We start from the raw sequence: 142,392 nt of genomic DNA, 5'->3' as shown, positions 1-142,392 counted from the left end.
AAATGCAGGAATAGGAAAAAAATCATGTGTTCCAAACATGGCCTCCTTTTCGTTTGAATTTCACTGAGTACAATGCTACTATTCAGAAAATTAATGAAGGGATGGGCTCCTTATGTCTGAAAATTAAAGGGGTGGTAGGGTAGAGGGGGGCTTCATGAATTTAGACCGATAGCAATAAGCTTGTTTGTGCCAATGTGGCTATTAGGTTGAAAACATGTAGCTCAGATGGAATCTAATAAGCACAAATAGAAAGGATTAATTTAAGAAAACTCGTTTCAAAGAATCCCTCTATTTCCTATGACAAACAAAATATTGTTTTTGGGAATGAACAAAATATTGTTTTTGTTTTAGCCAATAAAACAACCAGGATGGCATTAGTTTGATTGTGAATTTATGCTGATATGTAGCAATTTATAATGTTTTGAACCTAATATCGATGAAAATCTAGCCATACCATTTTCCAAATGTCATTTTTAATTTAATATTCATAGAGATATTGATAGTCAAAATCCATACGTGTTGACTCCACAATTCCAAAAGAAAAGTTACTTGTTGTGATTGTTATATGTACTATTATACTATTAAATAGCCAACTATACATCTTGTTTTTGGCTATTTATTCCCACCACCTTGTTGGATTTTTACATAGTTAATGTTGCATGCTCTAGATGGGTCAAAGGTTCATTAGGAATAATTGAAAATTAGGTTCAGACTGGTGACAGGAATATGATCTAATTTTCTACATTTTATTCTATTATTTCCATTTGAAATTAGGTTATGGTCTGCCTTGCTTGATCATGAGAAGTAATGGAGTAGTAATATTGATGTGTCTGATATTGACATGAAGGATATTAATTGTAGCAAAACATGGACTCCCTAGAATGCTAGTAGGCTTTCCTCCAACGCCAAAAACTTCCATTGGAATCTGTTGACAACTGATTAAAGGATGATATCTTGGCGTCTAAAAACTGAAGTGGTGGGGGGCGGGGGGGAGGGGGTGAATTGGAACCGACAACAATAACCTTGTTTGTGTCAATGTAACAATTGTGTTCAAAATGCGTACCTCATATGGAATCTACTAGGTACAAATTCAAAGGATCAATTTAAGAAAATCGATTTAAAAGAATCCCACCTTCCCATAACAAACAAAATGTTTCATTATTTAGATAGCGAAATGATTAGGAAGACATTACTTTGAATATGGATAAGTTTGTATAAAAATGTTTAAAATATGTAGAAAATTATCATATCTTGAAATTAATCTTTTAGGCACACAATTTACAAAACATCATTTGAAACTAATATTCATAAAGATATTGATGGTTAGATTCAACATATTTTTTATTGCACACATGAATTGCAAATATCAATTACTTGCTATGATTATTAGAAGTACTACTATATTATTAACTAGCCAACTATACATCTCTTTTTTTCCTGGCTATTTGTTCCCACCAGCTTGGTTTATTATGAGAATACTGTATCTGCTTGGATTTTTTAATTATTAATTTTTGCATTTGCTAGATGGGTCAGATAATTGGGAGCGGGAATAGGTTCTTGGTTTCTACATTTTTTTCATTTGAAATTGGGTTATGTTATGCCTTCCCTGATTATGAGTAAATGGAGTAGTAATATCGACATAAAGTTGATACTGAGAAGAAGGCGGTGGGGTTTTCTTTTGGCACAACCTTTTCCTTTTAAATTTAGGTCCCGTTTGGTTCCAAACGTTAAAGATAGTGATCTGCAAATTAATTAAGGCACAAACTTTTGACCCTGTTTGATACATAGCAGGTAATAGTTAGCTAGTTAGGGCACTCACAATGCAAGACTCTATCACAGAATCCAAGACAATTAATTACATATTATTTATGGTATTTTGCTAATGTGGCAGCATATTTATTGAAGAAAGAGGTAGAAAAAATAAGACTCCAAGTCTTATTTAGACTCTAAGTCCACATTGTTCGAGGTAATAAATAACTTTAGACTGTATGATAGAGTCTGCATTGTGAGTGCCCTTAATAGCTTATAGCTAGTATTAGCTACCTAATTATTAGCTATTACTCATTCGGTTCCATTTTATCTGGCCTAAGTTAGAATGACACGGTCTCCTAGATTATCTTTGACCATTTATTTTCAGTATATTGTATTATTTTATGCTTATAAACTTATAATCATTGGATAATATAATTCTTTATAAATCTAATTATATAAAATTTATATTATAATAGATAATCTCCTGATTGAGCGTTAGGAGAGCACAGCCGCATGCTACCATGCGTGCAACAGGCTCCGTCCATGCCATGCGATGCGATTACTCTGCCCATGGCTTGTTGCCGGGTTTAGTTCTCAAATTTTTTTAAGATTTCGTGTGACATTAAATTTTTGAACATATATAAGGAGTATTAAATATAGATAAAAATAAAAAAATTTGTGATACAAATCTCTTAAGCCTAGTTAATCTATAATTAGACAATAATTGTTAAATACAAACGAAAATGCTAGCCAAAGCAAAAATTTTCACGAACTAAACAAGGTTACACCGTACCCAAAATCCAAAATCTTTTTAAAATTTTTCGTCACATTGAATCTTGCAGCATGAAACATTAAATATAGATAAAAAACTAATTACAGAGTTTGTCTGTAATTTAAGACACAAATTTTTTAAGTCTAGTTAGTCTATGATTAAACAATAATTATCAAATAAAAAAAGTATTATGGTAACAAAAATAAAAAAAATGGATCTAACGAGACCTGCTCTCATTTTTGGATCTAACGAGACCTGCTCTCCTCCCACGTCCCGCGACCACGACGCATGCAATGGAGTGGCTACAGTTCTGCTTCTGGTGAATGAACAAGCTGCCTCCACCTAGCAGAGCATATATGTTCAAGTAATTAGGCCTTAGTTCTACACTAAAAAACTTTTCACCTATTACATCAAATATTTGAACATTATATAGAACATTAAAATATAGACAAATAAAAACTAATTTTACAATTTACCTGTAAATCATAATACAAAACTTTTAATCCTAATTAGTCCATAATTACACATTAATAGCAAAATAAAATGAGAATGCTAAAATAGCTAAACCAAATTTTTTGGGAGTAAACAAGGTCTGAGAAAAAAAAATAGCCCATACATCGTGGTTTGGGACGTGAGAGGAGAGAGAGGCTGATAATACAGGCTTGTGTACTTCTAAAATTTTTTATCACATCAAATCTTTAGACGCATATATAAACATTAAATATATATATAATTAATTTTTTAATTAGTGAACCGGCTCCTTGTAACCTCCCCGCATTATCGTGCATGCAAAATAAACCAGTCCAGCAAAAATTTGTGGCTGTAGGGGCTTGAACTGAGGACGTCCGCCTCAGGACGCAGCAGACTCGCCACTTGAGCTACTCATGCTTGGTGTTTAGAGAACAACCTGGCCCCTATTTAATAAGGGCAAAGATGGAAAAATACCCTCTAATTAATCACTCCTTGGTTATCACAATCCTGTCCTAAACGTCAACTAATTCGATATGGAGGGAGTATGTAACTGTAGAGCCAGTTACACTGTAGAGTCCATGGGCAGCATGTTGTGGCAGTCCGCAGCCCTCTTCAGCAGAGCAGACCATGCCGCGCCAAGATCTGTGGCGCGGTAGGTCCACCACATCTGTATGTCATGTACTCTCTCCATTCCAAATTGTAAGTTATTCCAAAAATTTTGGAGAGTCAAACTTTTCTAAGTTTGACCAAATTTATATTATAAAATAATAATTATTATGGTACTAACTAAATATCATTAGATTCTTTCTTAATTATATTTTCATAGTATACTCACTTTATGTTACAAATCTTAGTATTTTTTTCTATAATTTTAGTCAAACGTGAGAATGCTTTGACCTTTCAAGATTTTTAGAATGATTTACAATTTGGGATGGAGGGAGTATATTCATCATGGTGCTGGTATGCATGGCGTGACAGTATTTAAATGCTGCACCATGGTTTCAGGTGTGACCAAGAGGATTAGTTTTAGAAAAAAATAATTTTAAATGTTAAATTGGAAATTTTTTCAAAAAGCTAAAATTAAAAAAATCGTGCCGGCAAGATGACGCGGCGTGCCGGCGTGAACTAGTCCAACGATGACCACTCGTCTCCCACGACCATTAAGAATAATAAACATGCTGCAGTTGAACTAAATACATTCATGCTCGTAGTTAACTAATCCAAGATAGTGAAAAGCTACCAGTTCAGTGGTCCTAGTACGACTACTATACCTGACGGCAACAGAATGCGTAAAGAAATGGATCATGAAAATAAACGCATCATATGATCATTTTAGTTTGTCCATATGGAATGAATGGAATATCTATAGAGCTAGCCCGTTGGAAAATTTTGGTTTGTCCTCCCAGCACGCAGCGTGGCGGAGTACATTGTTGGTATGTAATAGATGACACGAGAGTAAGGCTGGACGAAAAACTCGAAGCTCATTAGCTCGCTCAACTCGTGGCTAGCTTGGTTCGTTAGGATAACGAGCCAAGCCAAGGCAGGATAACGAGCCAGTTCGTGAGCCGCTCGCGAGTCTAACAAGCTACATTATTAAAGAAAAAATCATCATAACTTATACTAGTTTTGTATTTACTTCATATCTTACACTTTATAAATGGTTGATATGTTAGCTCATATGAATATTTTGTTAGACTTAAGACAATTAAATATATTATTATTATTATTATTATTATTATTATTATTATTATTATTATTATTATTATTATTATTATTATTATTATTATTATTATTATTATTATTAAGCTTTAGTTAAATATAAATATTATATTTTATATATTTTTTATACCTGGCTCGCGAGCTTAACGAGTCAGCTCAAGCTTTTAACGAGTTGAGCCGAGCAGAGCTGGCTCGTTATCCAGCCTTACACCAGAGCTTGCCAAATTGTATCTTATTATGTGCGATCATCGAATATCTTTTTGCTGATAGAGTTCATATATATGCCAATTGCGATTGAAGAATTAAGTCTTTTTTTCCTTGAAGTAATGTTAACTGACAGCAACTTTGTTGTCACTAACATCTACAGCTCTGTAAAATGGTATTTGCTGCAAAATTTGATCCAGCCTGGTAAAAAAAACAGTTATGCTCCATTTCTGTTGTATGAGGCTGTCAGATCTAATCAGTAAATTTAAAATTGCAGCAAATCAATGTTGTATTGTAGTGACATACTGACATTTGATAAGCAATATCTTGCTAGATTTTCCTTGAGGCCAAGACCGTAATTATAAAAAAACAAAATTGCTACAGTATTCAAAACCAAAAAATTTTCATAACTAAACAAGGCCTTAGTAACTTTGAGATGAAACCAACAAGAGCCTCGCAAATTCACTCTAAAAATAAAGGAAAAACAAAATAAAAACGAACCAACATCTTGCTAGCCTACATTCTTATAAAATTTAGGGTGTCTGTATTTTGTCCATATTCATACAATAGTAATATAAAAAATATGCTACAATAGTGATGTCTGACATTTGTTAATCTTCTTTACAAGTAGTCGAGGTTCTATGGACTCAACAAAATGAGAATGACATATTGTCAGAGGGAGAGCTCCTTAAAGATTATCCACTCTTATGGCCTCTGTACAAAGATAAAGTCACAGTGCCATGCAAAGAAAGAACAAGTTGTAGACTCAATTTTGGCGGTTTTCTTTTAACTATAGCATAGATCTTACGTTTTCATTAGAAAGTTTATAATTTATCATTGACGTTACTGTTAGCCTTCATTTCACAACATGTATAGCGTACTGCACTACAAATCTGCAATTATCTGTCAGTAGTCTAGCTTGTTCATTGTTCCGGCCTGACACAATAACATAAAATTGTAAATAGCATGTAGCTATTATGCCATGGATATTTTAAATAAAAGATTTGATGAAATATTGCATGTCAGTCCCAAGTTCCAACTTTCAAGGTCCTCAGTCTACTGTCTCCATGGTTGCAGTAGACCAATGAGAGAATTATGTATTTAGCACTAAAACTAATTAGTCTTCCTCTTTTGGATCTCGAAAAATTCAAACTTTCTTATACAGCACTAAGTTGAAATTTGTTTTCCTATTTGACACCATATGGTTCTGCTACAAACAAGGGCACACTCATGTCCTTTGCCGGCCACTTGACACCGTTACTAGCCCAAATTGCCGGTTGTGGCGTAGTGCCATCTAGGGAATAAAATTTCAACTTGATTCCAGATAAAAAAGTTCAAACTTTTGAGTGCCAAATGAGGGAGACTAATTTGTTTCAGCGCCAAATAGATAATTCTCTCAAATAGTTTTTGCTTCTATAAATTTAATTTTAAAGGTGGTTGTTAGTAATTTGATCCGTCTCTAGAAATACCCTCTTTAGAAACAGTTGGATGTAGAATCAATCTTAGAGATCGATTTTTAAAGATGACTGGATCTAAGGCTATCTTTAAAAAAAGATACAACATAGTAAAATTCATAACTTTTTCAAATGAAGTTGGGTGAACACAAGCTTTAAACTAGAGCGGTATATTTCGAAGAGAGTAAAACTTTGTAGTTGCCACTTTTTCATTTGAAATCATTTAGATCACATGTTCTAAGTTCTCACATTTTAAAATTTATTTTTTTTAAAAAAAACTTCAAGCGACCTCGGATAGAGAAATGGCAAAAACTAAAGTTTTAAGTCTCAAAAATATCTAAAACACTGTAGTTCATAACTCTTCATTTTGAAATAAGTTATGGTCTCAAAATTTAGTTTGAAGCCCTCACATTTTTAAAATTTAATTGTTTTTGAACGATCTCAAATGGAAAAATGATAAAAACCAAAGTAGTAGATCTTAAAGAGCTATACAACTTTGTACAGTTGATAATTTTTCATTTGAAATCATCTATCAACAAAAATTCATTGATAGATACACGACTCTATATGGGATTACGAGCCGCCTCAACAAATTCCAACGACAGGAGTGAACGGACCACTATTATTATTGAGAGAAGATGTCCCGGAGTTCCATCAAGTCAGGAACACCTTTGTCACATTCAATTCAGCTTTGTCACACTTTCGTCCCGTCCGATGAAAAAATTGAAACAAGAGAGTACGCTAGTACAGTAGTACGTGAACCTAATAGATATATGGTGGTGTTGGATGAACGGCCTTGATAGGCGATGCCCTTCCAACCAGTGGTGGAATTTGGACAATGCGTAATGCTCAGAGGGTCAACTACTGCTCAACTGTGGTGTGCGGTGTGCCATAGCATCCATGCATGTGCAGTACTAGATATCTTTTTGCCAAAAGCATTTCGAGATACACGAGAGTATACTTTCTACTCTCACACAAAAAGATTTTCGTTGTACACTGCCATGCACCATGGTGGTTCGGTCGACCAAACATACAAGTAGATAAATAAAGCAAGATGCATCTTCAAGCATTTCCAAATCTTTGAAGAGCTACCAAACCTGAAATTCACTGTCTACGGGCCAGCCATGATAGCTAGCACAAATAAGGCCCATGCATGCATGACGTGGCTACAGCCAGTTTGTTACGGGATGCTGACGTTGCTACAGCAGGGCAGCAAGGAGATCTGGTTCATCTCAGCCACCAGAAACGGACTTGATGTTTAGCTAGAACGGCCGTGAAAACTGCTTGCTTGCTTCAGGTTCAGGGTTTGGGCTGTGCGCTGATTCTAGATGCTGGCCAGGCCATCTATCCATCACTGTCATCCAGTCTCATGTAATCAAAAGATAATTTAAGGGTTGGAGAATATGCTAATTCTTTAGCGACGCTGTCTCTGACTTTATGAATTTGTTGCTTGTTGAATCGCACGTACGCCGTTAGCAGCTTGGTTGTTCCTGGGGGGCGTGTTTGGTTATGAGCCAACCAAGCTAAATTTAGACCTATCTCCTCCCTCCATCCCTAAATAACTATCATTTTCGTTTCTCGAGAAATAACTTTAACTAAATATGTATAGAAAGTATCAATATTTGTACAAAACTAATCCATTAGATACAGATCGTTGAATTTATTTGGAGATATAAATGTTGCATGTATGTAAATCTAGCCAAACTTACGGCACAGAAATAAAATATAACTAATATTTAGGGATAGTGGAAGTAAAAAAAAATTGGCATATGTTTATTTAATTGTTTATAAGCAAAAGTTTGGCCGTTACTCTAAAAATATTGGCAGGTGCTAATATCTACTAAACCACATTTCATTTTTTTCATTTGTTTTCACCTTATGATTTTTACAAACAAAACCCTACATGGTAAGAGATCGAACCTCCACTATGTTGGGAAATGGCCGCATCATTTCCCCTGATAGCGTCGAAGGATATCCTTCACCCGAGGAACCTCCGACATATGAAGCGTCGAAGGATATCCTTCACCCAAGGAGCCTCCGTGGTAACGCCATGCGGAGGATCCTGAGAAGGACTAACGTTGACGACTCGTCTTGTCATGCTAAGTGTGTGCAGGGACTGAGGCACCGGCGGAGGCCCGCGAGCAGAGAAAGGGAGAGCCTCCGATCCTCTCCAGTCCGAGGATGGCGAGGGACGCAGCGGAGGGAAGGAACCTCCGACGCGTCCAGGCTGAGGAACCTCCGACGAAGAAGCGTCGAAGGATCTGCAGCTGAGCGAAGGATCCGAGCCTCCGACTAGCTGAAGCCCTAGACGGGGGGCACATGCAGGGTTCGTAGTGTGAAATTACATGAATGACTTGGGGTCAGTAGACTGTAATATGAGAATATGCTGGGATATTCCCCCACCGTCACGGGGTATTTCTGTAATTGTCTTAGGTCGGTTTCCGAGCCCTATATAAGGGGCGTGATACCGTCTTTAAAATTGGAGAGAGAGCATTTACTGTTCCCACCTACTGTTGAGTTCACTGTTGCTTGACCTCTCACAGCACCGAGTGAGAAGGTTCCCAATCCACCGTGTTGTTGAGGAGTGCAGTGCGCTACTTCCCAACATTGGCGCCCACCGTGGGGCCCGAAGGATCACCTACGATGGCTGGAAAGAGATCAAGCACCACAAGACCTCGGGCGGAGTCCTCCAGAAGAGGAAGGCCGAGGAGGGCCGTGCGGAGTGCGTATGCGACCGCGGAGGAGGAGGGCCCTGAGGACGAGCAGCCGGAGAATGTGCAGCAAGAGGCCGGCCAGGAACCTCCTCCCACCGCGGGGCCGGCGCAACCCACGGCCGCGCAAGAGCTCCAGCTACTGCAAGCGCAGCTACAGAACCTTCAGCAAGAGCGAGATCGGATCGCTGCCGCCTACGCCGCCAGCCAGGAGGCAGCGCTGGCAGCGGCGCAAGCAACTGAGATCAGGCAGCAGCTCTCAATCTTGCAAGCAGAGATCCTTAGCATGCAACCTCCACCTCAGCCTGGACCTCAGCCGACGATCTAGCCCGCTGTTCTACCCAGCGGCGGTCCAACGGTAAATGTGCAGCCGACAAGCTATGGTGGCACGCTGCGGAGCACATTGGACCTTCGTTCCCCTCTGTCCGAAGGATTGCAGACCTCCCCTGGCCGGCAACCTACAAGCCGATCACGCTCCCCAAGTTCAACGGAAAAACGGACCCCCGCCAATTCCTGATGAGTTTCGAGGCAGCTGTGGCTTCAGCTGGGGGGAATGAAACTGTAATGGCGAAATCCTTTGTGATCGCGGCCGAAGGAGATGCCTTGGCATGGTACTCGATGCTCAGGCGCGGGTCGATCTATTCATGGGAGAACTTCATGACAAGATTTTGGCAAACTTCCAAGGATTCGCTGTTGAGTCACTAACCTCCATGGACCTTTTCCAATGTCGCCAGAGTCAAGGAGAAGCACTGTGTGAATACTTCCAAAGGTTCGTGCAGACTAAGGCGAGGGCACCAGGCGTGCCGGAGGAGGTTGCCATTGAGGCAGCCATTAAGGGCCTTCACATAGGGCCTTTTGCAGCTCACTTGGCCAGAGAAAAGCCAACATCCATGCACGAGCTGTACCATGAGTTCGAGAAGTATTGCAGGTCGGACAACGACTACCGCAAGAGGTTGGAGGACCAGAACTCTCAGAAGAAGCAAGGCAATGACAGAAACTCGCAGAAGAAGAACCTTAGCCAGGATGAACGCCGGCCACAGCGAGAGGCTGGTGGGTAGATGATGAATATTGAGCAACCAAGGAATGAAAAGTTGGAACATAACCGTCCACCAGCAGAACCGCGAAACTCGGAACGCGGGCCCAATCAAGACGGAGGAGGAGGTCAGAACACAGGATGGCAAAAGAATCAGAAGCAGCGGCCGCGGAAACAATATTGTTTCTTCCATGGAGAGGAGAAGGGTCACTCCACCAGAGATTGCCCGGATGCAAAAGAAACTCAGGAGAGGATCAAGAGCAGGTCAGCTCCACAACCTCCGCCGTCGGTCGCTCAACCTCGGGAGGTGAATCACACATTCCCGCAGACCTTCTACCACTCATATGTCGGAGGATCGGGCCAGCAGCACCCAGCTCCAGTTCAGCCCAGCGCGCTAGCCTCCGCTTACTATCCCGGCTTCCTACCAGCTTGGCGCCCAGCACAGCAGCCCGCAGAACATAACCTGCAACCAACCTATGCTCCTCCACGACCCCCATAGATTACATACATCGAGACCCCGTAACCCCACCAGCAGTCACTACCTCCTTCCCCAAACCAACTACAGTTAATCCAAGCTCTACCTCCACCAAAACCCGAACCCCACCCCGACAATCAAATCGGCCCCCATACACCGCTGCCCACAATTGGGATGATCTTGCCGATAGCAGGAGGGTCCTCAATGGAGTTCCAGACAAAGAAGCAGAAGAAGGACCACCTTCGACTCATCAACAATGTTGCAGTTCAGGGGCCGGTCCGCTGCACCGATTGGTCTAGAACCCCAATAACCTTCACCGAGGAAGATCTAAGGTTGGAAAGCTACCCACATACGGATGCAATGGTCATAACAGCGAATGTTGCAGGATGGGGGGTCAGCGGGATCTTAGTAGACTCACGAAGTTCCGCAGACAAAATATTTGCCGGAACCTTCGACCAAATGAAGCTCAGCAGAAGCCAGCTCCAACCCTTAGAATCACCTTTGATCGGGTTCGGAGGAAAGCAGATACACGCTCTGGGTAAGGTCGCCCTACCTGTATCCTTTGGCACAACGGAAAACGCAAGGACAGAGTATGTCACCTTCGACGTGGTAGACCTGCATTACCCATACAATGCCATATTCGGGCGGGGGTTCTTGAACAAATTCAATGCGGCTGCTCACATGGGGTACCTGTGCATGAAAATCCCGGCTCTGCACAGGGTGATCACCGTGCGCGGAAGTCAAAAAGAGGTGAGGAACATAGAGAAAGCAATCTACAAGTCTTTCCGAAACATAAACTCCGTGGACTCCACGCAAGAAGAAGCTTGCCAGCCGCCAGACATGCCAAGGGGGAAGATAGACCTGGCCGATCAGGAGGAAATAAAATGTGTCCCTTTGCAAGAGGCAGTACCAGATAAGAAAGTCAACATATCCGCCACCCTTAGCAGAGAGGAGGAGCTTGAGTTGTTGGACCTGCTACAGAAGAATCAGGATATCTTTGCCTGGAGTGCCACTGACCTGCAGGGAGTCAGCAGAGACATCATACAACATTCGCTGGACATCGACCCAAGAATGAGGCCGAAGAAACAAAGACAGAGGAAGATGTCTGAAGAGAGAACCTTAGCGGCAAAGGCAGAGGTGCAGAGACTTCTGGACACGAATGTCATCAGAGAGATCATGTACCCAGAATGGCTGGCGAATGTGGTCCTAGTCCCCAAGAAGAATGGCAAAATGAGAATATGCATAGATTTCACAGATCTCAACAAAGCTTGTGTCAAAGACTCCTTCCCCTTGCCGAGGATAGATACCTCTGTCGACAAAGCCGCCGGTTGCTAGAGATTTTCACTGCTGGATTGCTTCTCTGGGTACCACCAAATTTGGCTCAAGAAGGAAGACGAGGGAAAGCCAAGCTTCACGACTCCGTTCGGCACGTATTGCTACACCAGAATACCAGAGGGTCTCAAGAACGCTGGAGCAACCTTCTCTAGAATGATGGGGAAGGTTCTAGGAAGTCAGCTGCAGAGAAACATCATAGCCTACATCGACGACATTGTTGTCATGAGCAGACGCAAAGAGGATCATATCAAGGACCTGCAGGAAACCTTTGCCAACCTAAGATCTGCCAGGCTGAAACTTAACCCGAAAAAATATGTATTCGGGGTCAGCAAGGGAAAAATGCTGGGGTACATCATTAGCTCCGAAGGAATCAGAGCTAACCCAGACAAGACAAAGGCAATCATGTCAATGGCAGAACCTTCGAGCAAGAAAGAAGTGCAAAGGTTGACTGGTCGAATAGCAGCCCTCAACAGATTCATCTCAAGATCTGCGGAGCGAAGCCTACCATTCTTCAAAGTGCTAAGAGGAGAAGGCAAAACAGAATGGGGCCCGGAACAATCAGAGGCCTTTAGGCAGCTCAAAAGCTACATTGCAACGAATCTGGTGGTAACTGTGCCCGAGCCGGACACTCCCCTACTACTGTATGTGGCTGCCTCCGAGCACGCTGTCAGTGCTGTCTTGGTGCACGAGGCAAGTGATAGTAAGGGAACTGTGCAAAGACCCGTCTACTATGTGTCCGAAGCTCTGTCAGGAGCAAAGTTGAACTACACGGAGATAGAAAAAATCGCGTACGCAGTCCTGTGCGCATCAAGGAAGCTCAAGCATTACTTCCAAAGCCATGAGATCAAGGTACCCACTTCACAGCCGTTGGGTGACATCCTTAGGAACAAGGAGGCCTCTGGGCATATAGGGAAATGGGCGGCTGAGCTATCGCAGTTCGAAATCACCTATGTCCCCAGAACCTCCATCAAGTCGCAGGCCCTGGCCGACTTCATGGCAGATTGGACACCTTCGAGCAAAGAAGATGAGAAGGTAGTCGACCCGCCGTGGACATTGTACACAGACGGCGCCTGGGGGCAATCAGGGGCAGGAGCAGCAGCTGTCCTGGTCGCACCGTCCGGCCTCAAGCAAAAGTATGCCGCGAGACTTGAATTGAGAGCGACAAACAACATAGCCGAGTATGAAGGACTCATCCTCGGGCTGAACAAAGTTAAGGCTTCGGGAGCCAAAACACTGCTCATCAAAACAGACTCCCAGGTGGTGGCGGGACAAGTGGAGAAGGAGTACTTGGCACACAACCCTGAGCTGGCAAGATATTTGGCCGTCGTAAGGGGGGTGGAGAGAAGGTTCAAAGGGGTTCGCTCTGCAGTACATTCCAAGAGCCGAGAACTACGAGGCAGACGAGCTAGCCAAAGCAGCGGCCAACAACACCTCCTTGCTAGAAGGAACCTTCTACCAAATTGTTGGAGCACCCGCAACTGAATCGTTGCCAAAAGCTTTCCGCTCAGTCCTGCTGACAGAAGGCGAATATTGGAGGCAGGCAATATCTGACTCCCTCAAAGACAAAACAGCCACAGATGACGAAGCATCAACCAAGAGAATGGAAGCAAGAGCAAGGAATTACACCATCATTGACGGAAACCTATACAAGAAAGGTGTAGTCCAACCTTTGCTGAAATACATATCACAAACCGAGGGCAGAGAACTTCTGCAAGAGATACATTCTGGGATATGCGGGTCACACATCGGCCCACGCGCGCTGTCCACCAAAGCACTGAGGCAAGGTTTCTACTGGCCAACTCACATCAAAGATGCTGAAGAGATAGTGAAAACATGAGAGGCTTGCCAGACCTTCTCACCAATTCAGTCTGGACCTTCAGCACCAACTCAGCTCATATCACCGTCATGGCCGTTACAGAGATGGGGAATGGACCTGGTAGGACCAATGCCAACTGCCCAAGGGGGAAGCAAGTTCGCCGTCGTAGCCATCGAATACTTTACAAGATGGATCGAAGCCAAACCACTAGCCACCATAACCTCTGAAACAATCAGGAAATTTTTCTGGCAGAACATAGTCTGCAGATTCGGAGTTCTAAGCCTACTCACAGTTGACAACGGGAGACAGTTTGATTCAGACAGGTTCAAGGAATTCTGTCATCACATAGGAACCAAAATTTCTTTCACATCCGTCTACCACCCAGAGTCAAACGGGGCAGTAGAGAGAGCAAACAAAATAATATTCTCCGCAATCTCCAAAACTCTACTCAACCTACGAAAGGGGAAATGGGTCGACGAGGTACCCAGAGTTGTGTGGTCTCATAACACAACAGTTTCAAGAGCAACTGGGTTCACCCCATTCAAGCTTTTGTATGGGGAGGAGGCAATGTTGCCCGAAGAAATCAAACACCAAAGCCTGCGTTCCGTGAAGCAGCTTTTGGCTGAAGATGAAGAGTACTTCAAGGAAACCTTGGAATCAGTAAGACTGGAAGCAGTGGAGAACATTACCAAGTACCAGCAAGAAACCAAAAAGTGGAGAGACCGCAAGATAGTACGGAAAGACATACAAGATGGAGACCTGGTACTCAGGAAAAAAGGAGATCACCCAAACGCTGGTAAATTGCAACCCAAGTGGGAAGGACCTTATACAGCAATACAAGCGGAAAGGTCGGGATCCTTCTACCTGAAAGACCTCAAAGGCTTAACCTCCACCCACACGTGGAATGTCGACAATCTACGAAGATTTTACATTTGAGTGTAAGAATGACCCCCACAAAAAAAGCGGCGGCATCCATGTCTTTAGATACACTTATTTTCCTTTTCCTCTATAGTTTTTTTCAATCCAAGGTCTGCACTCTTTTCCTCACAGGGGTACTCCTACTAGGAGGTGAGGTTTTTAACGAGGCAGAACCTATGTAAAAACCTCTGAGATATAAAGAGGAATGCACCCAAGAAACAAAAATCAAAAGTCGAAAAACAACCAGCAACGAGGCTGTAACATTCGACAAAACATCACGTGATCACAAGGACCCTCCGCAACTTTAAGCCAAAGGCTAAGAAAGCTCGGAACGTCCTCAATGGTGGAAAAACACCACATCCTTAGCAAAAGACCTGGCCAAGAGCTGGGCAGCAAGGACAACATGGTCGAAAGTGAAAAAGCTCTGTCCTCCTCAGGCATCACATGACCAAAAGAGACAAAACCTTCGAACCTGACAAAGACCTGAAAGATAATCAGGCATCAGGGGACATACAACCTCCGCCAAAAGGCAGCGAAGGTTTCAAATTCACAAAGCAAACCTCATCAACATTCACACAACCTTCGCCAAGATAAGGTCGAAGGTATCCTGCAAATCCAAGCAGGCCTCCAACACACAGAGGGTGAAAATAAAGCCAAGCCTACAACCACCCTCAGTCAAATAAAACAAAATCAACTACCCCAACAACCAACCATAACTCGATAATAATTTCCAACCTAACAAAGTACAATCAATAAACGCAACAAAGCCTATAAAACCAGACACACCAGGCCCTCCACCCTCAGTCAGGATCAGTACACACAGACCCAAGCAGCCAGTGCAGGCCTAGCAGTCACAAAGGAAAAAACATAGGCCACCATGGAGGCAGGGGTTAGCATTATAGCAGCACCAAAAATTGGTATTGCACGAAGCTTCGTAATGCTAGAACCGCGGCGTTGTGATGAACATCGACCACAGAGTCATGTATAACCACAAAAAAATCACCACAAGCTAGAATCGGAGGTCTCTGAAGGGCATCGCACGAAATCTCGTAACATCCCCTCAGAACCTCTGACTCACATATCCGAAGGATACCTTCGACAACACTTCACGGGAGTTGAGCAAAGGCAAAGATGAGCTCAATTCGGCAGTGGCTCCCTCCATGGGTTCTCATATTTTTCCAAGCTTCTGCTACTTGTCTCTTCACTGGTCCTGAGATGCACTGCTGAGAGTTCCCATTCTGAGTCATTCCTTCCACTACTTGCTTTTGCATGGCTAGAAGCTTCTCCTTGTCAAATGCTTTTATGGGTGGCGAAGCGAGGTCCTTTTGTCCATTCATGCCAATGGTCTCTTCATTATGAGCCATCTAAATAGACAAGGAGGTTGGATTTAGAATAAAGACAAAGTTTTATAATAGAATAGGGCAGAGGTAAGCATAATTTTTTGTTAGCAATTATCAAGGTTAAGGTGAAAGCAAGAAGTAAGGAGAGATAGAAGCATTCTAAAACGTCCGGTTCTAGCTAGGCTTGCATCCTACAGTCAGCATTGCTTTGATACCACTTTGTAACACCCGATTTTAAGAACAAAATTAGATATGCACCATATGTGAGTTTTAGAAGACAAGCCTCACATATAGCTACAAATAAGGGGTAATATCAAAGGACAATGCATAAATTACGTAGCGTACATAGTAAATCAGAAACAACCTTAGGCAGCAAACCACGGAATATAACTCCAAACTTCGGGTGTTAACTTCACTCTACAGGATCCAACTGACTGGTTGATCACAAGCCCAATACTTCTCCTGAGGTGTGGGGGAGATAGCAAGAGTGAGTCCAAGACGAACTCCGCAAGTATAACAACTAGATTGTAAAGATCCCACAATCTCATGATCAATGTGACATAAATAATATAGAGCATTAAACAATAAACAATGAGTATCTTAACACAACAAGATTCATCACCCTTAATGTAAGAATCCCCAAGGCCGCTCGTGACCGTGAGCACGACTAGTATACCAGTTTTTAACACTCTGCAGAGGTTGTACATCTTTACCCATGAGTCATGATTTACCCTTTTGCCTGAGGTGATCAGCCTCGTAACCCACTACCAAGGTAGGTCGGCAGGGATCACTATGAAGTCTTTCAAAGGTTCGTCTAACAAGTTAGGGCCGCTTGGTTTCGTTAGTCAGTCCGTGTGATTCTACCCCACAGGGGATCCACGGTCTGCTATCCCCCATTTGCGCCACACGGGTAACCTCTAACAAGCTAGAAAAATTACTCATACTTGACTAAAGCCAGAGCCATTATAGCCCTCATGGTTGCACTTTCATCCCGGTTATCACTTACGAATAAATCCTCAAGTTGCTAAAAAGTCATTATTATCATTTGTTGCTTTATATTAATCTAGTCACAAGATCATAGTCATAGAACTAAAATCCAAATGCTATACTTGCCTTGATCCAGTTGCTCCTGCTGGTCCTGCTGATCTTACTTGCTTCCAAGACTCTGATCTTGATCCCCGAAGTAATGCCCACTGTCTAATCTCGATCATCGATTATCAACACACAAACAATCGGAGACAGACATACATGAAGCAAACAAGATTATAATTAGAACAGTACACCAGCAGAAAATAAATTTAAATAAAAGTTTTCCAAAATCATCTACACGCTGCTACGATCACGACAATGAGAAATTCACAGAAAACGGAGTTACAACGTGAAATCTACGCATTAAACGGGACTGCAAAGGCTATCTACGGACTTGTATTTAACTAGGAAATCTAGCAGTGGTGAATCTAGCCAACAAAGGTACCAACGCGAAGCTTATGAAATTATGAAACTAACGCAACTTGAACGGATCGAATCGGAGCTAAAACGGAGAAGATATGAATTTTATAGGATTTTATATAGAAAAGTAAATAATTAAATAGGGTCACAAAATTAAAAAATTTTAAATTGTTAAACCAAGTTTACTAACACGTAGATCTCGTGATTACGAATCTAACGCAATTTGAACGGGTCAAATCGGAGTTAAAATGAATATTTTATAGCCAAAACAAGTTCAGTGGCAATTTAGTAAATACTGAAAACGTATTTTGAAGCAAGCCGCGATAGTTCACGTTTTCAACACAACAAGGCGTATTTTTTTCGAATGCGCCAGGGACCGCGGGTTCTATATTTAAAAAGTTGAGGGGCTCTTTAACAAAATTTCAGGCCGAAAGGGTATTGGCCATCTTGAGCCGTTGGATCTCAGATAAACGCGCAGGATTAAAAGAAAAAAACAAAAAAACAAAAAGAAGAGAGAGGGAGGGGGTGGTGCCTGCTGCCGGAAGTGGGCAAGAACGCGACGGCCACCATGGCCGGCCGACTGAGGGCTCGCCGGAGCAAGCGGATGGGAAGCTACGGTGCACAGTTTTTTATTCCGAAAGCACTGGGAGAGAGAGGAGAGCGATGCGAGTCCGTTCCTAGCCATAAACACGGTCGGGGAGGTGGTTTCCGCGGAGGTTCACGGCGGCACCATGAACGGCCCGTCGAAGCTCGTGGAGCTGGGACTCCGGGCCACGATTGACCAAACCGAGTGCACACGGAGGAAGAGGGCGGCAATGCGAACTCGCCGGGACACTTGGCGCGGCTAGGGAAGGTCCCGAGCGGCACACGCCATGGCCGACGGCCATGGAGCTCGCCGGAGCTCCGTGGTCAGCACGGAGGAGTGCCCCGTTTCGCGAGAAAAATAGACGGGGAGGATGCGGGAGAGGAGGGGAGCTCACCAGCGCGAAGAACGGAGGCGAAGAAGGCTCGAATCGGCGGGTTGAATGCGGCAAAAGTCACGGCGTTCTCCGGCGGCGTTCCCTGCGGTTGCAGTGCATTCCAAGAGAGAGTGAGAGTGGGAATAGGGGCGAAATGCAAGCGGGGAGGGGGCTCGGGTGCGGGTCCTGCTCAAAAGGGGCGAGGAGCGGGCAAAGGGGGAGAACGTGGGAGTGGGAGTGGGAGCGGGAGCGGTTTCGGCACCCAGCAACAGAGAGACGGTTGCAGGAGGTGGGTGATGACAAGCGGACCCCGCCTGGCAGTGAGAGAGAGGAAGGGGAAGAGAGGTGGATTTCTTCTTTTTTTTCAAACAAATTTCCAAAGCTTCTTTCAAATAGAATATGAATTCAAAACACTTTTGCTAAAAACCACACTTCACAAAAATAAAATGCTACAGCATGAATGCATCAATATGTTTCTAAACTTATATTAAATTTTAATTTCTCAAAATTTATTATTATTATTTTTCTATATTTAATGCTCACAAAATTGACTCCAAAAATCAAATTTGAACTATTTTAAAGAAGGGAATTTTTAGGGTGTTACAAGCTTGTAGTGAAAACAACACTAAGATTGCGAAGGTCGCAATAAAACACTTCTCAGAAAAACTTCTGCCTTTATTTCTGATAAACATTATGTACAACAATTGTTCACATCTAAATCAAAATTTCTCTACGCATGATAATCTAAGTGACCTAAGATCCTTCGTCAACATAACTGACGAAGGATCTAAGAGTCACGTACAAATCTCACACACGAGTCACCAAAGATCCTGAAATCGCTACAATAGTCTCGAGCAATATAATCGACCAAATCATCCACATTGAGCGAAGAACGCGCGCCTCTCCACCAATCTATTAACCAACCACTTGCGTATAAGTCGCTCCGCTTGAACGTCATGGAGTCACATAACTTCCTTCGACAAAACCCGGAGGAAGAACGTCACGTCTAGGAGGGGATCGAACAACCTGCTCAGGCAAGCTAACTTAAAACACTGAACCAAGTGAAGGACCCAAACAACCCAAAAAGCATAAATCTCGAACCTCTGCGCGCTCAGGCAGAAAACACTCATACATATCATCAGGATCCTCCAGCCAACCAGACTCGTCCGCGTCCTCGCCAAAGATGCGAAGGATCGGATACGATGACTGCAGAAACACATCAAACCAAATTAGATCATGGAAACCACATAACCAAATACAACAAAACAGAGGACCAAATAACTACCTAAGCCGGAGGCCAAGACCCTCGACACTCAAGCGACCGGAGGAATTTAGACCGTTTGTCATCAATGTCAAACTCAACAAACTGAAACATATCCACCACACTCATGTTAGGGAAGGCAGTTCGCCAATATTCCCACAACTCGCCAGAAACATAAATTCCATCGTAGAAAATTGAAAGCGGAGCTTCACAAGGATCCTGCGCAGGTCCTCTACTGGAGACCTGCGCAGGATAAAAGTGTAAAACAAACATTCATCCAAAAGCAACCCAATATATTACATCTCCAACAAGTCTTTACAAGCTAATCAGATCCTCCGGCCTTTTTACAAAATGCGTCGCACGGGAAGCAGACGCAGAAACAAAGAAAAACCTACAAACTAAAAACCCTCACACTTGGGGCGGAGGAGGGGCAGGAGCTTCGGGTTCCTTTGGAGCCTTGGCACCAGATCCCTCCAGAGCTTTGGCGCCGGGCTCAGGATCCTCTGCGCTTATCTGAGCCGGAGGGCGCGAAGAACCAGCCTTGTCAGCCTTCGCCTTCTTCTTAGCAAGATCCTGCGAATAGAAAGCCTTAAACCAAGGAAAAACAAGCACAGCACAAAAAGGATAACAAAAAAATGCTTACCTCAGCGCGGCGAGCCTCCGCCATTTTTCTTCGCCTCAGCTCGCCCAAACCTAATCCAGAACGAACTGACAAAGTTCCGGACAGATTTGCGCAGGCCGGAGGTTCCTTCTCCAATATCCTCCGCCGAGGAAAACTCCTCCTTAGCAACCCCCTCGGCGTGGAAGCAACCTCTGCGGCGCAAAAGCCTAGCGGAGGAGCTAACCGCAGCCAAAGCCCCAAAATCAACAGCTCCCCCGACGAAGTCAGGAAGCATGCTGATATGAGACTTGAGCCACGCAAGGCTAGCCCCAACGTCACTGCTGGTCGGAGGAGCAGAGGTGCTACCTCTGAACTGCGCCAGCGAGCTGGAGTAGAGCCCGATGACAGCCACAGCCTCCTCCTCCGCCTTCTGCATGCGTGTTTGCACCACAGCCGCAGACGTCCGCTCGGCATCAAGTTCCTTGCGGAGGTGGATAGCAATGCCCTCAGCCTTCTCGGCACGCTGCACAGCCAAGTCCTTCGCCCTATCAAGCTGGGAAGCGCTCTCGCGGAGGGCAGCGGCCGAAGCTTCAGCTTCTTCCTTCCCCTTCTTAAGAACCTCCGATCCAGCTTTGAGCTCATCCCTCTCCTTCCTTAGCGCCTCAAGCTCCTGTCGGGTCGAAGAAAAGCCCCGGACCTCCTCCGACAGACGGACCTTCTCAGCCTCCAAGGTCTCATTCTCCTTCTTCAAAGCATCAATAGCCTCATCACGACAGATAACCTCTCGGGAGCATCGCTCCTCCAAGGCTGCAGCCATGTGGTGACTCTACACAAAGCAAAAAAGAATCAAACATCCGAACATAAAAACACGAAGTAAAAAGAAGCAAGTTCAAAGCTTACAAGGCTATGGTGCTCAAACTGCACGCGAAGGAAAGTATCAAAGTCCATATGTCGAAGCTTCTGGCGAAGGCGATCTGGAGAGCAAAAAAGGTAAGGAAAAACATAAGAAAATTAAAAATTATTATCAACAGCGGAGGCTAGAAACTAACCTCCGACCAAAGAATGAACCTCGCGCAGTGCGTCGGTCCAACCTGTAATCGAAGGATTAGAAGCACCTGCCCAAAAACAAGAATAGAATCAGCGCCAACCGCAAAAAAAAACAAGTCATTAAAGTCACAAAAAAAGGCGTTAGCAACTTACCGGGACCTAGAACATTAGCGGGCGAAGGCCTGCTAGCCAGCGCAGAGGGCGCAGGATTCCGAGGCGGAGGAACTGCAAGACCTTCTTACGCTATGCTGGCACCCCTAGCGAGTTCCTCCGCACTGGCCAACCCCGCGACCACATCCTTTGAAAAATATACAAATAATATAAAACCACAATAATCAAAGCTTGCAGAAAGATCAAAACCAACAAAACAAATAACTGTACCTATATACAGCGAGTTGATACCACCCTCAACCGGCCGTGGAGGATCCTCCGCCCTCTTGATCCTCCGAGCAGAGACGGACTCTGCTTCGTCGTTGGGCTCCTCCTGCCTCTCCTTCGGCGGAGATCCTCCTCCAGCAGATGCCTCCCGCACAGGACTCACCCTAGGGGCGTCCGCATCGGAGGACTCCTCCCCAAGAAGCGACGCAAAAGGCACGTGCACAGATGAGACCGCGCGGGAGACCTGAGCTTCAAGGCCCCCAGCAGCAGGCGCAGCCTTCGCAACCTCCGCAGCTCCAGAGTCCACCGAGTTAGACTCGGCCGCGGAGGATCGGGCGGAGGAAGACTCCACCGGAGCCTCCGGCAAAACCTCTGCCTTGCGCTTCTTCGCAAGTTGCTTCACGGCACCACTCCCCTTCCTCTTCTTCGACTCAGCCGTAGCAACAGCCTTGGAGGAATCCTTCTTCTTCTCCAAGCCGAGCAACACGTCCGGAGGAATGACGTAGTCGTTGTACTCGATGCCCAACTCTTCAAAGACGCGGTTGAAACGCGGCATAGTCCCCAGCGTAGATTTCCGCTGGAGATATTCCTTCTCCGAGATCTTCCCAACGATCCTCCAGGCGGAAACCTCCACGCGGTCGAGAAAGGATTCCTTCGTCTCGCCCTCTGTCAAACCCGCACGAAACCGGGGAAACGGCAACCCCTCCGGAGGACCAAACACCGGCACTTGCACCATTTCAATGGTGAACTCGTCGGCCCTGCGGCCAAGGGGCCAGTAGTCGGCAGCAACCATCTCCTCAACCAAATCGCGACCTCCAGAATGTCGGCAAGCCAACGCAAAGGCCTTGTCGCAAGCCCGGCGTTCCTCCGACATCGGCGACGAAGGATCAACCTTGGAAAAAGGCTTTAGCTCCTTCATCTTCGATGCGTACGGGTAAAGCTTATCAATCCGACCATCTTCCAGAGTCTTCGACGCGGCAGGGGTCCTCAAATAAAACCAGGCCCTCATCCAATCCTTCTCCCACTTGCCCTTTTGGCAATAGGAGATTTCACACCTTGGTCCAGGCATCGTGCGACGAGGCATGAACGCGCAGCTTCCAAACTGCGCAATGCAATCCACTCCTTCGGCATCCTTCACCTTCTTAGGCTGGCGCTGTAGTTCAAAGTAGGAGCAGAAAGTATCAATGTGGGGCATAGCTCCGTAGGATTCACAAGCCCAAGCAAACTTGCTAAGGGTCAGAATCCCATTAGGGCTGAAATGCTGCAGCTCCACGTTGAAACACTCCATCACTTCACGAAGAAAATGATACGGAGGAATCCGGAGTCCGCAGGTAAAAAAATCCCAGAAGACCACAGCATACCCCTCCTCAGGCGCAGGCACCGTCTGGCCTGCGGGAGGAGCCTTCGCACGACCATCCTTGAAAAACCCAACCTCAACCATATTGGCGATATCCTCCGGCCTAATAGTCGACTCCCCAAACTCAAAGGTAATCGCCGCCATTGAGTCAAACTCCTTCGCACTGATAAGATCCCCAACAAAAGCTTCGACGTCAGACAGCGTCTCCTCCAGATCTTGAGCTGCAGCCACCTCAAGCATCCAATCTTCAAACCTCCGCAGCCAACCTCCGGACCTCACGCTAAGGAAATTACGCAAAGGACCAGAAAAATCTAACCTCACAGGACGGGGCGAAGGAAAATGAGCCACCTTAGATCCTCCGCAAACACTTAGGAACTAAACACAACAACAACGCACACAAGCAGCTCAGAGAGCAAGAGAGATGTGGCGAAGGAAAATATGCAGGCAACGAACGGCAGGGGTGAGGGACCGGAGCAACCCAGCATCCCCTTTTATAGGGGGGGCCTGCGGCCTCACGACCGTTCCGATTCCCGCGCCCAACGGCTATGAGCGGAGGACTCGGCCTGACCGTTGCGATTTCAACGACAACTCGATATCCTCCGCAATCTAATGCGCGAAGGATAGCAAGCTCTCAGAACAACAAGGATCGGAGGATCCTGGAAAAACAAACAAACCAAGAAAATTTATGACTAAGTACAAGAAACATTTTTTCCGACACCGCTAACAAACACATCCTGCGCACCAGGGGGGAAGGCAGCGACCATGCTCGCAGCCTCCGCAGCGCGGCATGTTTTTGAGCACATGGACCGCAGGAGTGCCATTAGCCCAAAAAGGGGGGAACTATTGGGGAATGGCCGCATCCTTCCCCTTGGTAGCGTCGAAGGATATCCTTCACCCGAGGAACCTCCGACATATGAAGCGTCGAAGGATATCCTTCACCCAAGGAGCCTCTGTGGTAATGCCATGCGGAGGATCCTGAGAAGGACTAACATTGACGACTCGTCTTGTCATGCTAAGTGTGTGCAGGGACTGAGGCACCGGCGGAGGCCCGCGAGCAGAGAAAGGGGGAGCCTCCGATCCTCCCCAGTCCGAGGATGGCGAGGGACGCAGTGGAGGGGAGGAACCTCCGACGCGTCCAGGCTGAGGAACCTCCGATGAAGAAGCGTCGAAGGATCTGCAACCGAGCGAAGAATCCGAGCCTCCGACTAGCTGAAGCCCTAGACGGGGGGCACATGCAGGGTTCGTAGTGTGAAATTACATGAATGACTTGGGGTCAGTAGACTGTAATATGAAAATATGCTGGGATATTCCCCCACCGTCACGGGGTATTTCTGTAATTGTCTTAGGTCGGTTTCCGAGCCCTATATAAGGGGCGTGATACCGTCTTTAAAATTGGAGAGAGAGCATTTACTGTTCCCACATACTGTTGAGTTCACTGTTGCTTGACCTCTCACAGCACCGAGTGAGAAGGTTCTCAATCCACCGTGTTGTTGAGGAATGCAGTGCGCTACTTCCCAACACACTACACGTAAGGCACCCCTGAACAAAATCAGTATAAATCTATGCCACGTGTGCTACCACCTGGTTCCTTGTGCACAATATGCATGCTGATCTTCGTTGTCAGAGTTCATACATCTGATACTGCTTTTGTGGTTTAGTAGCAAGAAAAGATGCTCCAATTTGATTGGGCTTTTATGGAATAAGAAGCTAGAAAAACTTACCGATTACTCCCTTCGTCCCTAAACAAATCAATTCTTAGAATCCATATTCGAATTTTTTTAAAGTTTAACTAATTTTATAAAAAAATAATAACATCTATGACACAAAATGAACATCATATGAAAATACGTTCTATGAAAAATTTAACGATGCTAATTTAAATCATAAATTTTAGTGTTTTTCTAGAAATTCAGTTAAAGTTTAAAAATTTTAACTTAAAATAACTCTAGAAATTAATTCTTTTATGGACAGATGGAGTATTCAAGGGACTTCTAGCCATCTAACAATTGCATTTGTCATCGTTTGTGTTTGTCAGTCATGTGCTACCAGTTGATTAGAGGATATGAGACTTTAGAGACATATATGGGAGACGTTGTTTTAGATGCACTAACTATTCATCACCTTTTTTTCATGGAGGATATGAGACTTTAGAGACATATGAGATGTTGTTTTAGATGCACTGTTTCATCACCTTTTTGTTAGCACGACAACGAAGTTGTGTGGATTTTGACCATCTCACATCCTAGTGCAAGAGAATATACATTTTTTCTATGTAGTTTTGTTAAGGAGATTGATTGGCAGTTTTGAGTTACGCATTGAGTCATTCTTCAAAAAAAAATATTCTTCAAAAAAAGTTACATATTGAGTCTAAGATACTACTTTTAGATCATTCTTCTTTCTTTATTTCTTTTATAATTTTTGTAAATAGCAGTGTGTATAGCAGGGGGCGGATCTATATATACACTGTACAAGGTGACCGCACACATGCAAAAATGTAAAAAAAACAATGATTATACTTAAATTTTCACCATATTTGTAAGGGCAAATCCAAGATATCATGTCAAGGACTAAGCAACGGGGTCAAACACATATTCAATCTCTATTTGAAAGAGTAATTTCTAGGTGGATTAAAGAACTTTAAGTGAGTTTCTAGCAAGTTACCAGGGTCAGCAAATCCCAATGAATATACATAGATTTACCCCTACGGTAAAATCTTATGCACCTATAAGGCAAACATTCTCCTCGCATTTGCTCCAGCTCTGCCCTAAACGGTCTGGTTATAGAGGCTAGAATTTTATTATAAATAAAACTTTCTTCATAGAGAACTCAGTTTTACTGTAGTTTTTTCTTCACACACAGCTTTGCCAAAAGAGTTCTATATCGAAACGCAAGGTATCCTTCTTAACACACAGCCAAAAGGTTGTCCATAGACTATGATCATACAACGTATATGATATATACTACTAGTATACGACCTGCACATACAGGACAAATTTACCAACCGATGTATGATCTCGACTGCTAAGCTAGACTCTACGGAAGGGTGCATACCACCTACTGCATGCCACGCCAGACGCCACTAGTCAAAGCATACACAGTGTTATTAGTGAGGAAACGACGACGATCTACGTACTCCGTTTCAATAGTTGTTATGAGCGGTACTCTCTCCGTCCAAATTGTAAGAATCTTGAAGAGTCAAATTATTTTAAATTTAACTAAATTTATATAATAAAATAATAATTGTTATGATACTAAGTATCATTAAATTCTTTCTTAATTATATTTTATGTTACAAATCTTAGTATTTTTTTTATAATTTTGGTTAAACTTGAAAATACTTTGACTCTCTAATATTTTTAGACTTATAATTTGGAATGGAGGAAATATATTATTATATGCATACCACTCCAATGGTTGACTGCCCGATCGCGGTCGAGATCGAGAGGAATATGGAATTGGACATGGTGCTCGGCAGGGCCTCTCACAAGTGAATCTCCACCATGCCCATCCCAGACAGCAAGACGCCAGTCCAGACTCCAGAGTGATTCCCATCAAGGTATGCGCGACAAGCTAGCGCACAGGGCGCACCCTTTCTTTTTCTTTTCTTTTTCTTTTTTTTTTCTTTTTTTTGGCGAAACTTCACCGTCGCAGCTTTGTCTCAAGCCCGAGCGGACCAAAACTCACGGCGTTGCCATGGTCATGGAGTCAATAGAGGAACATATTATCGGTAACACTAACAGACTAACTCCAGGTGTTTTTCTTTTTTTTTAATAGTGGAACAAAGTTTCGGTCTACCGTCCGGGCATAGTAGGCAGCTGAACGCCAACTACAAAACCAGCCACAAGGCCCAAACTTCAATTCGAATCAAGAAGCACCAACCAAATTTTGCAAAGACTGCCATTATCATTATCTCCAAATCTATGCACCCATATTTTGAACAACGGACGCTCCTTCTCTTTATGCCTGTAAATAGTATGTATTATTAGACTTAACCTTGTTGAAAACCACATCATTCCTATTCAACCATAAAACCCAACCCAATAATAGAGTGCCGCAGCCCCCACAAAATCTGGTTTCGAAGCCTAGAACCAACTTTATTGTGCAAAGAACCAAACATATTAGAGAAACTAGTGGGTGGTTGAATTCCAAAGGTAGTGTGCACCCCATTCCAAACAAATCTCGTAAACGTAAAATGGCAATTAAAAAACAACTGTTAGATTCTCAACAGCACTATAGAAACAACATTTGATATCTCTCATTGCCAATTTCTTTTTGCTAAAGTCTTTACAAAGTGTAACTCCCTTTATTAAGTACCACAGAAAAATCTTGATTTGCAGATACCCTTAATTTCCAAAGTGTTTTTTTCAGTAGAACTCCTTGCTTAATCATAGACTAATACATAGATCGTGTAAGGAAAATGGACCATCGGTCCATTTAGTTTAGATTTTGGTGTTTGATGAACAACATGACCAAGTTTGACTAATGTGTTTGCAAGTATATGTTTTGTAGTCCAATATGTTGCATAGCAGACTTGGATTGAGAGTGGAACACGAAGAATTGATCAACACTCAAAGGAAGACTCTAGAGGTTGTGTGATCAATCTAGAAGTGAAGCTAGGAATCCAAGACACAAAGATTAAGAAGCCCAGACAAGACTCGATCAAAATTGAAGACATCAAAGCCAAGACTGGATGAATTGGAAATGTCTCATGATCATGGATTTGCTCAAATTGACATGACACCAACTCAAAGTTGTAGAGCTTTTCATTAGCTTTCCGAAAAGTCCAAGATCATCGAAATCGGGAGTTCAGAGCTAAAAGTTATGCCCAAAATACGAAACACCGACATGCAGCAAATATAGCAGTGGATGCGTTCAGTCCTAAGCGTCTGGTCACCATGAGGAGAATTTGATCCAGTGCTCACAGAATCAGCCCTGAAAAGTATAGTAGCAGCATCAAGTCCAGTCCCGAGTGTCCAGTCCTCACAGGTGTGTCCGGTGCTCACAAAAAACAAGTGAAACGACTAGTTTTCCTATGGCTAGTCAACATGGCATGACCGAACGCGTCCGGTGCTACCATCGGAGCATCCAGTCCTTACAAAAAGCTAAAAATTGGTCTCCAACGGCTCTATTTGCAATAAGGGCTATATTTATGTGCCCCAACCGGGCATTTGAGGTGTGAGGGAGCAAGGGGAAGGTAGAGGGGTGTTCCTACACCACATTTATGCTCTCTACATGCATAAGGCTTAAAGGTCACTTGGTGATTAGCGTGAGTGCTTTGTGAAGTGCTTAGGTTAGTTAGACCATACTCATATATGCTTGCTCTAGGCTTATGTCTAGTTGCTAGTGAGGTTTGCATACCTCTCATACAAAGGTGATTGCGTGCACCATGCTTGTACTTTGTGACGCTTGTAGTCTTGCGAGACCACATCAATTGTGCTTGTGGTGTGGCCGTCACTATGTACTGAATGGAACAAGGCCCACACAGTTCGGTCTAGGAGAGGCTTGCCGAAGGCATACTGAAGAACCACTTGCGCGTGGGGAAGGTCAGGGGCTATCCATGGAGTTACCCGACTGGGAGCTTGGCCCTTGCGAGGGGCTCCAATGAGGACTAGAGGGAAGTTTGAGCACTTCTCAATACCTCGGTAAAAATACTGCAGTCGTCGATGAAAGTTTGCATCTCTACCCCATCTTTAGCCTCCGCATTTATATTGCTTACCTTTCCTAGCTTAGAAATAGACTGGTTGATAGGATTGGAACCTAGATTATATAACTCTTTTGCGATAAAGATAGCACACCTAGCAAAACTGTAGTTGCACATTTAGATAGAATTACTTTCTTGCAAAGGATTTGACTAGGTCGAATTAGAGGCCATAGTTAGAAGTAAAATTCTAAATTGCCTAATTCAAACCCCCTCCCCCTCTTAGGTGTCACGGTCCTTACAAATTGAACCATGAAAAAGCTATTCTTTTTTAGATTCCACTGAAACAAGTCTATACCCAATATAGACTGACTAGGACAACTTTGAACACCAAGTCATACCAAGAGTTCAGATTAGGCCCTGTTTAGATTTGAGATGAAAAAATTTTTGTTGCCACATCGGATATGTCGGAAAAATGTCGGGAGAGGTTTTTAGAAACTAATAAAAAAACAAATTACATAGCTCGTCTAGAAATTGCAAGACAAATCTATTTAGCATAATTAATCTGTCATTAGCACATATAGGTTACCGTAGCACTTAAGGCTAATCATGGATTAACTAGGCTTAAAAGATTTGTCTCGTGATTTTCAACCAAACTGTGTAGTTAGCTTATTTTTTATCTACATTTAATGTTCCATACATGTGTCCAAAGATTCGATGGGATGGGTGAAAATTTTTGGGTGGGAACTAAACAGGGCCTTAGTGTTTACCAAACTAGTCTGCAGGACATTTGCCATGGTGTCATTTTTTTTCTTGGAATTCTAAAAAGATTAGGAACTTTTTCAGAATCTGACTTATTCTCTTTGCATTTTAAAACACCCACGGGCTAGAAAAACATCTTTAGCTTTCAAAAGGCCGGACGAGAAATGGAATTGACTTGGCCGATGTTGTACTTGCGTTAGAGATTTGTTAGACAAATATTTCTTTCTTAAAAGCCTTTTCCATACTCCATCTTCATTTGTGAGCTTAAAGAACCATTCACTCAGTAGGCATCTATTTTGAAGTCTAGATTTTGTATGTCTAGTCCACCAAAACCTTTGGATTTAATTACAGAGAACACTAAATCTAGCGAGATGATTTTTTTTTTGTGCTTATCACATTGTCAAAAAAAAAAGACATGACCAATAGTAGTCTAGTTTCTGAAGATTTGTAATACCCGATTTTAAGGACAAAACCATATATACACCATATGCGAGTTTTAAAAGGCAAATCTCACATATAGCTACAAATAAGAGATAATATCAAAAGACAATGCATAAATTATATAGCGTACTTAATAAATTAGAGATAACCTTAAACAGCAAACAACGGAAGATAACTCCAACTTCGGGTATTAACTGACTGGTTGATCACAAGCCTAAACTTCTCCTGAGATTTAGGGGAAATAGCAAGAGTGAGTCCATGTCGAACTCCACAAGTATAGCAACTAGATTGTATAGATCCCACAATCTCATGATCAATGTGACATAAATAATGTAGATCATTAAATAATAAATAATGGACATATTTAACACACAAGAATCATCATCGTCGATGCAAGAATCCCCAAGGCCGCTCTTGACCGTGAGCACGGCTAGTATACTAGTTTTAACACTCTGCAGAGGTTGTACATCTTTACCCATGAGTCATGATTTACCCTTTCGTCCGAGGTGATCAGCCTCTTAACCCACTTCCAAGGAAGGTCGGCAGGGATCACTATGAAGTCTTTCAAAGGTTCGTCTAACAAGTTAGGGCCGCAAGGTTTTCTTTGCGCGTAGATATAGAGCCCCCCTTCCGATGGCGCAATGACTCGTAGCCTATACACATACACACAGAGGCCACACTATACCCAAAACGGTTCAGCCCCTCCGCCCTTTCGGGTAATCTCTAACATGCTAGAAAAGTTACTCATATTTGACTAAAGCCAGAGCCATTATAGCCCTCATGGTTGCACTGTTGTCCTGGTTATCACTTACAGATAAATCATCAAGTGGCTAAAAAGTCATTTTTATCATTTATTACTTAACATTAATCTAGTCACAGGATCATGGCCACAGAAATAAAATCCAAATGCTATACTTGCCTTGATCCAAATGCTCTTGCTGATCCTTTTGGTTTTGTTGGTCTTTACTTATTGTCCAAGCTCTGATCTTGATCACCCAAAACAGCTCTCCGTCTAAACTCGATCATCGATCACACAAACAATCGAAGAAAACATACACAAAGCAAACAAGGCTACATTTAGAACAGTACACCAAACATATAAAATTAGTATGAAAAGTTTATAAAATGATTCTACACATCGCTACGATTTTATAGACATAAAGATCACGAAAATCGGAGTTAAAACGGAGAAGTTATGGATTTTCTAAGATTTTCTTTAGAAAAATAATTAATTAATTAGGGTCACGAAAATAAAAAGTTTTAAACTGAGAAAATAGTGTTACTAACATGTAGAGCTCATTAATACGAATCCAACGCAATTTGAATGAGTCAAAACGGAGTTAAGATAAATATTTTATGGCCAAGAGAAAGTCAATGGAAATTCTGTAAATAGTGAAAACGTATTTTTAATCTAAAACCAAGCCGTTTGCGTTTTCTAAACTGAAAGACAAAGTGATTGGGGCTTACGTTGGTGGACAGGGAGTAGGTTCACCGGGAGTGACGCTTTCTTGGAGCTACAGCAACGCCGGAGCAGCCGACCGTTCGTAGATGTCGTGTATAGTCGAGACGATGGCGATCTCGTTGTAGAGAAGAAAATATAAATTTTATTTTACTACCTTAGGAATTCTCAAATTAGAGGCTTCACATATGATATTCTTTGATGTGCTTTGCCTAAGGGGTTGGTACATATATATATATAGGGAGAAAAACTTCCCACCTCCACGTCAACTAGCGATATGGTACTAATTGATTTGCAACCTTCATCTTTACTAATAGGCCTAATTAATTATTTAAGCCCATTAGTAAATAAAGACATTGATCATTGATATCATGGGCTTGAGCGTGAGATAAAATGAAAGATTTTATTATTTTCGAAATTAATTAATTTGGCGAGTAAAATAATCCTAGAAAAGTCCAGAATTATAATTTAAGTCATGAAAAATACTCCAAAAGCTTCGAAAATTCACGAAAAATTCTCAGAGATATTATAGAACATGGGGAACCTGAATAAAGCTTTTGGAGCTCATGAGAAGATTGTTTGGAGCATCTAAAAATTAGATCATGCTCACAGAAAAGTGAGAACAGAAGCTGAAAAAATTCCCAAAAAATTTGTAGTGCTTGATGGACGAGGAACTAAAAGAAGTGCTTTGAGTGACAAAGAAAATATTTTAGGAAGGTCCTAATAAAAATTTGAGCTTAGAAACAAGGAATTTGGTTGTAGATAAAAGATAAATACGTGTCGAACGTATTTTAAATATTTTTCTTACTATCAACACATAAAGGAGCAACAAGCATCACATCAAAACATATGCACCAGCATGTATGCATAATAATATTGCTAAGCCTTATGATAAATTTTAATTTAATGAAAAATATTATTTTTCCTATATTTTCATGAGCACAAAAATACAAAATTAAATAATTTTATCTATATTTCAAAAGGAGTAAATTTTAGGGTGTTACAATTCTACCCCCTTAAGATGAATCTCGTTCTCGAGATTCGGAAGACGGTTATCAAAGAGACGTAGATTTTGAATCTTGTTCACTTTCTTGAGTAGTTATATCTTCATAGCAATGATTCCACTCTTTTACTCCAAGTAGCCTCTCAAGTATTCCTAAAATATTGACGAGACACCTAGTGTAGTAGGTACGATACTTCTTTAAACTTATTTCTCCTATCCTTTTTAGACGCTACACATCATATAGTCTTTTAAATTTGCTGTACCGAGTCTCTTGATCCAAGGTTAGTTTCATCACTAAGTTCCAATTATCGGTACCTTTATCACAGTTAAGTTGCTTCACTCTCACACTATACATACAACTCTGTAGACTTTGGTGTCATCTGATCCTCATACACAACTCTTAATCCATGAGTATCAGTAATGACATAAACCTCCATTGGTATTAGCACACTCCAAATAGAATGATATCTTGAAACAAACCAACATACCAAGCACTTGATGTCCTTGTAGATGTTCCAGTTATTAACCACTTCTTCTCCTTGTAGTTCTTTAATTGGGCTATCCCCCTTAAGAAAAGTCAACTAGGGGACCAAGAAAGGTAGCTTGCATACTTTCCAGACAAGTTAACATTGAGAACTTCTGACATCCCAAAGAACTTATGTGCAGTGGAGCAAACAGTTATCCTGAAATTTTCTCGCGATATGAAAAATACCAGCGTAGTAAAACAGGTATAACTCTTATTCTGTTAATCCAATAGAGTTGAAGATTATATCGTTAGAAAACTTATGAAATTCCCAACAACTTTCATGTAGATGTCCTCCTTAGGTTCTCTCTTTAAGCATAGGTAAAATAACCAAACATAATATCCTTCCTGATAATGTCTCAGCAAAGGTGCAGTAAATTACAGAAATTATATCTCGAGCTACTTAACTCATCTGGAGATGATCCTTACATTTTTGAAAACCTTAGGAAATCCTCTACAACTTTCATATACCATGTTTTCCCAGATTCTATCTTTAACTTGGCCGAAAATAGAGAATACCAAAACTGTCCAGACTTTGATACAGAACAGAAACATCCAATTGTAAATATCATATCTCAGGTTCTACTTAGCCAAATAAGTTCCAGATTATACCGTTGGAAAGATTAGCAAGTCGTCTATAACTTTTCTATAGAATACTTTTCCAAATTCTGTAGTTATATTTGTTTCAAACAGCAAGTTCCCGAAACTGGTCCAGATTCTAGACAACACATCTGTATCATCTTGTGATTTTTATAACTTCCAAACCATAATAGCTATGAGGGTGATTCTTACGGTCAGAGAAAGATCTTGAAGTCGAGTTGTTCTCAGAAATATTTGATAAACTTTGCACGATCGGACCTTTAGATACACCAGCATTATTGCAAACTGCTCCAGAAATCAGCAAGGGATAGAAACAAGAGATAGCCAAACCCAACTACTTATTTCATTAATCCTTATACCTTAGGTCTATAAACTAATGAAATTGTGAAGTAATTCCACAAGATCATTGCAATCATTACAAAGATCCAAATCAAACATAAGCATAATAACAAACCAACTAAGCACACTTCACTCAACTTGCGATATTATCGTTCTCTTCATTAAGGGCAAAGATCCTAAAACTTATGTTTCAAAGACGCAAGAAGGGGGTAAGAAAATGTTCTAATAGCATACTGAATCAAGGAGTGAAGGTGAGAACATGTACTTTTAAAATAAGCAACAAGGTGGAGACAAATAGCAAGGATAGGGATATAGTATGGATGAAAATACCAAGGTTTATAGAGCAAGGATTTTATGACAATTTCAAAACCTTAAGACGATAAATTTCTAACTAGGCTTGCGTCCTACATTCAGCATTGCTTTGATACCACTTTGTAATACCCGATTTTAAGGACAAAACCAGATATGCACGATATGTGAGTTTTAAAAGGCAAATCTCACAAATAAGGGGTAATATCAAAAGACAATGCATAAATTATATATCGTACTTAATAAATTAGAGATAACCTTAAGCAGCAAACAACGGAAGATAACTCCAACTTCGGGTATTAACTCCACTCTACAAGATCCAACTGACTGGTTGATCACAAGCCTAAACTTCTCCTAAGGTTTGGGGGAAATAGCAAGAGCGAGTTCATGTCGAACTCCACAAGTATAGCAACTAGATTGTATAGATCCCACAATCTCATGATCAATGTGACATAAATAATGTAGAGCATTAAATAATAAATAATGGACATATTTAACACACAAGAATCATCATCGTCGATGCAAGAATCCCCAAGGCCGCTCTTGACCGTGAGCACGGCTAGTATACTAGTTTTAACACTATGCAGAGGTTGTACATCTTTACCCATGAGTCATGATTTACCCTTTCGCCCGAGGTGATCAGCCTCTTAACCCACTTCTAAGGAAGGTCGGTAGGGATCACTATGAAGTCTTTCAAAGGTTCGTCTAACAAGTTAGGGCCACAAGGTTTCCTTTGCGCGCAGATATAGAGCTCCCCTTCCGATGGCACAATGACTCGTAGCCTATATACATCAAACTGAGACCACACTATACCCAAAACGGTTCAGCCCCTCCGCCCTTTCGGGTAACCTCTAACAAGCTAGAAAAGTTACTCATACTTGACTAAAGCCAGAGCCATTATAGCCCTCATGGTTGCACTGTTGTCCCGGTTATGACTTACAGATAAATCATCAAGTGGCTAAAAACTCATTTTTATCATTTATTACTTAACATTAATCTAGTCACAGGATCATGGCCACAGAAATAAAATCCAAATGCTATACTTGCCTTGATCCAAATGCTCTTGCTGATCCTTTTGGTTCTACTGGTCTTTACTTATTGTCCAAGCTCTCATCTTGATCACCCAAAACAGCTCTCCGTCTAAACTCGATCATCGATCACACAAACAATCGAAGAAAATATACGCAAAGCAAACAAGGCTACAATTAGAACAGTACACCAAACATATAAAAATAGTATGAAAATTTATAAAATGATTCTACGCATCGCTACGATTTTATAGACGTAAAGATCACGAAAATCGGAGTTAAAACGGAGAAGTTATGAATTTTCTAAGATTTCCTTTAGAAAAATAATTAATTAATTAATTAGGGTCACGAAAATAAAAAGTTTTAAACTGAGAAAACAGTGTTACTAACATGTAGAGCTCATTAATACGAATCCAACGCAATTTGAATGAGTCAAAACGGAGTTAAGATAATTATTTTATGACCAACAGAAAGTCAATGACAATTCTGTAAATAGTGAAAACGTATTTTTAATCTAAAACCAAACCGTTTGCGTTTTCTAAACTGAAAGGCAAATTGATTGGGGCTTACGTTGGTGGACAGGGAGTAGGTTCACCGGCAGTGATGCTTTCTTGGAGCTACAGCAACGCCGGAGCTGACGACCGTTCGTAGATGTCGTGTATAGCCGAGACGATGGCGATCTCGTTGTAGAGAAGAAAATATAAATTTTATTTTACTACCTTAGGAATTCTCAAATTAGAGGCTTCTCATATGATAGTCTTTGATGTGCTTTGCCTAAGGGGTTGGTACATATATATAGAGAGAAAAACTCCCCACCTCCACGTCAACTAGCGATATGGTACTAATTGATTTGCAACCTTTATCTTTACTAATAGGTCTAATTAATTATTTAAGCCCATTAGTAAATAAAGACATTGATCATTGATATCATGGGCTTGAGCGTGAGATAAAATGAAAGATTTTATTATTTTCGAAATTAATTAATTTGGCGAATAAAATAATCTTAGAAAAGTCAAGAATTATAATTTAAGCCATGAAAAATACTCCGAAAGCTTCGAAAATTCAGGAAAAATTCTCAGAGATATTATAGAACATGGGGAACCTGAATAAAGCTTTTGGAGCTCATGAGAAGATTATTTGGTGCATCTAAAAATTAGATCATGCTCACAGAAAAGTGAGAACATAAGCTAAAAAAATTTCCGAAAAAATTGTAGAGTGTGCTTGATGGACGAGGAACTAAAAGAAGTGCTTTGAGTGACAAAGAAAATATTTTAGGAAGGTCCTAATAAAAATTTGAGCTTAGAAACAAGGAATTTGGTTGTAGATAAAAGATAAATACGTGCCGAACGTATTTTAAATATTTTTGTTACTATCAACACATAAAGGAGCAACAAGCATCACATCAAAATATATGCACCAGCATGTATGCATAATAATATTGCTAAGCCTTATGATAAATTTTAATTTAATGAAAAATATTATTTTTCCTATATTTTCATGAGCACAAAAATACAAAATTAAATAATTTTATCTATATTTCAAAAGGAGTAAATTTTAGGGTGTTACAAGATTCCACTTTTATCTTAAAAAAGAAATCTTTATTGGTGAAGCTGCTCTGCTTGATCTATAAAGCTAATATTTGTTCGCTACTCCCTCTGTCCTTGAAAGCTTAGAAAAGAACATCAATATCTATAACATAAAATGAGTATATTATGAAAATATATTTTATAATAAATCTAATGGTACTAATTTGGTACTATAAATCTTAGCATTTTTTTCTAGAACATCAGTCAAACTTTAAAAAGTTTGACTTAAGATAACTCTAGGAATTGAAGCTTTGAAGGAGAGGAAGTAATAATTAGCTCGTTGGATCCAAATATATCAAGCTAATAGTCTAGCTAGTTATTGGCTAATACCTAGCTAACACCTATCTTAATAGTTAGACCAAGCCGCCAGCTAATAATAACTAATAGTTAGGTAGCTAATATTAGCTAACTAGTTAATAGCTCACAGCTAATATTATAGTAGCTATTAGCTATTTTTAGATGGTGGCTTAAGTCCAACAAATAAGACAGTTGTTAGTTTGATATTAGACTATTAGCTAACAATTTACTAGACGATTAATTGAATCCATTTGAAGCTAAAAAACTAATTATTAGCATCTAGCTATCTGTTCCATGGTCAAACAGAGCCAGCAACTAATGGATCCTAATACGACCTAAGCTAGTGCTCTAAGGCCAGTCTCAATGCATAGTTTCATGACACAGTTACCAAGACTATAAACTAGGTAACCGAGCCACATGAGTTTCATTGAGATGAAACTCCTCTCTCATCTGATGAAACTCTTTTATTTAATGACTCTGACAAGTCAGTAATTTTACTTATGTGGTATCTTATTTAATGTGCACGACACTCTCATGAAACATACATTGAGACTAGCCCAATCAGAGTAGCCTTTGGGCTCAGGCATCCTATTGGATGAGACAAAGATACTCTGAAAAAGGATCACGATCATCCCTAATAGGAAACCCTTCAAAAAAATGATGGTGGACATACCCACAGCAGCTTGCATCGTCATTACCACGTAATCGTGGCATCAATTTCCAAAGACACAAAGGCTGAAGTTTAATTTTCAGTGTGAAAACAGCTAAAACCGGACGTCATTCCACACTTACTTTGTTCACACCACAGATACTCATCGTAGTAGTTTTAGGCCTTGTTTAGTTCACCCAAAACCAAAAATTTTTCAAGATTCCTCGTCACATCGAATCTTACGGCACATGCACGAAGCATTAAATATAGATGAAAACAAAAACTAATTGCATAGTTTGCCTGTAAATCGCGAGATGAATCTTTTAAACCTAGTTAGGACAATGTTTGTCAAATAAAAACGAAAGTGCTACAGTATCAAAATCCAAAAACTTTTCGGATGTAAACAAGGCCTACTTCTCGCCTTTTAGCTATATATAATAGCCCGAACTGCTATGGGTCATAGGCCTAAAAATTAGCCAGTATTATGACAATGAGCTAAACATAGACTAATCATGGACTAATAAGAGCTAATAGCAAAACCTAACCATAAATTCGTCCCACTAGATTTTATTAGCATGTGTTTAGCTCTCTAATTGATATCTAAAATTCAGGAGTAATTTTTAGACCAGTCTATCCAAACATCCCGGCGTCTCCCTCTCACCGTCTGCCACTTCTCCGGTGAGCTAGGAACAAAATGCTGAGGGGGCACTGAAAGGCAAAAGCTTGCATAAACCGGATTGCCTAGAATACTACGATGTCACATCAAGAGCAGTCGTCGTAGCACAACAATCCTTCACCAATGAGACGAGTTGACAGTACCCCTTTAGTTTGTATTAAAAAAAAGACTGAAGATTCGCTAGTGGACTCATGAACTCCAGGCCTGGGGGCATCCCATACTGCTTGGCTTGGCACAAGCATAGCACATCAGCAATCCAGCATACAAAATACTTGGGACCCTGAAATGCACTGGCCAGAAAGCTGTCCCTTACCTTTTTCATCCGCTAATTTTGTCAGGCAGTGCTGAAGAATGATGGTCTGTCGTCCTGGATCACTAATTCATCATTAGCGCATTCACTATCAGACATCAAGTCCAATGGGGTGGGGTAGCTTCTTTTCAGTAATTTTTTCATTGTCTGCTTTGATAGAGTTGTGTCATTGCGTGGCTCTGTATTAAGCATGACGCATGACTTCTGCAGACACACACACCACCAAAAAAAAAAAAGATACAAAAAAATACTCTACATGCCCTGCAGTTATCCTCTAATTGCAGTCCATGGCACCTCAGCAGGGCAAAAGTTCCAGTTTAGTAGTTTACTAGGTTAATGCCCGTACGTTGTTACGGGTTTTAAAATCCACATACTTTATGTTTCTTCGTTGTTATTTTATTTTTTTCTGTCTATATTCTTCTTTTTTCATTTTTTTTAGTTTTTGTTTTTCGATTTTATTTTATTTTCTGTCCTTTTCTTATTCTTTTCTTGTTTTAATTTTACCTTTTATTTTCTTTTTGTTTTGGTTTTATTTTTATTGTTCTTCCTTGCTTCTATTTGTTTTTCTTTTTTCTTTCCGGATTTTCTATGTTTCTTCATTCTTATTTTATATTTTATTTCCTTTTAATCTTATTTTTATCTTTATTAAATTATTCATTAATTTTATTTGCTCTATGCACTTTTTATCATTTGTTAATTATGTTTGTTTTTATATTTTTTTCTTAGTAATTTTATTTTTTATTTTTATTTTCTATATATATGTGATATTTATGTAGTATATATTTAGTGTTGGAAACGGCTAATGCACGGCCGGCCGTGCATTAAGCTTCCGGTACGCACATTCCGTTTACGGAAGGTTTTTTAAAACCATCAGTAATCATTCCTATTTGCTTTTGCACTTATTTTTCTCCTGTTGTCGCTTTCTACTTCTTCCAACTAACTCGCTGCTCCTAGATTTTCTAGGCATTATTTAGCTCATATCCCAAATATTACAAATTTGATACATTCACCAAAATAAGCCGAAATCAAATATAAACTATTCATCACACATGACATTTTGGGCATCTTGAGATATTTCGTATAACAATCCACATATGTCATTTTGGGCACCTTGAGATGTTTTGTATAGCAACTCAGGCTTCTTATAGAATACATAGACGAAAAGGTAGATATTATGTACTACTACGATAGAAATACATCTTGTTTGGACTAAATCTCCTTGTGTTGGTAATATATATACTGATCCACCATGCATCCCGCTTGCACACATGGCTCTCTTTGTTCATTTTATCCCATGTTGATGCTTGAGAGACCATCACACCTGCAAGTAAAAAATGTTAAAAAAATTTAGGCTTGCAGCAACTAGATGTCATATAGCATATATAAGTACTGAAACCTTGTCTATGCAAATGCATAAACATGAGGCACACCATAGCATGTTACTGAACAAAAATAGCATAACCTTGTGGTTTTTTTGCCTAATCCAGTACACTATTATTGTCTAATAAATTTGACTAACTGCCTTGCATGCCATGATATAGCAGCACACATCTATCCTATACACTTAAAGTTGTAGATTGCTCCCCCTCTCACAAAACTCCTATACATGAACAGCTCCCAGACTCAGAACACTGTTCTGGTAACAGTATCCAAGCAACCACCGTCGGATCAGGCCGCAGTGAGCACCTACCGTCCATGCAAGGAATCATCATATATGTGTCAAAAATATAGATTTGGATGAGCTACCTCCAGATTTTCAACAGAAGGCTACATTGCCTATTTAGGAGCACATTGTTGCCTAACAAATGACTTAATTTGCCTACATGCCATGATATAGCAGCACACATTTATACTAACTGTCTTGCATGAAAGGAATCATCATATAGGTGTCAAAAATATAGATCTGAATGAGCTACCTCCAGATTAGCAACAAAAGGCTAAAATGCCTATTTATGTGCACATTGTTGTCTAACTAATGACTTAAATTGCCATAAAAATGACACTTAAATTGCCTAAGAAAATGGTTGTGTTTTTCTTTTGCGTGTGTGCCATCATACCTCGTTGCTGCCATTTGGACACCGGCACACATACTCCACAAAATCCCTGCCCTCTAGACATTGTATGAAGAACTATCCCTGTAAATGCATGCAACAAAGAGTTGTTTTCATTACATTTGTATATAGCAAGAAGCAAAAAAAACATCACAGGTAAAATGCCTACAATCTGAGAATAGAACAAAGGGGAACTAGCTCAATAATATAAGTCATCCAGTATTTTCATGTGTGCTTAGAAATAAGGAACTCACATGAAGAAAATTTGGTAGTTAGCCTACTCGGTGGCTATTATTTGGTTGTAGCTGCACCTTATTGCAGTTATACCTACAATATAGTCTAGTTCACTTTTGCGGCCAAAATAGCAGCAGCCGGCTGCAAGAAGTTGCATTTTCTTAGGCAATTTAAGTGTCATTCATTAGACAACAATGTCTTCTTAAATAAGCAGTTTTTGTATTCTGAAAAGGCAAGTATAGTATTTGTGTTCATTAGCAACCCACAACCCCACTCCCACCCCCGGTGTAAAAATAAGCAGAGACATATGACTGTATGAACCATCACCTAGCATTGCTATAGAAGTAACATGTAGTACATCTTTGGCATGCAGATCTCCAATGAATGTAGAAGTGTTAAACCTAAATCACAAGAATACAAGAGAAAAAGAGAAGTAGGGATCAGTTCAGAGCAGATCCCAGATGTGTATAGAAAGATTCAACATGTCAAAAGGTAAGATGATAAGACTGGTAACCATAAAGTGAAACAAATGGTAAAGAGATATATGCATCTTTGATCTTTCCACCTATAGTTCTTTCAAAAGTGATAATTGTTAACACTAAAAACCAAGTAAAAAAATTAGTGTGAACTTAGAGAAAGTTACCATGAACAAAAATCTGGGTGTTATCATGTCTACCAAAAACGTTAATTGAAACTGTAGGATCTATCAATTTGTTTCACTCGACTTTAGTTGGTAAATGTTTTCCAAACTCCAACTTAATTTCACTATCTTACCAGTTTATTCTACTGGTGTTCTCAATTGGTAACTATTTTCCAAATCCTACTTAATTAAGCAAGCTTGCATTCGCATCTCAGTAGTTCACTTAGCAGAAAGAAAAATATAATAGAATTAAATCATTCTACAAACACTCACATCGTTGCAGCCTTTATAAAGATGCTTCCCCTAGAACCACCTCCACCCTTCTCATTGCTATCCCCACCTGTGCATTCATGACCAGGTCGTCATCATAAATGGTAGCAAAAAAAGCTGATATGTTGTGTATCTAAATGATATATCGTTGCCTACCCTGGATCTAGGCCGCCCCATGGATGCGGCGGCGCCCACGGCGCTATCCAGGTGGCGGTGCAGGGAGGCGGCGACGGGGAGCAGGAAAGGGTCAGCGCTGGGGAGCGAGTCCACTGGAGCAGGTCGTGCTCATGGAAGAAAGGTGACCACGCGGGGGAGAGAGAGAGAGAGACAGGGGCGAGTGGAAGACGACCAGGTGGGCGACGACGAGCGTAAGAAGTGTCCGTGCGGGGCGATAAGACGACGGCCGGCCAAAACAAAGTCTTTACGTTTAGTGTTCTATATTATGTTATGTCATGTTTACGTAATATATATGTGATGTTCTATGATGTTTCTTACGGGAGTTGTGGCTTCACCATAGGTGTGGTAGATGGGTCCTTTTCATAATTTTTAATTGTAGAGATTTATTGATGTTAATGTTCTATAAATATATTTACGATATTTAAAAAGTAACCCTTTGACATTATTTGAAATTTTTCTCCATTTTGTGTTTTTATTTTTTTTCTTATGCTTTTTAATCTAGATTTTTTTTATTTTTATCTATGTCATGTATTTATGTATTTTTATGTATATTGTAATATCAGTTTTATAAATCTAAAACCAAAATACTATTCTTCTAAATCGATAACATTTTTTTACAAAGACAAAACATTGTCTGTTCAACTTAGAATATTGTTTCTACTTAATAAAAGAAAATATTTTATCTTTATAAGATAAATATTCATTAATAAAATTTTATCTAAATATATCATGTGTGATCTTGTTTTGAAAGATTTGTTATAAGAAATTTAATGGTGCAATCTAAATTTAATTTATATCTCTAGTTTAGGAGTTATGACTTTTTTTAATTCGCTAAAACAATTTACCATAAATAGGTGAGTGGGGCCTAGGTTGATAGGATAGCGTGTCATCGCGCAATAAAAAAGACCACCAATGGGATGAAAGTTGTGGATGGGTCCTCTCCATAATTTTTAGTTGTAGAGATAAATATTAATTAATAAAATTTTATCTAAATATATCCATGTGTGATATTGTTTTGAAGGATTTGTTATCAGAAATTTAATGGTGCAATCGGAATTTAATTTATATCTTCGGTTTAAAAGTTATGACTTTTTAAAATTCGTCAAAACAATTTTGCATGTATGGGTGAGTGGGGTCTAGGTTGATGGGATAGCCTATCATAGGTAAAAGGAATGGGAGTTGTGGCTTCACCATGGGTGTGGTAGATGGGTCATTTTCATAATTTTTAGTTGTAGAGACTAGTCAACCCTCGTCATATATTGCCAACTGTGCTTGTCTGGATCCACGTTGATGAAATGTAACAAGGCTAGAAGGTTATTGTAGACTACGAAGGTTCCTCTACCGCTCCACTTATTGTCTTCGAAATCTCAACAACTGCATAACTTGTTCAACTGTGCTTGTCTGGATCCACGTTGATGAAATGTAACAAGGCTATTATCGTCGCATTGTTGAATGAAACTAATTCAATATATAACAACTGGATCTTGTCGATGTCGTGTACAATTTCTCTTCTCCTTAATGAAATATGGATACAGACCCGATCGTGAAAAAAAAAAACAATCCAATCAAAAGGCTGAAATTAATTTCTTTTAATCTTTTAACATAAAAACCAGCTGAAGACAGTCCCATTCGTATTAATATATAAAGAATTTAAGGTCTATATCAAAAACAAGTGATGAAAAAACAAAAGATCTATAGAACAACGCCTATCTAGCGGATTTCTAATCTAAATAATAAGCTAGCACTTGAAAACTCTCTTATATCTAGCTTGAATCTTTATCTTAACCTTTGCAACTAGCTCAATAGGCAAAGCACTTTTCTTTTGGAAAATTCTTGTACATAACTCGTAAAAAGCCAGGGTGATCGAGGATCTTAGACTTTTAATTGGTGCATTATTTGGCGTGGTACCCACATGTGTCTACCATTCGTTGGCTATTGTGTACTTTTTCCAGGGAGGTACAGCAAGTCAGCCGCAAGCGAAGACAAGTTATTGAGATCACAAATTCGTTTTGGAACGACGGCAATATGTACTCAATAACTTGTCTTTTAAGAGGCAGGCCAGGTGAAAAATTCACGTTTGGGTGAAGCCCAAACATGCCAGATGAGTCGTTTTATGTCGGTGGGTATGGACCAAATGGATTGAGCTAGGTAAGCTGAGGGTGATGTGTACTCACCATGGTTTGTTAACTTCCATACAGATGCACCCCCTTGTAATTTCCCCAGAGCTTGGTGAATTCCATGAGTGTTGTAACGAAGTGATGTTTATATATATATGCAACCCAAGCACTATTTGTCAAAGCTTCAGGAACCGTTCTTTGCTTCCTTTTGCAGATCTTCTAAACGTTTGGTGCCCAATCCCTTTGGTGCTATGGCCTATGCCGTCAAGCCAAGCCAATTCCCAAAATTTGGTTTATAAAATTCATCTCCCAAGTGATGGAGATTGCTGCGGTGCAAAGTTTCTGGATTTATGTAGGATCATCTGAAGATCTAGCCCTTGGCGTTGGATAGCGCAATCCTTACACATCCAAAATTTTCCAAGATTCTGATATAGCTTTAACATCTTGGGTAGTTGGCATCTAGAAGATGACCGCATAGAGGGTCAGACGCAACCACGCCATTTTACCACGCATCTTGGAGATAAAGCCCCTCAATCGCTTGATGAAGTAAATTTTGCATTGGATCGATAGTGAGGACAATAAGAAGAGGCTAAAGAGGGTCACCCTGTCGTTAGCCTCGGGCCTCGTTCATGTTGTATGTCCTCCCTTGGCACACTGTTAAAGATGATTTTGGACAAAGCAATGCATAGAAGGGCAGTAATCCAACCACACCATCTAGGAGGGAAGCCCTGTCGTAGTAACATATCGATTAGGTAATGTAATCTCACCGTACTGAATTGAAAGCTTTTGCTATGTCCAGCTTGAGGTGCAATGTCTGTGTTCTAGATGTGTGGATATGCCTCACGAGGTTTCTAACATAAGTGAAGTTATCATGGATGGCTCTAATTTTGATGAACGCGCTTCGACCATTTGAAGTTAGGCATTCACAAAAAAATTGAGACAAAGGGCCCAGACTTAAGTTTTGATTTTAGTTTCCACCAGATTTTTTTTTTCAGATTCAGGAATAAAAAGGCATTCTGGCCTCCACATCCGCCGTGAATGAGTATAGCCCTTCATCATTACATAAGTACTTAAACCATAAACCAAACTCCGTTATTCGGAACTTAAACAGAAAACATTAGTTTCCACCTGATACACTCTTAGAGTAGAGATACATACTGAAGAAGTAATATAGCCCAATTAACCTTTTTTCAGCGTATTTACCAACTATATATCATGGTGACCCTGGAGCTTAAAAGAAGGTGGCAGCCCACCTATCTGAAAGGTGCACTGGAGTGGAATCTGGAAGCAGCCGGGTATGTTTAAAAGCATGTCAGCACAAAAAGGGACTCCTTATGCATTGCTTCCCACGGTAACAAAATGGAAGGCCAAATTAAACCAGACATCATCATCAACCATCAGTTCATCACTGTCATTTGCTTCTTTGTTCTTAATCTGTGATGTTATGCCTTGCAGGTATGTAGAAAGCACCGGAGACGTGTCGGGGTGTCGCAGCAAAGCATGTCTGCCTGTCTGGTCATGGGTTCTTTCTCAAGAAAAGGTAAAGCAGTTGTTGTTCTGCAGAGAATACGAAGGTTTAACAACATGTGGGGTTTCATCTTCTCTAGATGGAGCGAAGGGCCTTTGGTTGCCTTGTGCACCAGGGTTTTATTGCAAATCGTGTGATTATTTCTACAGGAATCTTTAGTCCTGACAGATTTCTATTTGCTTCACACAGAACCTTATAATAGACTGATCAGTAGTCGCTGAAGGCGATGTTGAAAAGAGAGGGCGGCCCAGTCCTGGATGCAAAAGCTGAATGTGAAACGAGGTTGAGGACTTGAGGTCCCATAAAATCGAGTGCTGACTGCCAGGAAGGTTTCCTTCCGAAAAAACACACTTGGACGAAATTTTCAAATTTCAACAACCAATGTGAACCTAGGGACAAATGTTGGAGGAAATATATAATGTTGAAAACTTGGAGGTAGCAATTGACCTCGTGGTATCAGTAATTCAAGTACAGCTGAAAAGAAGTCAAAGATAGCAGAACTCTCACCAACAACCATTAGGGCCCGTTCGTTACACCAGGAATGAGCACCTGGAAAAATTCCTGGCAGAAATGCTAGTCAAAATTATATAAACATTATAAGCTGGATTAATTCCTGGGCTGTTTCTATTGTAATCGAACGGGCCCTTAATTGGAGCAACCATATGTTGTGTAACAAGTAAGACATCGATAATAAGAGGGGAAACCCAAAAGACAAAGAATCAGAAAGAGATCAAAATGAGGATGAAATCAAGTATCTGAATGTTTTATTATGAATATCATGAGTGGATTCATGACATCATTTGTTGATTCGCCAAACCAAAAAGGCTCCAATGTTCTTCGATGGTATGTCCGGTCCAGAAGAAACAGAAATGCACATGTGCACACACATCCATCTAGACTGCTTTGGAGCTGAACGACTCAACGGCTTAGTAAGAAATTAAAAAGATTAAGTTGTCTTAGTAAAGTTCACTTTGTACATAAAAAGTTGCATATTTCTAGTAGTGTTCTTAGGACAATATGGATGTTAAGCACTGATTCTGCACCAGGCTCAGTGAAACGTCAACAAACACAACTGCTGAACGAATGGATGGTCCTCTGCTGTGATTTGAAAGACCAGATGGAAGAGGTATACGGACAACATCTAAACCATCCGTGTTCCTGTGCTAAGATTTGAAGGGCTCCTTCCAGAATATGGAAGGAAGAGAAATATGATGTTGCACCAATCTTATTGGAGTAGGTCATATGTATGCATCAATAAGGTTATTTCATGTTTTAGTCTGTCACCAAATTGAACGTAGTGACAGATTTATTTTTTTTAATGGCATTGCCGACTTTGATTTGCATGAGAGAAAATAATCACACAAAGTATCTTGCGCCTATTTTCATTGCGCAGTTGATGAGACCTGAAACCGTAATTTACTGGTCAAAACAAGAATTAAACAGTAGCATTGTATTCCAATTAGTTTGTCTAAAATTTTACATGATCAATCCAGGGTCCGGAGTCCAGATAACACGGAAAACAAGAATATAGCGTTTTGTGCCACTGCTATCCTCGGCTATATGAAGACCCCTTGGATGCCATTGATCTCCTGTTCTGTTGACCCCTAAATGTAGATCCAGATCCAACAAATCTTCTGCCTGAGCTGTTTCTAAGGCGTTCTTCAAATGATTCTTCAGATTTTACAAACCTCCTAGCATTTCCTTCTTCAGGTCTTGAAAATCTCCTAGCATTTTCAGCAACTTGTTGTTTCTTTTTCATCTTGCTGGTGCTAGGCCTATACAGAATAACAGAGCGGCCAATTTGATCAACAGCAATGGATCCTGTCGACTCTTCAAGTTGAAGTATCACATCAGGTAGCTCCCCAGGGCAGTTCCCATGAATTTTTAGCTGTTATAGCGTAGGGATCTTGGTGAGAAAAACCTAACAGCTGTGAACGGAGTGCAGAATGAAATGTAAACTAAAGCAATAAAGAGCCCAAGATACATTGAATCTTGCAGTCTTATTGTATTTTTGCACGTGAATTGGAACAGAGCAATTTCAACTTAACATAAGTGTCAGACTGTCAGGCACCAATAAGCCCAGAGTTACCTGATCCCAAAAATGTGTTTTCCACACTTGGGCAAGTCAGAATACAGTATTTTTTAGACCGTATTATGCCTATTTCATTTTCATGAATCATGACAAACTTGAATGTTATGATTTGTCTATCTAACGACATATAAGTAATTGGATCATATTTCTTCACGAGGACCCTGCTTAAGGTGTTGATACAAAGATTGATAATTGGGTGGAATCTCTGTAAACAAACACAAATTAGCCCATCACGTTATCACAACAATCCATGGCCCACAGTATTCAATTTATTGCCCATTCTAACCACTTAAGCAAAATAGAAGCCCAACATTGGATAATTGAACTACCTATTAATTAGGGTTAGCAACACCAACTCCTTAATATAATACTCCCTCCGTATAGGAATCAGAAGCCGTTTAGGACAGTGACACGATCTCCAGAACACAACTTTGACCTCTAATTTTTATAAAAATATTTAGGAAAAAATGATATATGTATTACTTTTATGAAAGTATTTTTCAATACAAATCTATTCATACAATTTTTACATTTGCAAACTCAACAATTTAAAAGTTATTGATGATTTATATTCCATGTTTAACCCAAACTTTGTCCAAAACGACTTCTAAATCCTATACGGAGGGAGCGGAGTCCTTAGTTAACTATAGAATCTTCTAGCATCATACTCATGAGCGTCAACTCATATTATCAAGTTTAGTGGGACCTTACTGTCTACTGATATGGTCAAGTTGCTTCTCATTCCCACTAAACCGAGAACTTAATGAAGCTATACAAAAGAAAAGGCCTACGGGATTTTGACAGGAACGCATAAAGGAACAAGGACTGATGCTTACTGCAACAAGCAGTCTCACAGTTTCATACACAAGACTACAAGAGTGACCTCCAAGCCAGCTTCTTGGTCAACTAAATTGCTGAGGAGGAAGAAAAGTGAGTGACAGGAAAGAGGAGGAAAGTAAAATGGAAGGTGATTGGCAGTCCCCTAAGAATTGCAGGGTTAGAGTTCATACTTATTGCAATTCATGTGGATAAAAGTTTTGCCATTTTTTTAATTTTCGTTGCCAATTTAGCTTCTAACATTTGAGCCTTCTATGTTTCAAAAAAAAAAACATTTGCGCCTTCTGCATTACATAATGACAAAGTGTATAAACAAAAACCCAACTAGTCACACCTAAGTTTCATAGACCTTCCTTCTTCAACCAAACTCCCAGTCGACTTCAACTTGCCAGCTCTAGCTGGATCAGCAGCACAGTGGCGCCAGAACTCTAACCATACAACCCGATGTACTATTTCATGGATTTGGCAATCAGAGAAGGCTCAGAGTGGGCAAATAGGGGCATACCTTTAGGAGCTCGTTGGACTCGAGGTTGTCACTGAAGGCGGAGACAAGGTTGGGTGTGACGCCGCTCTTGCCGACCTGCTGCGACTTGAGCTTCTTGCCGAGGCCGTGCGCGTACGAGGCCAGCTCCTTCCGCTCCTTCACGCTCAGCTTCGGCCGCGGTAGCCGCGGAAGCACGAACGACCTGGGCGCCTCAGATTCAGCCTCAGCCTCAGCCTCGGCCGCAGATTCCTCCTCTACCGACTCCTCCGCGTCCGGCACGCCTACAACCTCGGCCACGGCTGCGGAGGCGGAGGCGGAGGCGGAGCCGTGGTCCAGGGAGGAGAAAAAGCGATGGGAGGTCAAGATACGGAGGCGAGGGGGCGGGAGACGAGAGGAAGGTACGGAGCGGAGGTGGTAGGAGAGACGGGCGAGAGGAAGGCGGAGGAGGGTTACCGCCGCCGCCATGGTTGCTCGACGGGATGCCGCGGAGGCGGGGATAGCAACCGAAGACGCACAAGGGGATAAGAAATTGAGAACTCGGCCCACCAGTCAGTGACCAAAAGGGTCTAAAGCCTGTTCAGAAATACTGAGTTCAAAACACGGTCGCCTTAAAAATGTACAAGTAAACAGAAATTCCGTTTCACACACTGGAGTGAGCTTGCATTTGAATTGCTACCAAGAATTCGTAAAATTTCGTCTACGTTAAGCCTGCTCAGTTAAGTTTATCAGCCGAATCTATCAACTATTCAGCAGTATTTTTCTCTTACAACAAATCAGCCAACAGTATTTTTTTCTCACAACAAATCAGCCAACAATACTTTCTACCATCACTTAGCTAAACGAACAAGACGGTTGTAGGTAAGGATGGGGACGGTGCTCCAAATAAATACACACGGTTCTTCCCTAGTGTAACTAAGGCCTTGTTTAGTTCCCATAAAATTTTGCAAAATTTTTCACATTCCCTGTCACGTCAAATCTTTAGACGCATGCATGGAGTATTAAATATAAACGAAAATAAAAACTAATTACACAGTTTGGTCGGAATTGACGAGACGAATCTTTTAAGCCTAGTTAGTCTATGATTGGACAATATTTGTCAAATACAAACAAAAGTGCTACAGTGTCGATTTCTCAAAATTTTTTGAAACTAAACAAGGCCTAAATGAAAAAAATAAGAAAAAAATTATCTACTTAGTTCATTAAATTACGCTAGAAAAGAACCGTGAATATTCATTTGAACGGTCATCCTCATCCTTAGTTGTAGGCCGGTAGCGCATTGTCTTGACAAATCTTGGCCACGGCAACCAAGTGCTTGGCCAATTGAACATACTTCTGTGTATATAGTTTACGTACCTAACGCATAAGGATGAAATGGCACTCGCATAAAAAATACGATTTCAAACAATTTTTGTGAATGATAAATAATTGGTGCTTGATTTCTCGTTTTGATGTATGCTTCAAACAAAAATATATATAGGTATATATTGACAGGATAACTGAAGAATGATATAAGCATTAATGTTCAGTTCCTGCCACATGAATTTGAACAATGCAGACGGCCAGGCAGGAACGAGCCATCCAACAGGCAGCTTTCAGCAAAATTACAGATCTTCTCTGAAGATATAACAAGCATAATACACATTGTACAACCCCGGGGATATGTTATGGCTCAGCAGAAGTCTTAGAAAACTTAGAAAACTTGGGCGACTTTACTTGCAAGCACACGCTCTCGTTTCTCGATGTAGTCGTAGGGGAACCAGCCAGCTTTCCCCCTGCATTCACCTTCGGCCCATCCATTGTTCGACACCTGATTAGGAAAGTTTTTTATGTGAATTCAGTAGTCAAGTTTGAGTACAACGTGATTGAGAAACTCATGAAAATGAGCAGCCAATCTTTGTGAAGCTGACTGCAGCAGGTATGTAACATGAACAATTAGTAAGTTTCTAAATTGTCCGTCCTTCTGGGCTAAGCTAAGGAATGAGTACTGTCGCATATGAGAAAGCACTACCTTTCGGACCACTATGTAGTCACCAGCTGAAAGGTTGAGCTCGGTATCACTCTCTGCTCGATATGACTGGATTGCCTGCCAAAGAAAAATGACAATAAATCATGGAAAAAAATAGCCCGTTATTTTTGCCGCTATAGCCCGAAATAGCTTGAAAAAAATTGTGCCGCTATTTGCGTTCATGCACAATTTTGTCGCTATTTTGCCGCTAATTACGGTTTATAAAACGCTAAATACCTTGGCCTTAGCTTGCTATTTAAAACATGGCAATAAATATATAGATTGTTATGGGTAAAAATCAAGAGCTAGCTCCTAGCAGCTACAAACTTGTGCCATGTGATGAGACAAATTACCTCAGCCAAGAAATACTCCACAGTCTCGACCAATTCTGCAACTGTATTCCTCATGAATATACCATTGACTTCTTCATATGCAGGCGGCGGAGGCATGGAACTCTCAACAACCGGAGGAGGTGCTCCTTCAATTCTTTGGCGCTCAAATACCATCTAGAAAAATAAGAATGCTCAATCTGGATAACAGAACCAACTAGATTTTTCTCAAAGATGCAGAGTTTCTTTAGCACAGGCATGGAAAGGATGCAAGGCAAAACCATCAGTACCTCTCTCTCAAGTTGATCAAGAACTTGTAGGACCTTTTGGTGGTAGTTTCTCTCTGATTCAACCTTGAATTAAGTCGAAAAGTGTCATGAAACACAATAGGCAATTTCAAGACAAACAAAAAAATAGCCAAGTGGCCCAAATCACCCAACTAGACAAATATGTACCAATGCAATAAGACGCTGCAGTGTCAGCCTTTGCTGTTGGGCTTCAACAGCAGTCATTGCTGCAACAGCTTCTTTGCCCAAAACCCCCATATTTGATTTCAACTCCTGCAGCTTTGACTCAGCTGCTTCTAGCCTTGCAACCATATCACTATTTCCAGATGCTTCTCTTAGTTTCATTTGGCGTTTTGAAACTTCAATAGCCTGCAGGACTCAAAAACCAACTTTCCCAATTTATTACAGGAACAAAAGAAAAGAACTATATAGATTCCTAAGTGACTTCAAGTTATAGAGCAATAACTAAAAAGCTTTGCAGACAAAATGGGAGACACAGGTGGCTAAGCAATAATTCTAGCACAAGTGCACCAAAAAAAGAAAAGTGTGATGATGATGTGTCTGGATGGATAGAAATAGCTTCTATTAATGGCTTATGTGACTTGACCTGAGTTTGAATTGCATAAGGTAGTGCCCAAAGTACCTCATAAAAAGCAATGACACACTCCATCAGGGATGGTACTAGTCAAATCCTAAAATTATATGCTTTGATCAAAGTTTAAGAAGGCGCTAGACGGTTTCTAGGCGCTGACCCATAGCCTAGAGCCTAGGTGTTTCAAGGCATTTTCCTAGGTGGTGGTTAATACATGTATATATACTTAAATATACTTAAAAGAAAATAAAAAAATAGAAGATCAGTGGACAGAATGGGGGAGAAAGAAGAAAGGGCCCAAAAGGCCCATTTAACGGCCCAACTCTCCGTCCACAGCCCTCACCAAAGTCTTATCCCCTCCCCTGCTCTGTTCCATTTTCTCTCCCTCCTGACTCTTGCACCCGCCGCTCGACGCGTCTATTCCAGCCACAAGCCACCCGCCTCTTCCTTCCTCCCGCCGCCCGGCCAGATCCACCACCGCTGGCCTCCTCCCTGCCGCCTCCACCACAGCCCGCCTCTTCCCAGCCACGCCTGCCACCTCCTCCACCGCCTCCTTCTTCTCCTCCTCCTCCTCCACCGCCCGATTCCCTGCCTCCTCCGCCGCCGCCAGCGCTCACTGCTGCGCCTCGTCCCTGGGTCGCCGGATCTGCATGTGGGGACACCGGGGCGCTGCAGTACCCCCTCCACCTCCCCCACCGGCGCCGCCGACGAGCAGCCGCCACCTAGGGGTCCACCTACCCCCATAGGCCAGGCGGACGCCCTCCGACTAGCGCCTAGTCGCGCCTAAGGTGTTGCCTTTTTGAACCTTGGCTTTGATTCTAAATGGTTTATCAGTTACTATGAGAAATGTAATGTGTACTACAAAAAATAAATTATGCCAAATTACCATGTATATTTGAGTCAGTAAGAGTCATGTAAAACACTGCTTGGTACCAGAACCAGAAACATATATGACAATGGATGTGGTCTCTCATGAGTAAAGAGATACAAAGACAAAAGGTAAAGGTAAACTTATTATGCAATAGTGTAATACATATTGAAATGACCTGTGCTTCAGCTTCTTGACGCATCCTGTCATATCTTTGGGCGAGGTGGCGAGCATCCTCCAAAGGGGCTCCCATAACCATAGCCCTCAATGGTTCTGCAACCTGATGACAGTTAGCATTACTTATATTAAGTTTTGTCCTGGTTTGATTTTAAGAGAAAATGGACAATGTATGAAAGGATATTATGGCACTCGTGGTAAAATTTTGAACATAAGAACAAGAAATTAAGAAAAGCTCCACAAACTGGCACTTCCAATCTACTTCAGTATTTAACTGTTGACTGCCAGTTTCAATCCAAGTATTTAACTGTTGCAAATTCTAGATACACTTACATATAACATGAGCTATTTAATTAGTACAAATCACCATAACATACATCACAAGATACGAAAAGAGATAAGCATTGCTATCCTATCAGTAGATCACGAAGATACAAAAAAGAGATGAGCCAATGGAAATGCTTGTGTTTTATTCTGTGTTAACTGATGATTAGTCCAACAAAAAACACTATACATCAAAGCCTTGTGTCATTTCCCAGGTCTACTCTGTAATACATTTAGAATTATTTGTAAGCATAACGCGGAAAACATATATGGCTCATATTCCATAATCCAGTGCATTCATACGTTACGGATATAAATGCAACAATGGGCAATACCTGTGTGCCAAGGGCTTTCAGCAGGTTACCCCTTTCCTTTTCCATCATGGACCGTGCCTTAGCAAAACTTAATGCCGCCTTCGACAGTGTGCTTCCACTGGTACAAGTGTTCTCAGTGCCATACTTCTTGCCATCCTCACATAACTTGTTCCCTATCAACACAAAGCACATTGCGTTAACAATTCCGAAATTCAAATTTATGTGTTCACCGAAAGGGAAACGGGGGGTTTCAGCTGTGTACCAATCTCGACTTGCTTCGACCCCGTGACGATGTAGCCCTCGACGCCCCGAACTATATCCCTTTGGAAGTGCTGGGAGGAACGACAAGGCGACACATTGTGTAAGCAGATCCAGATCCTAGACAGAGTCAAGTAGTACCAAGCAAGGACCGTGACGAGGGGATCATCCGCCATTTACCTTGGCGGCGCGCGTGGAGATGTAGAGCTTCTCGAGCTTGGAGTGCTGTTGCGCCTCGGCCTCGTCCGCGAACACGCCGTCTGCGCCGTACCCGCCCCCGAACTGCTTCATCACCGCCTGCGAGCATCAGTGATCAATAACACAACCTAGAGAACGACAACCGGATCTCGGAGGAGCAGCATCAAAGGGAGGGAGGAGGGTGGGTGGGCAGTGCGAGCCCGCGGCCGGGTCGCGGAGGAACGGATGGCGTAGATCTTGAGAAAGGGGCGGCATGGCGCGCTCACCTGCTGCTGCCGAGCGACCTGCTCCCGGAGCTTCGAGGCCTGCTTCCGGATGGCCTCCATTGGCCGGCGGCGATCGAGAAGGTCTGGTCGGTGGGAGACGGAGTTAGGGTGGGAATGGAGCGGGGGCCGGTGAGAGATCTGAATCAGGGAGGAGGAAGGAGAGATGGCGTCAGGGTCAGGCTCCCGCTCCGGTGTTCTTTCTCTTTCTCCTTTTCGTTGTTTTTTTTTTTCTTTTTGAAGCTTGCCTGTACTTCGCGTGAATGTGCAATGGTCCTGCTGTTCCTGCACCTGCACACGGTACGGTCCACATCTTGCCCGTATGTTGATTCTCCTTGAGAACTCAGAATTCCATTCCAAGAATCATAAAGAATTTTATTTAGTTCTAAAAAGTTTTTTGATCTGTTATTATAGTATTTTTGTTTTATTTAGCAATTAGTATCTAATTATAGACTAATTACATTTAAAAAAAATTTCTTGCGTTTTATAGGTAAACTGTGCAATTAGTTTTTATTTTCGTCTATATTTAATATTTTATGTATATATTCAAAGATTTGATGTGATAGGTGAAAAAATTTTAGGTTGGCGGCCTTTTTAGATCCAAAATTTTTTTGGATTTTAATATTGTAGGACTTTCGTTTTTATTTGACAAACATTGTCTAGTCATGAAGTAACTAGGTTTAAAAGATTCGTCTCACGATTTACAGGCAAACTGTGCAATTAGTTTTTATTTTCATTTATATTTAATGCTATATGCATGTGCCGCAAGATTCGATGTAACGAGGAATCTTAAAAAGTTTTTGGTTTTTAGGGTGAACTAAATAAGGCCAAAACAATACCTCAACTCAGGCCGTGTTTAGTTACCAAATATTTTGCAAAATCGCTACAGTAGGTATTTTGTTGGTATGTGATAAATATTGTCCAATCATAGACTAATTAGGCTCAAAAGATTCATCTTGTATATTTCGACCAAACTGTGTAATTAGTTTTTATTTTTATCTATATTTAATATTTCATGCATATGTCTAAAGATTCGATGTGACGGGGAATCTTGAAAAATTTTAGGTTTTGGAGTGGAAGGCCTCATTCTTGTGAGCTCCTACCAGAATTCTCTCTCTGCCACACAAAGTTTTTGGAACTTGCTCCAAATTTTTAAATTTAGTCATTTTCATTCAAAATTTCACATTTATATCTCTGGACGTCAAAAACCCGTCAAGGAAACACATCTCGGAGTAGGAAATCCGAAATAGCATGGCTAGCGACGTGATGCTGACGTGGCCAAAGGTCAGCACCATGATTCATGACACCAACCTCGGCGCCACAGATCTTGGCATTGATCAAGGCATTTCAAAAAGAAATTGAAGCTTGATTGATCTCATATCAAAGAAGATACTCAAGCAAGAATTACAATATTGAAGAAATGGTTTAAAGTTAGTTCAAATCATTATGTGGCTTGGAATGGCTTGAAAGGTGAAGTTAGCGAGGCAAGAGCTTCGAGGAACTAAGCAATTGTAAAGGGCAAGGAACGGCTTGGACGCCGATGAACCAAGGCTAAGGTGAGAAAGAGAGTACTTGCATTGAGTCTTGCAAAGATCAAGCTATGAAAAATCATATTATTAGGAGGATCAAATTATGGTTGAATTATATTAGAAAAGGGATTTGATGCCATTAAGTGAAATCATATGTTTAGAAATAGATCAAGTCACAAGCTCAAGGTGGATTTGCTCAAATAAACGAGGAAAAGATTGTTGCCACCCTCAACTATTGAAGATTGCAAGAAATAGCATACGAAAAGACTGAAGACTTAAGTGGTGGAAATAGATATATCTTTTTAATCTCGAGCATAGGTATGTCATACTATAAATCGAGATGTAACATGAATAGTTTGATAAGTCTGAAGTGCTCAAACTAATTGAAACCGAGTGCTAACATGAGAGAACCACATTTCATAGTACTTGCACATGTTGATGCTGGGGCTTGTTCTGTTGGGATGGATAACCCTCGGAATAGCATTCCAAAATATCAAAAATCATTAAAATTGAAGTTCGGAGCTAATACCGGACATTCGGTATGTAATTCCCGATGTCTAGAAAATATTGAAAAAAAATATTTTTCTAAAACCTAACAGCCTATTCCATATGTCCAGTACATAATACCGGATGTTTAGGAAATATTCAAAAAATAGAAGTCTGTCTACCTATTCTGGATGACCGGTATACAATACTAGATATCCAAAAAATATTCAAAAACAAATATTTTTGAAAAATCTGAGAACTATTTATAGATGTTCATCTCTAACCATATGTACAAAAATTATCAAATCTGCATCGTAACGACTAGTTTTAGTTAGGGGTAGAGTATACATACTCTCTCATAGTCTCTTCTTATGGCTGTTATTCTTCAACTTAAGGAACATCTTCTAGAGGCCAAAGAAGCTCTCTCCTCTCCTTTGTAAAGCTTGTTCGATTTATGAGAAATCTAGAGAGTTAGGTTGAGAGATTGGGTGTTTAAGAGCAAGAAAGAGCAATGCCACTCTTGAAGACTTGTTGAGCTTCATCAATTGTTCTTGAAGCATTTGTTACTTTTGCAAGTGAAGCCTTCTAGACGGCTAGGCGTCACCGACAAGTAACCAAGGTTGTGGTTTGTCGCAGCGAGTTTGTGAGGGCCCTATATCGCCTTGGCAACGGAAGAGATCAAGTTAAGTAGATCGAGGAGAGTGGTTGAAAGAGAGATCGCTAGAGTCTTCATTCATGGCTTCCTTAGCGGAGACGTACAACACATGTTCTTACTTGTTCTTGTGTTCTTATTGTGCAAGTTGACTTTTGGTTTGTCTACATTTGAGTTCTTACTTGTTCTTGTGTTTTTATTGTGCAAGTTGACTTTTGGGAATTTGCCCTGTTCTACTTGTTCTTATGTTTGTGGTTGTAGATCTTTGGAGTAATCATCTTGTTGGGTACCATAAAAAGCGATACCCAAATCAAGAAATAAAAATCGCAAAAAGAGGATAAGATAAACCCCTGAGATTACCAGGGCTCGGGCGCAAGTTCCGCCTCGTCCGACCCCTCTTGGGCTCAGGCGCAAGTTCCGCCTCGCCCGACCCCTCTTGGGCTCGGGCGCAAACTCCGCCTCGCCCGAGCCCCCATCTCGGAGCCAGGCATCCAACGCACGATGGTCGTACTCTTGACGTAACATTCGCTGTGAGCCTGTGACCCCCATGCTGCGGCAGGGCATGGCAGCAACTATTCCAAACACCCCAGCCACTGTGTAACCTTACCTCTTTCATTGTGACGTACTGTCTCACAGTAAAAGAGATATGGAGGAGACTAACCAGCGTCACTGTGGCTGTCTTCTCCTACTATTACAGGATATGCTGCAGTATCATCGATCTGACCCCCACGATCTCAACAGGGCTCGGCAACCCTCCACAGGAGCAACCATGCTGTCAGTCACGCCCCAAGGACGAGATGGACAAGCATCCACAGGGTCAGAACTGTGACTTTACCTACTAGAGGTAGATCACCAGCCAAAACATGTAAAGACCCTGCGACCCCTTATGACTATAAAAGGGGAGCCAGGGCACACATCCAAGACAGGCTCACAACATCGCAACTCAAGGCAAGACCATGCACACCAGAGTAGCAAGTAACACTCTGTCCACCACACAAAGTCGAGACCTGGGACTTAGCCCTCTCTCGCAACCTGCTTGTATTCTTCTACTACAAGCACTCTCGGGTGCAAGGCAATACAGACCCCCCATCTCACACTAGACGTAGGGCACCCTTAGCCCGAACCAATATAACTCTCTGTGTTCCACTTGCATCACCATCCGGGTTAGGAGGACACGTAGACTTATTACTCGTTAGTGTCTAGACGACGAGTCTAGACGCTGACATATCTCGACACATCTCTAACAAACCTTGATAACAAGTAGAATTGATTAAATATGTGAAATCCCTCTCCGTTTGTGTTCTTCCCGTCGCCAGTACCAGACATCCGGCCTAGACCAGATCTGGTGTAGACAAGATTTTAGGTCCTCATATCTTTCACATAGTTAAGCCAAATAGATCATTAGGAACATTGAAAAGGAATAATAAGTACTTGAAAAGAGACAAGGAGGCGAAAAACATTAACATAAGCATCCAAGCCATGAACGAAGACCAATTCATACCAAGTTTGAGTCCATGACTCTAAGAGTAGCCTGCACGAAAATCGACACCGTACCCTAGCCACATATAGACGACTAAAGATGCAAGGTGGGGTAGACTGCCTGCGCCACCAACCCACGTGAGACCAAAACCTAACCCACTTAGATAGACTGGGCTGAAGCATCCAGCCGGCATAATCCCAACAGCAGCCCACATCCCGCAACGAAGCATTGCAGCCTGGTTTTCACTTCGCCTTCACTCACAATGGCGGGGGAGCTTTCTTGTCCGCGCTGCTGCTCCTGCTCAACACGGCGGGCGTGTTGCTCGCCCCACCCACTCTTTCCTCCCAGCCCGCGGCCTTCGTGGGCAACGCAAGCGCTGATGGCGGAGATGTCAGGGATGTCGACTTCTTCGTCTTCCCGTTCCTGTTGCTCTATAACAGCGGCCGCATGCAGCGCTTCATGGGCACGGACAAACGGCACCATGCCGGCCTCCACGGACCCGGCCACCGGCATCGCCTTCAGGGATGTTGTCGTCGCCGCCGCCGCAGGCCTTGCCATGCGCCTCTATCTGCCTAGCCTCGCCGCCAACCGCATGGGCACTGACAAATGACAACGGCACCGACGACGGTCGAAGCGGAAGCAGGCTACCGCTCCTCGTGTTTTACCACAACGGTGTGTTCGTCACGGAGTCGACCTTCTCGTCGATGTACCATCGGTACCTAAACATGCTGGTGTCCAGGGCGCGGGTGTCTCGCTGTGCCCGTCACAGACGAGCGACAACGACACGCGGTGGTGGTGCGAGAGCGCACGTGGAGCTTTGTGTGTGGCGGGCGCTATGGGATCGACGACCCCGTGATCAACCCGGTGGCCATGCCGGCGGAGGAGTGGCGCCGGCTCCCGTCTGCGCGCGTGCTCGTCACCGTGGCGAGGTTGGACATGCTCAGCGCGAGGGGCCGTGCGTACGTCCACGCGCTCGGGGTGAGCGGGTAGCCCGGCGAGGCGGAGCTATACGAGACGGTCGGCAAGTATCACGTCTACTTCCTTATCAAACCTGACAGCGAGGAGGTTGTAGACGTGCTGCGGCACTTCGCAGGCTGCCGCACCAACCAAAAAAAATAGCGGCAACATGTGGGTTGCCGCATTAGCTCGCTTAGGACTTGCAGCTCCCGCGGACGTAGGATGGGCTGCCCATGGCCACCCCATTTGCATCCTTATAGATGACATTTTACATATGCACATAAAGTTGAGGAGGTAAGCTTTGCAACACCACTAGTCTCATAGCTTTAAATCTATGTTTTCCTATAATTAATTAGAATAATTCATATATGTAGTTCCTATGGTCCAATTGTGGTAAAATTTTTATGGTAGGCTCATTATTGTATGCTTGAACTATGGTAACAATTTCATACTCATTGGATCACATATAACTTAGTTATAGATAAAACATAGATTTAACAAGAATAAAGCTAAATAAATCTATAACTAAATTTTACTTGATCCAATGGATACGAAACTTTTACCATAGTTCAAGCATACAATAATGAGTCCACCATAAAAAATTTACCACAATTGAACCATTGGAACTACATATATGAATTATTCTTTTTAATTATAGAAAAACATAGATTTAAATCTACAACCAAAACTTTGTACTAAAGTATATCATATTATATATTCACTATGTAGATCTACTCATCAGGAGTCCAACAAAATTGAATTTTTTATTTTTTGATTTTTCTGTGATGTATTATGATTTTTCAAAGAATCAGCGGAAATAAATAAAAAAGAAAAAGACAAAACCACCCTCTAAAACCACTCGAGGGGGTTATTTGACCGGTTTTGAAAGTTCAGGGGGTAGAATATCCGGTTTTATACTTTGGGGGGTAAAGTATTCCACCTTAGATAGTTTGGGGGGTTATGTAGACTTTTTCCTAACAAAATTCCATCAATGTCCTACAATGTATTGCCAAATATTCATATAGTGCCCATGAGCAATGGCAAACCCAATCCGACAAAATAGGGAGGGGCTCATCCACCGTTTCTTCTTTTTCTTCTCCCTGGACTCTTTCTTTATCCTCTACCTTCACCGTACCTTTGTCCAAAACTTGTAACTGCGGAACTGCCCCATAAGATGCTCTAGTGTATTTCATATTGTTCATATAGTATCTATGAAATATTCAACAATATACATCAATTGTTGCTACGGTATCATGCGATGTTCCTTTTAAATTTCTGCTATTTGACACGAATGCTATGGATTATTATTCCTTTGAATCTAAAATTTTATAAAACTAAATCATGAGCCTAGAACATTTTTTTGTGACGATATGAACCTTGAATATTGCCCCTATTTAATAAAAAAAATTCTTGCTTCATTAGAAAATCATTTTAAAAATAAGACATTTTAAAAAAAAAGTTATTGTAAAAAACAAACACAATTAGTATGATTATTTAGTTTCATACAAAATCTTGACATCACAGATTTGCCCTTTTCCAATCACCACATTCATGGCTGATCGGAGGGCTACACCTACAACTAATCGGATCGTACAGCTCATTCGAAACTCGAAAGACTACTCAGGTGACCAGGAGCTGTATACACACACGTCATTATGTCGTTCACTGCTTTTCCTCAGGGGCAGACAATCAAAATGTGTTACAGCGTCGAGTCGCATATCTATACATATTTGCAGAGCGAGAAGTCATCATTTGTAACTCCTCGATACAACAAAGAACGTAAGGTGAAGCTATAGAGGGGAACCCAAAGAATGGCGATACAACACAGAAGGAACATAAAAGGCACCTTCTTTGCTAAGGAAAAAGAGAAACATATACCACTGGCGATTTTACAAGAGAATGCGTGCTTCAGAATGACCTGGCAGAGATAAACAGCACAGCGTTAGGAAATTTCATAGGGATAGTGGTGTGAGACCAACATGCAAGCCACGTGTTTGGCACCTGAAGCTAGCACGCAGTTCATGTGAAGGTGATTATCCTGTCTGCTATTCTTGTGCGGCACAGAGGGCACTCCGAACAGGCAAGCGAGCAAGGCTTGCACACTGAAAAGGAACACCGTCCGTTAGTGAAAAATGCAATATCAATGTTGAGCAAAAGTGGCACCTAAACACAGGAGAGTATGCAGCTTACAGCAAAAATGCCGGCAAGGAAGCAATACTGCAGCAGTTGCAGATTCGAAGCAAACTTTGCAGACATGTGAGTTGCCATCTTTATCGCTCAGGGGATCAGTGTCCTTTTCCTTCATCTCCTGAATTTTAGCCTGCACACAGAAGTTATTAGGTCCACAAATCACAAGTGGCACGTAGGTTGTAGCTCTTGCTGTCAGCAGTCCAGAGGCAACTGTCACTTAAGAGCTGGGTTGCCACCATCAATTGAAACATAAAAGATGACTACATCTAACTACACTTAGATTACGCTCAGGCTTTACAATTCAGCAACAAGACAGCTACTGAGATACACATACTCCCTACTGTACACCAAGTTATGTTAATATTAGTTACAAAGGCACCACTGCAGCACCCACAATCTACTTTCAGATTTCCAGAGCCAGCTTTGCATGATGGACTTAAATTATATGGAGTTGATAGCATACATTACTTCAAAAACTAGCGAAATATACATGTAAACCAAAAGAATGTATATACCTTCAGACGAACAAGAAGTGGTTCAAACTCCGGACTTCTATGTCCTTCGGTGCTCAGTGACTTAACAGAATCGTCTGAAATTTGCTTCTCAACTAGAGCGAAATTTTTTTCACCTTTGTTTTCCTTTGTGCCATTAGTTATATCAGCTAGGTTAACAGTTCGATCATCAACATTCAAATCAGATATGCCTAAAGCCCCTTTTTTCAACTTAGCAACAAGAACCCACATGCCTGCTAGATCGTTTTCCAAAGATAGTTCCTTTTTCTTTGCCTCGTCAAACTTTTTCTTGTACTCCTCTTCGAGAAGCTCCTTCTCTGCCAAAGCAGCTTCCAAAGCAGCCTCCCTCTGCCTTCTGGCCTGTAGCTCCATTTTCATGTCCTCTAAATCGAGGCTCCATGTCCCAACCTCATCCCTGCCCCTACTGGTTGCACGACCCTTTCTACCATGAACCCTTGAATGTGCCATCTCCTGAGCAACTAATAACTCCTTTGCTTGCTTCGCATTTAGTACAGATAGCTTTGTAACTTCTTCAGCCAAATTCTTAAGTTCAACAGCAGCTGAAGATGCCAATTCTTTTGCATATGCAGCTTCCTCACTTAATTTATGGTTCTGATTGATCAAATCACAATGTTCCTCAGTAATTTTCAGATGCTCGAATTTCAGCTTTTCGATTTCAGCTTCCTGCCAAAGTACATCAGCAAAGTTGGTTGATTTAAATATCAAAAAGGCAAGCATAAAACACAAATAGTTGCTTATAGCCATCTAAAGAACATGCATACTATTTCTATCAACTAGAAATTCACGAAGGATGTAGCAGAAACCATTAATATTCGATGTTGCAGAGTATGCCAAATTGTACAGGTAGGTATACTGTGCAAGGGTCTCGAATACACAAAGTGAAAGAACAGGGTTAGTAAAAGAACCTTGGACTGAAGTTTAGATTTCAAATCAATAGCCTCCTGCTGTGCGCAATCAGTCTCCTGCTCAGGGAATATATCCACTTTTGCTGAGAGTTGTTGCTCAAGGCGAAAAACTTTTTCTTGTAAATCATTGATTTCCACGTTCTGCAATTAGTACAACTTTTTGGATCAAACTTTTGTCATCTTGAAGAATTTAAATTGAAAATAGAAGTGGGAGGAGAGAGGACCTTCTGCTGTAGTTGCTCCTGGAGAACACGATTATCAGCTGACTTTAACTGTCCCGAAAAAGCACAAACAATTGTTAAAACACAACTTCCAAGTATTTGAGTTTGATGCATTCACAGTAGAAGTTCAAGAAGATTACCTCTAACTCAAAAGCCTTCTCACCGCACTGAGCAGTTAGTTTTGTAATAGTCTGTTTTCACAAAACCAAACACGTTAGTATTGAAGAGAGAAAAATTGCAGGAACCACTAAGAGGGGCATCCATATGCTGGACATATCACCTGCTGCATATCCACCATGGATGCATTGGCAACTGATGCCTCACCACTTTCCATGATTTGTTTTTCCAGGGCTCGCATATGTCTTCTCTTTTGCTGGATTTCACGCTCTAAATTCTCTATCTGTTATAAGAGCAGCTCCAACAGTGTTAAAACAACTAGCTTGTAGAATATTTTTATTAGTTAAAAAAGAGAGAGAATAACAAGGTAGCCCTTCAAGAAGAGCTAAGCTCACACACTTTTCTATGATTCGTGTGTCCATGCTCACACATTTTTCTATACTAGCATGTCAGGTTACTCCTATTAGGATATATATAGAGAGAGCCATGTACAAGTATAGTGCATACAATACGCTAGCTATAGATAGACAATACGCTAGCTGTACAATAATCCTAATAACTCCAGTTTTATCTTTTTTTTAAGTTCATATGAGCTAGCTAGTTGACTCTATTACTGAAGGTGTCCTAAGAACATATGCGAATATTATGAGCAACAGTTCAACATGTGTTAAAAAAGAGTGCAGAACCCAGTTATGTGGAATGTTATATTTTGCCTGCCATGAAATTGAACACAAAAGGCTTATTCTCATGCATGTCAGGAATGCATATAGCACTGTTAATCACTGGTTCCTCTTCAAATGGAATGAGATTGATACTGAGCAGAAGGTACATAAACAAAAACAATACTGAAGTGTAAGGGGAATACTTGGTCCTTTGTCCCTTCAGGATCATCTATGGACTGTTCGATTAGTCTTTTCAGCGAACTGGTACCAAATGCGACCTCCCCAGCGAGCATCTTAATTTGCTCAATCAGTAGATCCATATGATCTGATGCCGTGAATCCCGCCTGATATTCCAAGCACAAGTTTTAACAAATAATAATTTATGAATTTGCATGCTCGCTGTAGAATAAGATTCACTTTTTAACATGCATTGTTCTGTCCATTAATTGTCTTTCATAAAACCATATTCAGTAGAAAGTCACAAGTAAATTTTAGAGGCAACTGAGTATAGCACTACAACAATAGAGAACACCTTACAAAAGGAAACAAATATTGCAAAAATTTAGCAGAATGGGCAGGTTATATACCTGCGTTGAATCTGCTGCAGAACCAGTAACTGAAGAGTGTTCACCACTGCCAGATCTTAATTGATTGATCTCATCTAAGGAGTCTGATAGGGGGTCTTTTGTGGTGCCCTCATTTTGGACAAGTGTAGAACTATCTTGTGAAGTGCTTAACTTCTGAAAAAAATACAGATAATTCATATTTCCAAATGAAACAGAAGCGTGAAGGAAGAATATATACAAATGTGTAATGGTAGGGCAATTGATCTTACATCTTGCTCGCTGACAGAATTGTGCCGCTGATGACCATCTGTCAAGGCAGGAATATTGTTTTTGGTGGAAACAAGTATCAACTTGGTCAAGCGTTGTATCCTGCTCATTAGAGCAGCTTTCGCTTCCTCTTCCTCCTCCAGACGAGACTGCATCTTGACCTGACCCTCCTCCAACTATAAAGATAAAAGAAAGAAAAGTACTTTTCAAGCAGTTATCAATTTGCCAGAGCAAAAAAATAATCTACAGTCAATTTTCAAGGAGCACATAATAACTTAATTACAGCTTTATTCTGCAATTATAACGAACTAACAGAACATACCTGCTGACGTAAACTCATAATTTCTTCGTGGCTGGCACCACCAATCATTCCTCTCCTTAGCTGATCGAGTTCTTGCTTTAGAGAGGATATTTCTTTCTGATACTTCTTGATCAATGATTTCTCATCAATTATCTGGGCAGTCAAGATCATTATGTCTTTAATTTCATTTTCTAGAATGGTGGTACAGGAAGTCAGTTTTCTATGCCTAACTATTTACCCGATTGCGAGAGGCGTAAATTTCAACACGTTTTGCTCTGCTTGCAAATTTCAATGTATTATGGGTTTCTTCCATGTTACTTGATGCTGGGGTAATTGTGCAAATTAGCTGCATAAGAAAAAGTAACTGTATCAGCTGACTACTTCCGGAGGTTTCAGTGCTTCACTTCAATGCTCCAACAGAACAACGGAATGAGTTCCAAAAGGAATGACTCCCAGAGAGGCAGTTGTAAAAGTTAATACTTACTGAGACATGACCATGGCCACTTAATGATGATTGTAGCAGACGGGTCAACTTAGAATCACGATAGGGTATATGTGTTGCCCTCCCTTCGCTGAGCTTGCCAATGACCTTTGAACCAAAAGAAATGAAGTTGCAAATGAGCACTTGTGTCCGACAATAGAATCAAGCAAATCTCACCACATATTCTACCAGCTATTTTCCATCCTAAGCTCAGCTTCAATTTTGATACAAGTAATAATTAATTATATAATGGTCAATGTCTTCAAAGCTGAGTTGAAGTCAAAGCTACTGATAATAACCGGGAAACCAGACATTGTCACAGGTGACTGCCAATGAGAACTTACTGTTCCAAGAGTTAAAAGGCTCTTGTTAATGTAAGACCCTTCCCTTCTTCTTAACCCTGTAGTCTCTGTCTTCGAGCTCTCAGAGCCCGCTAGATCAATCAAATTCTAGAAAATGAAAAATATGTAAAAATGATATTAGAAATCCAGGGGAAACTGGGAAGTGGAAACAGAATGTTTCTTAGGACCAGAACAACGTACGAGCTGTGAATACATGACTCCATCATACTCATCACCACGGTCGCTGCTTTCAATCATCTAAAGAAGAACACAGATATGCTACGGGTCAGATAAAGAAATACAGCATATCACAGATGTGGGTTTTTTTTCTCAAACACGCAGGAGAGTGACATATCTTTGTATTAAGAAAAAGGGTGAGAGAAATATATCACAAATGTGGTAATAAATATGACACGGTGAATCCTGGAACTCAGGAGTATTCATGGCATAAGAAAAAAACAAATGCGAAACATTTGCCGAACTTCAGTAATCACTAAATGCTGAAATAAATTATGAACTCACCAATGTGAAAATAGTATGACTTCGGCTGCTAAATAAGTTGAAGTTGTTAGAGCCAACATGTCGATGTTCTGTCATGTAACATAGTATTAGTTATGGTGTAAAAAACAAGGTCATGCCACTTTGTTGTACAACTGAAATTATGTCCTATGTTTCAGAAAAAGAAAACAGCATTCCAATAGTTAACATCAATGAAGCTCTGGATACTAAAAGAACTAGGTAACCAAATGAATAACAGCATGGAAAAGGATAAGTCATGGATGGTCAATTTAGTATAGTGGTACTTGAGAACCTTAGAAATCAGAGTATAAATAGGTATTATTTTAGTATATACTTCTACAAAATCAACAAGATTTTAGGTTTTCAAAGTACAATAATTCTTTTTTCCCAAGAAGTTTCACATTGTGTTTGAGAATGGTGGGAGTACTAGTCATAGTTGAGAATATTCAGACAAAGAGTCTATTAGCATATCAGTAAAGGGTACTGTGCATTTGCATGAGTAGCTAGAACTTCGATTGGTAACGTGGTATTTAAACAAAACCTAAGATTGTAAGGCAAAGAACCAAGAACTTATAAGAGAAGAAAATCATATGGTTCACAACCAGACTAAAAATTTAGAGAAAGCAGAATAACTAAAAGTGTGTATCTCACTGAAACATTCTGGAGTCTAACCAAACCAATTAGTTGACACCGTTAAAAAAAACAATTAGTTGACAGGTTGATAGAAATGTTGAAAGAAGCCGTAAACAAAGATGATACAGGAACTAACATAATATTTTATGAGATACTAATACACTGTACTTCCTGTCACCTCTAACGGCCACAGCAAGAAAAAAACTCGACCTGCAGAGGGTAAGAGCCCCAGGGCATTGGATTAAGAAGACCTCACGCAGGTCGAGAAAACCTCTAAACCCTGCCCCACTCATACACAGCGGCACCGTAGCCCATGTGAGTATGTGACAACAACGGTGTGGGACAAACACAACGACCATGACGGGGCCAGACCTTAGACCTGTGCTTTGGCGTAGGACAAATGAGGGGATTTTTTTAATCCTAACCTTAAAATTCACTTCCACAGGGAGTCGAACCCAGGACCTGAGGAGCACTACTCAAGCCACCTAACCAACTCCCCTGAAATCATTCGCTAGTAACATACTAATAACTGAGAAAGATAATGCAATCACCTTCGCCCGCTGCAATAAAAGAAAGAGCGTGTCCTGGAGACAGAACTACTTCTTCCTTTATCCCTTCTACATAGGTTCCCTAGAGAGAGAAAAAGGAAGCAATCAGATAAGCTCGTAAACAAAATAGTAACTGCGCTAGATAAAGCTATGAGATTTCTTTGCGTGCACTAAAGGGAGCAATGTAAATCAGCCAAAAAAACAACATAGGAAGGTTATATATGAAAGACATTTTATGATATAATTCAGAAAAATAATATAATATCAAGCTAATCACTCTCAGAACCAAATAGCACTCATTTTGATTTCACAGATCACAAATTTGTTCCAATGGAAGGTAACAAACTGCATCAGATAATAATTATGATTAAAACACTAAGATTGTTTTATCTAAGAACAACTCGGATCAGTTTTGATATATTGCAAGTTTGCAACTAAAACACTCAGTTAAAACTATTTGACAATTCACTATATCAGTATATCATGAGAATGCAACAAAAGATTCTAGAGATTAACCTGTGCATCCTCCCGCACACGCAAATTTTGTCCAGTAGGATCAAGTAGATCATTTATCACCTGCATTTAGATATCCAGATTGAATCTATCCATATGGTACAAGCTGAAAGGCCATAAGAATACAGGTACCCACGCAATAGAATATGGCATCAATATTTTGCTTAGTCCTCCAAGACTCGGTGGTAACTAATATGACCATAAAACAAATGCTTGGCCAGTACTTGTACAGCACAACCGCAGAACAAATATAAATTGCACATAGCTCAAAATTTTGTAACCAAACAAACAAAAGGGATATATGACTAAGTGGAAGTGTATTCCGGATAGAGCTATCAAAAAAGGACCCTTTTTGTCAAGAACCAGGCCAATCAAGATTTCAAGATAAGAACAGATATGGTGAGTTGAACAATAGGTCGTTGACTAATCAAATAAAGTAAGACCAAAGGTATGCCTTGCAAGAAATTTAAGAAAATGATTTTTTTTTTCTTTCAGATGGCACAAGTAGCATACCTCATTATAGATTTCAAGGTACGACACACGGAGCAAAAATTCTCTTCCAGGACTCTGTTTATCAAGATGGTAAAAACAAAGGTTGCAGTCAAGTAATAGCCATAGTAGATGATGTGATTCAGGGTAGAATTGAGCACATGGTACATTTCAGAAAACATTAAGATTTACAACAAAATAGGATGTTTAAGTGTTCGTATATTATTGAGTCTGCTCATTTGGAACTTTGTAATCGCAACTTTCTGGGATACATCGATCTTCCTACTCAGCCTGTCACAACCCTTAACCAAATGAATTAGGAGTTTCCCTGCCTCTTGTTGAATAAAAACTAACCAGAGATTATCTCATGTATAAAGCCAACTATGAGTTCCCATGCAGCTAATCTGAAGAAAGGACCAGCACTCAAGTAAACAGGCCAAGACATAAAGCTCTAGCTCCTTGGGCAACAAAAAAACACTTCCAAGTTGCATAAACACACTACACGCCTTGCTTGGGTAATACACAGTGTTCTAGCTTATAAATGATATCATTCAGTATTATGGATATACACACAGAATACACAAGCAATGAACAAGACAGCAGTGCAGATTTTGGAGGTATTCTTGTGTCAAAGTGTCCGTCCATTTAAACATTTACAGGAAACATGTTCATTTGAAATAAAGACATTGTTACTTCTGAGTTAGGAAAATAATAATAAAGGATTACTAAGTATTATTCAACTAAAGCATTTACTGCCATACATCTTGGATCATGCCGAAGACATCCTTGATGGCTAGTGGAATTATTCCAGGACAATTCTGGTCACCCTGAAAAAAGATTAGGAAAACAAAGGGATTAGAAAAAATAATGCTGCCTTCAAAAATCAGACAACTATATATTTACCAACATTATTCATGAACATGAATATGTCAAAGTCGCATTCAGAAACCATATTTGCTATCGCTTGCAGTAGAAATTGTAAAAAATAACTTGAAAGTTGCAATGTGCTATAAAGAGGATTCAGGAGTCTGGATCCCAGCAGGAAACATGGACATATGAACTATATGCTCGTATAGTTATGGCTTTCTGCTTTCCTATGAAAGTAGCTTGGTAATTCTTCCAACAAATCTGAATATGAGAACTTACATGCATTGTGTGAGTCTTCCCACTACTTGTTACGCCATAGGCAAAAACTGTCCCTACAAGTTGGTACAAAGTTGCATTTAGAAATGGTGCAAATGCACTGATAAGTTAACAACTGATTATTACAAGGTAAACATTAATTCATAACAAATGCTGGTAAGAGTCAAATGAATAGTTAGGAAGAAAATGTGCACCATTAGTTCATAACGATATGAGTAAAATTACATGTTTATATGTGAACATAGAATTCCCACAATATATGATACAGTAAACAAAAAATCACAATAAGAAGTGCTTTCAGATTAATAAGGCATGGCAGCATACCATAAACTTAAGATGATCTAAATAAGACAAAATTGGCATACCATTTATGCCCTCCATAGCACCTTTTACAACAGGCCGGGCTGCAACATCATAGACAGCCTCAGTGGTTGTCGAAGGCCCAAAAACTCTATCTGAAAAAATAAGTAAATAGTTAAATAGACATTAATTGCCAAGCGTCACCAAGTTGATATAGCAGATGAACACAACACGGACTATATGATAATTAATATGCATGTCGAAGTTAAATACTGGATTCAGTCAGATTAATTGACTGCGATTAGGAGCATAATATATAATGGGCTAAAGTGCAAATGTTTAGTAACAGCTATAGGGTATAGCCATTGGCTTATCAAAAATAAATGCTGCTACCATCTTTTTCTCCTCTGTTCAGCTCATGCATCAACTTTGCATCTGTGACGATTGCACTTGAGCCTCAGCTCAGTCAGCACCTCAGACCTATCCATCGTCTCCTGTTAATGTTATGGGATAATCAAAAGGGCCATAGAAGACCACATAAAGCCTTGTTGATTCTACCAATTAATGCATCTTGCCACCAGATCACAGTTTTTTTTGCAAATGGCACATCCATAGCACCTTTGTACTCAGTGTCCAATGCTTCTAAAGCCCAGCAGGTGATCATACCTAAAGACTATTGCAAATATCTCTGTATACTTCCTCAGAGAAATATTTCCATACTTGCAAACTCAGTGGTAACTTAAAGTTTGAACAGCAACCATGATGCAGCAAGCCAGCAATCAGTGTCTCGAAATTTCGATAGGCTACAGGAATCTGATGTTCCCACTTTGGCACAGCCACATCTCAGGGTCATGAGCTCATGCCCACACACTCCAGTAGCAAAGGATCTGACCAACCATATGCTGAACTATGTGTAACTGCGAATAATGGCATCCACTGGATGCATTGTCTGGTGGTGGCACTGACTCATTTCATGCTAACCTGACATTGGTCAAAGTATACTCCAGAGTCCAGACTATTCACTGTACTCAACGTGAGTTGAAGTATGTGCACATCACAGCATATTCCTTTGCAAGCAACAAAACAGGCAGAGTCCTAATAGACCATGATAACAACTTGCGTGCATCTCATCTGTGAACACAACTTTCAGACATGCGGGGCACAACTTTCAAACATTTAAGAATCCAAAACAAATTGGGCTGGCCGCAGCTGAACCAATACTGCCAACATGAAGTTTGCTTGATCATCTCAGGCAGTCAGAATAACAAAAACTCATGGGATGCTGTACAAGTAACCAATCAAGAACCAGCAACAAGTACGCCTCTACAATACGCTTAAAAGGGCATGGAATGGTGCAAACCAGTAACAATGACTGTTTATGAACTACAGACTTCCGCAGAGACAGGCACTGCTTATTAACTACAGAATTCCACAGAAACAGGCGCTTTCCAAAATTGCGGACCAGGACCTAAATTTGGTTTCATCAAGAAGCCCAATCAAAAGGCCATGTATACCGTACTAATTTCAGCTGTGCATTAATTGTTGGAATCCATAATAATTAATTTCGGAAACCCCAAATCAAAAAAAAAATGCTCAAGGATGAAATTCCAATGCCTAAATTATCCAAATCCCCAATCCCGCCACCTGCATTGCCCAATTGAACGAAGGCGGAACTCTACTCACCATAAGCATAAGCCGTTGCCGGGTTGTACTCGCACCGCACAAGCCGATCCCCATCTGGATACCACGAGATCTCGTCGCCACGCTGGAACTCGCGCTCGCTGCAGCCACACCAAATCCAGCTCAAAACCAGTTCAAGCACTCCCACAACCCTACTCACAACCCCTCGCAAGCAGATCCGCGCATTCCTTCCGAGATCCCCACCTGAGCGGTCGGAAGCGGATGGTGACGGAGATGCTGTCGCCGGATCGGGAGGTGTCCTCGATGACGAGCTCGTCCGCGCTGGGGAACGGCACTGGCGCGAGCGCGGGGGGAGGCGCCGGCGCCGGCGCTACAGATGAGCTGCGGCGGCCGGGGGTGGTGGACCTCGTGCTGCCTCCGCCCCCGCCGCCGTAGAAGCTGGAGCTCACGGAGGACGGGGACGAGCGCGGAATGAGGCGGCCGGAGCTGAAGTACGAGCTCGAAGAGGAGGAGGACGCGGTGGGCGGGCGGCGGTGTCCCGCAGAGAACGGCGAGCTGCTCCGCCGCGAGGACGACGTCGACGGCCGCGACGACATCGCGCACGGATCTCGCGGAAGCTTCGCGCCCCCGTGAGGCGAACGCCGCGCTGTCCCTCTGCTGCTGCAGCACTGGAGGAAGGGGAAGGTATCGGGAGGTCAGAGGCTTCACATGGCCTGCTCCAAAAGAGGCGAGCGGCCACGGCGTCGCGGGATTTTAAAGCGAGACCGAGACGACAGGAGGTGGGAGACGACACTGCGCTATAGCCTCTGCTCCTTCTGCTGCCGTAGTGCCGTAGGCGGAAGGGGGGTTGCGCGGAGCCGGGGACCACCGCGTCCACGTGGCCGCCTCAGTCACACTGACGCCTGAGCCCCGCTCCGTTGTGGGGCCCGCACCGCTGGGTGGGCCGGTGGGCTCGGTAATTTGAACTGGAGGGACGGGGTGGGGAAGTGCGCGTGGTGGGCGGGAATAACTGCGGCGTGTCTGGTTTCTTGCGGAAATTTTTAAATTTGCTTGGGATGGGGGAAACGTGGGGTCCATAGGGCAGAGAAGCAGCGAGGGCGGCGGTTAAAAAAAACGAAAAGGTGGAGAGGGGTGAACACGAGCGTTGGCAAGTGTGGCACCGGCAGTCTGGCACGGCACCCTGCGCCTTTTCAGGAAACGCAAAGCGATCAGCGATCCGCGATGTGCCGTTTGGTGTCACGGTGTGGCTGTGGGCATGTGGCACCAATGGCCACTACTTGCTCCTTCCACAAATAAATACACATCTAGCTTCTCAAATAATCATTTTTTTAAAAATTTAACTAAAAATATATTAAATAATATTAATATTTGTATTAGAAAAATAAGTATATTATAAAAATATATTTCATGTTCAATCTAGTGATATATATCATATATGAAAAATATTAGTATAGTTTTATATATATTTATTCAAACTTAAAAATGTTTATTTCATCGAAAAACAAAATATGTATTTATTTATGGACGGAAAGGGTAGGCACCACTCGTGGCCTGCGGTCGCTCCCGGTGATGTGGTGTGGCTAGGGAGCGATATCAAGCTGCCTTTGACTTGGAAGGCTTGGTTCGCTTTGGCCTCGATTAGCTTGTGAGCTCAAATTAGACAACAAGCGGATATACCAAATTAAATTCCCATAACTCAAGATTACATGAAAATTGAACAATAAACAAGCACAAAACAAACAATAATAGGCTATGAATCTCCAAATCTAACCGTAATTAAACAAACAATTGAATCGACTGTCCAATTTTACCACAAATCAGTGGTGTCACACAAACATATCACATAACAACCAGATAAAAGATCAAATCACGCACAGTGAGGTTAGACCTCTAGGCCCTCTTACGTGTTGAGGTAAGATAGTCATGTTCCGTTGCACTACTTCAACGATAATTTTCAGCAGATGAACGGTATTTTTCTCTCACAACATTTTAACATAAAAACTAGCATAAGCCAAATTCCAGCAAAAGATGTGGTCCTCAACTTTTCTTGTCTCGATGCTTGGCATCCTCGATGTTGGCGCTGATGGTAAGGCAGCGTACGGCTCATGGAAGGGGGGCTACTCCATGGATCTACATATGGTGTAGAAAGTTAGTCAAGCTAGCAGCCTAGTGTATCATGCGCGTGATAAAAAGGAGTTGTTGTGATATTGGAAGGCAGCGGATAGGGATGGTTTGTTGGATCTTTGAGGGCACGTTTGGAGGAGCTCCTCTTCACCTTTTGGCTCCGGTTCTAGCACTGTAACAGTATTATAGCGGTACTTTAGCGGAGCCGAGAGAAGCCCTAAATCATCAGCTCCTCTCGTGGGCACTTCATTTGCAGGTGGCGCCATAGTCGTTTTCTTTGCTGCTATAGTGACCTATAGTCCCAAACAATGCTCCACAAAAGTTTATAGTGTAAAACAACTAAAAAATAAATATTTTGGATCGAGCTTTGACCGAGAAACAAAATTTTAGGCAGCGAGATCTATATGACCACACCCTATCCACTAAGGTCCATAGGTGGACCAAAACCCAACGCGCTGGGGCCAGGCCTAATTTGCTCAGGTCTAGATATGTCGTATAGAGATGCAACATTAATTGCTAGAACTGACCTAGAAGTGGTCAAAACTAATCCTAAGTGAAATATCAAAGTGATTAGCATAGTTGAGAATAAGTGTTCATTAGCAGGGCAGGCAAACCGGTTAGGCTAGTTTCTACAACCTTTCTAGCACAACAGCTAGATGGTCTGAAAAATCAGCTAAGCCAATTTTGGCAAACATAGTGCCAACGACTAATTTCTTTGTGAGGTCTATTTATACCCCGCCCCCTCCCCATGGCCGTTGGCTAGTTTCTCAAGCTTTCCCACATTTATATACACTAGCAAAGCCGAGACAGATAGAGAGAGAGTTCCTAATTCAGTCTTTGTAGGACTTGAGTGCATCTAGCCAAATCCATTGAATTGGAGAGCAATATTAGAGTATTGTGAGAAATAGAGAGTTGAGAAAGCCTTGAGCACTTCGTGAGAAACATTGAGTTTATGGTTTGCTGCTACAAAGTTTGTGAGGGCTTGATCTTGCCTCTAAAAAGGAAAAAGACTATCTAAATGAAGTGTAGAAAGAGGTCACTTTGGACCCAACTAGGGTAGACCTTGTTTGGGTCACTCATGACTTCCACAAATAAATGGAGACATATGACTTATTTAAATGTTCGAGCTACGGTCAAACAAACCCTAGCATCTCTTTGTTTGGTTTGCCTTAATCTCATATTTACATTGCATATGTTTTACATTTAAGTGAGCTTCCATTTGTCGGTACTCAGTTATGCTTGTCAATGGGTGTAGATTGGGTTGAGCAAGTTACTGAACTCCTAAAAGCACCACCAAGCACCTTGGATTGGAGAGGGGAAGTGATGAGGACATAACACCTTCAAAACCATTGATTATAAGGTGAGCTCATTCCTATATTTGCATAATGATAAAACTAAGAATTGGTTGCTACCTAATATTAGTATTTCAAATGTGCTTATGAACAATGGTGATGATGATAAGTGACATAGTTGATAACCAAAGGAGTTTTGGTGTTAAGATTGTAGGGTTTGCATCTTTTGATCTCAAGACGGATAGGTGTGTCATACTCCACCAAAACTATAGTTATCTTGAACCTTACGAAAGATAAAAAATCACACCGCCAACGCCCAAAGAGGCAGCTTGCAGTTTCTTTGAGAAAGCGGCTAAGCCGGTTTTGCCGTGTACTTAGTAGTAGTGTTGAGAATTCGACTAAATCATTTTTGCAGCAATGTCCTTTTGATATTTGTTTTGCATGATAATTTTTATAAAAGCCTATTCACCTCCTCTAAGCATTGTTCATGTCCTTTTAAGTATACATGAGTATGTCATAATTGTGCATCGCCGTGTTTCTTTACCTCTCTTTGTATTACTCATTTATATTTGTGCAACTACATTGATGTCTTTATATTTCTAGAATTGCTATGCTAGTGTATGATTGGAACTAGGTCGCAAAACTTTGTACATAGAATAGAAACACTACTAGGCACTAGGGGTGACATAGGCTAAGTGATAAGTTTTAATTGTTGCGAGAAATTTTAGATTAGCCCAATTCACACTATCTTTTGGGTATCTTGATCCTTTATAGTACAATGAACATAAGAGTTACAATTAACTTAATAATAAAAAGTTTACAACAACTAATAAGATACAAAATTAAAGATCAAAATCTAGCTAGATTCATGAAGTCTTGACTCTCAAAACATATGTTGCAAAAATACTCACCACAACATTTAAGGTTTTAATTAAAAGCACATTAAAGATATACATACGTGCCATGCAAAAAGGGGGAAACTATGAATATGATAAAAAAACCACATATATCAATGAGACAATGATTGATAAGTTCATCATATAACTAGATAAAGATTAGAAGGTATTTCTATAATTTCTTTACCAGTTGTAGCTATTTAGTAAATATGAACATCTTGTGCTTATATCTTCAACCCGTGTAGGAGCACGGTTAATAATGGACTAGTTCCCACCAAATCAACTGTAAAATCTTGAATGAATTCCGGTGCAAGCATATACACGTGGAACGGGATGAAACAGGCATTAGAACTCGACACACAACGTGGTTGTTGGCGAGTCGTCCTAATGCCAAGACTCAAGCTCTGTCTTTAGTCATAATAATGCTCAGAACCCGACACGGCCATATATCTGATATGTGGGCTACACGCGATGATGCCATTGTTCCAATCAGACGTGTGCCCCGTGTGGCCGTTTCCACACAGTCTCACATTCTCACCCAACAAACAAAAACTGCACCCGTCATGTGTGTTCACTATGAAGCTGATATGATAGTAGCGTAATTCTTGGCACTACGATTTCCACACGTACTAGCGATGAAAAACTGGGGGAAAGATAATGAATCTTGGGCACATGGTGCCAACCACTGGTTGGTCAAACTCTGCTATCCTCTACCGCTGAAAAAAAACTGCTGCAGCGTCTGATAGATGGAGAGTTCCTTCCATATAATCCACCTGCATCACCCCATTTAAGTAACCTCCAGTAGCATACTAATTTAACCTGGTAGATAAGGACCTATGCAATATTGAATTAAGCAGTAGACCAGGACAACTGCATATCACCAATCATATGGGGCTGCTGATGAGCTCCCTGCCAACTAGGCCAACACTAGCATCCAATTTTTTCAATCTGACACTGGAACAAAACCAGCAGAGTAATGACATACATAATCAGCAAGTTTTGTTTAACCCCAGCAAGGGAGGAAGCATGCGGCAGTTTTGTCTCTGCACCCACTGAAAATTCCCTTCCACTCATAGAGGCATGTTTGTAGGGCGTATGTAGCTAGACTTGCTAGCCATATGTTCCCATCATGCCATAAAAAATAGGAAAAAGTCTACATAACCCCCCAAACTATCTAAGGTGGAATACTTTACCCCCCAAAGTATAAAACCGGATATTTTACCCCCTGAACTTTCAAAACCGGTCAAATAACCCCCTCGAGTGGTTTTAGAGGGTGGTTTTGTATTTTTCTTTTTTATTTATTTCCGCTGAATCTTTGAAAAATCATAATAAATCACAGAAAAATCATAAAATAAAAAGTTCAATTTTGTTGGACTTCTGATGAGTAGATCTACACAATGAATATATAATATGGTATACTTTAGTACAAAGTTTTGGTTGTAGATTTAAATCTATGTTTTTCTATAATTAAAAAGAATAATTCATATATGTAGTTCCAATGGTTCAATTGTGGTAAATTTTTTATGGTGGACTCATTATTGTATGCTTGAACTATGGTAAAAGTTTCGTATCCATTGGATCAAGTAAAATTTAGTTATAGATTTATTTAGCTTTATTCTTGTTAAATCTATGCTTTATCTATAACTAAGTTATATGTGATCCAATGAGTATGAAATTTTTACCATAGTTCAAGCATACAATAATGAGCCTACCATAAAAATTTTACCACAATTGGACCATAGGAACTACATATATGAATTATTCTAATTAATTACAGGAAAACATAGATTTAAAGCTACAGAAAAGACTTTGTACTAAAGTATATCTTATTATATATTCACTATGTAGATCTACTCATCAGGAGTCCAACAAAATTGAATTTTTTATTTTATGATTTTTCTGTGATTTATTATGATTTTTCAAAGAATCAGCGGAAATAAATAAAAAAGAAAAAGACAAAACCACCCTCTAAAACCACTCGAGGGGTTATTTGACCGGTTTTGAAAGTTCAGGGGGTAGAATATCCGGTTTTATACTTTGGGGGGTAAAGTATTCCACCTTAGATAGTTTGGGGGGTTATGTAGAATTTTTCCATAAAAAATATATATATGCTGCTGCAGATTATGAGAATCAGCCAATGTGTCATCTTCTCTTCTTCTGTAAAAATTTAAAATGGACTGAACAGAGGCAACCGTCAAAAGGGATTAAACAAAGGGAAGGCATGGATTGCTGTAAATAAAACTAGATTAACTCAAAAACACTGTTCCATGTAGGAATTGAGAGTGTTTGTTTGGCACTGGGCTTGGGTATCCATCGCTTTCAGTTTCAGAAGGCCAGGAGAAGAACATGGGGAAAAAAATAATAATAATTGAGTGCAGCGCAAGAGACGTGGTGGGCCTTTGAGACCTTGGCTTGGAGCCAGGTAAGAGAACGTGCTCTGGCCTCTAGTGCATGGGGAAGGGCCCACGGGCCATGGGCCCAGTTGGACCAGTGGAACAGAGATGAGCTGAGGAGAAAACATGCACGGCCAACCGCGTGCCACTGTGCAAGTACAACGTTATTGATTGGTGCTTAAATAATTTTCTCAAAGAAAAATGGCGCATAAATGATATGGTGTACCTTGCGCGGTCAGAGTTTCACCAGGATGTCATGCACATTTATTAGAGCGCTATGTCAGCAAAACTGTACTTTTTGCATGAAACGAAGAGGAGAGAGAAGGAAGTAGTTTCAGCATGGTGAAACCCCGCGGGCGTTGTTTCCCACGCGGTGAAACGGGATGAAATCCCCACTGAGGGCTAAATCGTTTCACCATCTTACATGTGATCCAATTATTTTGCAGTAATTAAATGCTTTGCTCAGCCTAGGAAACGTCAAGGTGAAACTCATGCATTGGGAAGGTTGTTTCATTATTCGTTTTATTGATGCCGTGTGAGCGGATTTGTTTTGAAAACAGTATATTAAAACATGTCATTGAGACTGGCCTGCATAATGCGTACTTTACATGATTGGTAACTTATTATTTTTATTATATGTGACTGTATGTACGTATACCCGGTACTCGTATTGTTTTCCATTACTATTGCAGTAAAAATGTAAAATTAGTATGTCGAGACTTGCCCATCCAGTATGGATGATCTGTTTTGTGGGCACACACATTTTTATTGCACCTGTAACTGCCTCGCCCTCCCGGTCCCGCCGTTATACTTCACTGTCTTGTACTCTCACGAGTTGGTGCTAAGGCCGGTTTTAAGTGTGGATATAGTGCTGTTTGTAAGACTATCGTGTCATGTAAAATAAAATGAAATTTGGATGAAATACCCACTCTTAATAGAGAATTTTATTTCATAGTTTCATATGCATTTAATTTCAAAACTCATAGAGTTGGTAATCGTGCCAATAGAATTTTATCTAGATACACCACCATGTCATCAAAAAAAAGTCTATGTTGCAACCTATTTAATGCAAGTGAAACTAAAATGAAACTCCCATTGACTCAATTTCCAACATATCCATATTTTGGAAACAGTATAGAAAAAATTTATGGAAATGAAACTCTCTCTACTCTTATACAACTCTTATCATCTCTTTTTTCATTAATATAGTGTTACATTAGTATATTTAATGTGTATAAAACTCTAATGAGACTCGACTCTTTCACCGCCCTAGCTCTTTTGTTTGCCACTCGTCGCTCTAGCTTGCGGTGTCAGCATCGCCAGCATGCATACATGCATCCCCCGGCATACGGGAATCCTGAAGGTGCCAAACAAACCACAGTAAATGAATAACAGACAGGGACGAAGAAATAAAGACGACGATGATGAGGCCCAACGATCCACTACTTGTCTGACCGGAAGCATACGAAGCCTATGCATGAAGGTGGTCACGGGCTGTTGGATCGACGGCGACACGGACGGCATTTCTCCTACGTGCAGCGCGCCGTCACTTTCCCGAGCCACACTGCCACACTGCGACGGGGAAGACAACAGCCGGAGCGGCAACAAAACCCGTCCTTCTCACTTCTCAGGTGCCAGACCAAGAGGCCCGCCGGTCACAGATATTATTCCCCTGTGGCCTTGTTTAGTTTCCTACCTAAAAAGTTTTCACCTGTCACATCGAATGTTTGAACACATGCACAAAATACTAAATATAGATAACAAATAAAATAATTATTTAGTATGGTTATAAAAAATAAACTAATTATACAGTATAGTTGGAAATCACGAGACGAATCTTTTAAGACAATTAATTCTATAATTAGTCTTAGGTGCTACATTAACCTACATATGCTAATGATAGATTAATTAGGCGTAATCAATTTGTCTCACGGTTTCCAGCCAAGTTATGTAATTATTTTTTTATTAGTATTCAAATATCCCTTCAGACATCGTACGAAACATCAGATGTGACACTCAAAAAAATTTTATCTCCCAACTAAACAAGGCCGTGTGTGCATAGCATTTGCCCGTTGCATGGCATACGTGCTCCGAGCGGGCCGCGCTTAATTATTATGCTGAGGCTCAAAAAATTTGCAAAATTTTTTAATTTCTCATCACATAGAATCTCACGGCATATGTATAGAGTATTAAATATAGATAAAAAAATAACTAATTGTATAGTTTGCCTGTAATTTACGAGATGAATCTTTAAGCCTAGTTAGTCCATAATTGGACAATAATTAACAAATACAAACGAAAGTGCTACAGTAGCCAAAAACCAAAAAAATTCTCTAAGGCCTTGTTTAGTTCACCCAAAAAACCAAAAAGTTTTTAAGATTCCCCGTCACATCGAATCTTGAGATACATGCATGAAGCATTAGATATAGACGAAAATAAAAACTAATTGCACAGTTGTAAATTACGAGATGAATCTTTTGAATCTAGTTAGTTCATAATTGGATAATATTTATCAAATAAAAACAAAAATGCTACGGTACTAAAATCTGAAATCTTTTGAGAACTAAACAAGGCCTAACTAAACAAGGCGTGAACGTAGGTGAGGACAGGTTGGTGGCTGTGTCAGCCGTACGAGTTTTTGCAAGGGTTTCGTAATGACGATCTAGTACAATGTCAACGTGCAACTGCATGATTCTTCTGAAATTTCCTTGTTACGAGAACAGGATCCTTGAAAAGTTGTTAGGATTGTGTTACTTCCAGGTTCCAAAGCCTTTGGATTGCAGTTGGAGAGCTAAAAAAAAAGTTTTACGATATATCAAACTTTAGCAATCTTGGAGATGCTCTTATGATAATGGGCTAATCCAAAATACACAGAAGCAATTTTTAGCTCCATATTACCATATATCAAACTTTCCTTACACGTTAAGAGTACGAAAGGAAGATAGGGAAAGATGCTGGTGAACTGGAAGGCAATGATGTGCCTGTGGGATCCGTTCTACGTTAGTTAACTAGTGCAAGGCGCGCGCCCCCGCGCGCGTTAGTGGACACACAGAAGTTTTTAAATGCGGGTAAAATATGTTAGATATATACGCTGAAATAAGAATTATAACAGAGGTAAATAAATGTTAAAAATGTATATTTTTATTTAGTTATATATGGGGGTACATAGGTATATATTACATCCGTTTTTTACACGATTGAGTATTTTGTAGTTTCTATGCCATCCTTGATAACTGAAGGATAATGGAATTGGCGATAAAAAATACAGATTAACATATCAGTGCATAGTGGAAGCAAGAATACTTAAACAAAGTTATAAAAATCATCTGAATCTTCCTGGTAAGTAGTGATCTCTGCAGGTTACAATAACAATTGTTTACAAAAGATTGGTCGTAAATGGAGTCTTACATGGGGGTAGAAACGGTAGGCAATGATCTGGGTTAATTACCTTCGAATTCTGAAAGCATGTCTCAACACTATCATTGACCAAAAACATGTTTCAAGAGGCCAGTTTCATTAGACTTATGAAGTTTAGCCTGAGCATTTGAGTTGTTTATGTTATGTGCCCCTCTGTTTTAGTACATGTGAGTAATAGTTAGACCATGTACTAAAACTTTTTTTGGGCTGAACAAATTGCAGTGATAAGTTGCAATAGAATTATGTTATTTGTGTTGGATGGTACTTTATTAAGTATATCTTGAGCATGCAAGTAATAGACAGAAATGGACAACTTACTTCTCAAATCATGGTAGTGCTTAATTGCATGAATGATTCCTTGTTTGAGTATCAAGGAGGGAACACATAGGTTGCCCAGCTGAATGTAAGTAGTGTGTTTCTCAGTATATCAAAACCTATAAAAAATACAAGGAATGAGATATCTTTTTTTATCCATATATAGGGTTCGATGACCAATAGATCTATTGATGTAATAATCTAGTGAAAATTTGAGAACAATAAAATACATAGTTTCAATTTTTTTCTCATGGAAAATAGGAAGAGTGTTGGCAACTTAATAGGTTTCACAGTTCACAATAACGGTGGGTTAGTCAATAGTAAACCAACATGGTGTCTACCACTTTGCATAACTGACTATGGAATGATGCAGCCTAAGTGTTTATCCTTTCGTCTATGTTCAATGAGAGCATAGCATAGGTAAGCAAAAAATTTTAAGAGTAGCATAAAACCATCTATTCTACCATACATTCAGTTTGGACATCGGTACCTTTCACAAATTTTTGCAAAATACAAATGTATCAAGCAATTGGAAAACTAAGAACGTGGTATGTGATGATTTTGCAAGGGTCTCCAAATGAACATCAATGACATGGAGAATAGTGTAGTGACAGATCCATATCTAGCTACAGTTGGAACTAAATTTGGGAGGTGGGCTGTGTTACACTTGTCTGCTTCCGTAAACAAATTGCAAGCTTCTTCTATTGCCAATAGGACATTCACTGCAAGTATGGCAAAAAAATTTTGGGATCTGTTGGATTGTAACACTGAAGCAACATTTTGTAGTCTCAAATCTATATAGTAATATCACTGTTGAGAATACAGTCTATAAAAGAAGCAACATGTCAAAAAGATAAGTGAAGTTCCTTACCGATTTCTGTAAGCGCATGAAGTTGGAAATATCCAAAAAAAATGGATCTGTTGAATTGTAACACTGAAGCAACATTTTGTAGTCTCAAAACTGTTGAGAATACAGCCTATAAAAGAAGCAGGATGTCAAAAAGATAAGTGAAGTTCCTTACCGATTTCTATAAGCGTGTGAAGTTGGAAATATCTGTAGCATATGTACCCTGAAGCAATTCATCACTGAGTGGCAAGAACTTGGGTTTTCCCTGCGTGGTACCAGAACTGAAATAATAATTCAGAAGCACTAAAATTTAGAGTCCGCTTAGTTCAGATACCATATCTTGGGCTATATTTGAAGGTGAGTATTGTTACAGGAAAGTTTAGTTTATGTTCAAGAGTGACTGTATATATAAACATGATCCATGAATTTGAAACCTGCATATTGGTCACACAGGCAAAATTAAAACTACCAGAGTAGATGGATCATTAGTAGTAAAAAATTCAGTGGGTTTGTCTATTCTTAGTGTATAAGTGGAGTCAATCTGGAACCCACATATGCATAGCTGATAAGATCGATATTTTAGTTTCATTTCAAATGACATTTAGGATAAATCATGCAGTAAATATGAAGCCAAGATATGGTAATGTTGTGCTCCAAATAGTCTACCTCTGAAGGGCAAGCTCATACATGACGTCCATTGATTGCTATTTCTTTTATCTTCATCACAGATTCAAGAAGAGAAAAACTGGCTAATGGCAAAGGAGATAAATTAGAGAATTTTAGGTGACTGTACCAAGATCAAGCAAATTCAGAGAGGAAAAAACAGAGCAGAGCATGGGGAAGGAAAGAGTGAGCCTCAGAAATGACAGAAATGGCATCACTTGATCTTTTATGGATAGGTAGCCACAACATGTAACCACAAAATACCATCCTTTACAAACAATCAGCAATTGAGATATTCTTTTTTCTGACCTGCTGTTGACCACCGGGAGGATAAACACGTGGAGCAACAGTGGAAGGAAAAATCTGTAAGGTAAAAGTGGCATAAAATGGTGCATAGGCTAGCCGGTGGCCAAACCTAGCTGATCTATTCATGTGAAGCATGAATAAATCATGTAAATGCATGGGAAGAGAAGGAAGCATGGGAGGTTTTAGAGAGAAAGAGAGGGGTGCAGTGGCAACAATTGCAACAAATTGCATCTGACAGAACATGTTGTGGACCTTTCAAGATCATCAACCTATATGGCCAAGTAACATAAGGCGTCATTTCATCACAGGCTTTAGAATAGCAAAGGTTTTCATCATCTGAACAACTGTGACATGGAAGCACGATGTGACCATAAGATTCAGCAGAGAAAATAATAGGTTTCACATGCATATAACAGCCATATGTGCACCGAACCTGAAGCACAAAGCAATCGCTGCAGCTGCACTGATGCTTGGGATAGAGGATAAGGGAAAGAATTTACCGATGCAGCACAGCAAGATCGGTCGTTGGTGTACTGGCATGGGTAGCAGCCGTGGCTGAGAAGGCATGTAAGCTGACAATATCACAGAGAAGACCTAAAAATAGGCATGAGAGAAGGCATGAAGGCAGTAACCAAAGCGTGCAAAGGACCTACCGAAATCTCAATTCCAGATGTTTTAGACCTGCATACAGCACATGGAAAAATAATAGATAATAATTGGAAAACATATATACTAATGTAGAAGAAAGGGCCCACATTATATTTAGATAAGGTGGTGCCAAGTGGTTTTGTATATGTACATGGTCTTAAAAATTGACAAATAATTTGATCCTTAAGAGGTAGATTTTTTTTCCTAAGTTCATTGTATGCATTTTGTTTTAAATTCTTACGACTAAGAACTTTAATAACAAAACATGTACTATGTGAAGAAAACACTGCTTAGATATGGTCAATATGCTACTAAACTTAGAAGTGTAGCAGCGCATCACATATCCCCTCAAGATCTAGAAGCAACCATCATTACAATCTTGTGCTACAAATGGCCGTGATCTTTCTGAAATCAAAGATTCAGAGCCAGACCATGAACCTCTATTTATTTGACAGAGGCAGCAGGGTAGCCACGCAACCAATGAAGAAACAACAAATATGCAAGGAAACGTGGAAGCAGAGGACGGAGATCCGGCAAGAACCTGATGAGCGGGCAGGTGAGGGAAACCAGCCCTAGGGCACGGCATGGCAGATTTGGCGCAGGTGAAGGCGGGTAGGTTTAACCGGGTAGGCACCTGCACCTGCAGCCACCTATGGGGCCTGCCTGCTCCTGCCATGCCAGAGGAAGGCTAGCGTCGGGGCACGTTCGCGCCGTTGCCACGCAGGTTGGGGGCGCCGTCGCCCCAGCTGCAGCCAGGCTCGGTCATCTTGCTGTACTCCCGTATCAAGAGAGAGAGGGATTGAGGAAGAGAGGAAGGGGAGCCGAGGGAGGGAGCAACATTGGAGTCACTGGCACGCCGCCACATCAGGAGGGACGGAGAGAACGAGAGAGAAAGGGAGAAGAGGACCAAGCGGTGCCGACGCCCGCACCACTGTGCCGCTATGCCGGAGGGCGGCGACCGCGGGCCCCCCGACGGTAGTGCGCTGCCGTGCAACCCACGCGAATGGCTGGCCCTATGCGCTGCCGATCTGGGAGAGAGGGAGGGAGGAAGTGGCGCGCTGATGGCGCCACACCGTGCCACTGAGGCCTGCTGATGCGGGGGGTGGGAGGAAGGGAGAGGGGCCAGTAGGGGCCGGCCACAACAGGTCCGCCGCCGCTGCCACTGTCGTCGTCTCGGGAGGGAAGAAGAGAGAGAGAGGAGGAGGAGGACGACGAGGCCGCATGGAGGATGGAGGAGAGGGAGGGGGTCGTCGGGCCTCACCAGTATCGTCGCCCCGCCTGCAGGCCACGCCGTCGCCTGGTGCCCCGCCGCCAACGCTTGAGGGAAAGGGAGGGAGAGAGGAGGAGGAGGGCGGCCGTGGCGCGCCGGTCGCGCCCATCGCCGTCGCGGTCGCCCCTGGTGGCGGCACCTGGAGGAGTGCTGCCCGCGTTGTCCGCTTCTGGAGAGGTCGGGCTTCTCGAGAGGTCGGGAGGAAGGGAGAGGGAGGGGAAGTCAAGAGAATTTTTTTTAATGTACACTGTATATAATCGGGGATTCATTCTAGAGCGTCGATTGCGGAATCCGACGGTCGAGAAGATTTGGAGAGACGTGGCCACCCTGGCTGCACGGGGAGCTCCCGCAGAATGTATATGTAAAATGCCTTGTTTAGATTTTTTTTTGCATTTGGATATTATAGTACTTTCATTGTATTTGATAATTATTAGTTTATTATAAACTAATTAGACTCAAAAAATTGTTTCATAAATTATAGACAAACTATGTAATTAATTATTTTTTAATCTATATTTAGTGTTTCAAGCAATGTACCAAAAAAATCGATATGGCGAGAAATCTTAAATTAAAGCCTGCGTTGGCGCCATGTCGGTGCCACCACTCACGTTTGTCGAAACTAGGAAGGCCTGGCAACGCTTAGGCTTCACCCAAAAATTTGAAACTTTTCAAGATTCTTTATCAAATTAAATCTTGCGGCATATGTATGGAACATTAAATATAAATGAAAATAAAAACTAATTACACAGTTTAATTGTAAATCGCGAGATAAATCTTTTAAGCCTAGTTACTTTATGATTAGATAATATTTGTTAAATAAAAACAAAAGTATTACAATGTCTTTTTTTTTAAAAAAAATAGAACTAAACAAGGCCTCACGTCTGTCAAACAAGAGACTTCCCATACTGCGGTGTACGGAGGAGTATGTCTTACCAAGCCCAGTCACCAGTTTCCATGGCAAGTAGTAGATGGGCTTCTTTCATTCTACCGGATCGAACGGCCCGCAAAACTGTATGTTCCGTGCAACGAAGGCCAGATCTTCGAATTAAAACTTGATTCTAGTTTCCGACTTCCGAGGGGAATGGATAGCTGGTGGATTAGCGGTGCACGCTAGTTCACCGTCAAATCCGCTCAGTACTGCTGCACGGCCGCACGGGGCACCCAAACTGCTGGTGACGGACTGCGAAACAGAGCCACGGCAGTCAAGAGTTTTTATGCACGAAGTCATCTAAGCATGCATAATTTTACTTGGCCTTGGCCATACATACGAATATACATACATGTGGTTACGTATACACATGCTCCCTGACCTTAACTATATACATAATATACATTATCAGGGTTTTATTTTTTTAAAAAAAAATGTTTCAATGTCAAAGGCTACGTTTGATTCAGCTTCTGAAAAAAAGCTGTTTTTGCTGCCAAAATCAGAATATAAACCAAATGGGTAGAACTAGAAGTTGTTTCTACAAAAACAATTGCTTTTGCATAGTACAATTTTCATAGCACCTTGGACCCTACTTTTGGTTTCCTTCTTTTTCTAATGGGTGCAAATAATAGAGCGAGGTTTTGCAGGTATTTCAAGGGAAGCAAGAGAGAGAGAGAGAGAGAGAGAGAGAGAGAGAATGTGTTTTATAGTTGTTTTAACTTTTAATCAAACATCTTATAATCTTTTCACATCACATAGCTGACAACAATTCTTCCCTAGCTCAAAGTTCATAGCAGTCTTTCACAGCTCACAGCCGAACCAAATAAATCCTAAACCAATCTAAATCTCTCTAAGAAGCAATCACTTAGGGCATGCTTAGCAGGACTCCTCTTTGGTTCCGGCTCTGGCTCTTTCAGATGAGCCCTGTCAAATGTTTTTCTAAAGAAACTGAGGAGCCGAAACCGTTTTGATGAAACCACAAATTGTGGCTTCTCAAAAATGGCTCTGGCTCCTCTAGAGAAATCCCTCGTGAAGAGCCGTGCCCAACACCCTCTTAGAGTTTTTATATTTACATGGAAGGTATGACCTATGGTTTAGATCACAATTAAATGAGATTTAGGTTCATGGCACATCACCATACATTTTCCTTTTAGAAAGAAAATAAAAAAGGCTGGATTTTTAGATGTAAGGATTTTTGATTGGTTAATTGTTACAGACAGCTATGAGATCATCACTAGCCTGGCCCTCTCATTTCACCTTATTAGATTCCAAGTCCTAGTTGTCGTGATGGATTTCTTCCTATTGGAGGTAAGGATGAAAACGGAACGGAAATATCCCGAACTGAATCGAACCGCTTTCTATATTGGATCTGATCGAATTCGTATTTTTTTGTCCGACTTTACCGTTTTCGCTTTCGTATTTTAGATGTTTCGTATTTCAAATTTAAAAGTAGAAAACGGTTTAGACATTTTTCGACCGTTTTCTACTTTTCTACTTTTATTTTGAAATATTTTGAATTCAAAATTTGGTTTAAACCGAATTTAGTCAACTGCACGGTCACACAGCCCAATTACAGAGTACTCACCATGCATCTGTGTTCTTTCTACTAGTGGCTAGCTGTTCCTGGTAGCTATTAATTACTGGTTCTTATTTATGTGTGGGCTACTGTATTAAATACCTAAGACTAAGAATCATGCACTTTTTAATTATTATATGCATTTAAACTTGATCGTGTATATACTTAGTTATGCACTTGGTACTACACATCGCTATTTCGTATTGAGTTTTCGTATATCGACCGTGTTCGACATAAATCCGCTCGAATTGGTTCGTTTTCGAAATTCCTGATATTTCGTAAGTTCGCGTTCGTTTTCATGTTCGACTTTACCGTTTTCGTTTTCGTTTTCGTATTTCAAATATAAAAGTAGAAAACAATTTAGGAGTTTTTCGACGTTTCCGACCGTTTTCATCCTTAATTGCAGGTAGTATTAATCTGAGTCGGAAGTTAGCTAAGCTCACTTTTCCTCACCTTAATGGTGAGATCTTAAGCCGTGGTTGTCTAGATTTGACAGTTATTTTGAAATTTAGAATTGCGATGAATAACTTGTTTTTTTGTATAAATCTAAAAAAACCATCTTTTGAAGTTAATTAATCTGACTAAAAAAATCCGTATATGTTTTTTTAAAGCAAAAAATCCGTAAGTTTATGAACATTCTTCTTCTTTTTTTTTTGCGAAATTTTATGAACATTCGGTGCGTTTAGCTCAAGCAAAAACTGCCCGAGAGGCGAGAGGGCTCCAAGGACTTAAGGACCCGGAAAGTAAAGCAAATCAGTCCTACTTCAGAAACCACACATCCAGATGCCCGTCAGCCGGTGCATCAGCGTGGCTTTTATTCAAGACACACGATGATGGATCGCATCAAACCCGACACCGAGAGACTCGTTCAAAACACACGACTCTTTGACGAATGACGACCCAGAATAATCCGACTCACAAGTCACAACACAGACCACACATAGCACTGGACGCCGCCGGCCGTTCTGGACGAAGCAGAACGGGGCTTATTGCAACACAGACACGGACACAGTACGTACCGACTCGACACCGACACGATACACTTGACACGGTACGAGACGGACACCACGGACGCGCGCGCGGCGTGGCCGTGCGTTACGCGGAGGAGGACGACGAGGGCGCGTGACGTGCACGGCCGGCCGGACAATAATGTCTCGCGCGTCGTCATGATCAGCGGCGGAAACTGCGCTGCGTGCGCGGCGTCTCGCCGTTCTCGTCCCTGAGCTTCACCGCCGTGTACACGCCTGCCCCCGCCAACGCGCCCAGCGTCGGGGCCAGCAGGTAGATCCACAGCTGCCTGTAGTTCCCCGCCGCCACCGCCGGCCCCAGCGTCCTCACCGGGTTCATGGACCCGCCCGTCGTCGGCCTGCATGCATGCTCATCACCTCACGTACGTGCGTGCTACTACAATACATAAGCAAGCAATGCAAGGAGACTTACCCGGCGACGAGGATGTTCAGCGTCACGGCCGCTCCCACCGCGATCCCGGCGAGTTCACCCACCTGCACGCAACAAACAGAGGTTCATTCAGAGCTGAACCTGATCATCGACGATGGTGCTTTATATATATACCGATATGCAAGCACCATGTATGTATGTATATACGTACGGCGCGTGTGTCGGTGGCGACGGCGGTGACGACGAAGAGGAGGTTGAAGGAGATGATGAACTCGGTGAAGAAGGCCTGGGCGGTGGAGATGGTGACGTCGGGGACGGTGACGCCGCCGGAGAGGAAAGGGTGGAAGACGCCCTTGAGCGCGAAGCTGGCGCAGATGGAGCCCAGCACCTGGACGGACACGTACGCGGGCACCTGCAGCCAGGGGAAGTGGCGCAGCGCCGCGAACGCGATGGTGAGCGACGGGTTCAGGTGCGCCCCGGAGATGTGGCCCGTCGACAGGATGATGATGGTCACCGCCAGCCCCGCGCACGCCGCGTTCCCGAACGGGCTGATCGCGCCGCCGTACTTCTGGTTCACGATCGGCGCCGCCGTCGCGAAGAAGATGAGGATGAACGTGCCCACGAACTCCGCGCCGAGCTGTAGTGTACGTAGGAGCAACACGTACGCGCGCGCACATGCATGCATGCCCCATCATCAGATACAGGAACCACATTATTATTTACAGTTTCCAATGCGTGTGTGTGTTTGTTTGCCGAAATTTATTTGAATTTTGTTTGTTTCAAAACAACATGCATAATCTAGCTAGAATTGACCAAAACAACACCCAATCGATATTATAGCCGGGGGCCAATAATTCAGCGATCTTGTCAACCCATGGACAGATTGAGACTGGAATGGACGTGACCGGCGCGCGAGCCAAAACAACGCATGCAACCACTCCGGTCACGGACGCCTGGATCCATCGCCGGCCGGGTGCCCGGGTCAACTTGAGTTTGGGACATAGTATAGCCCTTTTTGACGTGTCACGTCCAAGAACCGTACCTTATCACGAAATAATTGGAGTTGGGGGTACCATTTTCTTTGTTCCAAAAACACTATACGTAGCTCCTTATCGACAACGTAACTAGGCCCGTGTGTTTTCAATTCAAAGCTGAGGAACGTGACAAGCTGGCCGATTTAGTACACATGTACAATTCTTCCACATGAGCTTTAGTTTAGAAGTACATGGAGTAGACGCAGTTTATTGTCACGTTTGAGAAACGTCACTTTTTGACAGTACACTCTATTTATTGCCTAAAAAACAAGCAGTACTCAATTGTGGCGGTGCTACAATAATGGTCGAAAGTTACCAAAGTACTCCATCCATTATACAAACATAGTTAAATTTAAGTTATTGTTAAAAAATTTTTATTAATAAATCAAGCCACGATAAAAAAATGATATTTTGTATAAATGTTTTAAATAAGATGAATGGTCAAATTTAGGGTAAAAAAATCAAATGTCTTATAATTTGAAATAGATTGAGTAGTTTATAGGTCAAAACCATTTCCATTATTGAACTAAATGTTTTTTTTGGGGGGGATAAGACGTAAGACCTCAGCTGTACCCATTAAAGCATGGAGGAATTAAGTATGAAAGCAACATAGCCAAATACAGAAAAATATTTATATGTATGGGGTCACTGATTTTTGACCAATTAATTGATTTGTTCTTTGGACTTAGCTTCTCCCCGGGGATCAATGCAAGGAACCCAAATCCAGCAAATAGAACTTCATCAACCCAATACAAAATTCAAACAAGCGTACACAGTATCATTTCCCGGGAGTGGTTATACCTGGAGAGCACAGGAAACAAGCTGAATGGCGGTCGGTTAGGGGACACGATGGTGTGGCGTCGCACAAGCGACACCCATCCCCGTTTGGTACGTGTGGTCGTCGCAGGGTGGCGCCGCCTAGCCAAGCCAAAAATTCCAGCCACTTTTTGTGTACTTCCGGGCTCACAACAGGGGAGCGCGTTATGCAGGCTTCAGGCAGCGTGGAGATCGATCAGCCGGCCCATCACACCCCACCAACTATGCTACTTCTAGGTACACTATTTGCTAGTGAATTTTAGTGGCGTTTTCTTCTTATTATTATGTGCTTGTTCGCATGCTAGCAAGGTGTGATCCGCAAAAATTTGCTCGTACCAGAGTTGATGATGGTAAATGATTTTCTTTTAGATTCATGTGTGGGCTTTTTGAAGAAATATTCCTAGATGCCTGAACAAGAACAAGGCGCTCTGGCTTCCTGACCGCCTGCGTCAGATCCAACGTCCTCGTCGGTTTGTAGCCGCTGCTAATCCCAAGGCATGGCTTGCGAAGCTACTGTACTACCACTAGCGCATACAGTAGCTAATACTAGTACGTTCATAGTTAGGCTTGTTTGGATGGTCATATATCCATCTTAAATCATGTGTGCGAGAGTGGTTTGGCGTAAAATTTAGTCTAAATTTCACATGAAACCACACATGCACACATAGATTCAGCACATACATGGACGTCTAAACAAGCTGGTATGTCCATTCCAAATTATAAATCATCAAAATTAATTGAATTTTTAAGTCAAAATTAATTGGTATGTACTCCCATCATTCCAAATTTTGTATGAATATAAAAACAGTTAGAATAACTTATAATTTGAAATGGATGATCGATCACCATTCATCACTACCTCTTGCGAACGAAACAGTTGAGACCATGCATGTTAGTGTGATCGTGATCTTTTGTCTCATACAGTTAGCCTGACCACTTGTAATCCTTAGTTTAAAGGGCGCCAAATAAAGAACTAGCTGGTGCATGCCTAGAAAGATTCTGAAAATTGATTTGTCCTACGGACATATGGAGCACAAGCACAACTGCTTCCAGTTCAAAGTGTCCCTCATCAAGCCATCATCATGCAAAACCGAGGGATTTCAAGAACAATGTCATAAAGAGCCAATTTGAGCAGTATATATAAGATCACAGAAATTGTCAGTGATTAGCTACTGTAACTGGCGCCCATACTAATAATGCCTAGAGTTTGAAGCTTTGGCGGCAAAAGGAATCAATTTTCAACAGTCAACAACTTATGACACATCGATCGCGCCTACTACATTTTTTTTTTTGTATACAAAGGTAGTACTGTCAGGGCCGTGTTGTTACAGGCTTTCAGACACATGACTGTTGTAACGTTAGTTTTGACCTACACAGTATAAAATAAGAGGATGCATGTCTGTACCCTCATCGACTAATAATAGCAGAATATACAAACACAAAAATAACGTCAAAGAACCGACGTATGTATGGATATATAAGAAAATAAACCGTGCAGGCAGAAAAAGAAGAAGAAGAGAAAGCATCACACGGCCGGAGCTAGAGAGAGACGAAATGTCCGTGGCCCTCTCAAGAACGAGAAGAACTTTAAGAAGAAAATGCGAGTTCAAGAACGTGCATGTGCACGCGCATGTGGACGGTGGTGGCGTACCTTGCGGGTGAGCGAGACGTCCGGCGCGGGGATCTCGACGACGCAGGTGTGCGTCGCAATGCCCCACCCCTCCACCGCCGGCAGGCACTTGCACCGCGGCATCGACTTGCGCTCGTACGACAGCGAGTCCACCCGCGGCCCGCCGGAGAACAGCGGCGCCGGCGTACCGGGCGTCGCCGGCGCAGACCCGTTCGGCGGCGTCGTCGACCCCGGCTCCGCCATTGCTAGCTGCTGCTCGGTTGCAATTGCTAGCTCTACCCCAGCACCTGCTTGCTTCCTCTCTCCCTCTCTTGCTCTCTCGCTCTCACTCTCGAAGACAATCTCTTTTTTTTTTGGTTTTTTGGACTGCCGGCAGTGCAGCAGAAATAGGTCACTGAAGTGTACTAATTACATGATTTGATGGTTTTTGCTGAGGTGATGCTATGATAATGGCCGGATGATGGGCTCCAGCAGGCCGATCACTAGCAGAGACTACGACTGATGTATGGCTACAACTAGCGATGCATGATGCTGGATGGTCTTGCTATTTTTTTTTTTGGTTTTTTTGTCAGTTGGGTGGCGAGCAAAGATGATGGCGAAACTTACATGATCCGGAGGCTTTTGTTGAGTTTGTGCTAAGGAATTAGTGGGGAAGTATCCAGCCTACCAAAACTTACGCCTCGCTTCGCAACACCGATGCTTTTGGAGATCTTGATTTCTTTTTTTTGTGTGTTTTTTTGGGGGTTGGGTTTGGATTTTTGATAGGGACTGGAGTTACATGCTCCACAGGTTTTTCTCAAGGTTTGGCTAAGGCGTAATGGGTGGGGAGATGGTGTCCAGCTCTCTCACAAGAACAGTCTCTCTCAGGGCTTGCTAGGATTGGGAGAACGGAGTTAGACGCATGCGAAAGATCGAGCTAGCAGCAGCAAGAACTGGGAGCACAAGATGGGATGCAATGGCGAGGTGACGAGAGGAGGAAGAAGCTAGCAAAGCAAATGGAAAAGGGCAGGTGGGTGATGATGGGGTTTGGAGGGCGAGGTGGTGTGGTGTGGGTGCGTGGGGCTGTGTATATAGGGAGGCTGTGCGAACGCACATGAGGGGGATGGATCGAGGTCAATGGCATCCCTCCACTTGAGGCAGCTAGTAGCATCTCCCAACTGCTCTCGATAATAATGCAAACTAAAAGATAGCAGTGGAAATGGAAGAGCATCATCTCAGTTAAGGTGTGCTTCGAAGTACCTTGTTTATGCTCGCAAAAAAAAAGTACCTTGTTTAAGCAAAGCTTGTGACAAAATAAACGGCCGATAAGCTACTAGCTGTCCGACGCTCTGTGTGCAGGGTCAGTTTTTTTTTTAAGGCAGACGGCAGGAGGTCAGAATAATACTGAGCCCTGCGAAATTCTTGGCAGCATTAATGTGCCAAATTTTTTAATAGCATTGACAAGGTTTGCGGCCTCAACAGATATTGTTTCTTCTTGGAAAATAAAATGCCAAGCTAAGAAATAAAAACATCTGAAAAATAGTGTAAATTATTGATAGTGGGCTAGTTATAGAGTTATCCTATAACCCTACCTAGGAATAGACCGGAAGAGGAGCCTAACCAGCAGAACGATTTGAATACGCTGATGCCTTATTTTGTTGACCGCATGGGCTCATCACTAATTCACTATTCTATTAGTTCAGGGACTAATCGTTACACACTCATCAGTGATTTGGAGCCCGGGTCAGGGCTTGTTTAGATGCAAAAACTTTTTGGATTTTGACACTGTAGCACTTTCGTTTTTATTTGACAAACATTGTCCAATCATGGAGTAACTAGGCTTAAAAGATTCGTCTCGCGATTTACAGGCAAATTGTGTAATTAGTTTTTATTTTTATCTATATTTAATATTCCATACATGTACCGCAAGATTTGATGTGATGGAGAATCTTGTAAAGTTTTGGGTTTTTGGATGTATCTAAACAAGACCTCAGTGTCAGCGAAGAAGCCTTCGTTTAGCATACTGGGCTCATGTGCAATAATGGAAGAAGATGCAAAGGATATATTTTTCTGGGAGAAAATAATAGAAGATGATCTCATGGCATGGAAAGTGGGAACTAGGAACAAGCCCATCCGAAGATTCCGAACATCGGGGGGCGTGTTCTATATAGCAACTACTTAGAAAATTTCGTTTGTCAGGTTGTCGGTAATAAACAGAGCTGCATGTATAGAAGCAGTAAAACCCTAAACCCTAATTAGCAACTACTTAGAAAATTTCGTTTGTCAGGTTGTCGGTAATAAACAGAGCTGCATGTATAGAAGCAGTAATACCGGACTGGACTCTCAGGGCATCATAGGGCCCGCGTGTCGGTGACTGATTGCTCGCAAGATCTTTGGAGGAATCGGAGCTTCGTTGTGAGCTTGCTGCTAATGCCTGTGAAGTCAACAGGACTTTGATGTTCCTCTCCTTCTGCAATTAATCAGAGTGCTACTGTCATTTTGGTCAGTGCCGTTACGTCCGTCCGATGGCAGTGGCACTACTAGTGGCCTGTAGATTTTGAGCCCTAGTACTTCCTCCACTTGATCCTGACCCTTTTTTTTTTCCCTCTTTTGCGTCATTCTCTATCAAGTGTGGTGTGGTGGTCTTGCAGGAGTACTGTACCTGACCGTGCAATGATCCATGCTAGCCAGGAGTACTCCTACTTGCTTTGCAATCTTGTGGCTCTGAACTCTGTGTGGTCGGGTCAGAGTCAGACCCGTTGTTCTCGCATTGTCCACATGTTCAGTCCGGCTCCAAGTCTCGATCCAAGCTGCACCGATGGAAACCTGCATTCATGGCCGATGAGCCCCGTGCTAGTAACGGGAGATGCATGCTCAGCCTCTGGCTTGGCAAGCCGCGCGAGGCACGAATGGCGGAGACGCATCCCTCTCTGTCTCGGTCTGAACTCTGAATGCGGAGAGCAGTCTGATCAGTAGCTAGTATGCGCCTATGCCAAAGCAATAAACGCCAAACGCCACGTCTGATCTGATGAGCCTGCTCGCTAGTCTGAAAAGGGCTGAATTTATTACTATGAGACAAAAACAGCAACAATCATTCATGAGAATGGTTACTCGCAAATTAAAAGCCTCTCGCTTATATTAAACCAAACCCTTGCCAGAAAAGATCGCCATGGCAGGAGAATCTCATCGATGCGTCGTATAGTAGTAGTAGTTCGTAAAGCGGCCGACCTGATTCGCCACAGCTTGTCCTCGAGCCAGGCGTCATCAGCACAACTGCACCAACCAACCTAGGTTAGCTGCTAACACTGCAATTAAAAAGATTATGCTCACAACGTGGCACAACAGTCTGCCCCACTGATGCATCCGTGATGCTTTACACTTGAGCTAGCCGAGGAACCAAACGCCACCGGAAAAGTTCAATGAACCGAGCCGAGGCATCTTGGCCGTCCTGGAGTCTGCATCAGAAAAAGAAGTGCTTTCCGCGGCGCCCCCTAAACGCCACTAAACTGCCGCATCCTATGCCACCGAGAGAGATCATGCAGCATGAAATGCGATACTAGGTAGTACCATGATTTTGTTCCGTCGAATCAAGGATACTGATCCTCTGTCATGGCCGTGCCACTTAGGAGTAGTATTTGCTCTTCTTCTTCCTGGTGTCCATTTCACAACGGTGATCGAGGACGAGAAGGCAGGATGCAGAGAGACATGCACACCCTGCTGCTAGTGTGAAGAGACAGTACGGTGGTGTGGGGTTGTGGCACTTTGGGTCGTTGATGCCTTTCCTTCCTTAAGCAGCCTGCATGCATGCATGAGAGGCCATGACCAGCTAGCTTTGCTTTGAGACGGTATGTAGGTAGCTAGCAACAGGATCGCCCACGTTGCAAGTGACCTTAACTGACACACAGCACAGGGTGTTGTCACTGGTTACTGAAGAAGATTGGGTAGAGAGATCAGATTCTTGCCTTATGCGAGCTCTGACGATGTGTTTGCCGTGACGGTGAACAAAAGTTCAGATACTACTCTACCATTTTACACCTGCACTCGGAACTGTAGCACTGTAGCGCGGGGTGGACGGATTAAAGAAGCCGCGCGCTCTTCTTCTGTCCAATCTGTTCCTGCAGCAGCAGCTGATGCTGCGCGCCAGGCCTTTTGCTCTCGGCCATCAGTCCCACGCCGAAAAGGATCGAGCGGAGAACCTCGAGGCTCCTCCGCCACTTTATCCCGTGGGTACGCTAGCTATTCGTTTCACCGTTCAGCAGCCCACCTGTGGCCAGCCACTGGCCACTCACACTCATGACAAATTCCTTCATGCCTATTGCCTGATCGCCAGCTGATGGCCGGACCCGCTCGATCACCAACTCACCCAGTGTCAACACACACACACACACACACACACACTGGAAAGCAATTGCGAAGGCGCAGCGATCAAGCAATCCCTGTCTCTGCCTCCTCCCCTGGACTGGAACCATGCGTCCGTCCGTCAGCCATGAGTGGCAACACCCCGAGGCAGCGCAGCGTGTCCCCGCGGAGGCCCCCCGGCGCCCGGCCCAGCCTCCCTGACGCGAAGTGTGTGGCGGAGAGGCGCGCGTTTCTTTGAGGCCGTCCGTTGAGTTGTGCCTGGCCGCATGCCGCTGGCACTGGCACTTGGCATGGGAATGATGCGCCATCCATCACTCCAGATGCCAAGCGAACAATCGAGCACGGAAGTATTGGGGCCTGCTGGTCCTCCTGTGTTCTGAGCAGTGAAAAGGCGCGGGCTTTTTTCCCCCCCGGTGGCAGCGCGAGGCCGGGGATCGGTGGGCGGAGGCCATGGAAACGGACACTACCTACACTACACGTAGCTTATCTGTAGTGGAGATCATTAGACTCGACGAGGCCACTGCAGCAGAACCTATAATGGCGAGATGCGATGCGACGACACTGTGAAATATTTGCTTTCAGGCCATGAAGCAAGGCCTAATTGTTCAATCTGTCGCGCCATCTTGTCTGCTTCGTTCGGCAGTTCAGGAGGACGCATCAGCATCAGGGGACAATAATTGACATGCATGTTGCGGCCATTCTTCTTCTTCTTCAATTCACTGTACTTTGCCCTAACAGTAACAGCAAGCACGTAGTATGTAAATAAGAACCGAGGCAATTATGAAAAGAGCTGAGCTTTGCTTTGGCCTTTATTATCACTCGTCAAATGTCCGATGGCGACGGATCTAGCAGGCCGCCTGGCGAAAAGCAAGAGCGGGCCGGCGACGACGAAGTGGCCGATGCCAGCCACCCGAAAGTCGCCGATAAAAGGGGTCTCGCAAATTTTCACCTGCAATCAATCTTCTTCCGCGGGCCAATGATGCTCGTCGTGGGGGCAGAAAAGGGGAGAAGGACGCTCGAGAATTTGTGCTCGTCGTGGGCGCCAGGGCCTGGGCAGAGGGGTGGTAGGGGCCAGATGCCCAGATGCTTGCTCGCTGCGGCGGTCAGGCACAGGCAGGACCGCGCAGGAAATGTTGTTGTTGTACTCCTCGTGTAATGTGGTGCAGTGCAGAGCTGGAATGATCATCGCCGTCGTCAGTGATGATCCGTGCTGCGTTATCTTGCTTGACACTCTCATGTCGCGATTAGGCGGTAACTGATGATCAGGTTAAGGGAGAAGGGGCTAGCTCGATTGGCGAGAACAGCAGCACACAGTGCGTGTCCAGTCATATTGTGATCTGATCCACATCTACTCCTTTGGATTTGCTGACGAGAAGATTCATGGAACAGGACAGCACGGCGTACCGCACCACCCTGTAGCTTTTCTCATAGGAAAAAGAGGCGACAGGGCGACGAGAGGCGGTGCGCGGAGACCTGGAGCGGGACGTACGTACAGAGGCTAATAATACGCACGCACACGGCGGCGTTTTCTTGAAGCCCGAAATAGTAAAGCAGCAGAGCTCGCTGTGGTGCCTGTGTGCGTGCCGCCGTCGTGGGCCAAGCATGAAGAGTCGATTGATCGAAAGAGATGTAAAGAGCTGGGCATGGAAGGTGGATCATCATCCAGCCGATCGAGCAGCACCGAGGAGCATCTGTTCTCGGCAGCTCGATCGGGCTCACACATGTGCACGTACGCACGCACGTCAGTTTGACACCGAGACACCACGAAGCATGAGTAGGCGACAGCGCCAAAGCGGAAAACTTGAGGCCGGGGAGTGATCGAAGGCAGTGGCATATCGATCGCTTGGAGGTGAAAAAAAGCTACTCTCCTAGCTAGGGCCGGGGTTTGGAGCGAGGCGAGCGACGCTGGCCTCTGGATTTCCCTTTTGCTCGCCATTGGTCGCCGGGTGCCGGGGCTTTTTGATCGCTCTCTCCCCTTCCTTGGCAATTTGGCATGCATGCGGCGGGGTCGTCGTCGGCATGCGGCGGATATCTGACGATATGATCGCCGGGCCGGGCGGTGGTAGTGGGAGACAGGGGGGCGAGGAGAGTACTGCACGGCGCCAGCGACACGACTGCTGCTGTGCACTACTACCGGCGTTGTCAGCGTGGGAAACCGGCCAATCGTGTGGATCGGACATGCATGGTATACTTGCCCGTCGTGTTGGCAACTTTGGCATGGAGACTTGGAGTCTAGCTAGTGCTCTCCTCGCGTGGTTTACATGCACACCGTCAATTGATGAAAGACTCCAACACGAAGGTCGACGGCCATGCGTTGCCTCGAACCCACCATCGCGTTTCTCGCGACCAGCCCGCAGGCGCCGTTGCCGTTGCCGACCGGGGCCTCTCCGATCGGGTTTGGTTCGGGGCCCGACGGACCGCTCCGGCGCGGCCTGGCCGACCTGACTGACTAATTCATTCCTGGCGATCAAATTTCCGATATACTTTTATTTCTGTTTTTAGAAAAAAATTAATTCCATCTTTACCTATTTTGAACGGCGCGGGTGTGCTTCATTATCTTTTGAGTTCTCCGCTCCACACACACCCTCATCCCACGTAGGCTGATGTCAGCGCTGACGCATACAGAGCAAAAGAAAATATTTATTTTAAATTACTATAACTTTTGAATGGTACATTTATTTTTAATTCCGTCTGCACCAGTGTGTTCTACGCGATAAGATGAATAAAACTAGATCCCACTTGTATATATTTCGAAGATTTTTTTTCTAATAATAATTTATGCGTACTAACTTATAATATATAACTTATAACATATAACTTATATGAAAAACTTCAACTCAAGAGTTATCAAAACACAACTTATTTACAAAGAGTTATTAAACATAAAGGTTAAACATAAAGGAACAATACCGTCTTGTTCTACGCGACGAGACGAATAAAAATAGACCCTAATTGCATTTATTTTAAAAAAAATATTTTTAGTAGTAATTTATGTGTACTAACTTATAACACATAAGTTGAGTACAAAAGTTATATGAAATAACTTATCATAGTAACTTATGTAGACAAGTTATATAGAACTACCTATGTACATACACAAGTTATTAAACACAAAAGAATAAATTAAACTTATAGCTTATGCCAGTGCAAACATAAAAAGTTATTAACGCACAAGGGAAAGAGTTAACTTATAACTTATACTACAATTTAGAAACACAAAAGTTATAAAACATAATTTATGTACATAATTTTTTCGTATAACTTGTGCAACTAAGTTATAGTTATAACTTATATGTTATAAGTACTTAGTACGGATAAATTATACTAAAATAAAGTTTTTCGAAACATATATAAGTGGGATCTAGTTTTGTTAGTATCGTCGCGCAGAAAACACCGGTGCAGACAGAATTGAAAATGGATAAACCGTTTAAAAGTTATAGCAAATTTAAATAAATGTTTCATTTTTTAAAAGTGACGTCAGCACGAAATCAGCGGATGCTCCTACACTGTGTCGGAGTTAAATCGTTTGTTGAGTTCATTTTAAATGAACGACCGCTGTAGTGGAATTGTGGCGGCCCGGGGATGGGGTTTTGGCCTTTTGGGAGGCGAGTAACATATAAAGATCCATCAGATCGCCGCACAGATTATTAGATTACGGTTGCCGTAGGCCGCCGGCTGGCTGGCGTGATCGAACAGGGGCGAGAGCGCAAGATCGATGCCGCGATGATGAAACGACGAGGCACCAGCACCCGGCCTAGCTAGCTAGCTAGCTTTACCTGTGGAAGCGTCAGGGTCACCAATGGTAGGTTCATCCGTCGCATAGCAGTTTGCTGTGCGTGTACGCACGCGTGGTGGCGAGTGGCGGCCGGCCGGGCGACGTGACGGCGGGGGTCGAGTCTAGTGAGCCCGTGCCGGACGGCGAGCTAGCTGGAGCGTAGCGTAGCTAGCCCGGCCCGGTGAGGCAGCTACTATAGCTGCTTTATTATTAGTCTACGACTCTACGTGATCGTGAAGCTTCGATCAATCAATCGCTCGATCGGATTGGGATCGCCGGCCGCGCGGGGGCGATCGATTTGATTTGAGCCACAAGATTATTACCTGTTGGCGAACGGGATCATCTATCATCATCATCATCATCATCATGCAGGTTTTGAAAAGCCAGTGAGTGCGGGTGCGTGTACAGCTCTGACTCTGCAGTAGTGCCGAACTGCCGGCGATCAATTGGAATGTGCTGGCCGGCCGGACACTGTGTTCTCTGCGGTGATCATGGCGGTTGGCATGTGGGCAGTGGTGGGCTTTTGGTTTTTGGTGGTCACGTATCTTGTATCAAGTTCAGTGGCCACGTAACGTACGCCAGCCACAAGGAGGCTGATTGTGAAATCGAATTCTTCATTTTGTACACCTGGCAACCAACACATGAGATCGCAACTTTTTTCTTTCTTTTTTGAGAAAGGAATGCAGATATAAATGACGAACCAAACCAAACAAATGCGTCGTATATTGCCGTACGTACTACGTACATGCGGTGCCAAATCTGATTTCTATATATATATACGGTGGTTTGGACTTGGAAGCTAGTTTTTCACGGGCCAGGCTACCAACCTGGTGATGGATTGGCCTGCTCGGCGTAAAAGCCCTTTCCATCCCCGTCTGGTGGAAATGCATTTGGCGCGGCCCAACTACTGAAAGAAGAACTTTAACCCAATCCAAACATAATATCAGCGACCCAACGCCAGTGAGAAACGCGAAGTGGGCCTGAGCTAATCTTAAACTCGGCTGCAGCGAGCCAAACCCAAACAGTCCTTTGCTATAACGGAAATCATTTTTTTAGATAACGGAAAGAGTTCCCGCTTCATACTTCGTGAAAGAACAAGTTCTAAATTACTTCCTCCGTTCCAAATGACAAATTGCTTTATCTTTTTTGGTTTATCTATTTTCCTATATGTCTAAACATATCATTGTATCTAGATGCCCAACAAAATGTATGTACCCAAAAAGTTAAATTGTTATAATTTGAAACGGAGAGAGTATTACAAAAGCAACAAAGAACAAGTTCTAAATTACAAACAAAAAATGTCATCCATGTGATGCAAAGAACATTATGGCTCTTGTCTCCAAAAACCAACATGCTGGTATGATTTCCTTGCAGCCATCCAAGCACTGCAACTAGGCCCAAAATTGTAGCCAATATGATACTTTCGCATACTCTCATGGTTTTCTATATTGGGACAGGTGAAAAAAATAAGGCTCAAGGCATATTTTGATGGTTATTGCAGATTGAAAACCATGGTCTACATCTTTCAAATATTACTTGGGTCATGATTTTGAAATTGATTGGCAGATAGATTTGCTATCAAAGGTTATAATAGCACGGTAAGAAACATACTCCCTCCGTTCGAAACTATAAGATTTTAGGGACTTAGGGCACTCACAATGCAGACTTTATCATAGAGTCTAAAGTTATTTATTACCTCAAACAATGTGGACTTGGAGTCTAAATAAGACTTGAAGTCTTATTTTTTCTACCTCTTTCTTCAATAAATATGCTGCCACATCAGCAAAATATCATAAATAATATGTAATTAAGTGTCTTGGACTCTGTGATAGAGTCTTGCATTATGAGTGCCCTTAGAGCTATTGTTTTTGTCATGTATCTCAACATACTATAGATGTGTATGTGCATAGAAAAAACATATGTCTAAAAAAAACTAAAACGTCTTGTAATTTAGAATAGAGGCTAAAAAACAAGGCTTCAAAATCAAACTACACAAATGCCAGGCTCTCCTTAACTTCAGACGATCTCGGGATACGAATGTATCAGCCGAGAAATTAAGTGGGGACACGTCACCAGATCCAATCGTTTTTTTTAGCAAATCATGGAAAGAAAATGACTTGCCACAGCGCGAAACACCATAAACAATGGGCCTATAAACAGATAAAAAATAAAGGAAACAATGGGCCTAGACACGCCGACCAAACGGCAACCAGCCGTCCAGCTGCCGCCCAACCCTGATCCTGGTGGCCCCGCCGCGGAACAGAGATCCAAGCCCAACGGGTCGCTACCATCGGGGCCCAACCCAACCCAGCAATATCCCCTCCCAGTCGCTCAAAAAAAGAAAAAGAAAAATCTCCTCCCAACGGCCGTCTCGAACTTTCCACGTTCACACTAGCTTTCCCCTTTTCTCTCTCACCTTCACCAGCCTGTCCTCTCTCGCAGAGTCGCAGCTCGCACCCTCACCGGAAGGCGGCTTCAGGCGCACACAGCCACGCAAACCCCCCTCTTCATCAACCTCGAATCGAGCCCGCGCGCGTCCCCGAATCGAGGTATGGGGATCCCTTTACTCATGCTGTAGCTTTAACTCCCGATCTGATGCTTGCTGGGGGTCTTCGGGGTCGATTTCGCCCAAATTTTGGGGGTAATAAGATGAGGCCTCTAGGGAAATCTGTGGGCAGTATGTTCGCATTAGCTTCTAATTGGTTCGATTGCTGCGCCTATGCCAATGGATTCTGCGGTTCTGATGCTGTCTATCGTCATGTGTTGCAAGCGGGATTTCTGATATTCCCCAATTTTTTTGCTAGTCTAGTGCGTTTTTAGGGTATGAGCGCGGACGCGGTGCATCAGAAACACTGTAGCCAGCTTCCAGGAGTACCACGCTTGATGATGTAGTGCGGTCCAGTGTGCTGGGAGTATCGCTATGGTATTGTAGCTTTTGGGTGAAGGCTTTTTTCCTGAATTGAATCGAGAAATATTCTTCCAGAAAAGATACGAAGCGTGAGCAGTTTTTCTGTCTGCGGAGTGCTACCAGCCTATAAGCATCGCGTGTTGTGTCTATTATCAATACCATAATATAACACTCGTGTTATTTGCTACTGTAAGGATTTCCTTATGACTGGTTGTGTCTGTGACGTGAATTCCTAATCTGTGGCCTTGCTTTGGTTGCAGAGAAGATGAGCCGCGCTCACGACGGCCACAAGTCCTTCTTTCCAGTGGGGAATCCCTTCAGGATGATTTTCCCAAGAGGAGCCCACCTGTCTCCGAAGCTCACCGAGCTCCTCGCTTCGTATGAGGATGGCCTGGCCTCGAGCTTGAGGAAGCTCAAGCCAGAGGCCACCTCAGAGGTGCTCACGCTATCATGGATGAAGCTCGCCGTGGACTGCTTATCGGAGCTGCACACCAATATAGCCACCCTGATTACTGAGCTTGAGCTGCCCTTATCGGACTGGGACCAGAAGTGGGTGGACATTTACCTGAACAGCAGTGTGAAGCTGCTGGACATCTGCATTGCACTGAGCTCAGAGCTCTCTCGGTTGGATCAAGGGCAGCTGCTTGTGCGATATCTCCTGAATGTGTTGGACTCTGGGAGCGACATGCCATCCCAGGAGCAGCTCAAGAAAGCTGCGGTGTCGCTTAAGGAATGGATCGAGCGAGCAAGTGAAAGGTCTCCGAGGCTTGATAGCTGCTTGGCAGCGCTACATGAGCTTTCTGGGAACCTTTGCCTGATGAAGGTTAAGCATTCTGCTAAGGGGAAAGTGCTCATGCGGGCATTGTATGGAATCGAGGCCGTTACAGTCTTAATCTGCAGCGTCCTTGTAGCCGTTCTGTCAGGTAGCTTCAAGCCACTGGTGGAGTTTGATGTCCCTGAGAAATTTGGTTGGTCTACGGCCTTCATTGATCTCCGTAAGGCCATAAGTGGGGAACTTAGCACTCAACTATCCAGAGGTAGTGTTCCAGCTGTAAAAGAGCTGGAGGATGTTGAGGTATGTGCTAGACAGCTGCATGCATTGACTTGTGCTGCTCAGCTTGAAGAGGAGAATGCTAGCTTGGCTCATGCTTTTAGCCATTCAAAGGAAGTGGTCCTGCCAGTTACTACAGCCCAGGAAGGAGGCCATGTGGATAATCTTAAGATGGCTGAGGACATTAGCTGTCAGCATGAAGTCATCATGCTGCAAAGCATTACTACAGGAGGAATGGATACAGCTGACATCAAGGAGGATGCCAAGACTATCGGCCATACAAAAGAAGTGATGGTGCCTGATAAAACAAGTGACAGAGGACACCTAGATGATAACGCAAAGCAGGCCACTGGTGTTGGCACTGAGATCAATTGCTTGGAAAGGAGAGAGGAGCTGCTGAACTGCATCTCCAGCATGTCGAAAAGCGCTGAAAGGCTCCGGTTGGGGTTGGACTCACTGTCGAAGCGGGTGGGTGACTTCTTCCAGATCGTACTTACAGGGCGTGATGCACTACTTTGCAATCTCAGGATTTCAGATGGGGGCAAGGTTGCTGCAGAGGTCAGGTCTTAATATGCTATCTCATGTTTGTGCCATGTAATGCGTGCATAAACAGCTCACCAGCCCATCCTTATGCGTGGTGCTTCTGACTTCTGGCCCCTGCTCAGCCCCACCAACACTAAGCCGGGGCCAGATCTCAGAAGCATTGTGCATAATCATGTGCCTCTAGCTGTGGTGTGCAAAAGCTTATATAGCTTCTCTTTTTGGTAAGTAGGAACTAGAGTGTTGTTGAGTAAATAGTGCTGTTAAGTTGGTGTCGGTGGAATGTACACCATCTAGAGTAGAGCAACTGTATGAATGCTCATGTTGATCCCTGTTTGTCTGTTGGATAACTTAAACTGGTATGTAAAACTTTCTATGTACTTGTACATCATGTTGGCATCTAAGTTCAACCTAGAGTGATGTTGGTAAGTAGGAACTAGCCTTTTTTTGTTAAGTAGGAACTGGAGTGTTGTTGAGTTGGTATCGGTTGAATGTACAACATCTAGAGTAGAGCAACTGTATGTATGCTCGTGTGTGCTGGTAATGGAGTTGAAAATGAGTTGCAAAATGTTGATCCTTGTCTGTCTGTTATAAATAACTTAAACTGCTATGTACAACTTTCTATGTACTTGTACATCATGTTGCCGTCTTGTTTGACCCACTCCTACTTCCACAAATATGATGTACTGGCTTTGTTCCTGTGGGAGGAGTTTGATCTCCCAGATTCTCTGGCTCATGCTCTTCCTCTGTATGATATTCAACCAAACCCTGGACTGATCCGAGCTGCGTCTACCCTGTAAATTTTGGTGTGATCTGAACCCTGGACCGAGCCAAGCTGCATGCACCCTGAAAATTTTATGAGATCTATGGGTCTGTGCATTGTTTTGTGCAAATTTTGGTAACTGGTAACTTCAATGTTGAGTCATTAGTGTGTTGTGGAGTTTGGTATTGTTGGTAGAATGTACAACGGCGAGTACAGTAAACTGTGTGTTGTATACTCATATCTCATGACTCCTGGGCTTCCTGCCTTACCTGCACTGATATGCCCAGCTTGCTTTGTACTTGTAGAACATCTTACCATCTTAGTTCCACCAAAATGATGTGTTGGATTTGTTCCTGGACCAGGATAGTTTGGCCCGTTCTTGCAAATCTGCATTCAGAGTTTCCGACATGGAACCGAAAGTCTTCTAGTGCCGTTCACGTGAAGACAATTTATCCATAATCTTGCCCTGGACTAGTCTTCAAAGACTACTATTGGCTGGGCAAAAATTAATGTGCTAGGAGAATCATTTTAAGTACTCTAATTTTAATCTGAATCTGAAGTATCGAGGGAGTGATCATCGCTGTCTTCCATTTTCACTGTAGCCACTGTTTGCAACAAGGAGGAATGCGTACTGTTTTGGCAGGAATCGAACTGCCTTTAGTAGACCCTTGCACTGTGAAATGTGATTAGCATGTTTATTCTATTTGATGCCTGTTGACTATGTTTAGTGCCTGCTGGCTATGCCTGGATTCTCCCCTGGCTTGTTGCATAGGATTCTCCCCCTTTCTTAATAACCCCCCGGCTTGTTGCCTGGGATTCTTCCCCTTTCTTAAAATTATTACTAGCTTAGGCTCTCCTATAAATCCCATGTAATATCTCTGAGTCTCGACTGTTTTATCAACGAAATACACAGAAGCATGTTCATGCTCTTTCAGTCTGGCTTGGTAACTTCAAATCTTGTAGAACCCATTTGGTTAACACAATGGTTAGGTAACATAAAATACGGTACCACGTTAAGAGAGAATTACTTGCAGAACCTCTCTGTTGCCTGATTTATTCGGTAACTTTTGATAATGCTGACCAGCCCAAAACATTCACATGGACTAATGTCTGATGATGGTTTTGTTATCCTTCGGAGCCTGCAGAACCGATTAAGTTTTGGTTCGACTTCGGGGATGTTCTTCTCAAATCTCAAGTACTATGTGCCGTTGTTGCAGTTCCTAAGGAAAATTCATCTTGGGAGAATTACTTGTGGGCTGAACACAGTGTATATTTCCGGCATAATACATACCAAGTTTGTCAAATAATTCAAATCAGATTACTTTTGCGCTAGACTATTTCATTTTTCTTTTCCATCAGATGAAACTTACGGTCCGTAAGTGTTCCCGGTCTGAAACGGCCCGGAACAATTCCAGTCCAATACAATTTATCAAATGGTTCTAGACCCAGAACAATTCCAGGCTATTTCGGGCTGCAAACGAACGGGCCCTTAGAGATCGCTGTGGTCGCAAAATAATAATGGCGCTTATGTGATTATGTCTCGCTAGCGCAATTACTTCCACCTTGTAACGGTTTAAACTAAAAAAGGGATCCTGCTCGTGGAAAAAAAAGGCAACGTTGAGTTTCATCTCCGCTCAAAATACTACTCCCGTGGGAACACGACGATCCAGTTCTTGTTCTATGCATCGGACTCTCTCTCTCTCACTCTCTCTCTCCTTTTCTTCTAGGTGGAGACTGCTCATTGTTCACACCATTATTAAAAGTAAATAAAGTAATAAACTGATCTATCTAGTGGCCAACCATTTATTTTAAGAGAGAATTTCTTGTGAGGCCTTGTTTAGTTTCCGAAGGAAAAAATTTCGTGACACTGTAGCACTTTCGTTTGTTTGTGGTAATTATTGTCTAACCATGAACTAAGAGCAACTCCAATGGTTTGGCAAACACAGTTGGCAAATCTTGTTTTTGGCAAAACATGGGAATTCTTCTCTCCAATGGTTTGGCAAAAGGGTTGGCAAATTTTGGGGAGTTGGCAAATTCGGGCTCAGTTGGCGGAAATATGCGCGCGTCTGCCCGCTTGGCATCGCGCCTCTCCCGCCTCCGCCGTCTCACTCCCGCGCCAGGAATTTTCACGGACTTCACGCGACCCCTTCCCTCGCTGCGAAGACGAAGGAAGCCGCCGCCGCCGTGGGGAACTAGCTCCTGCGCCGGCCTTCATCCGCGCGCGACGCCAGGCCACTACATCCGGTCCCTCTTCGCCAGGCCATTCGCCGCCGGTGGCTCGTCTGCGTCAGGCCCCGCCGAGCCGCCGGACCTCCGGCGGTGCAAGTCGTTCTCGTGCGGCCGTGGCGGGGACGCTCTGGCCGCGGCAGCGGCGGCGGCTGCTGCCGCCAGGGCGGACGAGCCGCAGCGGCGTTCGTGTGACGTGCGGGGGCGCAGCACGCTGTGGGCGCTGTTCCATCAGGACGACCGTGACCGCGTCTGCGACGGCACGGCGTTCGCCACGTTCCCGGCGTCCTCATCGACCGCCGCGGCTGCGCTCGCCGTCGACGTGCATCCCCCACCGCAGGCACCGTGCATCCCTGACGATTTCCTGGACGAGGACATCCCAGTGATCATGGAGCCCGACGAGATAGTCCCGGTGATTGAGATGATGTTGGCTGATCGACGACCAAAGCAGATGTAGGAGATGAAACAAACAGTTGATCTGTTGGTTGATGTGGGCCTTTTTTTTTAACATTTGCCAAGCCCAAATGTCAAACCATTGGAGAAACAAATAAATTTCACTTGCCATATGTTCTAGGCACTTGGCAAATCACAAGATTTGCCAACTCTATTTTGCCAAACCATTGGAGTTGCTCTAACTAGGCTCAAAATATTCGTCTCGTCAATTCCGACCAAACAGTACAATTAGTTTTTATTTTCGCCTATATTTAATACTCCATACATGCGTCTAAAGATTCGATGTGACGGAGAATCTTCAAAAATTTTGGGTTTTCGGGTGGAAGTAAACAAGGCCTGAGCTATTAAAAAAGAACACAATTCTCTGTGGGCCATTTAAAAAATTCAGTGGACTTCAGCGCCATTGTTCCAAATTTTTCTTGCCCTTTATGCCACTGCCATCAAATTGAGCTTTAACATTGTCAAACTGCGGGTATGAAAATTCAAAAAAGATAAATAAACAATTAACAAAATAATAAACAAAAGATAAAAAAACTTTGCCTTGTTTAGTTCTAAAATTTTTTGCAAAAACTTCACATTCTCCATCACATCGAATCTTGCGATGCATGTATGAAGCATTAAATATAGATAAAAATAATAACTAATTGCACTTTGTCATTTGCGAGATGAATCTTTTGAGCCTAGTTAGTCCATGTTTGGATAATATTTGCCAAATACAAACGAAGGAGATACAGTGTTCATTTTTGCAATTCTTTTTGAACTAAACAAGGCCTAGCAAAGAAGAAATAAAGTGCAAAAACCGTCACGTTTATCTTGCCAAAACATAACTCACATAACTACATAAGTACTTGGACTGCTGGGAGAGCTCCATCTTCTTGATCTGCAGATGCAACTGCACAAAGGCACCAAAAACATTTAAAATGGAACTGCTACTTGTCAAGCTACATACAAAAAAGAATATGAAAACAGCACCAACAGACAGATAAACAAAACTTCAAGACAACAGAAAATAGATAACAAAAACAGGTAATGTTAAAAGAATAATCTACAAACGTCGTTATGTAATTCCCCTCAGCAATCTGCATTTCTATTTAGAAAATCGTGGCCATCTACGTGACGACACACACACAAATAAAGCAAAATAGAAGAGCACAGGAACCACTATCTCAATCTCAAAATGCAACACACACAGAAGACAAAAATGAAGAAGTTAATGCAAGTTAATAATTGGAGGACGACAGCGAAATAAATCGCTAGTTCAACTGTTACAATCCTATGACTTGATTTTAAGAAACTAGTTAAGATCTGATTGGCACTGCCAACCTGCAGCTGATTGTTTGCTCTAACCAAAACCATTTTTTGGTTACTTGATTAACCAAACAATATAATCCATCCATCCAAACAAACTGACGGGGTCAATGAATATCAGTTGACTTGTGATAGAGACATCCATCCAAATATAATGAAAATAAAATAAAACAAAACATACAAATAAAAAAATAAACTATATAAAACTGAGTGCCTGCTATGCTCACAGCTAACATATCAACCATTTGTAAAGTGTAAGATATGAAGTAATACAAAACTAATATAAGCTATGATGACTTTTTTCTTAAAACTGTAACTCGTTTGACTCGCGAGCGGCTCGTGAGTTGGCTCATTATGATAACGAGCCGAGCCGAGTTGAGCTAGCCACGAGCCGAGCGAGCTAACAAGCTTCGAGTTTTTCATCCAGCCTTAGTTAGAATGTAGTTGATGAGCTCCAGATCGAGGTTCCCTTGTTTAGTTCGTAAAAGTTTTAGGGTTTAGCTACTGTAGCACTTTCGTTTGTATTTGGTAATTATTGTCCAACCATGGACTAACTAGGTTCAAAAGATTTGTCTTGTAAATTACAAGAAAACTATGTAGTTACTTATTTTTTATCTATATTTAATGCTCCATACATACGTCTAAATATTCAATATGACGGAAAATCCTTAAAATTTTTAGGAACTAAACAAGGCCACGTCTGGGTAGAGTTTTTTTTTTGAGAGCATCTGGGTAGAGTTACGATACATTCAATCGCTTGCCGTACATGTTTTCTAATTTGGCGTTAGTTGGCGAAAACTTTTGGGTTTGGCTACTATAACAATTTTGTTTATATTTGACAATTATTATCTAATTATAGACTAACTGGACTTAAAAGATTCGTCTCATAAATTATAGGTAAACCGTACAACTGGGCCTTGTTTACTTTTAAATTTTTTTTGCAAAATATGAACAATAGCATTTTCGTTTGTATTTGATAAATATTTTCCAATTATAGACTAACTAGGCTCAAAAGATTCATCTCACAAATTACAGATAAACTGTGTAATTAGTTATTTCTTTTATCTATATTTAGTGCTCCATGCATGTGCCATAAGATTCGATGTGATGGGAAATGTGAAAAATTTTGCAAAATATTTTAGGAACTAAACGAGGTCTTAGTTATTTTTTATCTATATTTAATGCTCCATGCATGTGTCGTAAGATTCGATATGATAAGAAATTTTGAATTTTTTTTGAATTTTGGCCTTTGTTATATGTGGCAGTATTATCTACTTAGGGTATATTTAGTTAGGGTATGTTTCATGCTCCATGCATGTGTCGTAAGATTCAAAGAAATAACTAATTACACAGTTTAGTTTTGAATTTTGGCCTTTGTTATATGTGGCAGTATTATATGTGGCAGTATTTTTTTATCTATATTTAATGCTTCATGCATGTGTCGCAAGATTTGATATGATAAGAAACTCCATGAGACAACTACCAAGATAGACACCAAGACAGAAACAAACTTAGGGTATGTTTAGTTCCCCATGGAATGCAAAATACAAAATATTAACTACTTTAGAATGATAAAATATAAAATGCCAAAATTTTCAAAGTTGTATTTAGTTTCATCCAAAATATAAAAATTATTGTCTCATTATGGCCTCTTGAGGCTTTTTTTTTTGGCTTTTTTTGGTCCCTTGACAAAGTCTAAAATATATAATAGCCATCTTTTTCTTAAAAAAATTGTATAATATTTAGTTCTATTATGTAAAATAATAGATTAAAACCTAGAAAATTTTAGGATGAAAAGAGAACTAAACACCCCTTAGGTCATCCTCAATAGAAGTTCCATAATATAGTTTCCAACACATTCATATTTTAGAAACAACGTATAGGAGTTTTATGGAATGAAACTTTTTCTACTTCCATAAAACTCTTATCATCTCTCTTCATTAGTATAACGCCAACGCTATTGTCCTTACTAATACAGAAATGCTATGTTACAGCCGGTTGTTTCTTTGTCTCTGTCTAACCGGTTTTCTGTCCGTCAGATCTTTGTTATGGATATGTTTTCGTGCGTCCGATCTTTGTGTGTGGATTTGCATCGTTTTGGTCATGGGTCCCACCGTGAGTCATGGGTCCCACTTGAGAGGCATTATTGTTTTGATTTTTGGGATGCGCGCCCAGATTTTTGCTATTCTGGTTCCCCCTTTCCCCATTTTCATTTCGGTTCATCTTCCTCGGGTGGACTCCAGGCAACACGACGCTCTCGCCTGGTCCAGTCGTCGCTTCCGGCGGTGGGGCGATTCGTCGCTCTCCTGCTGCGGCGGCTTGTCGCTCCTGGGCGCGGTGACTCTTTGGCCTCCTGCACGGCCACTCCTTGCTGTTCCGTGCGCGTAGACATCCTGCTCGTCTCCGGCGTCGATTTCTGTTGGTGCTCGCGGCTGCGACTCAGCGTCATCCCTCGGTTTCCGTCTCGGCGTTTTTCGCATCATCCCAGTTGTGTGGATTCGCAGCTTCTCATCTTCGTCAGCCAGCTATTTCTAGGTTTTCTCGAGCTAAGTTTTTCTCACCCCTTTTTCTATTGTTTTTTTGCTTTGATTCATGTATGTACGTGTGGTTCTGTTTTGTTTTTCTTGCTGGGGATGCGTATAGCCCCCCTCCAATATACCAGATCTGGTTGTGTGACTTCAATTTGTATTTTGTTTTTTAGGTTTTGTTTTGTGCTCTCGGGTAGTTGTTTTAGATGATTCAGTTTCAGATTATTTAGTGTGAGGTATGTTAATTTTGTGTTTTATACGATAGGGGTGGTGGTGGTGGTTTAGATTATTTGTTTTGGATAGCTTGTTCAGTGTAGTTGTTAGCTGTTGATTTGTGCGTCATGTTATTAGGATCTTGTAGATCTGGGTTAGGGTGTTATTTTTCTCTGCAAGTAGCTTTGTATGCAGAGTTCAGTTTTTCAGACTTTCGATTCTTAGTTCATTTTTTTGAAGTAGGCAATTCCCCTTGGGATGTTTTCGAGTGCTGAATGGTAGCCCTCGCTGACAGAGATTTGTATTATTCTTAAGTTTCGGATTGACTGGTTGGATGGATGCAGATTAATTTTGTTGGATCATATTTTCAGAGCAGACAATTTTATTTTGTATTCGTGATATCTGCTTGACTGATACCCTAGTTCAGCTTTTTTTAACTGATATTCAGGTTGTAGTTTCAATTTTAGTTTTGTTATTTACATGTATCTTTTTTGAATGCTACCTTAAACCTGAACTCAACTAGTTTACTACATTGATTTATTTTTCAGTTGATTTACATTTTTTTAAGGTTGAGGCTTAGCTGATGTTGTTTGAGGGTTTCTAATTTGTTTGTTATGTCCTGTGTATGGCACACTTCTAAAAATTTTTGTACAGTGAAAGAGTAGATTATTTTTTTCAGTTTGTAAAACCTTTTTATGTGCAGTTCTGCATTGGCCTTTTCCCGCTCCTGTTGTTATCTTTTTTGCCTGTGGCTCAGCTGCAAGAGTTAATGTTATTAGTTATTGTGTATGAATAAGTTCAATATTCTTTTTTAATATTTTGTTTTTTGGGTGATTCTTTTTAGTTTTTTAGTGAGCTTACCTTTTTTTTTCAGGTAAGATGGCTTCTAAGAGGAATTTCTCCCGTGTTGTAGAGGGAACTAATCGAGGAGACCATTGTCAGTCAGAAGTTGAATCTGTATGTGTTCTAAAAGATCTTATTTTTTTTTATTTTTTTTGTTGTCTAATGTTTTTATATTTTTTTAGGGATTGTTGTCTACTGCAAACATTAACATGTTGGAGCAATTTCTGGTTTTTTGCAAATCCAAGGTATTTTTGTATTTTTCATATTTGTTTTTCTTTGTAACTTATTTAATGTTTTTTCTATTTTTTATAGAAAATGAATGAGCATAATGTAGCTCCAAAAGGAATCAATGGAGGTCCCAATGATGGTGCTAAGGTTGTTTTCTTTTTCCTCTTTATTTTTTGTTTTTTATCATATATATATATATATTTTAACAGGTTCATGGAGAATCAAATTCATTCAGGGACAAGCTTAACATGTATTTTGGCGAGTTTTTGCCTGCAAATGTAATTTTCTTTTTATTTTGTATCATATCATTGATCTTTTTGATTTTTTTTATTTCTATTTGTTTTCTTAATATTTTTTGTTTTGAAGGTGGTTGATGATTTATGCAAGCTTGTTCATGAGAATTCTTATGGGAAGTGTAGTTTTTGTCTAATGCCTACTGAGAGTCTAGTCCTAAGTGTTCTTCAAATTTTATTGGATGCTGCAAAGACTGCCGATCAGATGAAAGAGAAGAATGGTGCTGCTCCTGTTGTTGAGAACAATCACGCAGTTTGTAATGATAATTCTGTTCCATCTATTCTAAGAGGTATTTTTTTGTGTCTGTTTTGGTTTTGTTTTGTTTTTTTAGGTTTTCCTTATACATTTTTTGCTGCAAAGATAATCGTCGCAGTTCATCAGTCAAGGAGCAATCTAACAGGCGCATTGTTGAAGGAAATTTTGAAGTCAGGAAACCCATAGGAGATCCAAAGAATGACGGCACCACTGTTGCTCACGCTCAGGTATATAACTTACTATAATATTGTTTTTTATTTTGTAGGGTATTTTTCTGGGACACTAATGTTTTATGTGTATTTATTTTATTTGTTTTATTTTCATTTATATATCATATTTGTTTATATTTTTTTATTGCAGAACTCTATTGCATCTAGAGGACCTTCACTTTTTGCAGATGACAATTCTCTGAGAAATCCTTACTTGATTTTGGACACCCCTATAGTTTTGCATCATGGCAAATTTAAAGCTGATGAGTTTACTTCTGTTCCAGGTTCAACTTTTTCTATACGTGTTGTGTTCCAGGTTCAACTTTTTCTATATATATATATATATATATATATATATATATATATATATATATATATATATATATATATATATATATATATATATATATATATAAATATAATTTTTTGGCTAATGTTTTTTTGTTTTTAGCAAATGTTGCTACTATGAACAAGAAAGGTAGAATTGAATCCCCTAAGGTGAATATTTTTTTATTTTGCCTTATTCACTCTTCATTATATCATGATTTGTTTGAGTTCATGTTTCTATTAGGTTTAAACACACAACTATAACTGCATGTGAGCTGATGCTTGTGAGTTCAGTTTTATTTGTATATAACTCAAATAGCATTATAGCTTATCCATTTTTTTGTTTTTCGTCATGTCATCTCCTAGTGTTTTTTTTTAAATTCATGTGCATTTTTTAGTTTTCTTCCAGTTAATTTGCTTTTAGTTATAATTTGAAAGGTAGCTGATGCATGAATGATAGTTTTTTGGTTTGTTAGTTTATATGATGTCCTATTACTTCAATGATTTCTGATTTGATTTGATTCTTAGTTTGACTTCAGTTTCATCTTAATTAGGTTTGATTATTTCAGTTGTAGGTTTTTTTCTTCTTTTGCAAATATTTTATTTAATTAGTCCTTTTGACTCGTGAGACATGTATTTTAAGTATATGAGTCATGCCATTTTCTAATTTTTTTTCTTTTTTTTCTGGAGCCATTACCTGATGTGGAAGTTTTGGGTGTGTCACGTTTCAAAGATCGTTGCATGCAATTAGGGAAGTTAAATGATGAACTATATAACAGAAGAAATGTGAGTAGTATGGCAGCTTGTCCAACAATCAATTTAACTGGTGGTATTCCAGAAGGAAGACGATTTTTAATTACTGATGAAGAAAAGGCGTATTATAAAATCATATGTGGTCTTGCTTACAGCCAATGGAGTTGGTATGTTTCGCCCTTTTCTAATTTTTGTATAATGTCCTTTTTTATGCATTTTTGATTTGTTATATTAACTTTGCTTTTTTACTTTTTCATTTTTAGTTTCAAGGCAGTTGAGTTTTCCAAGACTAGTGTGACGTATTCTTCTTTAGGTCAATCTGTTGAGCCTAGGGGGAAAGTAGATAATTTTTTTGTTGCTTGTATGTGTCGGAAATTTTTAGAGGATGAGCACCCAAGACAGTCGAAGAAACATTACTTTTATCCAAAAGTTGGTGTAAGTTGTTCTCAGTCTCATTTTTGCATTCCTTTTTATATATCTGTTTATCTTTTTTCTGATCAGTTTTTTTATTTTTAGGGTTGTCTTTATACCTACAACTGCATTTATGATATGGACACAGTCAGGAATTGCTTTCTTGGTGCGAATTCTGCTCATAAGCTTCATTTGTCAGACAAGGTATATTTTTTTCATTGTTTTTCTGTGTTCTTCATAAGCTTTTTGGTTTATAGCTAATTTTTTTATTAATACTTTTCCAGCTATGCTTTCCTATCATTATAGAGAAGCATTGGTTTGTCTTTATTGTTGACTTGAAGAATAAACTTTTTGTGTTTTTGGATTCTTACTTTTCTGATAATCACAACTTCCAAGTTCGAGCAAGGACCAAGCTTGTAAGTTTTGTTAATCTTTATAGTTTTAAATTTTTTTAATTTTTTCAAATATGTTAGACATGTTTCTTACTCTTTTTTCATTTTTTTGAAAAAGATTAATGCATTCAAGGATTCTTGGCATCAGTATGCTGAGGGCAACGTAGATGTTGACACATTCTCTGTGTTCTATCCTCCAGTTTCAAAACAAAATAATGTGTAAGTGTACATTTTCCTTTTTTTTCTTATACATGTTATTGTTTTTTTGCCTCTCCTTTTGGATAATGTAAAAATGGTTATTTCTTTTTATGGCAATGCTTTTTTTTATGAGAAGTGTTGTTGTCAGATTGACTATGCTTTTGCTTTGCTCTTTTGAAATTCTGTGAAGCACCAGACACTTATCTACTAGTTTACTTTTTACATTTTATTTTGTGGTTAGTGTTCTTTCAGTTTTCTATATTTTCTTTGTGTACTTTGAAGGTACCCAAAAAAATAGCTGTTGGTTCCATTATTAAGTTTAGTTGATGTTTTCTTTTATTGTTACATATGTTTAATTGATACTGTTATTGATCTTTAATTAATTTTTTTTTCTTGCAGCGTTGATTGCAGTGTTTTTGCCCTAAAATTCATGGAGCTATGGGACAGGAACGTTGATCTCAGGGATTTGCTTGACCATTCTGATATTCCCGATATACGTGTGAAGCTTGGAATTGACTTATTCTTCAGCAAAGGAAATTGCATCGACAAATCTCTCGTAATGAACTTGTATAAGCAGGTAAAACTAATGGTTCATTTTTGTGTATAGAGTGTTTTATGTTAGTACATCTTTGAATTTTATTTTTTTTGCAGGGTGTCGATCCTCGTGTTTGCAATTAGTTTTTTTCATAACTAGAATCTCAAAGTATTGATGTAATTAGTAAAATACTTTTGGATAGAGATTGTGGAGATTGTTAATACTGTCTTTTCCAGAATAGTAAATATTCATTGTTGCACACAATAGAACGAATTCAACTATTACAGTTTATTCTTATATTACATATATGTAATAACATTTCTGAGTTTGTATCTTCATTTTCCTTCCACTACATGTGGAATTTGGTCCTTCTTCAGTTGCTTGGTCGTCCTTCAGTATTTTTCGTTGCTGACTTTCTCATCCTCTTGTTCTGTTGCTTGCTTGGTGAGCCTATAATAGTAGATGAAATGTAATCATTAAGAGTGCTATATGAAATGAAAGATAATTTTTATCTTTTAATTAGTTACTATCTAATAATTACTTTGATAATGTGAAATTGTACTTGAGTTGGCATGTGTTGTTTCTTTCTTTTTCTTCTTGATTTCTTGTTGTCTCATTTTCTCTCTGACCTTTTCTATTTGAGTTTTCATTCTTTTTGGCAGTTCTGGCCTGCCCTTCTGGGTTGCTGTCTCTGGATCTTCAATTTCATTTTGCACACTAGTTGCCTGTGTTTGTATTTCTTGATTTGCTGTTTCTTCATTGTGATTTTGATCCCTTGCTGGAGGCTCCAACAGCTGGTTCAAGTGTGCTTCTATCCTGTCCATTTCTGCCATAAGGTAATTTGTTGCTTCCTCCCTTTTAGCTGCTTTTGAGTTCAGAACTGTAGATTTTCTTGAGAGCACATTGTACCTGAGTAGTGAGCTCGTAGCTATTGTGTCCTCTCCCATAGGTTGTTTCAGCATTCTCATTTCCTTTTTTCTCCATCTATCTATTATGTACATTTCTGGTATGTTACTAATTTCTTTTTCTATTATGATTTTCAAGACATGTGAACAGAGAATCCCATCCTTGCTGAATTTGGCACAAATGCAATCAAATTGCTCTTTCCCTTCAGTTAGGTCAGTCAGAACTGTATACTTTCTTATATTTTGTATCTGATGTACTTGATTTCTTCTTTGCCAAACTTCAAATGCTTTCCCTTCCTCAATTTCCTGGTATGTCATTGTTGAAGTAGCCTTTAGTTGGATTTGGAACTTTTTGTACACATTCCTGTTGTATAGCTCATGTGCTTGTTTCTCAAACATGTAACCAAAAAGGAGCTCTTTGGGTTTTTTCTGGCTGCTGTAATGGTCCTCTAGATTTTCTGCTCTATCTATTGCTTCTATTATTCTTTGATACTCTCTTAGGAAACTGATGAATAGCATTTGTAGCCTCACTTCTCGATGTTGTTTGGATGAATGGGAAGAAGTCTTTTTTGTAGTAAACAGGGATGAACCTCTTCCTCGTTTCCCACATCTTTGTGAAGTATTTATTGTTCTGTAGTTCTCTTTCTTCAATCATCTTCCCCCACAAGCCCTCAAATTCCTCCTCTGTTACACAGTTGTTTACTATGTCTTCAAATTCCTCATACAGTCCTTCTTTTGCTGCAAATATCTTTATATTTTTTGAGTAGCATTTTGTTTTTATGTGAAATAAGCAATTTCTGTGTCTAGTATTTGGGAACACATCCTCAATAGCAGCTTTCATAGCTTTATCTTGGTCTGTGATGATGGTTTTAGGGTGTTTTCCTCCCATAGCCTCTAGGAAAGTTTCAAACACCCATTTGAAAGTTGTTGTAGTCTCATCATGTAGGAAAGCACATCCAAAGATACATGTCTGCGCATGCCCAGTGATACCCACAAAGGGTGCAAATGGCAGCCTATATCTGTTTGTCATGTATGTTGTGTCAAAGCTGACACAGTCTCCATAATCTGCATAATATCTCAGTGTTGATCCATCTCTCCAAAAAATATTTTTGACTTTGTTTTCTTCATCCAATTCAAACTTGTAGAAGAATGTAGGATCTTCAGTTTTCTTTACCCTGAAGCTGTCTAACACTTTTGTCATATCCGATCCTCTTACTTCTCTGTTTATCTTTGTTCTGAAATTGCTGACATCCTTTTTCTTTACTGGTAGTGCTGTAGGTCCTCCTCTGAGATATGACAATATAGAAATCATTTTTCTTGTTGGAATGTTACTGTCATTCAGTGTTCTGATCAATGTCTTCTCCAAATCCGTCATATACTTGTGTCCACTGAATTGTTGCTCCCTCTGACCTGGTTGCAATTCATGATTGTGCTCTAAATCTAGCCTGATAATCTTCCAAATGTCTCCCACTTCTTTGAAAACCACTACACATGGGCAATTTGTTTTTACTATGACATTTGTCTGTCTTTTTGGACCTTTCTTTTTTCCAATTTCCTTGTCTGCTGCTGCCCCTTGTTGTTCTGTTGTTTTGGGTTGCTCTTCTTTTCCAAACTTGTTACACTTGACTGTCACCTTTGTAACTTCATTGTTTCTTTTCCTGCTTGCCGTTCTGAAGACATGTGCAACGGCGGTTTCAAAGCCTGCAAGGTATGCATAGAAGTTGAAGAAATGTTGAGCCTGATCCTTTGTTTGAAATTCCATTCCTAACTGAGGTGTGTACTTGCTGTCTATATTTGCGTTGTTTCCTTCTGAAGCTGCTAAGTGTTCTTTCCTTATGAAATCATCAATTCCTTCCTCAGTTAGTTTTTGGCTTCCATCCACTTCTATGCTATCAACATCTTCTGGTGGGACAAGGTAATTTCTTTTTGATTCTCCATATGTTTCTATCACTTCTGATGTTGTATTTGTCAAACTTTCTTCCTGTATTCTTGTATGATCATGTATTTCTTCAATCTCCATATTTCTGAAGATGCTATTTTGCCAGTGATCTTCTCCTTGGTCACATATGTATTCCTCCCCCCAGTCCCTGACCTGGCAATCCTGTCATACATTGATGTTATTTTTTATTTTGTTTATTTGCATTTTGTATTCTATGGTTTTTTGATAGCCTTATCTCACAATCTAATTTGACATGTTTTCCAGAGCTACCTGCAAGACATAATGTTAAGCAATTAAGGCAAGTTTTTTGTAATTTCTTTGCATTTATATTTTTCTTGTTAATCTCCACCTGTGATGTCTCTGCTGTTGTAGATATATTAATTTTGTTTCCTGTGTAGTATTCCAATAACTGTTCCTGAACTCGCATACTTTCCTACATTTTTTTGGTAATAAATAAAATAGCAAATCAAGTGTAAGACAACAATGATGTTTAATGAAATGATAGGAAGTTTTTTTTGTATATTTTTTTTTGTTTTGTATTTACCTGAAAGTTTTGTGAACCAAATAGTAAACTTGTGTATGATCCTTGCATTTCCTGAGATAACTGGAAAATATGTACCAAATTTGTTAGATTTAAACATCACACTTTTCTCAAGATATATATTTTTTTGTAAGTTCAATTTTTTTTACCGAGTACATTTCTTCTTGTGAGTTTCTGAGTTGCTCCATCAGCAATCCTGTCAAGCTTTCCTGTTGCAAAAATTTAATATAATTTTTGTTTGTGTTATTGAAGAAATTTGTGGTATTCAGGCACGCACCTTGCTGCTATTTTGTTTTTGAGGAAGGTTTGAACTGCATCCATCTATTGTTCCTGATTCATTGATTGAAATTACACTAGGAACTGTATTTGCTCTTTCTGTATACCAGGCTTGGGTTGATGTTCCTTCATGCTTCTGCAGAATCGAATAGTTATTTTTTAAGAATATATGGTATTGAAATATCTTTTTAATACCTGGACGTTGTACATGAGCCCCAATTGATTGTGCCAGTTGTTCAGCGAAGCGCTTGGACTTGTTGGTACAAATGGATTTGTTGCAGGGCATCCAAAATCCACCTGTTTTTTTCATGCATCTATGTAATTCAAAACTGAATAGTAGTTTAACTTTTTGGACATAAGAAAATATGATATTGCTTAAGTTCAGGTTTATTAGACTGTATTAGTTTAAGTTTGAGTTATCTTTCTTTTCATGTATTGGTTTGTAGTTAGCACTTTTTTGAGTTGTCTTTGATCTGGGAGCTTAGAGCATTGAAATCCTAAGATCTCTCCCTCACAGAATATACCTCCAGCTGATCTTTTAGTATCGATCTTGTTGCATCCTTGTTGTTATAGATCTTCTCCTTTTGTTTCTGGATCATTCACAGGAAATAATTTATTATTAATCAAAATTATCAGGTTTTAAATAGATATTTTTCAAGTTTTGAATTTGCAGAGGGAAGAATCTATGCGTGTGCTTACCCCTTTTTGTTGTGCTTCTTCCTGTAGTTGAAGCTGGATTGATGGATCTGGAGGCTCCATTTTGTTTGTCGCCTTCTCACCCCCCTCCCTCTCTTTCCTGAAGCCTCGTCTGCCAGATTGGATCTGTGTAGTATCTGGTTAGTTCTCCCCTCCCGTGTCCCCGTTCTTCTTGTTTTGCAAGACTTATGTTTTTTCATTTTGGTCCTTCCCTTTTTTTATTTTCTTACTCATTTCCATTTTTTTTTCTTTTTTGGGCTTATTTTTATTTTTTAAGTTTGGGCCTGGTTCTTTGGGCCTACTTTTATTATGAGGCCTTTTTATTTCCTCGTGTGTGTTTGTTTGTTTCTGTGTGTGTGTGTTTGTAGGTCTGTGTGTGTGTCTGTTTGTGTTTTTGTTTGTGATTTTTTCTGCCTAATTTTTTAAGTGTATATTTGTTTGCCTATTTTTTTAAGTGTATATTTTTTAGTCTTTGTGGATGTTTTCTCTTTGTGCTTTTATTTTATCTCCCTCTGTTTGTGTGTGTGTCTGTTTGTGTTTTTGTTTGTGATTCTTTCTGCCTAATTTTTTAAGTGTATATTTATTTGGCTAATTTTTTAAGTGTATATTTTTTTAGTTTTTGTGGATGTTTTCTCTTTGTGCTTTTATTTTATCTCTCTCTGTTTTTTTTGTCTGTTTGTGTTTGGTTTTTTGTGTTTGTGGGTCTTTTCCGTAGCTGCTGTTGCACTACTGGAAAGCAGATGTGTGGGTGTGTGTCAGCGTGTGTGTGTTTGTGTGTGGTTGTGTTTGCTCTCTCTCTCTCTGTTTTTTTTGTCTGTTTGTGTTTGGTTTTTTTGTGTTTGTGGGTCTTTTCCGTAGCTGTTGTTGCACTACTGGAAAGCAGATGTGTGGGTGTGTCAGCGTGTGTGTGTGTTTGTGTGTTTGCTCTCTCTCTCTCTCTCTTGTACTTGTGGACTTGCCACAATCTAACTCTTATGTTCTTATGTTTTTTAGGAGAACTGGTTGTTTTGAATGGTCAAAATAACTGAATACTTAGCCTACAGAATTGTGTTTGTTTTGTCTTTTTGAAATACCCGGTTGTTTTGAGGAGGAAAAACAATTAAATTTGATGCGTACATAATCCGGTTGTTTTGTTTCCTAAAAACAACCGGTTGTTTGCAAGACAGTGAAACAACCGAATGTGCATTAGACAGACTCTAATAATTTTGTGTTTCTTGCCTCCGATCCGAAACCGGCACAACGGTTGTTGGAATTGTAAAATGTAATGGCCCGCGTTGGGCTACATATACAATGAATCAAGTGGGGTCTCCCTCCTCCTGACTTTAAAGATAAAAAATCTGTGGAAGTATCGAGGGGTGACCATCGCTGTCTTTCCTTTTCACTGTAGCCACTGTTTGCAACAAGGAGGAATGCATACTGTTTTTTAGCAGAATCGAACCTTGGCTTTGTTTACTTTCACATAAAAATCTAAAATTTTTTAAAATTCCCCGTTATATCGAATCTTTATACGCATGTATAGAATATTAAATATATGCGAAAATAAAAACTAATTGTACAGTTTGGTCGGAATTGACGAGGCAAATCTTTTGAGCCTAGTTAGTCCATAGTTAAACAATAATTACCACAAATAAACGAAAGTACTACAATATCACGGAATTTTTTATTTTAGAAAATAAACAAGGCCTAGTAGACCCTTGCACTTGTGGGTGCTGCGAAATGTGATTAGCATGCTCTATATCAGTCGACTGGATCTCGGCTCTGTCAAGTTTCCCTTTCATCTCTTCCCAACTCGTAGTAAATTATTCCTGTGAGAGATTCTCCGATGGGTACACGACGATCTGATCCGTGTTCTATGCATCGGACTTTTTTTTAAGTAAACAACGCTATCTTGTTTTGGTGCAGATCTCATGTCAGTGCCGTCTCCTCTACTCGTTCAAGAAAAACATGGCAAAAGAACCAATAATTTCCATCAGCCATGACGTCGATAGGCACTATGAGAGTGAGGTTTCCCTTCCTCTTCATCTCGGTATGGACGGAAAATAGACAAAGCAGAGTAAGAAGACCTGGCCATGGCCACAGCACAGCTCCTAATCCTCGCCGCCCTCCTCCTCCTGCCCCTCGTCGCCGTCCTGCTTGGAAAGCTGCACGGGCCCCGCAAGGGCAAGAACGGCGCCCGGCTCCCGCCGTGCCCACCGGGTCTGCCGTTCGTCGGCAACCTGCTGCTGCTGAGGCGCTACTCGTCCGACGTGGAGGCGCTGCTCCGGCGCCTCGTCGCGCGTTACGGCCCCGTCGTCTCGCTGCGGGTAGGGCCGAGCCTGTCGATCTTCATCGCTGACCGCCGCATCGCGCACGCGGCGCTGGTCGAGAGCGGGGCCGCGCTCGCCGACCGCCACGCCGTCACGCGCGCGCTGCTGGGGGAGAGCGGCAACACCATCTCGCGGTCCAGCTACGGTCCCGTGTGGCGGCTTCTGCGCCGCAACCTCGTCGCCGAGACGCTGCACCCGTCGCGGGTGAAGCTGTTCGCGCCGGCGCGCGCGTGGGGGCGCCGCGTGCTCGCGGAGAAGCTCCGGCGGGAGGCCGAGGAGGCCCAGGCGAGAGAACAGGCGCCGCCCCCCGTGATGGAGACGTTCCGGTACGCCATGTTCTGCCTCCTCGTGCTCATGTGCTTCGGCGAGCGGCTGGACGAGCCCGCGGTGCGCGCCATCGAGTCCGCGCAGTACGGCTGGCTCATGTTCGTGGCCAAGAACACGAGCGTGCTCGCGTTCTGGCCGGCACTGACCAGGATCCTCTTCCGCGACCGCCTCCAGGAGGGGCTTGCCGCTCGACAGCGGCAGAAGGAGCTCTTCGTGCCATTGATCGATGCGCGCCGAGTGCGCAAGCAGCAGCTGGTCAAGAACCAAGGTGGTGCCGCGGTGGCGCCAGAAGAGGAGACGACGACGACGACGACGTTCGAGCACTCGTACGTGGACACGCTGCTCGACATCAGGCTACCCGAAGAGGGGGACCGCGCGCTCACTGACGACGAGATCTCCAACCTCTGCTCCGAGTTCCTCACCGCTGGCACCGACACGACGTCCACCGCGCTGCAGTGGATCATGGCCGAGCTGGTCAAGAACCCGGACGCACAGGAGAAGCTCTACAGCGAGGTCAAGGCGACGTGCGGCGACGAGCAAGGGGAAGATGCCGAGGAGGACACGCAGAAGATGCCGTACCTCAAGGCCGTCGTCCTCGAGGGACTGCGCCGGCACCCCCCTGCACACTTCGTGCTGTCGCACAAGGCGGCGGAGGACATGGAGGTCGGCGGGTACCTGATCCCCAAGGGCGCGTCGGTGAACTTCACGGTGGCAGAGATGGGGTGGGACGAGCGGGAGTGGGACAGGCCCATGGAGTTCGTGCCGGAGCGGTTCCTGGCAGGCGGCGACGGTGAGGGCGTGGACGTGACTGGCAGCAGGGAGATCAAGATGATGCCTTTCGGCGCCGGGCGGCGAATTTGCGCCGGGCTTGGCATCGCCATGCTTCACTTGGAGTACTTCGTGGCCAACTTGGTTAGGGAATTCGAATGGAAAGAGGTGCCCGGCGACGAGGTGGATTTCGCCGAGACTCGCGAATTCACCACTGTCATGAAGAAACCGCTCCGCGCGCACCTGGTGCGCAGAACCACTTGTTTGAATGGCGATTGATGGGCCATCAGTCCATCACCGTGAGGCCCTAGCTTTTGGTTCATCTCTAGGCCTTTGTTTAGGCCCTGTTTAGTTTTCCACTTAAAAATTTTTCATCTATCCCATCGAATCTTTGAACACATGCATGAAACTTTAAATATAAATAAAAAAATAAAATAATTATACAGTTTGGTTAGAAATCACGAGATGAATCTTTTAAGCCTAATTAGTCTATAATTAGCCTTAAGTGCTACAGTAACTCACATGTGCTAATTAATAGATTTGTCTTGCAGTTTCCAGACGAGCTATGTAATTTGTTTTTTTAATTAGTTCTTAAAACATCTCCCAACATCCTTCCGACACATACGATCAAATTTCATCTCCAATCTAAAAAGGGCCTTAGTTTCAAATTTTACAAATCATGGCAAATAATAGACAGAAATATTTGGAAAAATTAGAGCACCAGTCAGCAGCGCTCCATCCAACCATGCTGCTTGTTTCTGCATGCGTCAGGTTATCACGGCACGCGTCCAACCATTACACATTGATGTGAGATTTTTTGTGTCAAGTGAATACTTATGCAGCGAAAAGTTATAATAATACACAAACATGTTTTTTTGACAACATATAATACAAACATGTTAATTTGTGAAGCAACATATAGAAATCAAATAAATTACTACTTTAGTTAATCTAGTTGGCTGTTGGCCTGCCATGCTGAAGTACCGAGCGGACCGCTCAGCCAATTCCCATGCACTCACGGAGAGACGGACTTGAAGTCTTGAACCGAAGCTTCGTGCAGCCTCCAGGCCACCCGCGTATCGTCTGCTGGTCTGCCTGGTCCGCTTACTAAGGTTGTCTCCAACGGGAGACCTATTTGGAAACTCAAACCCAACTCGAAGGCAGAGGACTCCCGAGCCTCTGGCCCTTCCCCTGCCACCGCCGCCAGCGGCGCCGGTGCCCGCGCTTGCACACCGCTCCACCTCTCTTCCTCTCGCCACCCCTCCCTCCTCTCCACGCCCATGCACAGAGGCTCACCTGCAGGCCGCTCGGGAGCCGCCGCCGCCCTCGACGTCCGCGGATGCGCCACAGCCGCCGCCGCTCGTGGAGCTGGGATCTGACGCCCCATGGTCGCCGGCCCCTCCTTGCGTTGTTGGAGCGCCCCACTCACTGGGTCCGGCCGCGCCCACCGTGGCGCCCCCGCCACCCCCGCCGCCGTCGGCCGCCGACCACCTCCCATCTCCCTCTGGCGCGGAGCACGCGCCGGGTATCGTCGCCGACCATGGCAAGCCCCCTACGTTCGCGCAGCTGCCAGCCAGGGGGCTTCTCGCAAGGATGAGGATTTGGGCACGGACGTGAGCCCCCTCCGTTCGTCCGCTCCCTCTTCGAGCCCGACATCCGCCTTGTCCCCAAATGCCGCGCCTTTCCATCCGGGGGCGGGTCGGTCTAAGGCCCGTCGTTGGGCGGACACGGACATTGTTGACACCCCTGACTCAAACACGGCGCCAATCTCCTACCTGGATGCGCTTCGTCGCGCGTCGTTGCCGCCGAGGATCGCTACGGCCCGAGCCGCCCTTGCCGCACACCAGGCATTCGTCTTCGGGCCATGCTGGCGTGGTGCTGGGCCGAAGAGGTGGGAGGCGGCGTCGGCCGCATCCGCAGGTGGTGCACGGCATGCCCATTCAGCCATTGGAGGGCCGTATCCCGGCACGTCAGCGCCTCGGACGTCACGGGCGGAGGTGGTGCGATAGGCCGCGTCCGCAGTTGGTGTGTGGCTTACCTGTGCGGCCTGTGGAGGGTCGCACCCCTCGCCAGCGCCGCCGAGGTAGGATATCCGCCCCTGACGCCGCGGATGGCAGGAGGTACTCCAACGACAGCAGACGGGGTCGGCTACCACCTCGGTTGTGTCTCGTACCGGCCAGTTGCAGCGCCAACAGCCTCGAAAGATCCCCACAGAGCTTTTTGGGAGATGCTTCAATTGTCTGTCCGCTACTCACCAAGTAGCGACTTGCCGTTTACCTTGGCGTTGCCTACGTTGTCGCGGTCTCCACCACCTTGCCAGGGATTGCAAATGCCCTAGGCATGCTGTGGTACCTCAGCGCGTGTCCCGCGGCTCGACTTGCGCGGGGAGGCCTGTGCAGGTCGCCGTGGACTGTGCGGGCGTCGGGGGAAGAAGACGGCGACATCTCCGACGACCACGAGGAAAGCTGGCGAGAGCCGCCACCTCGAGCGGCGACAAAAACGCTGCTACTACCGTCGAAGCCTGTGCATGACCTCGCCTGGATGGAACCGCTCAGGAGCTCGATGCCACCCGTGTGGATCGACCCAATGCTTGAGGAGTTCGCTATCTTACTTCAGGTTGCTACTTCCTCGGTGACAGTTGCTCTACGCACGGCAGACTCGTCATCGCCTGTGCAGGCCGTGCCTCCTCAGACAGGACCCGTTGTGCTGGTCGCGGAGGCGCCCGTGGCGGGCCCTTCACTGCCGATGGACGGTCTGATGGCCGATCAAGCCATATCTGGCCTCGCGACACGGCGACCACGTTGGGCGAGGCTGCCGCCCCGTCTCAGCCATCGGTGCCAGAGGCGGCGCTACTGACGCCTCCTCGTGCGAGTTAGCTTGACGTCGTGTGTGGGGGACGAGACGCCGACGTCGCTCGAGGCAGCTCGACGCCTTGCAAGCTTTCTTGACGAGGTACGAGTCGAGCGGGAACTGCCCCTGATCGCCTCCCCTCCACGGTAGAGGACACATGTCAGGAGGCCCCCGCCTGTACGGCCTAGGAGCAGTCGGATTGCCGCCCAGCCGTTGGCGCACATCCCGGCCTCCAAGCGAGGCGAGGTTCTCCTAAACAGGCGGCTAGGGATCGCTCCACCGACCGCACCGGATTCGCCCGCGCCAAGAGGGATACTCGATGCCCTACATACTGGAACATTGTCATCGAGCGAGGTGGAGGGCCTGGACGCGCTGTTCCCAGCGTTTAACGGGCGCGCGCGCGAGCTCTTCCGGGAGGACTCGTAGGATGCGCCGTTGAGCATATTATGGTTGATCCATTTATGTAATATCGGCTCACAGAACTCTTTGCTAGGTCGGTCCAGCTAATGATCACCTAGCGCGTTTGTTGCGCGTTGGTTGTATTTAAACTCTTTCTTCTTAATATAATGATACGCAGATCTCCTGCGTATTCGAGAAAAAAAATAGGTCTCCAACACAATACCTATAGTCTCCAACAGAGTACCCATACAGAAGACCCACTTTGGGTATCAGGAGAGGCATAACCCAAATTTGGGTATCTCTCTCTTTGAGACCCATTTGCAGAGAGTGTTGTCTTTTAGGTCTTGTTGTTGGAGAAGACTAAAAATTAGCGCTACCCAAAGGACAAATAAGTCTTGTATTTTGGGTGACGATTGTTGGAGATAGTCTAAGGCGCTGACGCCGCACAAAACCACCTATATTGCCTAGGCGTGGACGGAGCAGAGTGCATAGTTGTGTTATGAAGTTGTGTGGTGTTGGTTTATTGTGAGCTTGGGGGCTGGAATGATTATTTATAGGGGTATTGTGAAGCGAAGATGAGGAGCCATCGAGGGAGACCTACAGGCTTCGTCATTCAGTTGACGCACCAGGATACGAAAACGGAGGATGTCTCTTTAGCTACTAACGACACTTTAGTTCTTTGGCTAAGCTTGGCTTCACATGAAGTGATGTACATGACAGTAAATAAACAACCTTTTGATTCTCTCGTGACTGCATGTAAACGGTAGAAATCAATGAGGGAAGGAGAGAACTCAAGAAGGAAGAGGCACTTCGGTTTAACTCATCAAGGTGGGTGGAGGTGGAGTTTGATAACTGAAGATGGATGACATCATTGGATGATGTGGCGGAAGGAGAAGCAAGGGAAATAGGCTAGTGGGGTTTGTCTTTATAGGAGATATGGATTGCAGCGATGGTGACCACTCAGTTATCATGTACGTTATAGTCTCTCTCTCTCTCTCTCTTCTTTTCTTTATATTTTTCTTCTTTTTTCTTCATTTATTTTTTCTTTTTCTTCATTTTTGTGCTTCATTACTTTTTATTTTTATTTCTTTTTTGTTTTATCTGTTTTTTATTATTCTTTTTATTTTTAAAATCCTTTATCTTTCCATTTTTTCTTTTTACTTATTTTTTCCTTTTTCTTACCTTTCCCTTTCTTATTATTTTTCCTTTTCTTGCTTCTATTTATTATTTTAAATTATTATTTTCACTTTTTATGTTTTATTTATTTTTTATTACTATCATTAATTATTTTTTTTGTTTTTTTTCTTTAAGTTTTTTTTATTTTTTTCATTTTTACTTTTTTTTTCTTTTGCTTTAATGTTTTCTGCATATCTTTTATTTATTCTTTTCTATTTTACTCTTAATTAGTTGTGTTTGTTTTTCATGTTTACTTTTTTATTTTATTTTTTATATTTTCATGAGATGCTATGTTGTTCAAGTAATATATAATAATATTCTATAATGCTTTTTTATGATATCTGTATAGTATATAATGATGTTTTATAATGTTTTTTTGTGATATTTATATAGTATATACATGTGATGTTATATGATGTGTTTTTTGATGCTCATGTGTTATACATGTGATATTGTATAATGTATTTTGTGATATACGTGTATAGATGTGATGTTCTATGATATATATATATATATATATATATATATATATATATATATATATATATATATATATATATATATATATATATATATATATATATGATGTTTTGTTTTATGATGTTTTTGATGTTGATGTGGTATATCTGTGGATGTTCTATAATGTTTTTATGATGTTCGCGTAATATACATGTGATGTTCTCGTAGTATACAGGTGGTGTTCTATAATGTATGATATTCTCGTAGAACATAGGTCCATGTATACATATGATGTTTTATGATGTATTTAGTGATGTTTATATAATATATATGTGATGTTATATAATGTTTTTAATGGTGTTTTACGGTATATTTAGTGATGTTCACTCAATATACATGTGATGTTCTATAATATATTTTTAGGATGTCTAAAAAATATCCATGTGATGTTCTTTTAACTTTTTACTCTGTTACATGTTTTTATTTATTTTTTATGCTTTGTTTTAGATTTTATTTATTTTTATTTATTATTTTTTATGTATATTATAACACTATTTTTCACGAATCTAAAATTAGAAGACTGTTTTCTAAACTTAGAACATTTTTCTTATGGAGACGGAACATTTGTTTTCCGAACCTAGAACATTGTCTCTGCTCAGTATCAAAATGTTCTGTTTTCATAAGATAGATGTTCATTATTAAAATTTTATCTATATATATCAATGTGGGGTCTTATTTTGAAGAATTTATTGTAAGAAACCTGATGGTGTAACCAAAATTTAATTTGGGCGTTTAGTTTAGGAGTTATGACTTTTTTTAGTTTGTTTGGAAATTACTATGTGTATGCATGAGAGCTGCTGACATGGGTGTACTGTTGTGCTTGAGTCGTCCGTGCATGCATCATAACGCACTGCCCAAGAAAAGACCCACTGAAAAAATAGTCTGTCTACACCTGCATGCAATGAAACGAGACGGACACACACTGAAATGAGGACATGCGAAATTTTAGGTGGAAGTTGCCGGACCATGAATTCCGTCCGAACGGCCGAACGCCAAGAGGCCCCTTGCCAAAGAACCTTTCAAGCCGCTCATAAGTGGGAGAGGTATTGAATCTCCTGTTAGACCGTGTAAGCCGGGTATTGATATCCAAGATCAAAGAAACCACAATCTTTAACTAAGCAACAGAAATTAGAGATTAAGCGCTGATTAGCTCGTCGAGGACCAAGCTTTTCAGTTACATGTATTGTTCATATTCCCCATACATATCACTTGTAGGTCCTGGTTGACCATGACAAAATGACGAATTTGTTTCCAAATCCAGACAGTGCAGCGATGGTGAGAGTCTCCGTAGACACAAACAAGACCGAACTTCTTCCTAACATGCTTGTGATAGCAAATAGCTAAGAAATAAAAAATACAGGACTCAACTACATTGACATCTACTTGATCCCTAGATAAAAGTCACAGCCCTCCAGAAAGACCTTCAGCTAAAATGATATAAGCATTGTCAAGATTAAATTTATTTACCAGTTTAGTTTTGGTTATTCTAGTGTTTCTGGTTTCATAGATAAAGATTACCTAGACATTAGTGGAGTTGATGAGGCGAGCGAGATGGCGCATCTTAGGACTTCTCACCTCAAAACTTTACACCCTATTTCATTGAATGTTTAGATACATGAAGCATTAAATATAGATAAAAAATACTAACTAATTTGATAAATTGCAAGTATTTTTCAAGACACAATTTTTAATTCTAATTAGTCTATAGAAACACTAATTGCTTCAATAATACATGTGCTACTGACGAGTTAATTTGGCTTAATATTCGTCTCGTAGTTTACTAACGAGATTCTGTAATTTATTTTTTTATTAGTGTCAGAACACTCCATGCAACAGTCAACATTCGATATAAGCCTAATCTCAGTGGAGAGTCTTATAACGTTGTTTCCAAGACTGCCAAGTCATGTGAAATGAAATGAAATTTAGATGAAACACCCACTCTCAACGGAGAGTTTCATTCCATAGTTTTATAGACATTTGATTTCAAGACTCATAGAGAGCTGATAATCGTGTCTAGAGAGTTTCATCTAGATGAAACCTATTTCTTCTCTCTCTTCTTAAATACATTGTCATGTCATCAAAAATACCTATGTGGCAACCTATTTAACTCCCATTAAAACTGATCTAACATCTAAAAACTTTAAAGGATGACAGGATAGGAAATATGTAGGAATAGGAAAACCTTAGGAATACATATGCCATACCCCTCCGTTCCTACGAAAATTCAAAACACAGGAAAGCTGAAATGAAGTCCTTTGGCAGTAGCACAGGTGAAACACAGGAATAAACCACAGAGACTAGATGCTTCCATTATTTTAATCTTGAACATCTACCAGTTATTCATTCAAAGTCACTCGCTTTGTTGTTTGCCTCTGGAATGACCCAGGCCAGCCCACGTAAGGCTCACCAGAAGCTGCCAACCAAAAAAAAAGAACATGCACAGAGCGCGGGCACACACTTTGTTTCCCGCCAGGAAAAATTCCATGAGGTCTGAGCTAATGTTTTGTTTCCTATGGAATAGAGTCATAGGATTCTAATCCTATGGAAAACTTCCTTTGTTTTTCATATCAACCAAAGGCTAGGAAAGGAAATATTCCTTAGGAAAGCTAATCCTACAAAAATCCTTTGCCCACCCTGTGAACCAAAGGGGCCCTACAATCTGGAACTAAACAAGCCCTTAATAATCTCCCGGCTTGTTGCATGGGATTCTTCCCCTTTCTTAATTACTAGCTTAGACTCTCTTATAAATCCCATGTAATCTCTCGACTGTTTTATCAATGAAATACACAGAAGCATGTTCACGTTCTTTAGCTTGGTAACTTCAAATCTAGGAGAACCCATCTGGTTAACAGTTAACACAATGGTTAGGTAACATAAAATCCGGTACCACGTTAAAAGAGAATTACTTACGAAACCTCTCTGTTGCCTGATTTATTGGTAGCCTGTGATAATGCTGACCAGCCCAAAACATTCCACATGGACTAATGTCTGATGGTTTTGCTATCCTTCAGAGCCTGCTGAACCGATTAAGTTTTGGTTCGACTTCGGGTATTTTGTTCCCAAATCTCAAGTACTATGTGCCATCGTTTTAGTTCCTAAGAAAAATTCGTCTTGGGAAAATTACTAGTGGGCTGAAAATTGAACACATTGTATATTTCCGACACAATACATACCAATTTCGTCAAAAAATCGTCTTTTATATTCAGCATGAAATTATTTTAGTGCAGATGAAACTCAGTGTTGGGTACCATAAAAAGGATACCCAAATCAGAACAATAAAAAACGCAAAGGACAAAACAAATTAACCACAATCACCAGGGCACGGGCCCCAGCTCATCTGACTCCTAGGCCTCAGGTCCAAACCACGACTCGCCCGACCCCTCAGGGCCTCGGACGCAAGTTCCGACTCGCCCGACCCCTCAGGGCCTCGGACGCTGACACCGTCTCGCCCGACCTCTCAGGGCCTCGGACGCTGACACCGTCTCGCCCGACCTCTCAGGGCCTCGGACGCTGACACCGCCTCGCCCGATCCCCTCGGCCTCGGGCGTAAATTCCGCCTCGCCCGACCCCTTCAGGGCTCGGGCGCCGGACGCCGCTCCACCGGATCAGCAAGACATCCAACGCACGGCGCCCGAACCCATGACGTGACAGGCGCAGTGAACTCCATACCACAGCAGGGCATGGTGGCGACTATTCCAACCACCCTGGCCACTGTGGCCTTACCTTTTCACTATTCAACCTTACCTCTTTCACTGTGGAGTACAGCCCCACAGTAAAAGAGGAATGGGGAAGGATAATCAGCGTCACTGTTAGTTGTCTTTTCCCACTATTGATAGGATGATCAGCAGTACCACCGATCCGACCCCCATGACTCCTACAGGGCTCGGTAACCCTCCACAGAAACAGCCATGCTGCCAGCCATCCCACAAGGACAAGATGGACAGGTTTCAACAGGGTCGGGACTGTAACTCTTCCACTCGACAGAAGGAAATCTACTCATGTAAATCCCTGTCTCCCCTTGAGGCTATAAAAGGGGAGCCAGGGCTCACAACTAGGATCAGGCACACACGCACAACCACCCTACTCACTCACAGAGCAGCGACCAGCACTCTGTCCTCCACAAAGTCGAGACCTGGGACTTAGCCCTTTCTCGCAACCTGCTTGTATCCCCCTACTACAAGCACCTTTAGGTGCAAGGCTATACAGACCCCCGATCTCACTGGACGTAGGGCATTCCAGGCCCGAACTAGTATAAACCCTCTGTGTCACACTTGCATCACCATCCAGGCTTGGGTAGTCACGCAGACTTATACTCGTTTGTGTCTAGACCACGAGTCTAGACGCCGACAGTTCGCGCGCCAGGTAGGGGCCTTCTGCGTGACATTCACCTGTCCCTACTGGGAAGACTTGGATGGCAGACGGATTTCACCCACTCCGCCGCGGCACCATCATGACGTTCGGGAGTTTGGAGTTGATGTCCCTCGGCTCCAGCTATGACATGATCCTCCTCCCACCACGTGGTGACGACGAGCCTCGCCCCGAGCCGATCCCACCGCAGTCTGTGCGTAGGAGCCGCTCGGGACACCATGCGGGGGGCACCCGGCGGGGGCGTCAGAGATCCAGGATCCCTGACCCTACCACCGAGGCCAGGGTCCGTCCGGCCCTCCCCCCGCATATTCCTCACCAGATCGCCCGCTCCTCCAGCCCGACAGGCGCTAGAGGGAGGGCTCGCGGGGCCTCAAGCTCTGCTCCCCGGACCAACAGAGGTTCATCATGACCTCCTGTCCCGCCCCGATCGAAGGGGAAGGCACGGCCCGCGTCCGTCCCCCAGAAGGGGGACAAAGGGGCCTCAACATCCCGTCCTCCTCCACCCGTGGATGGGTGAGAGGTAGCGGCACCTCCCGAGTTCCCTTTCGGGCTCAGGAATGCAGCCGCCACCTACGCCTCTTCCGTGAGCACTTCGTTAAGTGCATACGCGTACCTTCCAGGGCACCACTTGAGGTCTACCCTGGACCTCATCTCCACACCGCCCGTTTCGTCGTACCCGGAGGATCCCACCTCAGGCGATGACGAGTGGGCCGGCGCCGACTTTTCTGGGTGTGGTGACCCAGAGACCTTCATGCGCTTCTTGGAGGCCAGCAACTACAGTCTCGGCTACTCCGACTCCGACGACGGGAGCTATGATCCGTCACGAGAATGCTTCAACCTGGAAGTCGGAGGGACGCCGCATAACGCCCAGGGGGGCGCAGGGCCCTCTAGGCAGGAGAATGCAACCCCACCTCCCAACCCTACTCCCGGGACCGATCCTGGGGCCCGTGGGGTAGCATCAGCACCCGTAGGAGGACACCGCCCTGACCCGAGCAGCTCAATGAGCTGGAGGCCAGGCTCGAAGAAGAACGCGCACGCCTCCGCCAACTCCGCGAGGCCCTGGTCCAAGACCCATCCGGCCGCGAAGACGGGGGTGAGGCTAGACGCCGTGCCCGAGACGTCAACCGTCGTATCGTCGAGGACGCAGGGGGTGACGCCCCGGTCTTCAGCACGGCCAGCCAGAATGTAATGGCCGTTGCACTCCTCCTCAGGGCGATGCCCGAGCCGTCAACTCCTGAAGGAAGGAGAGTGCGCCAGGGACTACGTGATCTCCTGGAGCAGGCTGTGGTACAAAACGCGGAGAGTTCCGCATCACAGTCCCACGGCACGAGACGTCGAGAGGACTGACCCCCTCCTATCAAAGCGCCGACTGTGTAGGGTCCGCCGCCTCCCGACCCGCGAGGGGGCAACAGGGCCCCATCACCTGGCCTTTTGCTGTCTCGGGCCTCGACCTGGTCGGGCCTTTGCAGAAAGCGCCCGGGGACTTCACCCACTTGCTTGTCGCAATCGATAAGTTCTCCAAATGGATCGAAGTCCGACCCATTACAAGGATCAAGGCCGAACAAGCAGTGCTGTTCTTCACAGACATCATCCATCGATTTGGAGTGCCGAACTCCATAATCACCGATAACGGCACACAGTTCACCGGACGAAAGTTCCTGCAATTATGCGACAGACACCACATACGTGTGGACTGGGCAGCAGTGGCTCACCCCAAGACCAATGGTCAAGTGGAACGTGCCAATGGCATGATCCTCCAGGGTCTGAAGCCCAGGATTTTCAACCGGCTGAACAAGTTTGGAAGAAGGTGGCTCAAAGAGCTACCGGCCGTGGTCTGGAGTCTGAGAACCTCCCGAAGCCGAGCCACAGGCTTCACCCCGTTCTTCATGGTCTATGGGTCGAAAGCCGTCCTCCCCACTGATCTGGAGTACGGGTCCCCAAGGGTACAAGCCTACGACGAAAATAGCTGCAAAACGTTCCAAGAAGACGCGCTGGACCAGCTGGGTGAAGCCAGAGACGTAGCCCTCCTGCACTCCGCCAAGTACCAGCAGGCCCTCCGCCGATACCATGCGCGACAAATCCGAGGCCGAGCCTTTCAAGTCGGTGATTTGGTGCTGAGGCTCAGACTGAGCAACAAGGGTCGTCACAAGTTCACACCCCCCTGGGAAGGACCCTTCGTCATCGCCGAAGTCCTCTGATCCGGCACCTACAAGCTCGCCAATGAAGCAGGGGAGGTCTTCAAAAACGCGTGGAACATAGAACAGCTATGTCGCTTTTACCCTTAGAACTTTGTAAAAAATTTACGTTTGTTCATCACCTTGAAAGAATAAATGAAAGTTTAAGTTATATGGCCTTTTTCTATCAGACAGCCTCGGACCTGCCTAGCAGAATCCGACCCTCCCTCGGGGGCTACATGGGGGGAACCCCCTGTGGCGACTCCAAATCTTTCTTCCTTTTTTCCCACGAGTTCAAGGAACCCGACCCAAGGTCTTCCTCCTATTTTTCTAAAAAGGTTTAAGAAACCGAAATTTCATCCCCTGAATCTTAAGGCATGAGCCCGAGGAAAGATCCGCGCTCACAAACAAAGACGACCTCCACTCACCTTAGGGTCGGGGGGCGGATCCGGACTTCTAAAAGCTACTAAGGAAAAAGGAAAAAGACTTAGGCTTGGAGACTCTGGCTAGCGCAAATTCTAGGTAGCTCACCCGACCTCGCGTTGCCGAGGTCGGGTCGACATAAGGAAAAAGAAAACAAGACACTTAGGAAAAAGCTTAAAAGGAACAGTCATATGAATATCCATACTGGGCATTAACATTGTATATACAATACAAGGCCCACTGGCCTTAACATCCACAAAAAGAAAAAAGAAATCTAACTTCAAGGGCCTTGTTGCCCTGCCTGCGCAGGCCCTTGAACCCCGAGGGGGGAAGCTCCACCTCGTCATCGAAGAAGGCAGCCAAGGCATCCCCGGGTGCAGCCGCGGCATCCTCGAGCCTCTGCACTTCCTCCTGGGCCTCCGTCTCATCATCGGGGAGGACGTAGCCCTCACAAACCGCCGGCAAGTCAATACCGGCGTAGTGAGAGCTCACCACCGCCAGGGCTTTTTTCACCCCGACATGGAGCGCCTCCCTCATCCTCTCCCCGGCCCACGAGTAAAAGGCTTCGACCCGGCTCCGCAGCGACGATCCCGATGCCGGCACCCCGAGCCCCTCACACGCCGAGGTGACCACGGCTTCAAGAGCCGAGCGGTCCGAAACCTCGGCGTCAAGGGACCTCTGCAGGGCCTCGGCAGTAGAGGTCGCCTCGACCACCTTCCTCTCCAAATCTGTTGAAAAGCAGAACAAAAAATGAGAAGTCAGGAAAATTAACCCAAAGAACAAAGGGGCCGAGGTAAAAAACGCAAGTCTTACCCTCGGCTCGCTTCTCGTGCTCCGCCGAGCTCCGGTGCCAGCGGGCCACTTGGCTCTGAGCAGCAGCAAGGTCAGCCTGAGTTTGGTTCAGAGCAAGGTCTTTTTCGGCGAGCAAAGCCTCAAGCCGAGCGACCTCACCCTTATACCTTTCAGCTGCCGCCTTCTGCCCCTCAGATTCCTGGGTAAGGTCCCCGACCCTCTTCTCAAGGGGCGACCTTTTCCCGGGCCTCCTGAGCCTCGGATGCGAGGGTCGAGCACTTCTGCTGAAGCTCAGCAGAGATCTCGCACTCCTTCGCGAGCTCCCCCTCGGCCACCTCCCTAGCAGCCCTTTCTTTTTCGGAGGTTGCCCAGGCGTCTCTTTCCCTGCGGAGAAAAACTGACTTCTCCAGGGATGTAGCCTTGAGCGCCTACAGAATCGAAAGTCACGCAGGAAGTCAGTATTATAAAATAGAGCAAAAATACTTCACAACATGAGAGGAAGCCTTACCTGGGCCAAGTTGTACATGTCTCGGCTCACGAGCTGAGAAGCTCGGTTGATGGCTTCGACGCTGACACGACCGCATGCGTCTAGACCCTGCCAGAGGTAATCCTCCGACGGGTCGTCCAGAACGAATCTGGCCCCTCCCTCGGCACCGTCCAGGTTGGGCCAGAATACGGGGCTCTTGCCCCATCGGGCATCGCCCTCCCCTCCCACCGTGGGAGCCTCGGGTGCCACGCTGGACGCCACGATGGCTCGGCCTACCTCGACCTGCGCGGATCGACCCGCGCCTCCCAAATCAGCGTCCTCCTCAGGAGGCGTAGCTCCGGGGGCAGAGGCCGTCTCCACCAGCCTTTGAGGCCTCGGCACCCCCATCTCCTGCCCCTCTCCTTCCCGATGGCTCCCCTCCTCCACACGGCTCAGGGGAGGTGGCGACACGGGCCTAGCCAACCCAGGAGTCGACTGCGCCCCCCTCTTTACGGCCTTCAGGGAGCCAGCGCGAACGGTGCCGCCTTTTGCTTACGACTGAAGGAGCAACACCAAATCAGAAGAAAGAGGAAAACAAAAAATCAACGGAAAAGTTAGAGATCCTATACGTACCCCGCCCGAGGGGCAGCCTTTTTCTGGGAGCTTAGAGCCCCTTGGAGGCCTCCCGAAGCGCTAGGGGCCGTCGGCCGGACCCCCGCCTCGCCAACAGACGGCGCAGGAACCACGACGGTGGTCTCAGCCTGCGTCGCCTCCACTGAGGCGCCGGCTCCCACCCAGGCGCTAGGCGGGGCTCGGCTACACCCTCTGGCGCTACCGGTTGAGGGGGCGCCTCGGATTCGCCCCCCGACGCCTTCTCCCCCTCCTGGGGACCCACGGGGACTGAACGCTCCCGAGGGGCGTTGTATTCGTCATCCACAATGATGTGGGGGACGGTCTGCCCGCCCCTCGGCGCCTGGGACCCCTCGGGGGCCTCAGACCTCTCTCGGGCCTTCGACCCCTCCGGGACCTCGATCCCCCGCCGGCAGGAGGGATCACGTCATCCTCCTCCGCCAGCTCGTCAAGCCAGTCGGCGTTATCTCCTCTGCCCTCTATCTCCGAGACCGAAGTCTCGAGAGAGGGAGGCAGGGCGACCCCCGCCTTCTCGGCTTCACGGCGGTTCTTGGCGGAGATCTCCTGCCTTTCCACCTTCCGCGCCGCCTTGACCTTCTTGTCCTCCTTGGCCTTCTTCTGTTCCTCATTCCGGGCCCGATTCTTGGCCCGGGTCTCCTTGTCCTCTGGGACTGGGGACAGGGAATCCCTGACAAGCCCCATCCCCTGTGAAGTAAATAGAAAAAAGGGGATTCAGGCAGGAACAGAAGAGAGACAGGTACAAGAAATCAAAACAAAAAACACCTTCTTACTAGAGAAATGTAGCCCTTTTCAGGGCACATCGGCACCACCCGGGAGTTCTTCAACTCCGAGTGCGTCGTCTTCTCGACCCGGGCGACGATATCCGATGCCGATACCGGCTCGGCCAACATCCTCGTCCCGGCCCAGGGGACGTCCCGAGTCATCTCAAACATAAATACCCGACGCTGCGCCAGCGGAAGCAGGCTCCTCTTGTGGAACGCTATCGCCACCGTGGCCGCAGTGACTCGGGCATCCCGCAGCTTCTGAAGCCCCGCAAGAAGCGGGGCGAGCTTCTTCTGCTCCTCGGACGGAGCACCCCACACCCACTTCTGGGGGGCCTCCGTCACCATCTTCCCGGTGTACGGCGGCAGCAGACCGCCGTCATTCCGGAGGTAGAACCACCCGTTCTGCCACCCCCGGTTCGACGAGGGCATCGAACTCCAGATGTACTGCCCAGCCCGTTGCTGACGAAGCTGCAGCGTGCAACCACCGACTCGCAGAGGGAACTTCTCTCCTCCTACGTAGCGGGCCGACATCTCCACCTTGAAAAGGTGAAGCTAGAGGTTCCAATGGGCGGGAACCCCCAGAAACCCCTCACAGACCGTGGCGAAGACGGCGGCCTGCATCACCGAGTTGGGGTTCAGGTTGTGCAGCTCCACCTCGTAGTAGTGGAGGATCGCCCTAATCAGTCGACCGACCGGAATTCCGAACCCCCGGTCTAAGAACGATAGGAAACAAACCACATAGCCCGGGGGCGGGTTTGGCTCCCTGTCGTTCACCGAAGGGACGATCCACTCTGGGAACTCGACGTCTTTAAGCGGACGAAGAATCTCGGCCTTCACACGAGCCTCCAGCGCGGACTTGGTCACGTTGCAGGGTGGCCACGCCTCAACGCCGGCCATGGCTGTGGAGGAAGAAGAGCGTCTGCGCGGCGGAAACGGAGAAGATGGGGGCAGGAGAAAAGGCAGGAGGCAAGGGCTTTTTTGCGTAGGAGCGAGAGGAAAGAAACCAAGTCCCCAGCGGCCGCTTTTATAGAAGGGACGCACCACGGCCACAATGCCCACGACCGCGCGGAAGGCTGAGCGGGAAGGAGAACAATCGTCGCCCACTTCCCACCAGGTGAAAAACTCGAAGCGCCAACTCCCTCCGATTCCCGCACCCGCCGCACGCACGCATTTATTTCGCAGGCGAAACGTCCCATCTGGCCAGGGCACAACGGCACGGCCATTTCGAGTCCCCACGCGCCGCGCCTCAAAAGGTGCGTCCTGAAGAGTCATGTTAGGGCGGCTCCTCCTATGGCAAGAGGCACTCGACCCCCCGCTAACCAGAGTCGCGGGTGGGTCCTCGTCAGGTGCAGACTCCGTCTCGCCTGACCCCCAGCTGACCCCAAGCAAAATTGCTAGGCGGTTTTCGTCGGGCGCAGATTCTGTCTCGCCTGACCCCGATATTACAATCAAGATAAGACCTTTCGAGGCAAGAATCCCCAGGCTATGGCCACCTACGTTCCAGAGGTTGCGAGACTGACCCACAAACTGGGTTCGAACAGTCGCCTCAGGATGACCGAGCAAGGGATGACTGAGGATGAGCATAATAGAGGCCATGGTCCGACCCCACCAGGGGATCGACGCATCTTTGCCAGTCGTGTCCGAGACCCATGCGGGTGTCGCGTGAGTCGGACCCCATCGAGGGAGGCATCGAGCCCTCGGAACCTAGCGAACGGTTCCGACATCCACCGTGACTGCCCTCGGGTATTTTGAGATGTGCC

At 42.8% G+C, this 142,392-nt stretch overlaps 10 protein-coding genes and 1 long non-coding RNA gene across 49 annotated transcripts; 4 read left to right on the top strand and 7 right to left on the bottom strand.

Annotated features, from left to right (window-relative positions):
- Positions 10,796–11,926, top strand: LOC110430499. The gene has a single exon (XM_021448231.1). It carries the CDS (start codon positions 10,796–10,798, stop codon positions 11,924–11,926), a length of 1,131 nt encoding a protein of 376 aa, XP_021303906.1.
- Positions 39,639–42,180, bottom strand: LOC110431999. Of its 2 annotated transcripts, XR_002449453.1 has the most exons (5): positions 42,024–42,180; positions 41,871–41,937; positions 41,285–41,358; positions 40,730–40,807; positions 39,639–39,993 (listed from the first exon to the last, which is right to left on the bottom strand). It is a non-coding gene; the product is annotated as an uncharacterized LOC110431999 (long non-coding RNA). The 2 variants fall into 2 exon arrangements; XR_002449452.1 differs by lacking the exon at positions 42,024–42,180 and having other exon boundaries at positions 41,871–42,016.
- LOC8065855 lies at positions 47,087–49,662 on the bottom strand. Its single transcript, XM_002464337.2, has 2 exons — positions 49,124–49,662; positions 47,087–47,577 (listed from the first exon to the last, which is right to left on the bottom strand). Exons 1-2 carry the CDS (start codon positions 49,565–49,567, stop codon positions 47,236–47,238), a joined length of 786 nt encoding a protein of 261 aa, XP_002464382.1. The 5' UTR covers positions 49,568–49,662; the 3' UTR covers positions 47,087–47,235.
- On the bottom strand, positions 50,558–54,965 carry LOC8065168 (SH3 domain-containing protein 2). The gene is made up of 10 exons (XM_002464336.2): positions 54,721–54,965; positions 54,437–54,553; positions 54,261–54,330; positions 54,020–54,171; positions 53,362–53,463; positions 51,892–52,092; positions 51,727–51,789; positions 51,461–51,613; positions 51,111–51,185; positions 50,558–50,909 (listed from the first exon to the last, which is right to left on the bottom strand). Exons 1-10 carry the CDS (start codon positions 54,778–54,780, stop codon positions 50,793–50,795), a joined length of 1,110 nt encoding a protein of 369 aa, XP_002464381.1. The 5' UTR covers positions 54,781–54,965; the 3' UTR covers positions 50,558–50,792.
- LOC110429595 (kinesin-like protein KIN-7K, chloroplastic) lies at positions 61,460–72,991 on the bottom strand. Its single transcript, XM_021445746.1, has 25 exons — positions 72,435–72,991; positions 72,234–72,331; positions 70,616–70,705; positions 70,254–70,306; positions 69,869–69,934; positions 69,132–69,185; positions 68,622–68,681; positions 68,109–68,187; positions 66,928–66,995; positions 66,607–66,663; positions 66,409–66,513; positions 66,068–66,172; positions 65,822–65,929; positions 65,605–65,736; positions 65,285–65,458; positions 65,037–65,189; positions 64,653–64,793; positions 63,951–64,070; positions 63,811–63,861; positions 63,674–63,721; positions 63,450–63,590; positions 62,527–63,207; positions 62,012–62,141; positions 61,823–61,923; positions 61,460–61,739 (listed from the first exon to the last, which is right to left on the bottom strand). Exons 1-24 carry the CDS (start codon positions 72,785–72,787, stop codon positions 61,841–61,843), a joined length of 3,150 nt encoding a protein of 1,049 aa, XP_021301421.1. The 5' UTR covers positions 72,788–72,991; the 3' UTR covers positions 61,460–61,739; positions 61,823–61,840.
- LOC110431046 (jasmonic acid-amido synthetase JAR1-like) lies at positions 79,973–86,571 on the bottom strand. Of its 34 annotated transcripts, none has more exons than XR_002448540.1 (6): positions 86,354–86,571; positions 83,698–83,756; positions 83,500–83,605; positions 83,294–83,350; positions 82,632–82,747; positions 81,413–81,687 (listed from the first exon to the last, which is right to left on the bottom strand). XR_002448540.1 is itself a non-coding variant. In XM_021449666.1 (6 exons), exons 2-6 carry the CDS (start codon positions 84,171–84,173, stop codon positions 82,741–82,743), a joined length of 261 nt encoding a protein of 86 aa, XP_021305341.1. In that variant the 5' UTR covers positions 84,174–84,224; positions 86,354–86,571; the 3' UTR covers positions 82,016–82,740. The 34 variants fall into 34 exon arrangements, 11 of the variants coding, with proteins under 11 accessions (XP_021305341.1, XP_021305350.1, XP_021305334.1 ...); XR_002448537.1 differs by lacking the exon at positions 81,413–81,687 and adding an exon at positions 82,016–82,466; XR_002448538.1 differs by lacking the exon at positions 81,413–81,687 and adding an exon at positions 82,016–82,249.
- Positions 89,611–94,801, bottom strand: LOC8065167 (aquaporin NIP3-1). The gene is made up of 4 exons (XM_002464335.2): positions 93,766–94,801; positions 90,476–90,901; positions 90,307–90,368; positions 89,611–90,232 (listed from the first exon to the last, which is right to left on the bottom strand). Exons 1-4 carry the CDS (start codon positions 93,985–93,987, stop codon positions 90,037–90,039), a joined length of 906 nt encoding a protein of 301 aa, XP_002464380.1. The 5' UTR covers positions 93,988–94,801; the 3' UTR covers positions 89,611–90,036.
- On the top strand, positions 104,224–106,978 carry LOC8065166 (UPF0496 protein 4). 2 transcript variants are annotated; one of them, XM_002466903.2, is made up of 2 exons: positions 104,224–104,406; positions 105,026–106,978. In XM_002466903.2, exon 2 carries the CDS (start codon positions 105,031–105,033, stop codon positions 106,384–106,386), a length of 1,356 nt encoding a protein of 451 aa, XP_002466948.1. In that variant the 5' UTR covers positions 104,224–104,406; positions 105,026–105,030; the 3' UTR covers positions 106,387–106,978. The 2 variants fall into 2 exon arrangements, with proteins under 2 accessions (XP_002466948.1, XP_021306695.1); XM_021451020.1 differs by having other exon boundaries at positions 104,227–104,375; positions 105,025–106,978.
- LOC8065853 lies at positions 113,283–118,594 on the top strand. Its single transcript, XM_021464292.1, has 16 exons — positions 113,283–113,641; positions 114,722–114,804; positions 114,873–114,935; positions 115,003–115,065; positions 115,128–115,196; positions 115,285–115,501; positions 115,573–115,694; positions 115,828–115,960; positions 116,128–116,174; positions 116,694–116,923; positions 117,020–117,191; positions 117,273–117,371; positions 117,452–117,583; positions 117,678–117,778; positions 118,157–118,334; positions 118,409–118,594. Exons 2-16 carry the CDS (start codon positions 114,727–114,729, stop codon positions 118,433–118,435), a joined length of 1,731 nt encoding a protein of 576 aa, XP_021319967.1. The 5' UTR covers positions 113,283–113,641; positions 114,722–114,726; the 3' UTR covers positions 118,436–118,594.
- On the bottom strand, positions 118,492–122,801 carry LOC8065852 (protein FAR-RED ELONGATED HYPOCOTYL 3). Of its 4 annotated transcripts, none has more exons than XM_021464303.1 (8): positions 122,653–122,784; positions 122,478–122,543; positions 122,149–122,250; positions 121,955–122,089; positions 121,827–121,886; positions 121,681–121,740; positions 121,486–121,569; positions 118,498–118,742 (listed from the first exon to the last, which is right to left on the bottom strand). In XM_021464303.1, exons 1-8 carry the CDS (start codon positions 122,710–122,712, stop codon positions 118,710–118,712), a joined length of 600 nt encoding a protein of 199 aa, XP_021319978.1. In that variant the 5' UTR covers positions 122,713–122,784; the 3' UTR covers positions 118,498–118,709. The 4 variants fall into 4 exon arrangements, with proteins under 4 accessions (XP_021319983.1, XP_021319978.1, XP_021319973.1 ...); XM_021464305.1 differs by lacking the exon at positions 118,498–118,742 and adding an exon at positions 121,365–121,406; XM_021464308.1 differs by lacking the exon at positions 121,486–121,569 and having other exon boundaries at positions 118,492–118,742; positions 122,653–122,801.
- On the top strand, positions 122,652–126,448 carry LOC8065163 (cytochrome P450 89A2). Its single transcript, XM_002466900.2, has 2 exons — positions 122,652–122,789; positions 124,552–126,448. Exon 2 carries the CDS (start codon positions 124,719–124,721, stop codon positions 126,327–126,329), a length of 1,611 nt encoding a protein of 536 aa, XP_002466945.1. The 5' UTR covers positions 122,652–122,789; positions 124,552–124,718; the 3' UTR covers positions 126,330–126,448.

The sequence above is a fragment of the Sorghum bicolor genome, chromosome 1, assembly GCF_000003195.3.
Source record: "Sorghum bicolor cultivar BTx623 chromosome 1, Sorghum_bicolor_NCBIv3, whole genome shotgun sequence".
Lineage (NCBI taxonomy): Eukaryota > Viridiplantae > Streptophyta > Magnoliopsida > Poales > Poaceae > Sorghum > Sorghum bicolor.
Note: the sequence above shows the minus strand (reverse complement) of the source record. Positions and strands in the feature narration are given on the sequence as shown.

Coding starts and splice junctions, on each gene's coding strand:
- LOC8065167 (XM_002464335.2), bottom strand. CDS start 93,987: ATGGCGGAGCCGGGGTCGACGACGCCGCCGAACGGGTCTGCGCCGGCG. Junction 90,902..93,765: donor ACGTCTCGCTCACCCGCAAG/GTACGCCACCAC, acceptor CGTACACTACAG/CTCGGCGCGGAGTTCGTGGG. Junction 90,369..90,475: donor TCGCCACCGACACACGCGCC/GTACGTATATAC, acceptor TGTTGCGTGCAG/GTGGGTGAACTCGCCGGGAT.
- LOC110430499 (XM_021448231.1), top strand. CDS start 10,796: ATGGAGTTCCAGACAAAGAAGCAGAAGAAGGACCACCTTCGACTCATC.
- LOC8065168 (XM_002464336.2), bottom strand. CDS start 54,780: ATGGAGGCCATCCGGAAGCAGGCCTCGAAGCTCCGGGAGCAGGTCGCT. Junction 52,093..53,361: donor GTCAAGAAGCTGAAGCACAG/GTCATTTCAATA, acceptor TGAGTCCTGCAG/GCTATTGAAGTTTCAAAACG. Junction 50,910..51,110: donor ACTACATAGTGGTCCGAAAG/GTAGTGCTTTCT, acceptor TTTCCTAATCAG/GTGTCGAACAATGGATGGGC.
- LOC8065853 (XM_021464292.1), top strand. CDS start 114,727: ATGGCTTCTAAGAGGAATTTCTCCCGTGTTGTAGAGGGAACTAATCGA. Junction 114,805..114,872: donor GTCAGTCAGAAGTTGAATCT/GTATGTGTTCTA, acceptor ATATTTTTTTAG/GGATTGTTGTCTACTGCAAA. Junction 117,779..118,156: donor GTTTCAAAACAAAATAATGT/GTAAGTGTACAT, acceptor TTTTTCTTGCAG/CGTTGATTGCAGTGTTTTTG.
- LOC8065855 (XM_002464337.2), bottom strand. CDS start 49,567: ATGGCGGCGGCGGTAACCCTCCTCCGCCTTCCTCTCGCCCGTCTCTCC. Junction 47,578..49,123: donor AGTCCAACGAGCTCCTAAAG/GTATGCCCCTAT, acceptor ACGCTATAACAG/CTAAAAATTCATGGGAACTG.
- LOC110429595 (XM_021445746.1), bottom strand. CDS start 72,787: ATGTCGTCGCGGCCGTCGACGTCGTCCTCGCGGCGGAGCAGCTCGCCG. Junction 66,664..66,927: donor GTCATACTATTTTCACATTG/GTGAGTTCATAA, acceptor GTTCTTCTTTAG/ATGATTGAAAGCAGCGACCG. Junction 63,591..63,673: donor AGGAGCAACTACAGCAGAAG/GTCCTCTCTCCT, acceptor TACTAATTGCAG/AACGTGGAAATCAATGATTT.
- LOC8065166 (XM_002466903.2), top strand. CDS start 105,031: ATGAGCCGCGCTCACGACGGCCACAAGTCCTTCTTTCCAGTGGGGAAT.
- LOC8065852 (XM_021464298.1), bottom strand. CDS start 119,716: ATGCTATTCATCAGTTTCCTAAGAGAGTATCAAAGAATAATAGAAGCA. Junction 118,743..118,833: donor TACAATTTCACATTATCAAA/GTAATTATTAGA, acceptor CTACTATTATAG/GCTCACCAAGCAAGCAACAG.
- LOC110431046 (XM_021449593.1), bottom strand. CDS start 86,471: ATGGGCGCGACCGGCGCGCCACGGCCGCCCTCCTCCTCCTCTCTCCCT. Junction 83,757..86,353: donor CAGGCGGGGCGACGATACTG/GTGAGGCCCGAC, acceptor TTATTATTTCAG/TTCTGGTACCACGCAGGGAA. Junction 83,351..83,499: donor TCATGCGCTTACAGAAATCG/GTAAGGAACTTC, acceptor CCATACTTGCAG/TGAATGTCCTATTGGCAATA.
- LOC8065163 (XM_002466900.2), top strand. CDS start 124,719: ATGGCCACAGCACAGCTCCTAATCCTCGCCGCCCTCCTCCTCCTGCCC.